Source organism: Aphidius gifuensis, linkage group LG4 (assembly GCF_014905175.1).
Source record: "Aphidius gifuensis isolate YNYX2018 linkage group LG4, ASM1490517v1, whole genome shotgun sequence".
NCBI classification, from domain to species: domain Eukaryota; kingdom Metazoa; phylum Arthropoda; class Insecta; order Hymenoptera; family Braconidae; genus Aphidius; species Aphidius gifuensis.
Window position 1 is genome coordinate 8,613,118 of NC_057791.1, and position 144,179 is coordinate 8,757,296.

The window sequence follows — 144,179 nt, forward strand, 5'->3', positions numbered from 1 at the left end:
AAAAAAAAAAAGTCTTATAACATAAAAGCTGAATTGACAAAAAGATGCATTATTATTTCATTTATCGAAATTATTAATTTCATAAGCCTCCCGTTAGTTTTTATTTTGGTAAGTTATACCTTAAATCCTATAAATTATTCATAATAAAAGATAATTTACGTAAAAAATAATGATGAGTAAAATATTAAAAGCTTATTGTCCAAATCAGGGTTGCCAGACAGTCTAAGAAAAAGGTCTGGAGGGGGCTGAGCAAAAGTCTGGATTTATCTGGATGGCTTAGAAAAAATTAAAAACCCTAGCATTTTATTAAATTTTTTATTGTGTAAAACACGGAATATACCTATTAGTGCAAAATTTTCTCCTATTCATTTTTTAAAGATATTTATTAATATGTAAAAAAAAATATATCAATTTTTTTTTTTGACTTTAATATTAATATTGCTACTTAATATTGAATATAGGTATTTCTCCCACTTTTTTTTTTTCTCATACTTGACGCGAGGCACTACCGTCTCTAGTCTTCTTGATATAGGGATCTGACCTATGGGCGGGGTTTGACCAGTCACGCACACATTTATTGTGTAAAAGCTTATCTGTGAGGCAATATGGCGCATTCCAAACGATTTTACTATAGTATGCTATGGTTAACAAACTATACCATATAAAATTTTCAATGTGATTTCAATCATTTGGAAATAGTTCACTATGCGCCACCAGATGCCATGGCGAATAGGTCAGAACCCTATAGTCCACATGGTAAAGTAGATAAGGTTAATAAAGAAGAATCATACATATTATAGCTATCCTAGATTAGAAATTCAAAATTTTTATATATTATACAATTTCAATTCAAAATCATCCTTTGAAATTTTTAGATACCATATGAATAATAAAATATGGTTTTCGACAAAAAATTTCTGCTCATTTAATATCCCGCCACAAACATGCACTGCAAAAACTGCGCCTTTGGATTATAGGCACTGTTCCATTGGATTCATGGAGCACCGCTCCGCTAAAGTTGTTCCTTTGATGTCCTTTGATTTCTTGGTCCTGTACCTATATATTTGTTGAGCAGATTTCGGCGTTTCGGAGGCATGCGCAAACACAACTACATTATATTTTTTCTCTCTCTCTATTTGTACTTTTATATCTGTCATGTCATGATATTTACATCATAAATATTCATTTATAAATTATTATAAATATTCTATATATCTTTAGTTATTAAATTTATCGAATATTTAACATATATGCATTCATATATATGTTAATTGTTTAATAGTTACTGATATAGAGAGGTTATGTTATGTGTATGCGTGTCTCTTTCTTAATTCGAGTGACGGCTCAGGCTGCTCAACGAATACAGTTGAACAGTACCTCTGAATTAACAGAGCAACTGGACCGATATCGGTGCTCCTTGAATATCATTGAGCAGCGCTCAATAAAATGTGCTCCATGAATCCAATGGAACAGTGCCTATAATCCAAAGGCGCAGTTTTTGCAGTGTGGAAACCATAATAATGATTGGTCTAAATTAATTTGTAGGTAATTTTTAGTTGTTATCTTTTATCGGTATCTGTAAAAGTTTAGCGAAAGATTAAAATATAAATGAATAAAATGAAAAATGTAAAAAATCTAAAATATCTGGAAAAAAATGATACAGAATCTGGATTCTGGACAGCCACTAAAATGTCTGGAAATGTCAAAGCTTTTTTGTTTATTTTAGCGTTTTTACGAACAACTCGCTCAGCTAGCTCATCATCTGTCCATAAAGACTTGATAATTGTTTTGACGCATTCACCAGCGTCTTTAAATTGGTTTTTTAATAACGAAGTTAAAATAGCTGCTTCGTCTTCTTCAATAAGTGGCTTGTCTTTTCGAGTACGAGCCATGTGATTTTCTGAAACTAATAATTTTAATTATAAATATATAGCACATGAAATTAGTTTTTTTATTTTTTTTTTTTACCTAATACTTCACTGCATTGCTTTTTAATAGTTTCTTCATTTAATGACACATCTGTTGAATTATTAGTTTCTGAAAGAAAAATAAATATCAGATCAATGATTAATTATTAAACATAGGATTTCAGATAGAAAAACTAAAATAAAATTTACCAGGAATACTTGATTTCTTTATTAACTTGATAATTATTTGGCCAGTTTCTTCCGAAAGAGGAAAAGCTTTCGATTCCAGAAGGTTATCGTATTTATTTTTCCAGAACTTGACTTGAGATCGTGCTGCAGCCAATTCAAGTTTTGTTTCTGTTGCTGATGGCGAACTCACTTCTCTTGTAGCCCAAGCATCAAATTCAGTCTGATTTTTCGATCCGAATTGTAATTGTTTCTTACATGTTTTATGATTTTGATTTATATTTTCAATATCTGATAAAATACTATTGCTTAACGGATCTTTTGTGTAATCAAAAGATGTTGAAAAATAAAAATTATCTGACGTTTTTTCTTTGTTTATTGGACTTTGACTTTCATCACAATCAGTATATTCATCTAATTTATTTATTTTTCTGTATTTTTCACAAATTCCTTGCTGTGCTTGTTTCAATCCAACTGCCTTAGAGCTTTTAAGTCGCTGAAATTAACAAAAACCTTAATGGATCACGATTAATCATCTCAAATTTATATGTTAAACGTACTAAATAGTTCTTTTCTTATGCATACTTTTCTTGATTTTTTTTCTTCCTCACTGTCTGATGAGTTTCTAGGTGACAGGTCATCTGACTCATTGTCGATTACAGATGTGCTTAATTTTGGAACAGACCAACGCTTAGATCGGCTTATTTCTTCAATTTCATCACGAGAATCTTTAAAACAAATATATTTATTAATAGACTAGGATTATAGATTAGGAAGATTATATGTCAACAAAAGTTTATAAATGAATAAAGAGAATACCTGCAATTGCGAGCACTTGACAAGTTTCACGGACTGACTTATCTCTTTGTAATACGTACACTTTTTCAGATCTTTTATTTGTGGTACTAGAAGACCAAAACTCAACAGAAAAATTTTTGATGCACGTAATTTTGACGAACTGAAAGGCTGTTGAAGAGCTCTGTCGATGCACAAATATAAACGCATAAGACATGACGAACAAATTTTTCCGTCATTAATGTCATGCCGGAGAAATTACTCCGCCACTGACCGCATGCCGGAGTAATTTCTCCGGCATGAGATTGATGGCGGAGTAATTTCTCCTGCACGAGATTGATGGCGGAGAAATTACTCCACCATCAATCTCATGCCGGAGAAATTACTCCGACATGCGGTCAGTGGCGGAGTAATTTCTCCGGAAATGGGCCAAAAACGGAGTAATGCCGGAGAAAGCCGGAGTAATATTTCCACCAGGGCAAGCAATAGCCCAGCCTGGCAAAACGTTCATTGCCTCGCTGCCTTGGTTCATGCTTAACCCAGGCCTGGGGATTGACACCAATTTAAGCTTGGCTCATATTCTGACATATTCTTACATAATTTTTGGATGTCAGAATATGCCATTTTCTGGCAAATGAATTTTTGTTGGAATATGGCATATTTTGTCAGATTATGCCATATTATGACATATAATCTGCCAAATTATTTCCACCAGGGTATATATATATATATTATTAGGTATAATCCGCCAATTTTTTTTTTTTTTATGGCTATGTATTATATTTATCATGTTTAATAAAATTATTGCATCAAATTTTCAAAATAATTTTATTGAAGGTCGACAAAAATAGCAAGATTATTAATACAATATGTAGTTGCAAAGCTGGCAATAGATATTGTAAACATACAGCAACAATTTGTATTCATGTAAATAAAGAAAACACCAGACCCTGGTAGAAATTGAAGTCAATTTGAGTTCACTTTTTGACTTCACACGTTAATTTGATATGAGGAGTCAAAAAGGTGACCTGGGGATCAAAAACTGATTTACCAATGATATATTGGAATAAGCCACCAGAAATTCAATTGGAAAAATATATGTATAGTAAAAGAATTACCATTAAATCAATGAAAAAAAAAGATGATGATGATGATAATGAGATATCACTGGAAGGTTTTAAATTTTTGAATGTAAAACATGCTGATCAGCTTATTGAAGAAAATAGTGCACTGTCAAGAATGGTAAAAGCAAAGCTGCATTGAAAATGCACACGAAAAAAAAAAGTTAGCACTTTTGAAAAAAAAATAAAAAAAGAATTGATAAATGAATTATATAAGTTTATCAACACAGAAGACATATCTACACAGTATCATGCATTTAATAGTATTATTGATGATGAAACAATGCAAATAGACATATTAATGTCTTGTCAATTACGAATTACAGCCAGTACAAAGGCTCATAGAATCAAGACCAGACAAGTAAATTTGTATCTTTGGCTAAACAATTAATAAAACTTTTTTTTTAGTATATGGGTTTATAGCCTCTCTAGACCTCGGGAGCCTGACGCTTGCAGACGCTTGTATTATTTTCAGCCACCGGTGGCGCCACGTGAGTTACTGGATAGGCGTATTGATTCGTTCTTATAAAAGCGCCGAAATCATTCTATAATAGCTATATTGAATAGCTCTTGTGTGTTCTGCCAGGGGTACCATATCCACCTTTGACACACATTAAAATCAGCGATTTTATTATTACCTTAAAGGAAGGAGACGAAAGGCTAATGAAAATAATACATTCAAACGATGTAAAAAAAAAAAAAAAATTAATACCAATGTCATACGTGACATCTTTGTTGGAAAAAAAACAAAAAATAAAATAGTTTTAAGTCAAACAGGATCAAGTTGTTTGTTTGACCTGGATATCCGGCCATTGTCATTATCATTGAGTTTTGTGATTGAATTTTCCCACGATAATATTTTCTTATCACTACAAAAACATTTATTTTATAACACAACTGAATTATTTTATCAATCGACTATCGGAAATAGTTTTTTTTTTATTCAATTAACAAAAAAAATCAATACATACTTCAAGTTTTTTGGTTCATCATTTAAAAATTTATTCTCTTAATTTTTTTTTTTAATTATTAGTTACATAAGAATTGATTAATTCATACTATATGAAATAAAAAAAGATAGTATGGAGTTTCTGTTCCTCTTTCCTTCAATAACACTTGATTATCTATGTTAACCGTTTCGTTAAATCTGTTTGCCTGATACTAGCACAGTTGCATATGTAGAGGGAGTCACAAGGTCAAACAACGACAAGAGAGAGTGCTTTAAAAATAAAATGAAAAAAAAAAAATGAGGCCGAGCGAGATTCACTTTCATTTGCGTTTCTAGATTAGTGGTCTTAAAAAAAGTATCGGAATCAGAGTATCGATACTTTTTTTTTCAAGAATCGGAAAATTGATGCATCGGCCAAAAAAAATACTCGATACTCAAGTATCGAGTATTTTTTTTTTTTTTTTTTTCTGAATAGATTATTATTTGATAATAATATTTTTCTTCTTTTTCAACTATTTATTTATTGGAAAATTAGGATTATTTAAAAAAATAAAAGAATTTTATTTATTTATATAATTATTTATCGATTTGTCCCATGGTTCACAATCTATGGTGGAAACACTATTTTTTTTTTCTTATATAATAGAACCATGGTTTGCAAATAAATAAAAATAGAAAAAAAAATCTCTAATAAAAAAAATTAACCAAGTGATTCCATATTTTTTCTTGGCTCAGTACACCCGTTTTTTTCCGATTCTTGAAAAAAAGTATCGAGTATCGATACATCGGCCAAAAAGAGTATCGAGTAAAAACACTCGATACTTTCCGATTTAAAATCGGCTTGTCGATACATCGGCAAAAATCGAAGACCACTATCTCGGATACATGTATATACTAAATGTACATAAAGTGCAAGACACTTATTAATATATGTATGCATAAAGGGCTATTGGAAGCAGCACGCCGATGTTTTCTTAATTCACAGAGTTACCGAGGGTTGAGTTTTCTTGCTGAAAAAGTAATGTTGCTTTGAGTATACATAAAAAAAAATCATTATATTTAGTGTTTATAGTCATATACTATTTACTAATATTTATTTTATTAAACTGACCCTACTAATAAAAATTGACGGCAAAAAAAAATATGTATATTAGTTTCGCTGATATAATAAAATATGATGCAAGTATTAACAAAAATTGAATTATCATCAGCTTTAATGCGAATCGCATATTTAATTTTAAAGTCAATAAAAGTTTTGTAAAAAGTCCATTGTTTGTTAATTTAATATCTGATGGTTTTGATTCAATCGATCATGACGTTACGATTTACATGCTTATGATTTGGCAGCAATATTCATACCAATAGTTGCTAAATAATCGAAAAGTTAAGATTGAAAATATACCAAACTAATCAAACAAAACGAAAAAAATTATTTGATTAAAAAATTGCGTGGTTGAATTATTCTAATCTCCCGGAAATACCTATATTTATAAAATTGAAAATCATGAAAAATGATTTAAAAAAACGTGAATTGATCATTTTTATTATTCTAATATATGTTTAACGAATCTATGAATTATTATTGAGCTTATAATTAATGAAACTTGCAGTAGAAAAAAATAAAAAAATTACAGGAAGGCAAGTGTGTTACGTATTTCAGGTGGGGATAATATTTCACGATTACAGAATTGTCACGCTTATAAAAGCCTCAGGTGATGATCGAAACGGTCAGTTTGGTGGTTTAGTTTTATCAGCTATTGTATTCAAATTAATTTAATTTTTTATTTTACTTTTAGGTGGGTGAATCTAAAAAAAAATTAATTGTGTATTAAAATTGTGAATTGTGATTAACAAAAAAATTTACATTAATTTTAAAAATATTGTTATTTACAGAAAAAGAATAAAGTATATTTAAATTATCATGTCAACAGCTACACCAGAAATGGTTGCTAGCACAGTTGCTGCAGCGTCAGCAACTGGAATGACAGCATCTTCTGTTTTTATAACACTTTTAATACCTGCACTTATTTTGTGGGCCGTTTACTTCAGATTATCACGACGTCATTTGATTGAACTTGGTGAAAAATTACCAGGTCCTGCTGGATGGCCACTTGTTGGAAATGCGTTGGAGTTAATTGGAAGTTCTGATGGTAAACAATATTTTTTCGTGTTTATTTAAATTAAAATAATCAAGATTATATATAAATAATATTTTTTTTTAAAGCCATTTTCAGTAAGATTTACCAACGTTCATTCGAATTTGATCAAGTTGTTCGTCTCTGGATTGGTCCAAAACTTGTTGTCTTTCTCGTTGATCCACGTGATGTTGAGGTAATTCTCTCCAGTCATGTTTACATTGACAAATCAGCAGAGTACAGATTTTTCCAACCATGGTTGGGCAATGGTCTGCTCATTTCAACTGGTAATTTTACAAAGTTTATTCATAACTTCATACTATCTCTATTATTTACTTCTTCTGTAAACTAAACTGCTTTTATGTAATACATTAAAATTTGAAATTTTTTATATAGATCAATTTTTTGATTATATATAAAAACAATATAAAGTAAAATGTTGTTGATACAGCGAAAAAAGTAAACTCTAAAAAAATCAAAATTAAATTATTCTGAAAAAAAACTATTTTTTTTAATCAATAGGTCAAAAATGGCGGGCTCATCGTAAACTTATCGCTCCAACTTTTCATTTAAATGTACTTAAAAGTTTCATTGATTTATTCAATGCAAATTCAAGATCAGTTGTTGAACGATTACGCAAAGAAACTGGTGAATTTGATTGTCATGATTACATGTCTGAAACGACTGTTGAAATACTACTTGAGACAGCAATGGGTGTTTCAAAAACAACCCAAGATCGTAGTGGTCTTGAGTATGCAATGGCTGTTATGAAAATGTGTGATATTCTTCATTTACGTCATACTCGTGTTTGGTTAAGACCCGATTGGTTGTTTAATTTGACAAAATATGGTAAAGATCAAATTCAATTGCTTGAAATCATTCACGGTTTAACAAAGAAGGTCATTAAACGTAAGAAAGAAGATTACAAAGCTGGTAAGCGTAATTTCATAAAGACCAATGAAAAAGAAGGAAAAGTAACAAGTGTTGATGGTTTATCATTTGGTCAATCATCTGGCTTGAAAGATGATCTTGATGTTGATGACAATGATGTTGGTGAGAAAAAACGGCTTGCATTCTTAGATCTTCTTATTGAAGCAGGACAGGATGGTGTTGTTATGACTGATCAAGAAGTCAAAGAACAAGTTGATACAATTATGTTTGAAGGACATGATACAACAGCTGCTGGATCAAGCTTCTTTTTATCAATGATGGGATGTCATCCAGATATACAAGAAAAAGTAATCCAAGAGTTGGATGAAATATTTGGTGATTCAGATAGACCAGTAACATTTCAAGATACACTTGAAATGAAATATCTTGAACGCTGTTTAATGGAAACATTACGTATGTATCCACCCGTACCAATTATTGCACGTGAAATTAAAACAGATCTTAAATTAGCATCAGGTGATTATATTGTACCTGGTGGTTGCACTGTTGTTATTGGAACAATTAAATTACATCGTCAACCGTATATTTATCCAAATCCAGATGTTTTTAATCCAGATAATTTTTTGCCAGAAAAAACAGCGAATCGTCATTACTATGCATTTGTACCATTTTCAGCTGGACCACGTTCATGTGTAGGACGTAAATATGCAATGCTAAAACTTAAAATATTACTATCAACAATATTGAGAAATTTCCGTGTTAAATCAGATATTAAAGAAGCTGATTTTAGACTTCAAGCTGATATTATTCTTAAGAGAGCAGAAGGTTTTAGAGTTACACTTGAACCAAGAAAACTTGCTACTAAGGCTTAATGGGATATATCTATATGGGATAAATTATATATAATTTTTTCTTTAAAATAAATAAATAAATAAATAAATATCATTTAATATATTATTAATAATGATATGAACATTCATTTTTTTGGGATATATATTTTTTGGTCAGGTTTGTTGATTTATCGTAAATTTTATGTTGTATTTTTTTGAATATAATCCTTCGGAAAGGTTTTTTAATAAAAATTGAGTTTACGATATAATATTTTGTACATGCTGTATAAATTTTTGAATGTAAACGTTATTAATAATATTATTATTCTTTTTTTCCTGAATTTTCTAGTAGTATATGTTACAGTTGAAATAATTGTATCATTAATCTTCATTGCAATAAATTGTTAAAATAAAAAACGAATGTGTAAGTTATTTTTTCTTTTCAAGTTTGTTTTTATTTTTTTTCTAATGTATTGTTTTGTAAATGTTTTGTTTCAAAAGTAGAGAGAATAATAGACAATCGTTGGTGGGATTTAAAAAAAAAATTATATATACCATTTTAACATGATGACGAAAGAAAAAGATCTGAAAAAAAAATCATTAAATTTTGTACTACCACAAAAAAGAATTAAAACATTTATTAATGCAACGAATAAAAATGAATTTAATGAAATTAAAGCTAATTTGAAATCTCAGTTGCCAGCTTTGACACCTGTTGGACTACTGCTCGAATAAGATAATTAATCTCTCTGCAATAATTAATAGTCTTCCAGAAGGAATTAATGAAATTCATTTATTTTCTGTCGACCCTTGGTCTGCTCAAAAACAAAATATTTTTATAGTAAGTTGTTATTAAATATCAACTAAATAAATAAAGTTGTTCATATGTATGTAAATAATTTATTTAAATAAACTTTTATTATTTTCAGAATGTTCAAAGATTCAGAAACCTTCAAAAATTAACAGCAGTCAGCCTCTGTTTAGATAACATAATTCTTCAAGAATTAGCAGACATGCTGAATACATCGATTTAAGGATGAATATTGAGTCAGAGGCGAAAAACCTCTCTACAAAAGTACTAAATACTATTTTTTGTATCAAACTTTCAAAATGATTTTTGAAAGTATTAATGATTTTTCCGTTTCAATTTTTAAATTATGTGCTTCATATTCTAAAAATTAAAAACTTCAATTTATTATATTGTTTTTGTTGTGATATTTATTTATTTATTTTAATAAGAGTTAACCTGTTATTGGAATAAATTCTTGACCATACAGATAGCCCTCGTCACAATTATCTCGAGTGACAATATTTTTTTTTCTATCAACAAGTTCATCTTTTTTAAAAACAATTGTATCTTGATCAAGATCAGAATCAACTTCAACTTTTTTCCATGGGGGATTTGATGGTTCTTCTTTTGCCTGTAATATATTAAATTTTAGTTTAATAAATTACTTTTTTTTGTTACCAAAATATATGCATTTATTTTTATCTTGATGTCAGATATTTCAAGATCACATTTCCAAGCCATTGCTTTTTTATCTTTAACTCCAAATATTCTAAAAGATGGTAGAGTTTGATTGAATGTCATGTATCCACCAGAAACCTGTTGACAAAAAAACATCGAAATTATTTGAATATTTATCTTTGAATCACATTTTTTGAACCGCCGAACCGAATTAGTTTATGTTAAATGAAATTTATGTTTTTTTTTTCCCAAAAGCAATCATCATATTTATTTTCAATTTTTGGGTCTTATTAGATTTAATATTCCCATTTTTCGACAGGGCCCAATTTTAAATATTGACCGATCAATTCCGGCAATGTTTCAATCGACGACGCTTCATCTGTAGACTTTACGTTATTTTTTTGAAATTTTTCGGTCGTTTATTTTTTTTTTATTAAACAACAGAAATAAACAACATTAGAAAATAAAACAAAACAAAAAAAATAGTCATTTATTTTACAATAAAATGAAAAAACAAATCAAATAACAAGAAAAAAAATAAAAAATCCTACGGAACACTTAGGGTGCACCTTGGGGGACTTGACTATATATTTTTTTTTTTTTCATTTTTTGGAAAAAAAAAATGGCCGAAAAGATAATGTTTTTTTTATTAGGGGCGATAGAATTTTTAAAGCCGCTTCTTTTAAGCCAAATCCAAAGTCTTTACGACAATTAGTTTAAAAGTTATGAACATTTTTTTTTTTTTTTGGGATAAATCCAATACTGAGCCTTTCGGCTCCTAGCCTCCGTAAAAAAGCTTGATTGTATATATATTCTTTTATTTAGGGGCTTATTTTATTGCTTATCGATAGAATTAAATTTAGTTAATGTAATCTCACTCTTTTTTTGAAAACAAAAAAATGACGGAGTAATATCGGAGAAAATTAGATATAAACGTACAAATATCGGAGAATAACAAAGAAATATCGGAGAGAAACAAAAAATATACGGAGAAAAGCAAAAAAATGACGGAGAAATATCGGAGAAATTTTTTTTTCTAGGATAAAACAACAAACTATAGATTTTATTATAAATGAAAAAAATGATAATTTGCAATTGTTATTATTAAAATATTATTAATTTCAATGTTATTAATATATAAATAAAACAATTTAACATTAAATGTCAAAAAAAATTGAAAAAATTGAATTACTCTCGTTATGGTCCGCGCTTGTTCACATGATAGCATCAAATTTACACATAAAATCATAATGACGTCTCGATTTTTACACAAAAAAAAAAAAAAAACCAAAAAAAAAAATAAAAAAAAAAACCAAAAAAAATTATAAAATTAAAAAAACATATACATCCAGTGGTTGGCCCGCCACAGAATAGAATTATTCTGTGGGTCTGGAATATAAAACTGGATGTATATGAAAAAAAAAAAAAAGTTTATCTTTTTTTTTTGAAAAAAAATAAAAAATACAAATAGTTCCGCAATGATCCTCGGAGACAACCGATGAGGTGAGCGGTAAAGTTTTGTATTTGTCCGAAAGGACGTAGTCTGGCGGCAAGGCTTGTGTAAAAACAAGTCTGGCTTACAAGGGCTAAACGGAAAAGTAACAGTCAAAATTTACACATAAAATCCTAATGACGTCTCGATTTTTACACAAAAAAAAAACCAAAAAAAAAATAAAAAAAAAAAAACCAAAAAAAACTTTATTAGTATAGTAATAATATAGTTGATAATTATACATCAATTTTTTATATTTGTTTTTATATTGAGTAGATGAGCAAGTTGGAGTAACATCAGCAACTTTGAAAGTTGCACTTTTTTTTCAAAATTTAACAACAGATTGGCTTTGGATTGCTGATGAGTTTTATAAAAAGGCCCTTGAATTTGCTGAAAAAATTGATAACGATGATGGTCAAATACTTAATACCATCAAGTTTTTATATGGAAAATATATTTTTAAAAATTGTATGTATAAGATCACCAACAGCTGGAGGTAGTTAAATTTATATTTTAAATTTTTTTTTCATCAAGTTTATCAACCAGTAAGAGCGTTCAAATATCTAAGTGACGCATGGAAGGCCAGTAAGGTATCAAAAAACTGGAATTCAAAAAATGTTTTAGGATTTGAGCAAGTCAGTCTCTTTCAAGAATGTAGTAATATACTTTATCAAGTATCAGTTGATTTGGCTAGTGAATCGAGAAGAAAAAATGTATTATCATTTGCGTTAAAAATGTCGGTCAGTGCATTTAAGCATGCTCTAGAATGTATGGACAAAAAAATTAGAATGTTTTCATCATATTTGTTTTTTTTTTGTAAAATTTCATTAATATTTTTTTTTTTACCAGCTAAAAATGAAGAATACATTCTGAAGGCTCTTTACGAATTAGGAAAATGTCAAATTGCTTGTGACGATGCAGAAAGATCTCTTGATTCATTCTCAAAATATCTATCTAAAGTTAAAAGAAATAAAGATGCTCCAGGTATTGCTAATTAAAAATTAATAATATACAATCTAAAGAAACTTGAAGATGATATCCGGGCGATGAAATTACTGCTATATTTAAGATATACTGCTGAGCAATATAAATTGCCTGAAAAGCTTGCTGATGCATATTTGTTCATTGGAGAGTGTCTACTGGAACAAGTAATTAAAATTTTTGAAATTAAACATAGTATTTAATATAATTTATAATTAATATAATTCATAAACCTGATTTTAATATTAAATTAGCAAAAATCAAATTTGGCCAAAATAGAACTAGAAATATCATTCACTTTATTCAGAAAACTTGGTAATATTAAAAAAATGGATAAAACAAGATTCCTCGTTGGTATAGCAAGAGGTCAAGAAATTGAAAAGCAATACATGGTTTCCATAATAAATACAAAAAACTTCTAGTATTCTTGACACTATATTTATCAAGATAATAAAGAAAACCCACATAAATGTATTTATAACTTATTTTTCAATATATACTTTTGAAAAATACAAATGCGTAAACGAGTAATTGTGCAAAATAAAAATATCGATGTTCATGTTATTTTTGTATTTTTTGAATTACAATTTTCTGTTAAGGGACGTTGATATTTTGTACAAACAATGCACAGTAATGAATTATGGAAACATTTGCTTCTCTAAAATTTGTTATGAAAAAGAAAAAAAGGAAAAAGAAGACTTATCTCTACACCATTCTTATATATTACAATTGATTAAAAATAAAAACATCATATTTTGTTTTAAACAAAACAAATTAATTTAAATATGAACAATTGATATTTAAAAATGAGAACTTTTTTAAAATTCTGATAAATTAATTAATTAATTTGATTAAGTCAATCTGGATTTATCAGTATTTATTTGAACATCATTAGATGAATTTTCATCATCAGATATATCTTGATATATTGAACTTTTTTTGGGCAACATAAGTTTATTGTCACGAATATCGGCGATCATTACCATTTTGTCATTGTTAGAATCAATTTGATCTTCTTGACACTTTTCGACATTTGTTTTCAAATGATTTTCATCTGAAGTTTTTACTTTTTTATCAAGCAATTTATCTTCGATTGTCTTTTTATGATCGGTATTGCTGTTTACTTCATCAAATTTAGGTATCGTTATTGTTTGTTTTAATTCAATGTCATTGAAAATTGGAGAATTATTTATTTGGACAGTCACTTCGGTATGTGAATTTTCAGTGTTATTTATGCTGGAATTGTGATTATTTTCAACTGATTCGTTTTCACCTTGCTCACGAAAAGCGATTTGTTCAAGAGAAGTATCCTCTAGAGTTAATATGTGTTTATTGTTATTTTGGATTTTTTGATCAGTTTCTATTATTGACAAATTTTCATCAGCTTTTTCTACTGATAACTCAACAGAGTTGGTATCAGCCCGTTTTGTTATTAACTCTGATGGTTTTGACAACCGTGATATATCAAAATTTACAGAATTATCATCATTCAATTTTTTTTCGGCTTTTCTATTTTCAGCGTTTTCTTCATGAATTTTTTCCATTTGCGCTTCAACATTTCTGGTGTCAGTTACTTCTATTTCAATCATTATTTTTTCACCTACATTTTCAGTAATTTTTTTGATTGACATTTCTTCTTTATCATTAAAACTATAATCTTTATTTTGAACGATTTCATTAACAATGACATCACTTTTTCGAATCTCATTATTTTGAGCTTTATCTTCAATTACCGAAACATGATTGATAACTGTAAGTTCTTTTCGTTGTACTAAACTTTTTGAAATATCATTGTCATCTTTTTCAGTTGATTTTTCAATTATTGTGCCGTCATCAAGCAAAGTCGATGCTTCTTCATCAACGGAATCAATTTTTTCATCCAACTTTTCTATTGCCATTTCACTTTCATTTTGGTCATTCGCAATTGAATTCGATTTAGATAAATTTTTTAAACTAACATATTGTTTTTTTTTTTCATTTATTTCTTCATCATATGTTTTGGATTTTTTATCAATTGTTTTTGGAATTAAAACTTTTTCCAAAATAACACCAAGCTTTTTAGAATGTGTCAATTCATGTGTTAAACCTTCAACTTTATTTTCATAAACAATCAAACAAACAGAACAAGTGTAAGGTTTCATACCGCTTCCATGATTATTCTTGAATTCATCATCAATATTATTTATATTATCTGATATTTTTCGCAACGACTTTTTGGCACGGGATGTTGATGGTGATGGAATTGATTTATCTCGTATTCGTGTAACTGGAATTTCTTCATTATTTTCATCGCTATCAAAATTTCCATCATTTAATTTTTTAACAGATGATTTGGATTTACTTTTCGGTGTTTTTTTATTGTCTGGTGAATCTGATTTAAAATATTTTCTTGGTCTACCTCTTTTTTCAATGGGTGCATCGGACATTGACGTTTCAGATATACGACGTTTAATTGTTGGTTTTATTAATTCACAATAATCAGGTATTTTAACAAGAGTGCGTGTACGTTTTTTTGGTAATTCTTCTGTATCAACTTCTTTTTTTATTTTTTTGTTCTGAATATCTTTATTCTCAGATTCAGTGTGTGGTCTTTTTGATAACTTTCGAGTTTTTCTAGGTGATGGGTTACCGTTTTGTTCGGAACCAGAATCATTGGAAAGCAATGATACATACGCTTCAACTTTAAATTTTAAATCATCATTGTGTCTTATGTCTTTTGAAGTTGGTAATATGTCTTCTAAAAAAACACTACATTGTTTCGTGTCATTACTGCTGTTTATCGAGTTGAATAATTTATCTTTTGAAGTGGTTTTTCGAGGTTTTGGGCTTAGTGATAAACAATGGTTGGCTTTGCTTTCATTTCGTGTCACTGTTGGAGAATCAAGGTTATTTTTTGAAGTAGATTGTATTTTTGACAACTGTATACGAGTTGTTTTACGTTTCACAACAACTGTTTCAATCTAGAAAAGAACAAGTATTTTTTAAATGATTCAGGGTTTGCAAATTTATGAATTGGAATTGAAATACCTCTGGAACTTGTGAATGTTTTGGACTATCGAAGACATCTTGAAAACTTGATGAGGTTACTTTATAAATTTTTATCAAATCACTCAGTACATCAAGATTGTAACGGCATTCCAAACAAATTGCTGTGTTGATTTTTAAAGCAGTCTAAAAATTAATTACAGATTAAATATTAATTTTTAGGATTATGTATAATGGTTCAAGTAATTTAATAATACTTACATTATCTTGAAAAATATCTTTGATTTTATTCAATGCATTACTTGATTTTTCAACATGAAGATTGTGTATATAACCAGGTTTACCGGGCTCCAAACAGAGGCTACAATGACGAATGCGTTGTCGATGTGAAGTACTTTGCCGTTCACGAGATGTTGTTTTGTATTTTTCAACAAAGTTACTACATTTGTCAAACTCGAAGGCACACTTATGGCATATTAGTTGTGACAAAACTTTTGATTTATATAACTACAAATAAATATTACATTAATTATGCAAAAATTATGAATTATGTGATCCAATAAAAAAATGTCAACATAACCTAAACGACAAAGGTTGAAATTATAGAATTAACTCACTATTTAATCGGAAAAAAAATAAAAAGTGGTTGATGTGATTCAGAATTATAAATAATAATTAAATTACCTTTATAGATAAACATGTTTCAATATTATTCCGTAGATTCTTATCGTGGGTAAAGATATTGAGAAATATCCCTTCGTTTGTTGCACAAACCAAACACGTTTGACTTGGCATTTTTCCGGTTTTTATTTACTTGGAAAAACTGAAAAAAATTTATGTTTAACGAATAATATTATGTTAACTGTTGGAAACATAAGATTGTTAATTAAGTTTACAGATATATATAAATGTATAATATATATATCGATACTAAATAAGCACGAATTGGCGGCAAGACGGTATCATGTTCACCACTTGATACTTTTTTTTTTGCAAACTTGTGGCGTTGTATCGTATCGAATTATTCGACTATCGAATAACATACGAGTTATTATTTCGATTAAAAAATAGAAAATTATAAATACTTTTACTTATTAAAAATAAATCAATTGAACGACTTGTAATTCATATCAATTTTATCTGTTGTTCTTTGGGGAATTCGTTAGAATCATTTTTAGTATTAATTATTGTAAAACTCGAAATCATTGCAGGTGAACGTGGTGCTTTCCAGCAGTCCAATTCACAGTGCATTACAATTTAGGGCTTTTTTCCTCCACTGGCGGCGCTTGTGGAGCTTTTGTATGTGAAATCTACATAAAAAAAATTTTACAAGCGCCATCAGCGGCAAAAAAAAGACCCTAAATTGTAAAAAATTTGCCCTGCACCCGTATTCACGGGGCAAAATTGTTCTCATTAGGGCTTTTTTTTCCGCTGATGGCGCTTGACAAAATTTTTTTTTATAGATTTCATATAGAAAGGCTTCACAAACGCCACTATCAGAAAAAAAACGCCCTAATGAGAACATCCTCTGAATACGGGTGCAGGGCATTACAATTTAGAGCTTTTTTCCTCTACTGGTGGCGCTTGTAGAGCTTTTGTATGTGAAATCTATATAAAAAAAATTTGACAAGCGCCATTACCGGCAAAAAAAAGCCCTAAATTGTAAAAAATTTGCCCTGTGAATTGGACTGCGGGTGTTGCAGTCCGATTCACATAGAGCTGTGAGTCGGATAATAACCGGTTAAGGAGGTTATACACAAATTACTCTTTTTTTAAAAAATATGATGAGAATGTTCTGAAATTTTGTATACAAGTAGATCTTTTCATTCTGAATACAACGGTATAATTATTTTCTTATGTTGATCGGTTAAATTTTTTGTAATTAATTATTGAAAATAATATTTAACATTGGCTCTTATGGAGATTTCAACCATTTTTTTCGGATAGAAAAAATGATGAAAAAGTCTTGAAAAAAATCACACATATACTAGAAACCGAGTTTTATTAATTGCGCGAAAAATTTTCATATGTTGATCGGTCAATTAATGAGAAATTAATTATAAACTTTACAAAAATTAGATGTGGCAACGTATGGCATGTTCAAACACACACACATACCCGCAATCCCATATATTGTATACGGGGCGCAGGCGCTTTACACTTTATTATTTTACAGTGTAGCCAAGTTTCACTTGAGACTGTGACGTCAGAAGCTCCCCGCAACACCCGCAATGAATTTGTGTATAACCTCCTTAATAACAGGCGGTTAAAAATTTTTTGGTTTTTAACCAAAAAAGGGAGGAGCCTGCGCACAAAAAGCTGCGCGTACTCCATACTGCGTATGTATTATTTATTAATTTTCAACAATAAAAATATTAATTTATTATAAATAATATTAACATTAAATATTATTTATTTGATGTCAAAAAAATATGAATAATTAAATTATGTTAACAAAAATTCAATCGTAGTGTCAACTGAAAAATTTGTGAATAAAAAAAGACGCTGAAAAAGGTAAACTTCATAACAACTTTTATTTTTATATTGTTATTAATATTTTTTTAAACATTTTTCTAAAAAATAAGTATTATCAGTGATAAATTTCAAATAATTATATAACAATTAATAATATAATTTGCAGTTGATGGGTATCATGGGTATGTCATATTCAGTCCAGAGAGACTTGATAATTGTAAAAAGGAAAAGTGAGGTTAAACCCAGAGTTGACAGTCTACATTTTTGTTGTTGATGTGTCATATATGTAAGTAAAAAAAGTAATTGAATTTAGTCCAAAGAGATTTAATAACAGTCAATATATTTTATAGATACCAATTTTAACAATGGGTCGTTCTGAATCTGAGGTTTGGAAACATTTTAATGTTGTTGAAAATCCTGAATGCAAATACAAGACAGGAAGTTTTAAATATTGTGGAGAAAAATATGTTTCAAATGCTGGTAGAATGATGAAGCATGTTGCTCAAGAATGTCAAAATTGTGATGATGAAATTTAAACAAATTTTATAAAAATGATTGAGCCAAAAAATAAACTTGATGTCAGACAATCATCTGAGCAAGTTGTAGCACTAACTACAAAGAACAAAACAACTCAAAACAAAAGCTCAATTGACAAGTTTATTGATACTAAAATGTCCAAAGAAATCATGATAAATTGAATGCTTCTTGTGCACGAGCAATATATGCCAGAGCTTAAATTAACATTATTGTACTTAAAAAAGGGTTACAAGTATTAAATTTTGAAGTTCAAAGTACACCAAAAATTAAACATATAAAATTTAAAAACATATCTAGTTTTTAGTTGAGTTTGTCCTTTTTTTTTTTTCTTTTTTTTCTCATGAAAAAATTGCTTATTTTTTCGTTTTTTCCTTTTAATTTATTTTTTTTAAGGACAAATTGCAAGTGCAAAATATTGACAAACTAATGTCACAATGAAAATAAAAAGCTTTATTAGTTTTCAACAAGTTCATGGCATAAAAAAATATAAAAAACGTTAACATATGGTATATTTCTAAATTTGTATTATTCTACTTGTTACAATATTATTGTATAATATTAAAAATATTATTAGTCTTAATTTTTCTTCCATTCATTGTTACTAATAAATATAATATATGGAATCTACAGGTATTGCTAATATTATTATTCTCAATCATCATTGTTTTTTATATTTATTTTTATTTTCAGTATGTATCATTAAAATTTTTTTTTTTTAACCCAAATTTAATATAAATAACTCAAATATTATATTTTGTTTGTTTATAACAATTTATTTATTTATAATAATTTATTGTTTTTATTATTAATAATTAATTATATTAAACATTGAAATACGTCTCTGATTTTGGACCTATCATGAAGCTTTAAATTTTGCAATAAACCGGTTATTGATCGTTAATAACAGTTATTAACCGTCAAAAAAATAAATAGACGGCTAATTAACAGCTCTAGATTCACAGCAGATTTCACATACAAAAGCTCCACAAGCGCCACCGGTGGATGAAAAAAGCCCTGAATTGTAATGCCCTGTGAATACGGGTGCTGCTTGCGTTCCTACGATTGCACGTAAGCACTCAATGTGATCCAGCACCCGTATTCAGCAGTCCACTTCACAGGGCAAATTTTTTACAATTTAGGGCTATTTTTTGCCGCTGATGGCGCTTGTAAAATTTTTTTTATATGAGGTGCGTTCTTTCGTCAATTTTTTGTTGGCGCATCATGACCGCGCATTTGCGCAAAAGCTGAAAAAGCACGTAAGTTTTTAATTGTTTTCAAGTGTGAGTAACGCACACATACATACTTTGAAACTTTTACTTGATTCCTCGACTTCTGCGCAAATGCGTGGTCATGATGCGCCAACAAAAAATTGACGAAAGAACGCACCTATAGATTTTACATACAAAAGCTTCACAAGCGCCGCCAGTGGAGGAAAAAAGCCCTAAATTGTAATGCCCTGTGAATTGGACTGCAGAGGATGTTCTCATTAGGGCGTTTTTTTCCGATGGTGGCGTTTGTGGAGCTTTTCTATGTGAAATCTATATAAAAAAAAATTTTGTCAAGCGCCATCAGCGGAAAAAAAAGCCCTAATGAGAACAATTTTGCCCCGTGAATACGGGTGCAGGAAAATCGGCCCTCAAATGACACCAAATCACTTTTTTAGGGTTCTATTATCAAGAAAAATATATTATTATAATGACGGTGTTCTAAATCTCCCTGTAATTTAAAAAAAAGCGTGGGTACCTTGGGGGTGAGAAAAAATATAAAACTACCTCAAAATCCGCGATATTTTCTTAATTATTAGCTGAATTAAAAAAAGTTTCGAATAAAAGTTGTAGAAAAAAAAAAATAATGGGGGTAAGTTAAATGTTTTTTTTTTCAATTGTAAAGGGTAAAAAGTTATGGGGGCTCAAAGTTTTGGAGTTGCCGCAAGAAAGAATTTACCATGCCTTGAGAGAACCACTGCGACCGAAAAACAGAGAGCACCGATGCGCGCGCGCGTATATTCTCGCTGTTTCTTCTTTTATTGGTTATCTCATTCCCGCTGACATAAAATCTCGATTTCCTGTCTTTTTTTTTTTCACTCTAATAAAAACAATATTTGAGGACGAAATGGTTGCCGTCCTTTATCCCGAATCAAATTCCCCGAATGGCTTCCTTTCCGAATGACCTCCGTCCTGAATGACCTTTTTCCCGAATACATTTTGCCCGAATGCATTTTTCCCGAAATATAAATCCCGAATATCATTTTTCCCGAATAACCTTTTTCCTGAGTATTTTTTTCCCGAATAAATTTTTTTCAAGTGTATTATTTTATTTATATTTATTTATTTATTATATTACAATATTATGTGCAATAGCTTTTAAAAATTCTAACTCGTGGAACGATCCATAACTAGCCACAAGGGACATTATTCTTTTCTAGAAATCTATCCATTTCCTTTTCGGCATAGCCCGGACTTTTCTTCCCAGACTCAGCTCTGCTATCAATACTCTCTTGCTTTGCATTCTTTATGACGTAACCTTTGACACTCCCAATAAATTTTATTTTTGAGTGGTAATTTAGACCGCAAATAAACGAAACTATTATGAACTAATTTTATTTCCCCCAGAATTTTGATATCATCCATCATTTAAAAATATTAATAAGAAATAAAAATTTGAATAAAATTTACTCAAAAATTTGACATTCAAAAACGAGGATAATGAATCAAATAAAATAAAACAAATGACGGTAAATAATGAAATTAGTATTAGCACTTTCTTTTTTTTTATAAATTTTATTTTAGTATTAGTTCTTTCTTTTTTTAAATAGTTTTTTTTTTTTTTTTTAATTCGGGCACAATAATATTCGGTCGAAATGCATTCGAGCAAAAAGCATTCGGGCAAACAGACTTTCGGGAAAAAAGTCATTCGGGAAAAAAGCCATTCGGGAAAACCAATTCGGGAAAAATACTGTGAATCGGACGAAATATTTGAAAGAAATATCAGCGTTTGAATTTAAAAATAATTAAATAATTCTATAATAATCTACATATTGTCTTCTAGATATTACTATTTTTTTTGTTGTAAATATCTAGAGATTAATTTGTTTAAACAATTTAAAAACTCAAAATTATCAAATTTATACACTTTTTTATACTTGTTAAATTGTTCAAACAATTGAATTACGAGATATTTGCAATAAAAAAAAAATGTTACATCTAGTAGACAATATGTAGATTATTATTAAATAACTAAATTTTTATGTCTTGCCTCATTAACAATAGATATTTACATTAACAAATAAAAGAAAAAAACTCTTTTCTTTAAAGAATTTTATTTGTTTTTGAAAATATTAAATATTTATTAGTCAAGACACAAAAATTTATTTATTTTATAATAATCTATATATTGTCTACTATACATTAATTTCTTTTTTATTATAAATATATCGGGATGGAATTGTTTAAACAATTTAACAACTTAAAGTTATATCAAATCAGCTGCCCTAATAATAGCTCCAATATTACGTAAAGTTTCATCAAATGACCGCACGACTCTAGCACTTCCTTGCATACGCTCTGTGCATACGCTCGGTATGAAAAGTGAACGAACACACCTTTTAATGTTGCCCTCAGCAGTCAGCACCCGTATTCACCAGTTCCAAAGATGGCGACGACTGATCTAGGGAATTCTCATCTAGGAACATTAAGGCGTCCGCGCAAAGAGACTCTTGTCGCAAGAGATATATTTTTGTTGTAAACTAGACTACACTTGTAGCCTAATGTTTTATGTAATTCAAATCTCTTTATTCTATTACTTTTGATATTCTGATAATAAAGGAACTACTTCATTATTATTCCTAAAACAATATATAGTCTAGAGTTGATTATTTACCTAGTTATTATCCCAACCCTATAAACTATAAAATGGATAAAACTAACTATGTTTTAAACATTATGTTTTATACATGCCCATCCCTGGTCTTTGGTCGATTTTTGCGCTCCGTATACTTAGTTGGCAGGATTATGAAAAATAAAAAACTGAGATATAGAATCGTTCGGGAATGATTTAGGAACGTTTGGGAAATGATTCTTATAATTTGGAAATGCATAGTTTGATTAATATTTAATAAGTAAAGAATGGGTTAAAATTCACTATATGTATGCGCAAAGGCCTATTGCGCACGAAGCATGATCTAGTCTGCACCCGTATTCAGAGGATGTTCTCATTAGGGCGTTTTTTTTCCGATGGTGGCGCTTGTGAAGCTTTTCCATGTAAAATCTATATAAAAAGTTCACAAGCGCCGCCATCGGAAAAAAAAGCCCTAATGAGAACATCCTCTGAATACGGGTGCTGGCATCACGCACCGCCATTTTTCTTTGCCGTTACTCCATAATCCACTCTTGTCTGTAATCTTCACGAATCAACCAGCAGTCCAATTCACAGGGCATTACAATTTAGGGCTTTTTTCCTCCACTGGCGGCGCTTGTAGAGCTTTTGTATGTGAAATCTATATAAAAAAAATTTGACAAGCGCCATCACCGGCAAAAAAAAGCTCTAAATTGTAAAAAATTTGCCCTGTGAATTGGACTGCAGGAGTGCTATTTTTGGTCCCGTATTGCGAGAGTTATTGCAGTCCCGCAATAACGAGTCGCCGACAAGAAATTTCAGTCGCAATAGAAAAACATGAAGGCGCTTATTGTTGCTTTCATGTGAAGCTTCCATAGTGGTATGAAAATGCAAAAATAAGGTAAAATTTACATGAAAGCAACAAAAAGCGCCTTCATGTATTTCTATCGCGACTAATATTTCTTGCCGGCGAATCGTTATTGTGGGACTCGCAATAACTCCCGCAATACGGGACCAAGAATAGCACCCCAGATAAAAATGGGGAAGTAATAATTTTTCTTTGGAGTAAATGCCAAACGTAAAATAAAAGAGTTTGAAATACAGTTGACTGTCGGGATGTGCGATATCAGACGATATATCGGAGGACCCGATATTTTTACCCGGTATCGACGATATATTTATTCGATATGGATAAGCGTCAAATATCGGATATTCGATATCACTTTCGGAATATCGTCACGAAAATATCGGTTGATATACCGACTGAAAAACTACTTACCAACAAATTTTAATGGCGGCTTGAATGGCCACAGCCAATCAAAGATCGAAGAATATTCAATAAAATGTTGATTAATAATTACACATTTTCATTATTATATTTTCTGAGTATTGTATAATAAAATAATAATTATTAATAAATAGAAAATCTAATTATTCTTTTCTGGTCTTATAATTAATAACAAAAATTACATTGTTAAAAATTTTATTATAGTTTTTCCATAATTTGTTATTAATGCGCCAATTTATCTGCAATGATTAAATGAATAAATGAATAATTCAATAATAAGTAATAGCAATATCCGAGTTATTTCATGAAAAACCAAGTATATAAAATCAATTTATTAATTAACTTACGATTTAATTTCAATAGTTCTATAATACAATTTTGAATTTGGTGGAATCATTTTTGTTAACAGGTATCAATTCATTACTTCGATTGGGAATATCGGTTTATAACGATATAAACATTTTGATAACGATATATCCGATATCGCGATCGATATATTGGCGATATTGCACATCTCAAGTTGACTGGTTATTTGATAGTCGACACAGTGTTGGGTAAATGGTCGATTTTTAGGTTTAATACTTTGATACCGGTATGAAAGTATTAAACCGCCAGTATGAAACTCAGGAACGCCCCTATGGCATCAAAATTGTCTACCATACCAGCATAAAACTCTCGAATGTCAAATTTTTGTTGATATATTAATAGATGTATTACAGAATAAACAAATGAACAATATTCGATTATAAAAACAACAACAGTAATGTATTTCAATTTATTTGAACAGATAATAAGCTATTGACAAATGGCTAGAAAACGGATGTAGCTTCCTGTTAATTTCTAAAAATTAATTCAGCCAAAGTAATTAACATCCTTTTCTAGCTACCATTTTTCCCATTTTTTTTATTATTTAAATTAATAAATGGTCATAGGAAAAATGGTAGCTAAGGAAAGGAAGTTGTCACATGTTAATTTATACGAAATTAATTTTGCCAAAGAAATAAACATGCAGGCAACATCCTTTCCTTAGCTAATATTTTTCCCATAGCTTTTTATTAATTTAACAAAATAAATGGTCATAGGAAAAGTGGTAGCTAAGGAAAGGAAGTTGCCACATGTTAATTTATACGAAATTAATTTTGCCGAAGAAATTAACATGCAGGCAACATCCTTTCCTCAGCTACCATTTTTCCTATGACCATTTATTTATTTAAAATATCGGTTGATATACCGACTGAAAAACTACTTACCAACAAATTTTAATGGCGGCTTGAATGGCCACAGCCAATCAAAGATCGAAGAATATTCAATAAAATGTTGATTAATAATTACACATTTTCATTATTATATTTTCTGAGTATTGTATAATAAAATAATAATTATTAATAAATAGAAAATCTAATTATTCTTTTCTGGTCTTATAATTAATAACAAAAATTACATTGTTAAAAATTTTATTATAGTTTTTCCATAATTTGTTATTAATGCGCCAATTTATCTGCAATGATTAAATGAATAAATGAATAATTCAATAATAAGTAATAGCAATATCCGAGTTATTTCATGAAAAACCAAGTATACGTGTCAATTTATTAATTAACTTACGATTTAATTTCAATAGTTCCTATAATTATTAGTAATCAATTTTGAATTTAAAAATGGACTGACCATTTTTTTGTTAACAGTTGGTAAAATCAATTTACCTCGATATTATCGAATATCCGATATTACTTCGCCAGAATATCGGTTCGATAACGATATCGTATTTTGATATCGCGATATCCGATAATATCGATATTGGCGATATTGCACATCTCAAGTTGACTGGTTATTTGATAGTCGACACAGTGTTGGGTAAATGGTCGATTTTTGGGTTTAATACTTTCATACCGGTATGAAAGTATTAAACCGGTATAATACCGGTATGAAAGTATGAAAGTATGAAACTCAGGAACGCCCCCTATGGCATCAAAATTGTCTACCATACCAGCATAAAACTCTCGAATGTCAAATTTTTTGTTGATATATTAATAGATGTATTACAGAATAAACAAATAATATGAACAATATTCGATTATAAAAACAACAACAGTAATGTATTTCAATTTATTTGAACAGATAATAAGCTATTGACAAATGGCTAAGAAACGGATGTAGCTTCCCTGTTAATTTCTAAAGAATTAATTCAGCCAAAGTAATTAACATCCTTTCCTTAGCTACCATTTTTCCCATAGCTTTTTATTAATTTAAATAAATAAATGGTCATAGGAAAAATGGTAGCTAAGGAAAGGAAGTTGTCACATGTTAATTTATACGAAATTAATTTTGCCAAAGAAATAAACATGCAGGCAACATCCTTTCCTTAGCTAATATTTTTCCCATAGCTTTTTATTTAACAAAATAAATGGTCATAGGAAAAGTGGTAGCTAGGAAGGAAGTTGCCACATGTTAATTTATACGAAATTATACGAAGAAATTAACATGCAGGCAACATCCTTTCCTCAGCTACCATTTTTCCTATGACCATTTATTTATTTAAATAAATAAAGAGCTATGGGAAAAATATTATCCAAGGAAAGGATGTTGCCTGCATGTTAATTTCTCTGGCAAAATTAATTTCGTATAAATTAACATGTGATAACTTCCTTTCCTTAGCTGCCATTTTTCCCATAGGTTTTTATTTATTTAAATAAATAAATGGTCATAGGAAAAATGGTAGCTAAGGAAAGGATGTTGCCTGCATGTTTATTTCTTTGGCAAAATTAATTTCGTATAAATTAACATGTGACAACTTCCTTTCCTTAGCTACCATTTCCCTTATAGCTTTTTATTTATTCAAATTAATAAAAAGCTATGGGAAAAGTATGAGCTAAGGAAAGGATGTTGCCTACGTATTAATTTCTTTGGCTAAATTAATATTTTATGAATTAACATGTAAACAACATTCTGTCCATAGACATTTTTCCAATAGGTTTTTACATAAATAAATAAATAAAAAACTATGGAAAAAATAACTAAGGAAGGGTGTTGCCACATGTTGATTTATAAAGAATTAATTGAGCCAAAGAAATTAACAGGTAAGCCACATCCTCTCCTTAGACATTTGTCAATAGCTTTTAATATATTCAATAAATTTATTACTACTGACAAAAGTCTGAGAAAAGGATGAAGATTATTACTATTATGCTATAATTAAAGGAATGATATTCTTAAATTTAAATTATGAGCAATTCAAAATGGTTTGTGACGTACAATACGAAAATGCCTACAGATGGCGTTACTAACGTGGTATGAAAGTATGAAACCTCCGCGGTATAATACCGGTATTATACCGAGGTTTACGACCGGTATGATACCGCGGTATTATACAAACCCAACACTGAGTCGACATGTGTAAAACAATAAAACTTAAAGAATTAAATTTATCTAAAATATAAATCAACATACATATTTTATTTATTACTCTATTAAAGACGACACATTGTTTTAAAAAAAAATCATTAGAATAATTGGCTGGTTAACAATAATACAACAGAAAATTCGAAGTTATTGATAAGAAGTGTAACCCTACCCTAGCGAAAATGCCGATAGTCGGTTTGTGCACTGATCTCATACAAAAACGACACAAAACCGACACACGACTATAAGAATTTCTAAGTCACAAAAATAAATAGTAAGAAGCATTTAAAAAATAAAATATTATGTCTAAAAATTTCTAAATAATATTTTTATAATTTGAGACACATTAGAATTTTTTTTGAATAATTTTTTTATTGCAAAAACTCAATTCTGTTTATGTATTAAAAGTGAGGTTAGCTGTCAGAATCATCTGTACACGACTGTGAGATTTTACAATTCCGACACAATTCCGACACACGACTGTGAGAATTGTAAATCCGACACAATTCCAACACAAATCCGACAGACGTACGACAGTTCATTTTTATTTTGTATTTAATATAAAAAAAGAGCATTTTATTAATAAAAATTTTTGTTCAATATTAAAGTTATAATATTTTAATCATTTTAGGCATATTAGATTTTTTTTTTTTTGAATAAATTTTGATTAAAAAAATAATTGGAATCGTCTGTGAGAATTTGCGATTTGCAAAAATTTTTGTTTAATAATAAAATTATAATCTTTTAATAATTATAGGCAAATTAGATTTTTTTAAAATTATTTTATTAGAAAATTATCATTTTTTGTTTTTTTTTTCAAAACTAATACATTTAATCAGTTTCCCACGTATTTGGTATTTTTGTAACTCGAATGTAATTTGTAATGAAACCATGTATTTGGTTTCCCATGTTTCCAATTGAGGGTCCGGATGCAATAACCAGTCGAGCGCTCGAAGACAAGAAAACGCTATGTATCGGTGGGTGGAAAATGAGAAAAATTAAAATTGATAAATCAGAAAAATAAAAAATACAGTTGTTAATAGAATTGAAAAATACATATTTTTCGTCAAATAAATTTTTTTAAATAATAATTAGTTAACGTGATAAAAAATAAAAACAAAATACTTTTTTTCAATCATATAACTCGTGACAACTTCTTTAAAAATTAATAAATCGACTTGAATTTTTGACTGTAGCTTCATTATAAGCTGCCGATTACAACAGTATGAGCAAAAAACTCATTTATTTATATTGTTTAATTTTTATTATATGATTGTTTAACGTCGAGGAAAAATTCAATCTGTTTAACTTTGAATGAAAAAAGAGTCGAAGAAATTTAAAAACTGAGTAACTTGTCAGTGGCAATATTGTTAAGTAGTATATCAAGAAGTTTTATACGAATTTTTAGATATTTTTATTAATTATTTACCGAGTTATTAATTTAACAACAAATAGCGCGCATACTGCTTGTATTTATATGGATAAACAGACGCGCGAGCTTAGGCGTTCACGAGAGAAGGGGCCGAAGACCACGCATATATAGTCCTAACGGCAACTCGCAATTTGTTGTTAAATTAATAACTCTAACTAAAGACAGATTGAAGTTTTCCTCGACGTTAAACAATCATATAATAAAAATTAAACAATATAAATAAATGAGTTTTTTGCTCATACTGTTGTAATCGGCAGCTTATAATGAAGCTACAGTCAAAAATTCAAGTCGATTTATTAATTTTTAAAGAAGTTGTCACGAGTTATATGATTGAAAAAAAGTATTTTTTTCAAAAAAAAAAATTTTGTTTTTATTTTTTATCACGTTAACTAATTATTATTTAAAAAAATTTATTTGACGAAAAATATGTATTTTTCAATTCTATTAACGACTGTATTTTTTATTTTTCTGATTTATCAATTTTAATTTTTCTTATTTTCCACCCACCGAAACATAGCGTTTTCTTGTCTTCGAGCGCTCGACTGGTTATTGCATCCGGACCCTCAATTGGAAACATGGGAAACCAAATTCATGGTTTCATTACAAATTACATTCGAGTTACAAAAATACCAAATACGTGGGAAACTGATTAAATGTATTAGTTTTGAAAAAAAAAACAAAAAATGATAATTTTCTAATAAAATAATTTTAAAAAAATCTAATTTGCCTATAATTATTAAAAGATTATAATTTTATTATTAAACAAAAATTTTTGCAAATCGCAAATTCTCACAGACGATTCCAATTATTTTTTTAATCAAAATTTATTCAAAAAAAAAAAAAAATAATATGCCTAAAATTATTAAAATATTATAACTTTAATATTGAACAAAAATTTTTATTAATAAAATGCTTTTTTTCATATTAAATACAAAATATAAAAATATACTGTCGTATGTCTGTCGGAATTGTGTCGGATTTACAATTCTCACAGTCGTGTGTCGGAATTGTGTGAGAATTGCAAATTCTCACAGACGATTCCAATTATTTTTTTAATCAAAATTTATTCAAAAAAAAAAATCTAATATGCCTAAAATTGTTAAAATATTATAACTTTAATATTGAACAAAAATTTTTAATAATAAAATGCTCTTTTTTTATATTAAATACAAAATAAAAATATACTGTCGTACGTCCGTCGGATTTGTGTCGGAATTGTGTGAGAATTGTAAAATCTCACAGTCGTGTACAGATGATTCTGACAGCTAACCTCGCTTATAATACATAAACAGAATTAAGTTTTTTCAATAAAAAAATTATTTAAAAAAAATTCTAATGTGTCTTAAATTATAGGAATATTATTTAGAAATTTTTAGACATGATATTTTATTTTTTAAATGCTTTTTACTATTTATTTTTGTGACTTAGAAATTCTTATAGTCGTCTGTCGGTTTTGTGTCGCCATTTTCGCTAGGGATTGCGTACGAAACAATGGGTGTGTTCATAATCACTGGTTATTTCTACATTTGATGAATTCCCCGGATAAAATCCCCTGAGCGTTCAGAATCGCGCGTTAAAATTCCTCAAACAATATGGCCGCATATTAAAATAAAAAATAACGTGAATTATTTAATTAATGAAAACATATGCTGATAATAAATTAATTGTTGTACGTCGTGACTTGGACAATCAAACAAATGGATAATTACAATAATTACTCTATTAATTATTGAAAACAATTAATATTGGTGTTATTATTGTTGTTTGGTTATGTTGTCATCGCAATGTCAACAGTGGCATCTAAACGCGCAGGCGCAGGGGAATATATTTCAAACAATTACATGAACGCTCAGGGGATTTTATTCGGGGAATTCATCAAATGTAGAAATAATCAGTGATTATGAACACACCCAATGAATTGTTGTTTTTGGCGATAAAATTGATTGAGGAAACTCTTTTTTATTATTTGAAACTGGAATGCGATGCCAGTCTAAATCATGCTTCATGCGCAATAACCTTGTGCGCATACATCTAGTGAATTTTAATCCATTCTTTAATGATCAATTCAAGAAGACTAGAAGCCTTTCTAGTCTTCTTGGATCAATTATTAGTTAAACTATGGGCCGATTTTGTCGTCCATAGCTACAGTTTTTGGTATAGTCTAACGTTTCTCTTCCCTATACCATACTATACAATGTTAACTTAACTATGGACTATAAAACCGGCAGTCCGATTCACAGAGCATTACAATTTAGGGTTTTTTTCCTCCACTGGCGGCGCTTGTAAAGCTTTCGTATATGAAATCTATATAAAAAAAATTTTACTTGCGCCATCAACGGTAACAAAAAGCCCTAAATTGTAAAAAATTTGCCCTGTGAATTAGACTGCAGCCCTATGCATTTCCAAATTATGAGAACCATTTCCCAAACGTTCCCAAATCATTCCCAAACGATGCTATAGGTGTGTTCGTTCGCTTTTCACACCGAGCGTATGCAAGGATAAGCGCTAGAGTCGTGCGGTCTTTTAATGAAACTTTGTCGTTAATGAAACTAAAATTTATAAACGCATTCGTTATTTTCAGTTCGATTCAAGAATAAATTAACTGTTGATGATTAAAGAGAGCGAAAGAGCTAGAAAAAACAAATAACAATAAATAAATAGTAAATTTTAGTTACTAAAGTTTGTTTAAATGACCGCACGACTCTAGCGCTTCCTTGCATACTTCCTTGCTGTGCGGATTCATTACGGTGCAGACAATCTCTCTGTCGCAGTCATACGCCTCGACAAAAATTTTTTGCGCATGTCCGAATAATCCGTTTGGTTACACGTATACACAATGAATTTGTGTGCGTTGCCGAATGTTTCCGAGCTCCTACTCGAATAATAATTCGGACATGCGCAAAAGATTTTTGTCGAGCAGTATGACTGCGTCAGAGGGATTGTCTGCACCGTAATGAATCCGCACAGCCCACTTATGGGAAAGCATAGGCGATGCGCAATATAGTAGTATTAAATATATGGTATTCACAGGGCAAATTTTATACAATTTAGGGCTTTTTTTTGCCGCTGATGGCGCTTCTCAAATTTTTTTTATATAGATTTCACATACAAAAGCTTCACAAGCGCCACCCGTGGAAGAAAAACGCCCTAAATTGTAATGCCCTGTGAATGCGGGTGCTGTGCGTACGCTCGGTGTGAATAGTGAACGAACACACCTTATATCTCCGTTTTCTATTTTTTATAATCCTGCCAACCATGTATATGGAGCCATTTTTGAGTTTAATACAATGTAATGACACAAGTTAGTTACTGTAATTTATGTCATTTATGTAATCTATGTAATTTACATACGACGCCATTTTGAGAGCCGTTTTTTTACCGTCAATGAAAAGCAAGCTGTCACTTGGTGTTGACATGGTATTTAAACTTATTATGGCAAATATAGCTTAGCAATGAATAAAACTCATAAATTGCTGAGGAACTAATTGAGATTTCAACACAATTTATTTGATTTCATCCTTCTCTTAACTACATTTGACAATAGCTCTTTAATTTATTATGGCGAATGTAACTAATGAAAGGATGAAACTAAATAAATTACTTACTAAACTTCATTAATTCCTTAGCTATATTTGCCATAATAAATTGAAATAATCGTGGAAAATGGCTGAAGAACTTATTTAAACTACAAATTAATTTATTTGGCTACATTCTGTTCATTCTTCATGAAGAATAGAGAAAAGGAGGCCGAACTGTAATGGGGTCATCGAATCGTAAACGTCTCCAAAACCAATTATGTGAATTAGTTATATTTTGACCTCCACCCTGGTAGAAATAATCTCTCCGGATTTTCTCCGGATTTCTCCAGATTATCTCCGGATTTCTCCGGATTTTCTACGCAATTGAGACTTCCGGAGATATTATTCCGGAGTTTTTTCGGGTTTTCTCCGGATTTTCTCCGGATTTTTTCAGAAAACATTTCTTTTTTATTTTTCGTATGTAAACTCTTATTTCTACTTTTTCTTATTAATTTTTCCATTTTTTTGTGTTTGTTTTTTTAAGTCAAAATTCCGGAAAAAATCCGGAGATATTATAGAAATAGTCTGGAGATTACTCCGTACATATCTCCGGAAGTCTCAATTACGTAGAAAATCCGAAGAAATCCGGGGAAATCCGGAGAAAATCCGGAGAGATTATTTCTACCAGGGCAGATAGCGTAGAGACTATTTTTTAATGTGGTAGTCACGTACATGTGATAATAGGTGCTTTCTTTTGGGTGTTTATTTTTTTTCCTATTTATTTTTGCGTAGTTTAATGCGTAGTTTAATGCGTAGTTTAATGCGCAGTCAGCAAAAAGTCAGTTTGCAACAGCGTAGTACATGAGGGTGCGAACTCATGGGACCCCTAAAGTTAGCGGCAATATGGCTGCTGTTTTCAATGAGGCTGTGGTAAATTCCGTGGTTTAAGCACTGTTTGTTGACTTCCGTGACTCTAATTGTATTGTTCATCTGAGTCGAACATTCATTTATTAGGTGCTTTCTTTTGGGTGTTCATACACATGCGCATATTATGCGAACATGAGGAGAGAACAGCATAAGCACCTTATATCATTTAAGAATTATTTATTCGCATTATTTAGCAGGACGACAATATAAACCCTAGCTAAAATGGCGACACCAATCCGACAGTCGGAATGTGCACTGATCTCATACAAAAACGACACAAAACTGACACACGACTATAAGAATTTCTAAGTCACAAAAATAAATAGTAAGAAGCATTTAAAAAATAAAATATTATGTCTAAAAATTTCTAAATAATATTTTTATAATTTAAGACACATTAGAATTTTTTGTAAATAATTTTTTTATTGAAAAAACTCAATTCTGTTTATGTATTAAGGTTGCTCACAAGGGACATAGTCGTACTATTATTTAGGCTTGGAGGACTCGTATACCACTACGTTCATTTTGTGGCCCCTCTTTAAAAATTTTGTGACGCTTTTGCCCATGGTAGAAATATACAGGTAGGTCCATGCGCATACGTTTTTTTAAGCCAATAAGAAGTGCTGACCACCGGTTGCCATATTGGCTAAAGTGGCGCGACTTTATTTAAATTATAAATTAAAATACATGTTAAAGATGATCTTAATAGAAGATTAAAATAATAAAAATACATAAACACATGATTAATTATATAAAAAATAATAAATAAAATACATATTAAGCTTTGTTACATATTTTTTTTAACTAATTTTTCTTTTTTTTTTATTGTATCTTCTATAATTTGCTCATTAAAAACTTTGAGTCAAAAGTACGTACAAGTATGTACCAAACATTGTATTGCATCCAGTGCAATATTTATATTGTTCTTTTTATCCAAACTTCTAGTTTGTTAACTAAATATGTACAAATTTCTTTTATTTTTTCAAATTGTTTTTTTGTGAAAAAGTAAAAGTTCAATTTCTAATTGTTTTGCAACATCTATAAATACGTAGAATTATCAAATAATATTTTTAAAGTTTTTATTTATGATTAATGTAACTTTTAAGCATGCCATACATAAATAATTAATAGTACAATAATAATAATATGACGGACACACAGATTTACACACATGCAAACAAGATGGCCGCCAATGGTCTGCGCAGTAGATTTTTATTTTTGACCGAGGCATGGACATACCTGTATATTTCTACCATGCTTTTGCCTTAAAAATCATAGTGTGTGTGTGTAAACAGATAGGCACCAACACTATTCCAGCAAGCAAAATGGAAATCGTGAGACACTGTATTTTTTTATATACTACCACTACTACAGCGCATCATTGTGTATGTCACGTTGGTGTATAACACCCCGCTTGGCAAGTGAAAAGTAAACAAGGAGAAGAGAGCAGTGTTGCCGGATCGCAATTCTTCCATGTCCTCTCGTTGCGAGAAAGACGAAAATTTCAAAATTTAACATTAAATATTTTTAAAAATCAACGTCAGAAAAAATTCAAATTTTTTAATCGTATTCGTCTTGCCGAGCACTACAATTTGATAGTAATTTGAAAATTTTTTAGTGAAAAACGAACTCCTTAAAAATAATAATGTACGGTATATCAACTTATAGTCCTATCCTCGCGTATAAAAGTTGTCAACTTTGACATTATTTATCTCAAAAAAACGACGTCAGAAAAAATTGAAAAAAATTGAGAGTATAGATCTTTATTTTATTTGAAAAATGAGCCAAAAAAAAAAAAAATTGAGTGACGATTTAATTATTTATAAGCAACCTTAAAAGCGAGGTTAGCTGTCAGAATCATCTGGGGTGCTATTCTTGGTCCCGTATTGCGGGAGTTATTGCGGGTCCCGCAATAACGATTCGCCGACAAGAAATGTTTGTCGCAATAGAAAAATATGAAGGCGCTTGTTGTTGCTTTCATGTAAATTCTACTTTATTTTTGCATTTGCATACGACTATGGCAGCTTTACATGAAAGCAACAACAAGCGCCTTCATATTTTTCTATTGCGACAAACATTTCTTGTCGGCGAATCGTTATTGCGGGACCCGCAATAACTCCCGCAATACGGGACCAAGAATAGCACCCCTGTACACGACTGTGAGATTTTACAATTCTCACACAATTCCGACACACGACTGTGAGAATTGTAAATCCGACACAATTCCGACACAAATCCGACAGACGTACGACAGTATATTTTTATTTTGTATTTAATATAAAAAAAGAGCATTTTATTAATAAAAATTTTTGTTCAATATTAAAGTTATAATATTTTAATAATTTTAGGCAATTAAATTTTTTTTTTTTGAATAAATTTTGATAAAAAAAATAATTGGAATCGTCTGTGAGAATTTGCAATTCTCACACAATTCCGACACACGACTGAGAATTGTAAATCCGACACAATTCCGACAGACGTACGACAGTATATTTTTATATTTTGTATTTAATATGAAAAAAAACATTTTGATAATAAAAATTTTTGTTCAATATTAAAGTTATAATATTTTAATAATTTTAGGCATATTAGTTTTTTTCTTTGAATAAATTTTGACAAAAAAAATAATTGGAAACATGGGAAACCAAATACATGGTTTCATTACAAATTACATTCAAGTTACAAAAATACCAAATACATGGGAAACTGATTAAATGTATTATATTTTTGCAAAAAAAGTATTTAAAAAAAAACCTTTCTTAACCCCTGGTGAAAATATTTCTCCGAATTTTTCCGAATTTCTCCGCGATTACTCTGAATTTCTCCGCGGTTACTCCGAATTTCCCCGCGATTACTCCGCATTTCTCCCAAATTGATCCATGTGGAGAAAGGAGTGGAAAAATTTTCTCCTCGTCGTTGATTTCGGAAGAATTTCCCCGCGGTAAAATTTTTTTTTTCACATGTTTCTCCGCGTGTGTTTTTTTTCGCGGAGAAATATTTCCGAATATTCCCTTACCCAAGTTGATTCGGAGAAACGAAAGAAAAATTTCTCCTCTTCGTTGATTTTAGAAAAAATTTCTCAGCAGTAAAATTATTTTTTCACACGGTTGGAGAAATGGCGGACGAATTTCTCCACCCTTTCTCCAACTTTCTCCCCTATTTGTTCAATTTTTTTCCAACTTTTTCAATTTTCAATTATTTAAAAAAAGAATGACTAATTATTAATTGTTACATAACGCAAAGCATAATGATGTTTATTTTTTTTGAAAAAAATGAAAATTTGAAGACACTTTTTTTCAAAAAAGTTGATATACCTGAGGTACTTGGTCTACAAAACTCCCGTGATCGTTTCATCAAATTGATGAATGTGGGAAAATAAGTGGAAAAATTTCTCCTCGTCGTTGATTTCGGAAGAATTTCTCTGTGATAATTTTTTTTTTTTCACACGTTTCTCCGCGTACTCTTATCGCGGAAAAATATTTCCGAACGTTTCTCCGCCCAAATCGATTCGGAGAAAATTCGTAAAAAATTTCTCCGCGTATTCTCATCGTGGAAAAATATTTCCGAACGTTTCTCCACCCAAGTCGATTCGCAGAAAATTCGGAAAAAAATTTTGATACCTTTCTCCACTCATTTCTCCGCATAGGTCAATTTGGGAGAAATTCGGAGTAATCACGGAGAAATTCGGAGTAAATGCGGAGAAATTCTGAGTAATCGCGGAGAAATTCAGGAGAAATCGCGGAGAAATATTTTCACCAAGGACCTCATAAAAAAACCAAAAAATGATAATTTTCTAATAAAATAATTTTAAAAAAATCTAATATGCCTATAATTATTAAAAGATTATGATTTTATTATTAAACAAAAATTTTTGCAAATCGCAAATTCTCACAGACGATTCCAATTATTTTTTTAATCAAAATTTATTCAAAAAAAAAAAAATCTAATATGCCTAAAATTATTAAAATATTATAACTTTAATATTGAACAAAAATTTTTATTAATAAAATGCTCTTTTTTTATATTAAATACAAAATAAAAATATACTGTCGTACGTCTGTCGGATTTTTGTCGGAATTGTGTCGGAATTGTGTGAGAATTGTAAAATCTCACAGTCGTGTACAGATGATTCTGACAGCTAACCTCACTTTTAATACATAAACAGAATTGAGTTTTTTCAATAAAAAAATTATTTAAAAAAAATTCTAATGTGTCTTAAATTATAAAAATATTATTTAGAAATTTTTAGACATAATATTTTATTTTTTAAATGCTTCTTACTATTTATTTTTGTGACTTAGAAATTCTTATAGTCGTGTGTCGGTTTTGTGTTGTTTTTGTATGAGATCAGTGCACATTCCGACTATCGGCATTTTCGCTAGGGAATTTTCAACAAATTCCGTATTCCATCTGGAAGTATAAGGACTAGTGTGGTCCGCCCCTTCCGAGTGAGTTTTCGAACGGACCCAAGGTGTATTCCCTTCCCACTCACACCTGCGCACGTCAAATCTTGTACAGTCAACGTATATACGAACTAATACTACACTACTTAAAACTGTATAAAAGTTACATTATATTCCAGTAGTTTCAACTCAACTGTAGTTGACGTGACTGTACCGAAAATGTCCAAAATACACCAGATTCGTTTCTCTCTCGGCGACACTTTTGACGCAAGAGTTCACTTTCCAGTTTAATTATATTTCAGCGGCACCAACTTGCTTAAAAACACAAAAAAAATAAATAAAAATATAATCTCTCTTTTTCTTCTTAATTCGTTGACAATTCGATATTTTAACAGTCAATGAGTACTATATATGTGTAAATTATGAACAAAAAAATTTATTTACAATGCTAACCATAATTGTTGTACTTTTTTAATGTCGGCCTTATTAAAAAAAACTAGTGTAAAGTTAGCAGATCTATGCTGGAGTACGTTCTCAAACCTTGTTCAGTTCGGTATATCAAGATGGCAGTGATTCAATTCAAATATATGAAAATTTTAAACACTCCATTATAAACTTTTCCATATTGCAATTTGGTTCGGTAGTTCAGAAAGTACGCAGCATTGTCAGGGGTACGTTCCAAAACCATGGTTTCTATATATTTACAATTGGGCCCTGCGATAAAGTAATAGTATTGAATCTAATAAGTCCCACAAATTTAAAAAAATTATAACCGAGGTTCTAATCCATGATAATGAATGACGATTGTGTATATTATCTCAACAAAAAAAAAAACAAAGTTTTTTTTTACAAAAAAAGAGAAATTGTCACTATAATTGTAAGTATATTAATTTAGATATGACACTAGAAAGTCAAGAGAGAAATATATATTTTTGACGCATGTAATAAAGTCTGAACTATTAAAAATCAAAATTTTATACTTGACCTCACTTGATCTAAAATATATATCTATACCTACTATTGAAATTTTATTTTGGAAGAATCAGGTGGGTTTCACAAAAAGTTGTTACCAACGTAACAAAAGAAATCTGGATTTGAAAATAACAAAAAAAAAAGAGATCATAGTGATCAGAAAGAAGGTATGAGAGAGAAAACAAATGCAATGTTATTATACCAACATAACAAAAATCTGGCCTTTTTAATGAAAGGGGTGCATTCTTTTAATAAAAATTTTTTTTTCGCTCTGCAATTTCGCCCTGTAATACCGACCAAAATTTTATAGGAAAATGCTATTTCTTGTAGAAGCAGTACTGGCACATGACATTATTTTTTTAAGCTTCCAATTATTGGAAGAATTACTTAAATGACTGTTCAATTGTTATATCAAACTGAAATAAATAGAAAATAGACTTGTTGTACTTGCTTGTTATTGTCACATAGGTCGTACTAGACATTAGTAAAGTCTAGGATATTGCATGGAGAATTTTATCACTTTTGTCGTCCCTGGTAGAAATAATCTCTCCGGATTTTCTTCGCAATTGAGACTTCCGGAGATATTATTCCGGAGTTTTTTCGGGTTTTCTCCGGATTTTTTCGGAAAAAATTTCTTTTTTATTTTTCGTATGTAAACTCTTATTTCTTTTTTTTCTTATTAATTTTTCCATTTTTTTGTGTTTGTTTTTTTAAGTCAAAATTCCGGAAAAAATCCGGAGATCTTATAGAAATAGTCTGGAGATTACTCGGTAAATATCTCCGGAAGTCTCAATTACGTAGAAAATCCGGAGAAATCCGGAGTAAGTCCGAAAAAACCCGTAGAGATCTGGAGAAATACGGAGAAAATCCGGAGAGATTATTTCTACCAGGGGTTGTTTCTGTTTCTAGCTATTTGTTCTTATTACAGGGCGAAATTGCAGAGCGAAAAAAAATTTTTTATTAAAGGAATGCACCCAAGACGCAATGTTGAAAAATTCATTCTATTTGTAAAAAAAAATATACGCACAATAAATTTGATTTTTTTCTTAAAAAAAGCTTGATATCAAGTCATAAGATGAACCTGAATAAAATTTAAATTTCGTCACTTTATATATTTTAAAATTAGTGATCTAAGATTAGCAAGTATACTGAGAGAAATTTTAACTAAAAATTAAAACCCATGTTGAATAGAAATTACTATACTGCTTTGTAATTTTTGTTTTATTTCTAGGATTGGCCACCAGAGATGATATTCTACAATAAAATTATGTAAAATGTCACACAATGTCAAAAAATTGTTATGTTACTTCAAGTCTCTGTACATCGTTATCAATTGCAGATAGACATGGGGTTGAGCGGAGTTAATTATTGAGAATTCAATTCTAAACAATTTATAAAGAATTACTTTTTTCGATTAATCCCCTAGATAATGACTTATGAGTTAATTAAAATAAAGCACATACATGTTTTGTGGAAACGATAAAAAGTATTATAAGTTCGAATAAAAAATACTGAACAATTTAATAAATATTCTAAAATATATAATAAAATTTATCATGTACACATATAAAAGTTAGCATAGACTTAAATATTTTTTACTATATCGCTTTGTAAAAATTCTGGTTGTGGGGCGAAATAATACAAAGATGGCCGACTGATTGAACAAATGATTGAATTGTCATGTAATTTCAAGCATTTCTACAGCCTTATCTGTTGAAGCTAGGTATGGGGTTAAGTGAGGTTTATTGTTGGTAATTTATTTCTAAATAATTTATCAAGAATGAATTTTTTCTATTTATCAATTAGTTTTCGAGTTTTGAGCGTGTAAACAGAAAAGAAAAAATGTTGCCGGGAATTGATTGCCGTTCTCCGTGAATCTAGCACAAACTGCCGAACTTAGCACAAAAAATGTCCAACTTTTAAATAAAATTTATAATAAAATATAGTAAATTCTAAAACCGGTAGTGCGTAAATTCTCAATTTACTAGAATTTACTTGTGAGTATCGTGAATTTAGTCATTTTTTTTAAAGAAAAATTACAATAAAATTATGTAAAATTTATGGCTTAGTATTGTATATAGTCAATGGCTAGATTTTTTACATAACTTTATTGTAAAAATTATCTATCAATATACGAATAATTCTTACAAATAATCGGAGGAACGCAGTTTTTACTATTGGCTTTGTAATTTTTTCTTATACGTTTGTAATTTTTAGTTAAAATTTCTCTCTGTGTATACAGAGGTTACCTCTATTCGGTGTATATAATAGGTTCGGTGTTTTTGCACTTTCATTTTTTTTTAAATATTTTTTTTTCTCATACTTGACACGAGGCACTATCGATTTTTTGTTGCTCTTCAAATCTTGCTTGACAACAGAAATGAACAACATTAGAAAAAAAAATAAACAAAGAAAAAACAGTCATTTATTTTAAAATAAAAATAAAAAAAAATCGAACGTTAAAAAAAAATTAAAAAGAAAAAAAAATCCTACGGAACACTTAGGGTGCATCGAGCACTTGACTATATTTTTCTTTTTATTATTATAGTTGGTCAAATTTCTCATAAATACGTATTTATTTATTTAACGTTTTTTTATTATTCATTTTAATTATTATGTGGTACATTGTGTTATATACATTTGTATTTTGTTTCCTTTCACAGGAAAGACTTATTAATTTAGTTTTTTAATTTATTTTGCTTTTTGGCTTAAAATAAGAAGAACAAACATTCATAATATATAATAGATCCGTATCGTCTATATAGGAACTAATTGCGAGATAACTACATGCGAGAAATTTCAAATAATAACGTACAAGAAGAAATGTAAAAAAAATTTATCTTGTAAAATAAATTGAAAATACATTTTATTCAGACACTAGATTCATAGATTATAACTTTTAATATTGGTTTTTTAAAATTACCAAAATACAAATTTTTATTATCTTTAAAATCACGAAAAAATGCTTCAACATCTTCCCACTCTTGTTTCTGAGTTATTATTTCGTCAGAGTATTTGCTGCTTGTAGCTGTTCGTAATTTCGCTAATGAAATAATAGTAAAAATTTTTTTTAATTCCGATGTTGTTGATCTACTACAAACATTTTTAGCACCAGCTTGTTCACTTAATTTTTTTAAAGTTTCTCCTAAAAGTCCACTTAAGACCTGCAATTGTTGCCAAGATTCAGCGTACTGCCTTCGAATAAGTTCAATTATTGTACTTGTCAGAGCTAAGCCTACCAGTATATAAAGAGTACAAAGAAGCATATACTTTGGCTTTTCTAAAACAGTTATAAAAATAAATCAAAGATTTGATTGATTTTTAAATAAAAATGTTTAAATTATTTATACACACTTGGTATGAGATCACCAAAGCCAATAGTTGTCATTGTAACAAAACAAAAATAAAAACCATCAAAAAAACTCCAATCTTTTTCCCAAATCATGAACAATGCTGCTCCCAATGATAAATAAAGAAAAAGAAATATCATTGCAGCAAATGCACCTGAAAATTAAATTTGAAAATATATTTTATTTTTGATTAATGACATGTCTTTGACTGTAAATAAGGCTAATTCCACGTGTTTTTTTTTATTAAAAAAATAGATTCGTCCAAAATATTTTTTTGATTATTCTTTAGCAAAAAAAAAACAATACTTTTTTTTTTTTTCCAAAAAAATTGGACTTATGATTTTTTTAGTTTTCATTTTTGAGGATTTTTTAAAAAATATAGGCTTTTGCATGCCTTTTACTCAAAAACTATTGACTTAATCGAAAAAATTATAGAGACAAAAAGTTTTACTTTTATTTATAGTCTCCAAAAAAAAAAACTGAAAAATTTTTTAAACAATATTTTTCTACCATAATATGTTCAATAAATGATTGAAATCAATTTAACGAATCCTTAAAATATCGCAAATTTTTGAGCGCATTATTAGCTTAGCATTTTCATAACTTATAATATTTTGAACGAATCTATTTGTTGAATAAAAAAAAACACGTGGAATTAGCCATAAATATATACCCAAGTATCTTCGTTTAATTATATCAGCTGGTATATAAAATGTTAAAAATGATGGTAACTTTGAATGTAGTTTAACAGTTAAATTACGAACAACATCTGCAAATAATTTTCCCCAATTTGCGATTACAGTCAGAGTCAAAGGTATTCCAACAAATGCAAAAAATATGCAAAATATTCGACCTTGGATCGTTGATGGTACAACGTTTCCGTACCCTGAAAATAGGCCAATATCATTTCTAAAATTGACGACGTAACGTTAATTATAAAAATAAGTATATATGTTGGACCGATTGTTGTAAGAACAGTGCTGGCAAAGAAAACAGCTTGAAGAATATTCCATCGATCAGTAAGAACTGAAGTAAGGTTTTTACTATTATCTGATGACTCAATTTCATCGATGAATTTCATGAAAAATCCACCTTGAGCAGCTTCTTGTATGGCAAGCTCGTAAGAATGTAATTCGACTTTCATCTAATATCCAAAGGAACAAAAATATATATGTAATTTTTATACAAATTTTTTGATGGATAAAAATTATTCTCACCATGTTTGGTAAACTCGATAAATCCGAGTTATTTAGAATTCGATTTATCAGATAATTACGTCGAGTTAGTATTGTTTCTCGTATTTGCTCCAATCGGGCCAGTTCCGATGGCAGCTCTAATTGTTGAAAAACCTGTGTTCAGTTGTTAATGATTAATAAATTTTTTTTTTTTTTTTTCATTTCAACAAGTATAGATTTATTTACTTTGAAAATAAGTTCATATTATACATACACTTATCGGATAACTTTTAATTTGTAGTAATTTGAAAAAAAGTTAACCGAGTGGAAATTTAAGTCAGACTATAGAGTTAAATCAATCTGGCCAGGAACGGATCCATATGTAACGCTTAATTTTAGGATTCGGAACTGAATCGAGTCATGATACCTGACCAGAACGTAAAGCTAGGATAAGGATACCTAGTCGGGAACGGATCAGGAAACCTGAACCAAAAAAGATGAATAAAATTGAATGAATAATTATTCTAAACAGGTAAACATTTAACAAAAATATAACTTTTTTAAAATAATTCATCATGAAAGGATTCTGGTCAGGATGAGTTAAGGTATCTTGATCCAAATTCTCCAGGTCCCGTACATCTATCCCATATATCATAGATGGAATTTTAGTTTAAAAATCAAAAAGTTATGCAATTTTTATAGTGATAGAGTAAAAAAAAAATTATATCATAGTTTGTATCTCGGTTCATAAATAAAAAAGTTACGCCATTGTTTATCAAGGTTTTTATAAAAAAACTAACAAAGGATATCTCGGAAAATTGGTGCAACTACAAGTTTCCACAAATTCAGAGCTTTTTTTTTGACCCTTATACAAAGTATCTATCTTAAAGTTGTACGCCAGGTTTACAGGACACGGAGCCTCCGTTTAAATGTAAGAATATCATTGAAGCCATATTTGCTTGATAATGATTTTTTTAATGAGTCATTTTCATTCCTTTATTCAACCCATATATTTTGTGAACTACAAATGAGAAGCTATTTAATGAGCCTGGGTAACATTTTTTGTGAGAGTCCAGGGTTTGAGGTTTACGGTGGCCTTTTACCGAACTGACGGAAGTGAATAACAGGATATATAAATTTGATGGAACAGCGTTGATGTTTCATCTTTTTACTTAATGATCTATATATTTTATCTTTTTATTCAATGTGTACATATCTCGATTGTATATTTGAATTATCATTATCGAATTTGTATTTTTGGAACAGTGCCAGAAAGACACAAGGTTTCAAATTCTGATGTATTGTAACTTGAATAACTAGTCAAGAATATTAAGGTAAAATATACATTCATTTTGATATTTTTTGATAGTTAGTTAAAATAATTTTTATTTTAGCAAGTATTTTCAAGACTTACCAAACCACCAACAGCTGTATAAATCATCAATGCAATTAGAAGACCTATCGGTCCACTAAACGATTTAAGTTTATCCTTTATTTTCTTTAAATTAAAAATCCATCTTTTGTGAATGACTTTGTTAGAATTATTCAGCGATTCACTATTAGTGTTATTCACACATTCATAACTCATTTTCTTTTCAATTTTTTAATTTATTTTTTATAAACGAAAATTAAGAGATTATTTCTTTAAATGTATGCTTTTAACAAATATGTAAATTTTTTATTTTCGAGAACTTAAATTGAGATTATATTCAGTACTAGAAATGTGTAAAAATGAGAAAAAATGATTCCGACATGCTGTGATGATGAATGATGTTCAACTTTCCACCACCTAATTTCTCGCGTGAACGAAGAAGCGTCATCTTGCGATCCCAAGCTGCGATATTCTAGAGATATTTATTACATAAAATATGATCAGAATTGATTTTTAAAATTTTTAAAAATAACAAGAAACATAAAATACCTTATAACTAAAATTATAATTATGAAACTTTTAATGCTTGTTCTATTTTTGTTTTAATAATAATAATAATAATAATAATAATAATAATAATAATAATAATAATAATAATAATAATTGTTATGATAAGATTAATAATAACAAAATTTCAACAGGCTTAATAAGCTTTTCATTGACAAAGTATGCTAAATTAATACCATGGTACTATTTATAAATACTTTTTTTTTATTTTCAAAACTTTCTGCAATCTTCATTATTTTTCGTCATGTTCACTATACAACTGACAAATTTGAAATACTTTACAAAAATAATAAAAGCAATATTTTTTCCAACATTGTTTCTAGCTAGCTGCGGACTATCAAATCATTCATTCATTTTTTTCAATTCGACGTGTATTTTTTATTTTCTAATAAACTTCGTATTTTTTTTGTTAACGACTTTTATAATTATATTTATTTATTCGACGGCACCACCCACTAAATACCTTTTGTTTTAAGGTTGTTCTTTAATTCGATTTTTTCCAATTTTATTTAATATTTAATCTATTTTTTTCAATCAGTTCAATAACGTGTCTTTGGTACATTGTTTTATTGGACAACATTTTTTTTTTTATTATCATTCAATTGCAGATGCATAACTTTTGTCGGACGAGGTACTCGTTTATCGGTCGATACAATTGCCATCGCAAATTATCAAAAAATCAATTTCTTAATTTTAAATATAAATTACTTTTATAATCGAAAACAGTTCAATAAATTATTAATCCTATTTTTGTTTTTTATTGATTTAAATTTAGGTAATTTTTTAAATATCAATTTATTTTGATTTAATCATTATTATTATTATTATTATTAAGTTGTTATTAAATTCTTTAATAAATTGCGAATGACACGTCTGATGGACTAAAATGTTTTCATAATTTTTATCTAAACCTTTTTATCTGTCCTTTTTTAATACTAGATAGAATTCGCTATCACAATTTGTAGTAGTGCATACACAACTTGCATGTGAATAGTGTTGAGTGATTGAGTTATTTTTTAAATATTTAAAATAATTGATAATTTCTTATTCAGAATAAATTATTCTATATAAATTCGAAAATAAAAGAATTTTTTTTTTTTTCGGTATTCATTGTTTTTTCTTCTACGTTTCTTTTAATTCTCTAGTATATTAGAAATTTCCAAAGGCCTCTGCTGGTACTTGACTCTTACAATTTTGCGGATTTGTTTATTTTCAGTTTTTATTTTACCTTGATTTAGGATTAAATAGCATTTGTTAAAATGGACTGAAGATGGACGATATATTATTATTAATCAATTAATAATAATAATAATTATAATAATAATGATAAATTAGGAAATAACATTTGGGTGTGGAAATACACTACAAAATAAATTGTTGTATGTTTTTAACCTTAATTTTTTTATTATTTTTTCTTTGTAGTTTTTTCTTATTGATTCTTCTTTTGTATTAGTTTTTATTTGTAGCTACTATACTATTACTATATTTCACGTTATGAATACTATTATTTAGTTCAACATTTTTATATCTTTTTACAAAAGACAATTTAATCATACGTACATTTCTTCTCTTATCTATTTTCAGTAAACTTTTCTTTTATTTTTATTTTATTTATTTATTTATTATTTATTTTTATCTTTTTTCGACCAACACAATAAGACAAAAAAAATGAACAAAACAAAAAAAAACTTGGACAAAGCAAAAAAAACATTTTTTTTAAAATTTATTCATTCATTGTAATATGTAATAAATAAATTAATTAATTAATAAACAAACAAATAAATAAATAAATAAATAATCTATAAATAAAGAAATAAATATATGAGTTTAGTCAAGAGTGTATTGATTTGACAAAAAAAGTAATATATTAATTATTTTAATATATTAATTATTTTATAAATATTTGAGTACGAAACAACTACAATAATACATTTTAATGAGGGGTGATCAGAGTTTTTTGATAAATTTAGTGAAACAAAGGTGTTTGAAAAAAAAGATGACAGTTGATTATTTGTAACTGTACATTTTGATCCTTCAAAAAAAAAATTTGCTACTCAATATGGACAATGGATTATTATTGTTTTTTTTTTCTCCAATCATTCAGTTGTATGCGCAATAGACATAAAGCGGAATAATAAGCATTTTTAATATTTTTTAAATAAAATATTCGTGATCGTTTTTTAATCTTCAATACTTTGGAAGGCACTCGTGGAGCTCATTGAGCAAATTAACGACCGATTCTTGTGAAGGAAGGTACAAGTTATCAGAAGACGCGAATCAACGAAAAATAATATAATCTCTCGTTAATCTGTAATTATTTTTTCCCATTATTCCCATTAAAATATAGATATCTTGCTCCTTTTTCTCCTCAACAGAAGACTTGGCAATGTTTTTTTTTTTTGTTTTATCATTCATTTCGATAAAACAGACAGGCCTTGATAGTTAATATTAATATATTTAGGGATTTTTATTTTTCAACGATAAATTATATTTATTGCTGTATTATTATGATAAAGCATTATTATTATTTGTCTTATTGCTAATATAAGACACTATTGACTGGATCGTTTAGCCTCATTTATCGAAGCAAGTCTCGTCATTTCCACCTGTGAATAGTCGATCCAACCAGACATACGAGTTTGTTCTATGGGTAGGCACATTGCTGGCTGTAAATAAAGAAATAATAACATGTTAAAATCATTAAACTACCCAGGTTATTATTTCATTTAATAGAGCTGTTTTAAAACTACATACTATATATACTATTATGTAATTTTAGAAAATGAATAAAATATAACAGTTCTATTTAAAAAAACTGAATTAATCTATTTATTACTATTACCGAACAGTTTTGGTTTTTTGCCTTGAAACCTATAAGGGAGCTGCGTTTGCAAAATGGCCTCAGTTCTGGATCCCGTCCAGGGCCATCAACTGTATCAACATCAGAACTGTAAAAATTAAAAAAAATAAATACATTATTTATATTAAAAAAAAATAAGAATTTTTTTAGGCAAAAATAAAATATTTCTTCTGCCATTACCTCATTTGAAGTTCTTTTTGTTTACGTTTGCAATGTATATAAGCCGACACGCATATTATAACAACAAGAAATACTGCGATTGTGGCACCGCCAGCAATACTGGCAGTTTCCAGCATAACATGTCGTTTTGAAGCTACACAGAAAAAAAAAATAATCAATCAACCGAATTATTATTTAACTATATAATTTAGATTAAACAAAAAACACCTACTCATATAGGAACCATCTAAATCCTTGAATTCACAGCGCTGTCCTACGAATCCTGAAGCACATCTGCAATGAAAAACAGTAATAAAAAATTATAATTTAAAAAAAAAAAACGAGTTTTTATCAATGTCATGATTATAGTAAAAATAAAGATAAATTGACAATTTTTATTAAATTTGGTAATGTAAAAAAAAAAAAAAATGTGTTAAATTCCAGAAAAAAGTAATAATTCCAAATTTAAAAAAAAAAAAAAAATCAAAGCGTGCCGCAACGTTGTCAAGGAATGAGACCGAGAAAATGAGATAAGTGGAACGAAGTTTTTCGTTCTCCTTTCCTCTATACTGTACAATTTCGAACATAAATCGAATATTATTTGTAGCACCTTCATTATTCAAGCCTCTAAAATATATATATGCACCATATTTGAAAGAATTTAGATATATACATAATAGCTGAGCCCGCGTTAAAAACTACAATATACAATAATATCCGCAAAGCTCCCCTGGAATGTCGATCGTCTATTTAACAAGAACGTGTTTAACCACCAAACTTGAAGATTATCCTGTCGAAGTAGAGGATAAAAATCATTGGAATTGAAAAATAAAATAAAAATCTACACCCTCTGAAAAAGAGGCCAAAACAACCTAGGAACTCATTGATGTCAATCCGTATGCAGAACGGCGCCGAGCTATTTTTCGTGCTGAGAAAAAAACGTAAAAAAAATATCTTTTTTATAGTATATATTTTCTAAGTATTCCAAGTTTTTGATTATATTAAACAAAAATAAAAAAATTAAAATTTTAGTTGCAATTATGGTTGAATTCCAGTCCTAAAGTCGAATTAATATTTATGCCTTGAAGGGCTTTTTTTTTTATCAATAACGCTATTTTTTATTCCCGTGTTCTAAAATTTTTTGTGGCGTTACTGATAAAAAAAATCAAGTTCTTTAGTAGTATGTGTGTGCGTGGTGCACACTAGCAAGAAAAGTTCACACGTACACTAAGACCATGCCTGTGTTCACTGTTCATGCTGTGTGCCGCGCTTCTCGCAAAATTTTTATATTTCAAAGTTATTTATTTATTAAACGCAACACATGAAAAAATAAAAATTTATATCTATAGATTTGTCGTTTTTAGCACTATAAACTGACAGAAATTTAACGTTTTAATAATAACGTGGTTAATAAAAATATGAGGTAACGCAATAGCTTATATAGCTTGTGTGTTAAGTTGTCAACTGTGATATAGTAAATATTTCAGAAAAACCGCAAAATAAAAATTAAAAAAAAATTGACAATGTAGATAATTATTTCATTAAAAGAATAAGCCAAAGAAAAAAAAAAGAAAATCTACGAATTCACATTTTCACATTCAACCTTAAGGGAGAACGGTACGTATCATATCAACCAAAAGTTTTGTCCCTGAGCTCTATTTTTTGCCTGTACCAAAACCAGTCGCTGACGTGAAAACTTTTGATTTTTTTTACCCACACAATTAAAAAAAAATTCACACCTACACAACAAAAGCGATTTGGCAACGTTTGATCTAAGTAGACACGCGTTTTAGAGACGCAGTCGATAATATACCATCAAATTTATAACACGAATCCAAGCGCAGTTGCCATATTTTTGTTGACAAGAAAAAAAAAATGATAAAATTAGCGTTTTTTTTTTTTTAATTGCTATTTTTTATAAATAATAAGATAGTAACTGACAAAACTAAAACTGTCAATCTGTTCTAAATAATTTCATTTACTCATATTCACAAAAAAACACTATACAAAATAATTCCGCTCTATACTTTTTTTTGCAATAACTATTGTTTTGGAGGGTCATTTTTTCATTACTCCATAAGAGGCCATGTTAAATTATTTTTTTTAGAAACATTATAACTCTTAAACTAACTCTGTAAGAGACTTAGAAGTTTGTTTTAATAGATTCATCATAATTTTACCTTCCAAAAACGCAATAAAAAAAGAAGTTTATAATTTCCTTCAATAGGGGCCGTTCTCCCTTAAATAATGTATTTTTTTTTTTTTCTATGAAATAATTAAAAAAAAAAAAAATCATTGATCAACCATGACGAGATCTACCGCAGGTTGGACATCAAAAAATCCTTCTTTGAGCGAATGATCCACGACAAAAAATAAAAACAAAAAAATGATATAAAAAATACATTTGTTGTAGTTGGTTGGTAAAAAAAGGGAGATAAATAATAGAAGGGAGTCGTGCTCGTTCGAGCTTTCGGTTTCCCACGGTGTTTGCTTTGTCGGTCGCGATCCGCCAAACTAAAATTTTCGTTTCGCATCAAATATGGTGATGACGTCAATAAAGAAAGTATGATATTATCGACAGTCTATATATTGTTTATCACAATTTTTTTTCATTTCATTTTACTTGTCTTCTTATTCTTTTAATACTGTGTCTGAACAACTAAAACGAATGTCAATTTTGTAATGAATGTTTATTTTAAAGTGATGACTTTGACGAAAATTAAAATAAAAAAATAACTAAATTTTTCCCCTTGTGGCGTGACGACAAGAATTTTGCCGCATTGGCGCATTAAATGATGCATTTGAAATTAGCATTTAAGACTATTTTACCGTCAAGAAGAACATCCAAGAAAAATTACAATTTATCAAATGTCTTGTAAACTGATTTATTATTTTTAAAATTTATTATTACTTAAAATAATATTTAAATTTTTAATAAAAAATTATTTTACATGAAAATTAAAAATACTACAGAGATTTAAAATAAATTGTAATAAAAAAAAAAAAATTAATACTTACAAACAATTGTAAAGCAGTGACTCCTGTATTTTGACAGTAAAACATGTTGCTCCATTGAGACAGTACCATTCCGCATAATCATGTGGACATGTGTACATGTGGAATGTAATATTAGGACGTGGTGTTGGTGTTGGTGGTCGTGGTTTAGGCGTCGACCTCGACGAGCACGCGTCTGTGCAGAAAATTTTAACCAATTACAATCATTTAACAATTGTTCATTTATTATATCATCCTGTTATTTATTATAATAACCATCATTTTGTCATGCAAAATAAGTGTGGGTTGCTCTAGTTTTACACAAGGTTCAAACAAAGAGAGAAATGAAAAAAATTCATCATCATCATCATCCAACAAACTGACTCTCTATCAATATAAATAAAAATTTGATAGGGTAGAAAATAAAATCATTGAATTAATACTACTTCATTACAAATACAAGAAGTGTACGTTACCCAATGAAATAAATTAATAAATAAACAAATAATAATAATGTGAAAATAAGACTCATGTGGCTCTTTAGAATTATGACAAAAGCTCTCCCTTCCAATTCAGACATTGAAGAATTACTCAAAAAGCAACCAAGACAGAAAGCAAAATATAAAAAAATAAAAAAATTGTAAAAAAAAGTGCGTGCAAGAGGGCAGTCGAGTGTATACACACAAGACGACCGTTTGCATTTTGTTGTGCCTGAAAACTAGAGTCGCATCTGCTCTGGGTTAGCTGGTATCTGTCACCTGTTGAAATTTAACGATCTCTCGATTGGTATAATAATAATATATATATTTTTAAGAAGCATGCCAAAAGTACGAATAAGAAAAAAAAAATATAAAAAATAAACTTGAAACTAGAGATAGGTCAGAATAAAAAAAATTAAATAAGTCAACGAACCTGCGATTCCAAACAATGTGTAGGAAATAACGAGTAATGTTGCTAAATAAGAAGGTATCGTAAATCTTCGACGAAACCTTGAAACTTCATTTGACTTTGTTGTTGAATCATGATGATGTTGATATGAATATTTAGCTGTTTTAATTGATGTCTCGTTAGAATCATTTTGACATTTATCTCTTTCATTTGTTGTTGTTGTTTTTGTTGATGATAAATCACAGGCTCCATTTATTCTTTCATAACTTTCTTCTATCGTTCTTTTATTATCAACATCATCAATAAATTCTTTTCTAATATCATCACACTCAATATTACATCGATAACTTAAATAATGATGTCTTACATCATCAATAGTATCATCAGTTATAGTACTGTCCTGAACAATCATCATTTTATTACAGTCCGCATTATTATATTCATTAATTTTTTTTTTCTCTTTTTTTTTATGAGCCACAAAATTTACACCACCTGGTACAATACCACAATTGCTACGCACGTGTCGCCGTCGACCTGCAACAAAATATTATATTTATTTTAATATTTATTATAAATATACATAAACAATTGTTATAAAAACAGATGGCTAATTTTTTTTTTCTTATCTTTTGTTGTGGTTTTAAAAGTATTCAAGTTAACAAAATAAAACCATACACAGACTGATTATTGGATTATTATTTTTAACGAAATATTACTTTTCACAAATTACCATTGTTACCAACCCAGGCTACTGGCATAATATCATGGTGTTTACTTAAAAATGTTGTGGTTCACTATGTACAAGTTTTCTATAGAAATGCTTGTAGCACATTTATTTCTCTACAAAATCATCATAAACATAAATCTAGTGGTTTTTGGTAATTATAATAAGCTACACAGTTAAAAATTCAGTAAAAACAAAGAAAAAAAGTGGAAGTGTAAGATTTTTGTCTTAAGGTGTTACTCGAGTAAAGTCAAGATAGTCAGAGACTAATATAATTCATGAAAATCGATTCTATGCAAAAAAATACATTTATTTATCATTTTTTTTCTGTCCTAGGTAACTTTGTTTATTTATAATAAATTATTAAAGTTGCTATTTTTTTCGAGGTTAAACACGGTGAGATAGGGAGATTTTATTTTTTTTTGAGTTCAACTTAAACTTTCATATAAAACTAAAAGTTTGAGAATTTCCAAAAACTATCAGTCTGTAGAGGAAAAAAAGACGAATTTTTTAGTTAATTAATAATTCTCAGACCTAAAATATTTTGTTTATACGATTAAAAAAACAACATGAAAAAATGGTTTTTTTGGTCATTTTCATAAATTATCTCTGTGACTTGGCAACGTTGATAAAATGGCGGAAGGCGCGTAAATTCAAATGCAATATGTTTATGGAGTTCAGTATAAGCAACTATATCTTCTCACTCTGTTTAAGGAGGTTATGCAGAAATTACTCTTTTTTTAAAAAATATAATGAGAATGTTCTGAAATTTCTTACACGAGTAGATTTTTTCATTCTGAATACAACGGTATAATTATTTTCTTATGTTGATCGGTTAAATTTTTTGTAATTAATTATTGAAAATAATATTTAACATTGGCTCTTATGGAGATTTCAACCATTTTTTTCGGATAGAAAAAATGATGAAAAAGTCTTGAAAAAAATCACACATATACTAGAAACCGAGTTTTATTGATTGCGCGAAAAATTTTCATATGTTGATCGGTCAATTAATGAGAAATTAATTATAAACTTTACAAAAATTAGATGTGGCAACGTATGGCATGTTCAAACACACACACATACCCGCAATCCCATATATTGTATACGGGGCGCAGGCGTTTTTCACTTTATTCTTTTACAGTGTAGCCAGATTTCAGTTTTGTCTGTGACGTCAGAAGCGCCCCGCAACACCCGCAATGAATTTGTGCATAACCTCCTTAACATGCGCTTTGTCACGCATTCAGTATGACAACTTTAAAAACAGGGCGGTGTTGCCACGATTTTTACGAATTTTTAGAATTATAAATAACGATAAAAAAAATATTAGTGATTTATGTGCGAATAAATAAATTCAAAAAAATAATTTTTTTTTATTTTTTATCACATTTTTAAAAATTGACAAATGAAAGCTAGCACAACTTTTTATATACTGATCAGATCTTGATAAAATTAGGCTTAAAATTAGGCTTACAGTGTAAGCTAGCACAACTTTTAAAAAAAGCAAAACAAAAAAACGCACAAAAATTGCAGACTCCGCACAATAAAAGCACATAATCCGCACGTAATTCCTGATATAGTCCGGTTCGATTGTGCTATAATGTATGTGCTAACTTTACATACCTAATTTTTCCTGCTTTTTAAGTGGGACTAGAAGAAACAGCACCTAAATAGGAATTGGGACAAAACCGGGTCAAGCCTGGATTGTTCAGTATGCCTGTGCCAGGCTTTGAGTTCGGAGATATTCATCATTTTCAAATAAATCAATCAAAAAAACTGGTCAAGACATAGAGGCAAAAAGTGTCTCTAGTCAAAAAAAAGAAAAAGAAATATCATGTAAAAACCAATAGATTCTATGGCCAGAATCTAAAAAAGAGACATTCTGAGTACAAAAGTAAAATATTTTCGTTTTTTTTTAAATAATTATGGAAACATAAAATGAAGTTTAATAAAAATTGATAGGTAAAGAAAAAAGTTATCTCACTACGTTGTATTCATAGAATAAACGTTAAAAAGCGACATTTGACTATGAATTTTTTTTTTTATTCTTAAGTTAAAAAGTATTTGAATATGTGTGCAGTAGAAGAATGGAATTTGTCACAAATGATTGAAGTAAGAAAGAGGGGATAATTTAAGTAGCTATGTATTTAAGTAGCTACCTAGGTGACACACGACATAATACATACATACAAGTGTTTATACATATATAAATATTATTGTTTCTGCTGCGTCCCACGTCCACTCCAGCAGTCATTAATAATTGTTCATTTCCCTTTTAGTTTCTTGGTGAGATGTATATGGGTTACCAACTCTAATTAACATCACGACGTTTCATATAAAATCATTTATATATACACATACGCATTGTTCAACACACATTTTTTATTGTAAACTTTATCTTGGTAACAGACGCGCACGGAAAATGTTTTTATCTGCAGCAACGAGAGTTTTGGCCCGCTAGAAGAACAAACCAGTTGGTTACTTAATTTAGCGAGCTGTATAGTATAGCCAGAATAGCTATCCAGTTCGTCAGATTAACATAATCTGTATCACTTAGTAAACATAACCTCTTTTGTTTATCACGCGATATATTTTGTATGCGAATCTAACTAGCTGGATCCTTGCTCGCTAGAATAACTAATCAATTGGTTCCTTATGCCAGCAGGCTAAATTCTTGTTAGTAGCTAAAAATTATTTTAGTGTGTAAACTTTGACATTCATTATCTCAAAAAAACACAGGAGAAAAAACTGAAAAAAATTGATAGTATCAAAAAAAACTCTGATCAAAGATTCAGTTATCCAGAATTAATTTCAAAATTTTGAGAATACTTTGAAAAAATGAAAATCATTATCATGATGTTCATGATATTTTTGTAATTTGAAACGAAGTTATATGTTAAAACATGTACACAGGATTTTGTGTCTTCCTGTTAATAGAGAAAAATTATAGAAAAAAAAAATGAAACGAGAAAAAGGTACACAAAAGTTTTATCCTGATATTTGAAAGAAAAAAGGGAGGTAGGGGGCACGTGCGTTAGTTCGAGAGGGCCAGCTGCACACTCCCAGAATATGGAAAAAGCCTTAATAGACCGAAAATATGTTATTTCTTGTTTGAAAAGTGGAAAAAAAAAAAATAATAAATAAAGTAGATTTTGAGGATTCGATCAGATGCATATGTTTCTTTTTTTTTTTAAATTGTTGAAGCGGTATTTATCTCTCTTCACCCCATCCGTTACTTTACAAATATAAAAATGACAATTTCGTCAGAAGATTTATTATTATTTATTCATCGGAAAATTTATTTCATGTAGAAAAAAATTTTGAAAAAAAAAAAAAAATTCCGCTCATGAGAAGTGAAATTGTATTGAATTATTTTTTGGATGTGAAGATAGCAAATGCAGACGGACTATTGTTAAATTTGAAGATCTTTAGAATAAAGGGTTTGGTTACATTTTTCAACCCCCAATTCTTCTTTTATTGGAGAAAGCCCCTTTCACTCCAATATCACCACATTTCCATTCTATTTAAATATATATATACAAATAAAATTTATTTTATGTAAAATTAAAAAAAAGTATATTCTTCAATATTTTTATTTGTAGATCTATTACGATCATGTTTTTCAGTACTGATCTTAATAATATATCTATACTAATTTTGATTTATGTTGAACTTTCTTTCTTTTTATGAAATTTGTTCAACGATACAATAAATATGTTGCAGCACAACAAAAAGTGACAGGATAGGATTTCGCCTTAAGTTTGTCGTGCTGTCACAACAATTTTTATTGTTTTTTTCTCTCCGTGTATTCTAATAAAAATTATAAGATATTCAACAATTTGTTTAACTTTAGTTCAACAATAAGTATCAGGATTAGTTTTCGCCTCAAGTTTGTTGTGCTGGCACAGCAATTTTTTATTTTTTGTCGTATACTTTTTTTCTGTGTAGGCATATTAATGGTATAGGCAATCATTGACGAAATTTTGCTAAGAATTTGCCAATGCTTGGCCGTTCTCCTACTCCTATACGGGTATGCGACGGCTTCTATTTTTTTCACTAAAAAATATTGTAAACATTCCTGTATAGTTGGGTGAATAACGCTAAGTTCGTAACACATGGACACTTGTACAGAAAAATTACCATTAACTACCGTATTGAATATGTGCATGAACTAAAGGTTAGAAATATTCCTGCAAACTACAGTAAAAATTCAGTCAAAAGAAAGAAAAATCACTGTAGTAAGTATGAGTTATAGTCACGGAAATGACGTCAGCCATGATTTTTACTGCAGAATTACAGTAATCTTTTCAACAGATTTCTCTTCGTGTATTTTAACTTTAACGAAAAGAGAAATAAAAAAAAAATTAAAAAATTAATTAAACAAATAGATATTTATTTTATATGCAGATTTTCTAAAAATTAGCAAAATTAAATTACAGAGAAGTTTGCTTACGAATAATTTTAAGCTTATTAAAAAAAAAAAAGGGGGGGGGGGGTATATTTTAAGAACCCACGGAGGGTAGAGTGAGAGATTAAATTCCAAAGGACATACGAAAATTTATTTGGAAAGGTTCTTATATGGGGGAGGAGATCTATATATGCTTCGAAGCACGTGATGCTCCATCAAGAATCCTGTCTTGTGCGCCAGGCATCGTCTGATTATTTTTTATTTTATTTTTTTTATGAAGAATATGTGCACATGCTCTTCCTTCGTTTGTGCATTCAATATTCCCAGCTGCTAATGGTCTAAATAGACAGAAAGAAAAATAGAGAAAATACGAGAAACAAGAGAAAAGAAGAAATAAAGAAAAAAAAATTGTCAAATGTTTTTCATATCTCTTTACCTGTTTTTGATTTTACTCATCCACGTTTAATGTATATAAGATACATATGTGTGTCTACACGGAGAGAAATCCGCAGCAAATAATGCTGTAGAGTATCAAACAAATTTTACTGTAGTCTACTGGAAATTGAGAAGTTGTGTGGGGAGGCCACCAGGATCGACTAGAAGTTCCTACTACACTACAGTAATTTTAATCAAAACAAAACAAAAAAACGTCACAAAAAATTAAATAAAACCTTATTATTTAAACATCAGAATAAAAATGTAACGTGTTTATTAATTTTAAAAAAATAAACCATTTTATAATTTTCATGTGTTTCACCGTATTTTTATTGAAATTCATGAATAAAATAAAAACAATAAACTTTTTTAGAAGAGGTTAGGAACACACTTGATTTCCAATAAATATTCGTGTCATCTGGCGGGAAAACCTGCTGTACACTACAGTAATTTCTGGCATAAAGTATACCATTAACTCGAGACTTCCAAAAATTCCGGTAGACTACAGTAAAAAATTTAGATGAAATATAATAATAATCATTATAATAAGTGGGAATTAGTCGCTTTAATGACGTCAGCTATGATTTTTACGATACCACTACAGTAATATTTGCTGCGGATTTCTCTCCGTGTATGTACTTGTATAATGTCAAAAATACTTTTGACACTTAGTCATCTTGTGCGTGTGGCATCATATTTTAGAAGTAATTTGAGAAGGACAACAACTCGGGCGCCTTTTCAGCTTCTATTCCAAAAGCTCAAAAAAGATAATGCATACATTTGTGTGTGTGCGTGTTCATTTTGTATTGCAGGGTGACAATATAATCACGAATCATAAGAGAATTTCTTATTTTTATTATTTTTATTGTCTTTTTTTTTTTATTTTTCATTGTAAAAAAAAAAAGGGCCACCCGGGAAAGCTCATCGAAAAGAACGATGAAAGACTTAAACTATATACATACGAAGATTTCAGTGATCATTTGTGATACTCGGAGGTCCTTCATTTCTTTAACACATTGTCGTCCTTTTTTTATATATATGCAAAAAGTATACTATCTATCTTTATTAATTTTATTCAATCTATACCTACAGAAACATTTACACGCCTTGTTGCTGTGAGTCATCGACATCCTTTTTGTTATTTGTCTATTCGATTTCTTAGACGTTGGAATTTCGAATACGTAATAAATAATTTATTAGTTTTATCATATATCCATACACAAAGTCGAATTATAAATTTTTATTTTTAATTATTATATTAATAAAAATGAAGATTTTTTTTTCCTATCAGGATATTATTATCTGATTCTTTTGATATATTGCAAGACTGAGCTTTTTATTTTGATTATTGCATAAATAATAATAACTTTAAGTGAAATAAAAAAAGTTTGAAAAAAAACTCATATGTACGTATGAATGAGGGAATAACAAATATGACGAAAATAAAAAAAGAGAAAGATATAGATAACGACTTTGAAGCGCGCTCGGCAGCTGCGGCTCAAGTAGGAAGGCGGATTTTCAGGCCGCAAAAAAGTATATTGCTGTTGATGTCTTGCACACTCCATCCACTACCGGAACATGTGCCATATGATCCTCAGTCTCGTATTTTTATGTTTTTTTTTTTTTTCTCCAATGACCCACGGACACTATCCTGAAAGTGTGCACAGAACGGGTATATATAATGTAAAAAGACCAGACGCGTGCCTCTAAATACATTCATATATATCATATATAATAACACAAACGTTCTCATTTAAGCAAGACTCTCTATTCATTAAACTATTTCTGAAGACCCAAATGATGACTATTCGTAGTTCTCTTTATATTTTATCTAGTTTTGGCTAGTTTTGCCAAGTTCAAAATAAGGGACTTAGTTTTTTTTCGTGAAATTTTTTTTTTGTTTCCAAGTTTTTTTTTTTGTAATTTTTTTTTTTAAGAAAGTATAGAATAAGATAGATATTGATTACCGGTCTTTTTCTCGAATTTTTTTTCCTGAATGACTTTTTTCCCGAATATTAAAATTTCTAGTATTTTTAAAAATTTTTTATTTTGTTTATTTTTTATTTTTTATTTTGTTTTTGTTCGAGCTAGCTTCATACTGTTAATTCATTTGACAGATAAATAAAATCATTTGGCATATTGCAAAATTGCTTATTGCAAAATTTTTATTTGTATTTAAATTTGTATTAAAATTTCTAGTATTTTTTAAAATAGAAAATTAAATCGAGAATATAAGTAAAATGCACAAAACCAACAATGTCAGTGAAGGATGGCATAATAGATTTCGTCTAGTTATTGGAAAACATCATCCTGATTCAGTCCTGACAGAGTTGCAAAAAGAACAAGCTGATACAGAAATCATTGTAGCAGAATTGAGTCTTGGGCAAAAGGTCAAGGCAGAACCCAAAAAAAAAATGGATCGAATTTCAAGATCGTATCACGTCAATTACACTGAGATATGCTGATTACGATGAAATGGAATTTTTAAAAGCATTGGCGCAAAACATTGTTTCATAAAAATTCAATAAAAAAAATATTTTTAAAAAAATTCATTCGGAAAGAATAACGTTCGGGAAAAAATCGTTCGGGAAAACGGCCATTCGGGAAAAAAGATTCGGGAAAATGGATGGGAATCTAGATATTGATTGTTTGGCTATAATTAAAGCTAAGTAAAAACCTCGCGGCCAAGTAAAAAATTTGGCTGGTAAAATAATGTAGATATTGATTTGGCTACAATTACAGCTATAAGTAAAAAATCTAGCTAAGTAAAAAATTTTGCTGGCCCGAGATGAAAAAATCAAGTATTCGAATAGTATTATTGATATTTTATAGTGTTTGAATTATATCCGGCGATGTTTATGAGGTATTGTGAGAATACTTATGAGTATTTTCGATATTTTGGTGGTATTATGAAAGAAGTAAATGAAGAGCTCGAATATCGGTTATTCGGTTCTCGGATACAATTATCCCTGACAGGTATTTTAATTGTTTGAGTATTTTAAAAGTATTTAAAAAGTATTCTGATACTCCAGTTTTTGGACTTAGAAAAATTTTTAATATCATAGCACCGTATTATATAATAAACTCCAATTATTTTTAGAGTTAAATAATTTATTTATGAGTTAATTAATAATTATTTAATAATTTTTTCTATTCTTATAATAACATTTCCAATTTATTCTAGTAATCATGCTGGGGACACCACATCTTTTTCTTACATACATTTGCCAATAGCTATTTAACTATAATTAATTATGGCAAATGTTGATTAGGAAAGGATGTATAGTCAAATAAATCGAGTCGTAATCTAAAATAACGATAGTGAATCTCTTTTTTAATTTTTTAAATAAATTATATTTGTATAGACCTTGTAGCTTATGTGAACAAAATTTCAAATTTTATTAACTTGTAAAAATGGTCTCGCGGTAGAGTGTAGGTTTAGTAATTAGGAAAATGTAGAATCAAACCCGGGTAGAAACGAATTTATGTAAAAAAAATATATATGTAAAACGCACTCTTGTTGGAATTATTTTATTCAAATAATCAGCAGGTATTTTAACCGGATACAATTGTATTTTTGAGTATCCCGAGCAAGTATTTTAACCGGATACAATTGTATTTCAAATACTCGTCAAACATAATTATCCTGCTAAAAATACTTTTCAATCGGTATTCAAAAAGTACTTTTAATGGCGCTCAGAAACACAATTTCAAGTATTAAACACAATTGTGTTTCGTCAAAATACCTCAATTTTTTCATCTCGGGAAAATCATCTTGTGATTTTTCTAGTTTCTATTGTGATAAAATGTGATAAAATTTATATAAAAAATATATATAATTTTATATAAACTATTATATATAATCGTTATCAAGAGACTCGGTAGAGTCTCGCTTCAATTTTACCTGAGCGCGAGACCTTACCGTATAAGTATTTTAAGTCAGCGGTCTGTGACGTCACGATTTTTAATTTTTGTTTTATCTCTTTAATTAATGTTAGAAAAAAAAAATTAAAAATACTTTCAGTATATATATCGATGCCTCTTTTTCTAATAAGCCAACTCTCGATTTTTTCTACCGAATATTTAAAAAGATATACAACTCAATAAAAGCCAGGTAACAAATCTTGTAAAATTATGTAATAAAATGAATTAGGTGATAAGAGCAATATGTTAATACGAATTAGCGAGATATAGTCGTTTTTATAGATATAAATTAATTAGAAACTTGATAACTTTATATCGGGTAGTTTGAAGTTTTTCTAAGTTCCTTAATTTTTGTTAAAATAAATTTACAAGTCTTTAATTGGGAAACGGTAAATTCAGATTTACCAGATGTGATCAGACACGCATCCAAATGTATATAAACGGTCAGAAAACAATGGCACAGGGGGTAACCATGGGATGCCACGAATCTGAATTTACCTATAGGTCCCTTTAATTTCAAGACCGCAGGCTTTCGAAGTCGTTTTTCTTTAAAATTTATTTTATTTTATTTTAATTTGAGGGTGGACCCAAAAATAAATCCCGCTGTGATATGAAAAATTTTTAGAAAACCTGGAGGCTTCCGAAGCTACGGCAGCTTTGAAAATTATCAAAAAAAATTGTAATGTTATGTGGAAGACTTTGGAAGACTAATAAAGCACGTTTTAAGACTTGGAAGACAGTTTAAGTTCAATAAAGCGCGTTTTAGGACTTGGAAGACCTCGGAAGGCTGAGATTTTTTAGCTCGAGCGCGCATCATTATTTTATTCATTCATTTTTAAAAATTGAATTCTCATTTTTAAAGATAAGAGAATACCGACAGTAAATTATAAGACCACCCGCACGAAATGATATGATCATGGTAATTATATAAAATATATGACAAATATTCATCGGACGTAAAAAAGTCTGCTCGTTGTAAAAAAGAGTATCAGAAATAAAAACATTATGATCAGGGTCACTCAAGAGTCTTATAAATAAGTAGAGGATCAGGATCTCAAGTGGCACGTTCGTGTTATATCGCGTTCAGCTCCCCATCATTACACGTGACGATCGAATATCGGTTTAAAATTAAAAAAAAATAAAAAATTTTTAGTTCGAGGTATTGATAAAAAAAGCGTGCCAAATCGAAAAAATTATGAGGCACCTTTAGTAATATAATCGGTTTTTTAGAGGCCCATCAGACGAGGTCTGAAACCCTAAACACCACATGGTTCACCTCGAAAGCCGCAGATGGTTTTTCTTGCCCAAACGACGATTATGTTCTTTTTTTTTTTTTCACAATAATACATGAACATTAATTGGTCTCCGTGAAATAATTTTCATATTTTTCATTATTATTTAGTTTAATGTCAATAATCTAAAAAATATTTCTCACTCAGCGATATCATGTAAATTAGTATCAATGTCTATGAGTGAAATAAAAAGCTATTGAATCAATTTTTAAAATATAATTTTTGTCAGTCACAAAATTGAGATAACTACAGCAAAGTTGTGAAACTTTAACATACAAGCATAGGAGGCATATCGCACTTATATTTTTTGACGCTCCTCACGTAATTTCTTCAATTGATCACATATATAGTACTTCTAATTTTCTAAAAAAAAATCCATTTCGTCCGTTCTGTTTGAAAGATGCCAATTAATTACTCAAAAAATTTATGGTCATCAGCTGGTAGGCGAAGCATTGAAATCAACTGACGTATGGTATTAGTGTAAATACAGTCCGATATATACTCATACTACCAGTAATATAGTTTTTGTTTATCTGCGGTAGAGTAAAAATTGCCGTGCTGTTTAACAAAATTTGTTATGCCCCAAGAAAATATTGTTGAACACCCAACAATTTTTGTATTTAGTTAATAATTTTTATTATTCCACATAACAAAAATTCTAAAACCATATTAAATTTTTTTTTTCAAAATAGGGAATAAATTTTCATTATGATAATTAAAAATAAGAAGGAAAATAACTAAATAACAAATTAATTCGAATTACGAATTTGGACATTTGGTTTATTTTCATGTTTATTACTAAAAATTAAAATAAAATATCTCTATTTGCATTAAAATGACAGATGAAAACATGCAGTGGACCTACTTTCATGACTGCACATTAGACCGTTTCAAAAAAAAAAAAAATTCTTTTTTTTTCTCTCCCACCCCCTAAAATCTTAGTATTTAACAAGACAAACCATCTACTATTTTCAATTTTTTTTTTTTTTTTTTTTTCAATGTCGCTCATCGACTTTGAATATTTTCCATTTAAAATACATGTAAGCAGAATGTTCATTTTATACTTTTGTTTATAACTTTATCAATTTTTGAGCTAGAGACTTGGTAATACGACCATTCGAAAGCTTAAAAAAAAAGCTTTGAAATACATATTAAAAAAAAAATTTTTGATCAACTGTTTCGTGGCTAGAGAACTTTATAAACGTTTATTTCTAAAAAAACGATAATTTATTTATTCGAAGACCTCTGGGCATTCATATAAAATTAAAAATTCGGCATATAAAATATAGTGTCTAAAGCTTTTTGATTAAGCTTTTTAAATAATCATCTTGAATTGAAATTTATTGATTATTATAAAAGTTATGATTTTTTGAAACACTGAAAAAAAAACAATGTTATTTGTGCAATTTTTTTATAAACGAATGAATGCTGTTTTCGGTTAGATGTTTCAAAAAATCATAACTTTCGAAATAATCAATATATTTAATTTGTTGAATATCGAGTTTTGTTATAATTGATCTAGTTGCTCACAAATATTTTATACTCTAAAATATTATACTCTAAAAATTACTTTGTAATTTAAAGAAGTATAAGCTGTAGTAAAATAAAGGTTTTCTGTGAGAGCGTTTTTTAAATAGAAGTGAGAACGTGCCGATGCTTCGGTGTGTAAAAAGTGTGAATTGTTGTCAACTTTGACCTTAATTATCTCGCTTAAATCGTGGTAGAAAATTACAAAAAAAATTTGATAAAATAGATCTTTATTTCACTTAAAAAATAAGCCTACTTTGATTAAATTCTGTGAGGGTATTTTTTTCTCAATATTTTGATATTCACCCTTAACCATACAATAAAACATGTTGTGCTGCAACAAATTTTATTGTTGACATCAACAAAGAGTGACAGGATGGGATTTCGCTTCCAGTTTGTCGTGCTATCATAACAATTTTGGTCGTACTTTTCTCGCCGTGTGACAACGTGCCAGTAGAGTATAAAAGTCTTAGACATAATATATATATAGAAGGATGCTAATTTTTTTTCTAAAAGTATGGTGACAGCCTTAAATATAAAAGAAAAGCACAATTTTCATTTATAAAAAAAGAAAAACAACAAATTTCCACCTTATTTATTTCATAATGTGAATATATTTAACTTTAAAATATGACCGAAACCAATGCGGTATTATCAAGGTAAGTTGTAAAATAGTTGAGCAATAATTAAGGGTCAAAAAAAAAATATAGAATTTAGAAAATTGAAGCTTGTTGTCTCCGGTCAATCCTCTTATTTTCTTGTGTTCGTGGATTTTGGTATATGGAAAGCCATTATGTGAGCACCACTCTGGCAGCCAAACGCTGGATAGTCAGGGACGTATAGGGGCCCCGTGCTTACAATAACGAAAAACGCTTCGTTCTCATGTTTCACTACTTCATCTATTATCGAAATCATAAACAAAGTAGATAAAACCTAGAAATACATTATTTACCCTCAGCATAGCGTTTAAGGGGGTAAAAAAGGGGTAAAAACGCGTATACCAGTAAATTAATTTTTTAACTACTTTAAAACGAAAATTGGACCAAACAATTATCATCTAAATTAATATTAGAACAATAGAAAGCTAGGAAAAAAATATCAACCCTTAACATAGCGTTTAAGGGGGTGGTAGGGGGGTGAAAACTTTAATTATTTTTTTTACTAACTTTAAAATGAAAATTGGGGCATGAAAATATTTTCTAAATTAAAAGTCAACTAATGAAAAGTTAAAAAAAAAATTACGACCCTTAACATAGCGTTTTAGGGGGTGAAAAGGGGTGAAAACGCGGTTTGTAGACAATTTAATATTTTTTTCTATTTTAAAATGAAAATTGGGGCATGAAAATATTTTCTAAATTGAGAGTCCACTATAATTAAAAGCAATAAAAAAAATATCAACCCCCAACATAGCGTTTTAGGGGGTAGTAGTGGAGTGAAAACTTTAATTATTTTTTTTACTAACTTTAAAATGAAAATTGGGGCATGAAAATATTTTCTAAATCATAAGTCAACTAATGAAAAGCAAAAAAAAAATAACAACCCTTAACATAGCGTTTTAGGGGGGGCCAGGCGGGACGGAAACTTTAATTAATTTTTTTACTAACTTTAAAATGAAAATTGGGGCATGAAAATATTATCTAAATTAAAAGTCAACTAATTCAAAGCGAAAAAAAAAAATAACAACCCTTAACATAGCGTTTTAAGGGGTGAAAAGGGGTGAAAACGCGGTTTCTAGACAATTTAATATTTTTTTCTATTTTAAAATCAAAATTGGAGCATAAAAATATTATGTAAATTAATAATTGACTACACTGAGAGAAATTTTAACTAAAAATTAAAATCATGGTTGGATAGAAATTACTATAGTACTTTGTAATTTTTGTTTTAATTCTGGGACTGGCCGCGAGAGTCGGAATTCTACAATAAAATTATGTAAAATGTGTAAAATGTCAAAAAATTGTTGGGTTACTTCAAGCCTCTATACATCGTTATCTATTGCAGATGGACATGGGGTTGAATGAAGTTTATTATTGAAAATTCAATTCTAAACAATTTATAAAGAATTACTTTTTTTGATTAATCCCCTAGATAATGACTTATGAGTTAATTAAAATAAAGCACATACATGTTTTGTGGAAACGATAAAAAGTATTATAAGTTCGAATAAAAAATACTGAACAATTTAATAAATATTCTTATATATATAATAAAAATTATCATGTAGACATATAAAAGTTAGCATAGACTTAAATATTTTTTACTATATAGCTTTGTAAAAATTCTGTTTGTGGGACGAAATAACACAAAGATGGCCGACCGATTGAACAAATGATTGAACTGTCATGTAATTTCAAGCATTTCTACAGCCTTATCTGTTGAAGCTAGGTATGGGGTTAAGTGAGGTTTATTGTTGGTAATTTATTTCTAAACAATTTATCAAGAATGAATTTTTTCTATTTAACAATTAGTTTTCGAGTTTTGAGCGTGTAAACAGAAAAGAAAAAATGTTGCCGGGAATTGATTGCTATTCTCCGTGAATCTAGCACAAACTGCCCAACTTAACACAAAAAATGTCCAACTTTTAAATAAAATTTGTAATAAAATTTAGTAAATTCTAAAACTGGTAGTGGGTAAATTCTCAGTCTGCTAGATTTTACTTGTGAGTGACGTGAATTTAGTCATTTTTTTAAACAGAAATTACAATAAAATTGTGTAAATTTTATGGCTTAGTAGTGTATATAGTCAATGGCCAGATTTTTTACATAATTTTATTGTAAAAATTATTTATCAATATACGAATAATTCTTATAAATGACGGGGGAACGCAGTTTTTACTATTTATTTTGTATTTTTTTCTTTTACGTTTGTAATTCTTAGTTAATATTTCTCTCAGTGTAATTAAAAGCTAAAAAAAAAATATCAACCCCCAACATAGCGTTTTAGGAGGGGCCGGGGGGGGGGACAGAAGCTTTAATTAATTTTTTTACTAAGACTACTAAGACTTGAGAGCACACTCTCTGAGTGGGCACTTGTAACGAAATATACTATATTATTATTTTCCTAATGATTATTTAAAGCCTGAACACCGAAAATGTGACAATAGTATTGTTTTTATTTTCAATCATTAATAAATTTAAAACCACCAACTCGAAGGAACTTCCACCAACTAAATAGATATATTTATTGCTAAGACCCTGTTGTTCAAATGAGCCAAAAAAATCGTTGTTTTTGACAATTCTTATTATAGGAAGTATAGGTACATGGAGAGTGTGCTAGAGTAGTAAAAGGGTGTATAAATTCAAACTGCTCCTAACAGCGCACCAGTAAAATATAAATATTTTATGCATCGGAGGGTGCTAATTTTTTTTCTAAAAGTATGGTTACAAGAATGCCCTCATTGAACCCACAAAATTATCTTGCGTTGTGACTTACATACAGCTTTGAGGGAACATTTTTATAATACAAAAAATTTGTATGGAAAGTGGACTTAATAGTTAAGTCATGCATGAAGAGGGTAGTTATGTAATGTGGAATAATTCAATCTAACCAATTATTTGTATCAGTCGTAATATAATACACTAATTGAGTAATAAATAAAACCATAGTGCATATATGAAATCTATATAAAGATTCAAATAATATTAATTAAAGAAATGAAAAATTGTTTATATCGAGATAGTGATTGTTTTTTTTTAAATTAAAATTTTGTGGATAATAACCCTGGTAGAAAAATTCTGTTGGCCCGACGTTGGCCCGACTTATTGGCCCGACTTGACATGTATATATAAGCATATATGCTTATACAGGTTAAGTCGGGCGGCGCTCACAAATTTCTACCAGGGAAATGAATGATTATTATAGTAAACAAGTTAAATAAACAGTGAATAAAAGAAATGACTCACCAGACGACAAAGCTTTGTTATTAGGGCGCTATACCATGCCAAGAATGATTGGACGGTTTGCTAAATTAGAGGGTAAGAGTTTTTTTTTTACTTAATTTTTCTACGACTCATGCGACTCTAGTCGAACAAGGCGGAAAGTTTTTGAGAGCTAAAAATGCCAAAGGTATGGATAAGGATATATATATACAGAGAGAATGAGATAGGACAAGCGACATTGAAATGATTAGTGTAGGATTGTTAGGAGGTTTAACCTGCAATCCTCATCCACATGGGTGGTTGCACGAGTTGCAGTTTTGATGGGAATAATCTTTTCAAACCTGTCCATTTCCTAATATCATCCTTAAAAAAAACCAGCTAGAAAGCTAAACAATTATTGTTTAAAAAAATAAAATATTGTGATTTCACGTAAAACCAGATATTTGGAATAAGAGAGCGTAGGAATCGTTGTGAAATTGCTACAAATTTTTGTGAATGTGTGAGTTTGTGTTTTTACACACGAACTGGATATGTGTTATAGAAAAACAGAATCGTCTATCCGACAACAAGTAGGAGGTGCCAGGTAAAATTTGAGAAATTATTCATGTGATTTTATATATATATTACACACGAGAGTAACACCATGACTTCAAACTTGGATAGCCCCTCGGTTTTAGTAATATTTTGTACCTGGCTTATACCGTATTATATTTCTTTCATTATTCAATAAAAAAATTGAAAAGTACACAAAGATAAATTTTTAGTAAAAATTGCTTCCACGACTCGGGTAAAAAGTACCGAAGTAGTTGAGTTCAGTGAATGGCCACTAGAGTTAAAGTTTTTAACGAAGTTCTTCGGTAAAAAATAATATTGGCTATACGTTTATTCTTGATGACACACAAGATGAGCGATCGATATAATTTATAATTTTTACTATGCAATTTTTACTATGGCTTCTCTACAGCCCAGCTTGTTGAAGATAGTTATAAAAGATAGGTGGAGCGAGCTTTATTATTGCAAACAAAAGGTGTGTCTACTAGCCAAGTTTTCCACTCAAGTTTTTAGCCCAAATCTATTAATAACCAGAAATGATTATCTACAATTTTTTTAGTGATATCTGAGAATAGTATATTTCGTTACAAGTGCCCACTCAGAGAGTGTGCTCTCAACGAATTTGGAGGGGCAAGCACGAGCCTTGGCGAGTGTTTCCCCTCCAAATGAGTTGTGAGCGGGCTCTCTGATTAGGCACATGTAACGAACTATATTTTATGTTACTAGGAACAGTGGTAATAATGTGTGAATTTCCAAAAAGCGCACTACCCCTCTTACGCTTTGGAAATTCACACATTATTCCCACTGCCCTTGTAACATAAAAATATAGTTGTTTGTAATAATATAGGCCAAGAACTTTGCGGGAAACTTGGATAGAAGAAACTCACCGCTTCAGTGACGCCATGATTATACGAATGTAGTCAAAACGTATAGTCAAAATGACTGTGAATACGAGACGCTTATAACTATGTAGTGAGTATAATTTATATCTGCTGTATTCTGCCACAAAGTATACTAAATTTTTGTGCCGTATATCAGAATAAGAAAAGATTTAGGTAAATTAATTTACCGAAGACGCCAGTAAAAGATCGAGATGCATAGTAGAAAAAATTATTGAGATATAAACAGAAATATGTTCAAAAAATGACGTTATTAACGTTTTTTACTTCTACACTTTGGACATTTTTACTCAAAATTTCTCTCAGTGTAGGCTTATTAAAAAAAAGAAATCGATTTAAGCGCTTACTGATGACGTTGTAAGAAGCGCCTAGCAGTTCCTTGTCTGGCGAAAGGGTTTCAAAATAGGGTATAGCGCAAGCAGTATATACATAGTACTATTACGATACGTATAGCTATCGTGCAGGAATGCAAAAAGATGATAGTGACTTCGTTATTATGGTATTCTTCATTATATAAATTACATTATCAGCTATGATAATCTTTTTTGAAAAAATCACTATATCGTCTTTTGACATTTACCCACGCCGTATAGCTATACTGGTGTGCTATACCCTATTCTGATAAGCCTCGCCGAGCACGGAATTGCTGGGCACTAGTTTCAGCGCCATCTCTACTGGGTCTCTCGATAAATACTAATAATAAAAGTAAATATTTAAAATTATTTTACCGAATAATTTTTTTATGTTTCTTGAAAGTTTAGGCCACCCATTAATATATCAGAAAATTATTATTTTTATGGCTACATTTATAATCTGAATAACTTTCATATGATGTAAATAAACCCTTCATAAAATTTTTGACATAAGAATAAAAAATAACTAAACAAATAAATGAAAAAGGTATTCACTACTAAGTTACTGAAAGAAACAAGTGAATACGTGATTTTGTTCTCGTTTGCTTCCGCACGTATTCCCCATTAACCCACGTATTGAAATCGGTAGTATAGTCTCTTGTTATGGACTTGTCAGTAAAGCCGAGTCGGGCTTTAGCTTTTGCTAAAGATACCAAGAAACTCCATTTGATGTCCACCGGGTGGGATATATTTTACCCTGTAGTATAAAAAAAGAGACCCCAAAGAACTGACAAAAAAAAATCAGTACACACATGGGGAGTAGTATAATGGGAAGCCTCATCATCAGACAAACAGGAATTTTTTTCTGCTGTCGAAGATATACATAACCATTCCCACCTCTTGACGAAACAATTTTTACGTTAAACATTTTATAGAAGATTTTTTTTTCATGGTGGCTAAGAGCAAAAGTATTATTGAGAATTGAATGTAAAAATGTGAAAGACAAATACATATTAATTACTACTTAACCTATGATGATACCACTCGACATCAAGAATTTCTATTCATAGGTATCTTTCCTGATCAATCAGAACATATTCTAATTTTTAAAAACTGACTAAAAGTCTTGATTTTTTTTTTGGTAAAACAGGAAAAAAAAGACCTGGTAACGTTTGTTGGGGCGTGTAGCCCGCGTTACCCGTTGAAAATTAAAAATTTTCAATACTCCGGCTAGGGCCATGATTATTTCAAATTATTGCTAAAATATAATTTAATGGTTTATCAACAATAACATTACTCGAATCAAGGCTTTTTTTGGAGCCTTATAAACATTTTATTTCAACTCTATGATGACATTTTTTGGTCCGTTTTTTTGATTTTTTTTTCGGCGAGTCATAACTTTTGTTATAATCAAGATAGGAAGTTCGTATTAGGCTCAAATTATGCGCCTCAAAAAAATCTAGTGACGGCATTGGGGTTTTTTTTTTCTCTCAATAACAGTTTTCGAGCAAAAAAATAAAATATCCGAATTTTTTGTCAAATTGTGAAGTTTTTTTTTTTTTTTCTCAAAAACTATTATAGATAGAGGAAAAAACCTATTATGCGAGCAATAGAGTTTTTTAAGACGCATAATATAAGCCTTATACGAAGTCTCTCTTTTGATTTCACGTTGAGTTATTCATTGCGCCGTTTTTCAGTTTTTTTTCGGCGAGCCATAACTTTTGTTATAATCAAGATAGGGAGTTCGTATTAGGCTCAAATTATGCGCCTCAAAAAAATCCAATGACGGCTTTAGGGGTTTTTTTCCTCTCTCATCAACGGTTTTCGAGAAAAAAAATTAAATATCGGAATTTTTTTTTTCAATTTTATAGTTTTTTTTTTTTTTCTCAAAAAACTATTATAAATGGAAAGAGATTTTGCAAAGCGGGCGATAGAGTTTTCTGAGACACATAAATTGAGACTAAGACGAAGTCTCTACTATGATTTTGCGTCGAGTTATTTATTGCGCCGTTTTTATAACTTGTAAAATTTTCACATAAAAACGTATGTACTGTTTTAAGTTACATAAATAATAATTTAAGAATAATGAAATATAAAACAGAAAAGATTTACGAACAAAAAACCTTTGGTGATAAATACTCTCTGATGTATAGTTTAGACACCACAAATTTTTAAGTAAGAAAAAAAAATTTTTCAAAATTTACATTTTAATTTTTTGATTAAAAACTATTATCAATAGAGCAAAAAACCTATTACGCGGGCGATAGAGTTTTTTAATGCCCTTCTTTTGAGCCTAGTACGAAGTCTCTCGGTTACTTAGTTCGTAAGTTATGAGCGTTTTTTTTTTTTCGCCGATGAATTCAAGACTGCGGCTGAGCCTATGGCTCCTAGCCTCCGTAATATATTTTTCTTTCCTGATTAAATTTATTAGCACTTGGAAAATATCAACATAGCCTTTTACCTATTTTGTTTTTCAAATATTTTTCGGGTGATAAATGTCTGCTTAAGGTTGACACCGAATATTTGAATTCCTGTTAGACTTTCTTTTTTAGTGTTCCGTAGGACACTTATGTTTTCGTTTTTCATGTGACTTTTTGTTATTTTGCAATAAAAATTGAATTTCTCAACCGAATTGGCGCTTGAGATCAGACTTTACAATATTTTTTTCAAATTTTTAGGTCCCTTAATTTTTTTTTTATTTAACAATAAGGTAAACGTACCAGTTTATGACCAAGTAAGGGAAATTTTACATATTTTTTATCTGGAAAAATGATAAAACACAACGAAATTAATATTTAACGGTTGAAACTAATAGTTAATGATATTATCCTGATGATAAGAATTAATAAATCTTATTTTTTATTAATTTTATAATTAAAATAAGTTATTTAAAAAAATTCATAAGTTGACCAGTTCATGTCCGTCTGAAATTTAAGTCAAGGTAATTATGTCCGTTGATGATTCAGTTTATGTCCCATGATTTTTAAAATAAAACAAGCAGGCAAAATTGATATTATTTTAGTATAAAACTTTTATTAAGGTTGTTTGTAAAAGACATCGTCGAACCAATATTTGTAGTTTGAGGGGCCCGTATATCGTAACGCTATATCTCATGCCCGGGTACTCGAAATTTTGTTGCGCTTCTGTCTCGAAACCGGCTTTTAAGTGTGTCCGTGCATATACAGACAGACACTAACACTACTGCTAGCAAGCAAGTACAGTACACAGCTACATTATATGCTTGTGTGTGTCACGTCTGTGCGCATCACTTGCCGCGAGAAAGCAAATATTTTTTTTTTTAAAACTTGAATAACTTTTAAAATCCGTGGCAAATATAACTTATTTTTTCAAATTATATTCGTTTTTTTCTTATCTACAATTTGATAGAAAAAAAAAAGTTTTCGAGTAGACAACGAATCTACTATATGCTGTTTAAGAAAAAAAAAATTGTTTCGCACTATTCTCGTGTATAAAAGTTGTCAACTTTGACATTCATTATTTATAAAAAGCCGAGGCAAAAAAAATTGAAATAATTTGTCAAGATAGATAATTATTTCATTTAAAAAATAAGCCTAATTAAAAAAAAATCGAGTAGAAACTCAAATATTTACAAACAACCTTAACTAAACAAATTATGAAAAAAAATCAGTTTATAAATAAATAATAAGAAAAATATTAATTAAGGGGTTATCATACAATGGGAAAAAGTAAATACAAAAAATCATTTATGAAAATTATACATCTCAAATCGTTCGTAATTTATTTTTCAATATTTAAAACATTACAATAATAGTTTTAAGAGTATAATTCATATGTATTTTTTTTTTATATTATTATTAATAATAGCTTTATAATTATCGATTAAAACTAAATATAATTCTATTTTGAAAGTTAATAAATTGACAGCCTTCCTCTATGTTGATAAACAAAAAAGTTGTGCCATCTTGGCTTTAAGGTAGCACAACCACCCGAGTAGAAATTCAGGTCAGGTTCGGATCAAGCCCTGATCAGGCTTGCCTGATTTCAAATCCAATCTGGATCCAGATACTGGATCCAAACCTGATCAGGATGTAACGCTTTTTCGTAAGGTTCGGATCCAGAATGGATCAGGATACCTGATCAGGCTGTGGTAAAGATACATGATCAGGCCTGGATCAGTGTTCAGGCTATCCTGAACAAGTTTCTACTCGGGCAGTAGAAAAAAAAATAAATAATTAATTAAGGAAATAATTATTATCCGATCAAGTTGAAATTTACACACTAAATGATGGACATACACTGGTCGTAGACGTTTACCAGATCAAATGAAGTCTCAGAAAGTCAAATGAAATGTAACCGATTTTCAAAACTGCCGAATTGATGGACGGCGGAGGCTTGAGTCGTCATTGGTCATTATTGACGTCAAATGAAGTGTAACTGACATAAGTAGTGTCAGAATTTGTTATTTCTACTACTGTAGGGTAATTTTCGAGTAAAATGATAAAAATTTGATGCATTTTCCAAAAAAATTTGTAGAGCGTTTACATAACAATTTTTGTGACATACTAAATTAATGAAAATGACTCTAAGGGGACTCGAACCTACATGCCTAACTATCTAAGTGATTCTAAAACCGAACGCTTTACCGCTGCACCATCGGGGTGACTTGTAAAATGAAGTTTTTTTTGTGAGAGATTAAAGAAACTTGACAAATAGCATTTCTACTACTGTACAATAATTTTCATGTAAAATACTAGAATTTCACTTGACAATTACAGCACAAGCATTAAAATCCTAGCGTCTTAGATTAAAATTACTGTACAGTATTGGAAATGGTTTTCTAGTACTGTGCATTAAAATCCTAGCACCTTACTTGAAAATTACAGGACAGTGCATGATTTAAAATTACAGTACCCAAACTTGAAATTTTACGTTCAGTACTAGAATTTCAGTGCATAACGTACTTGAAATGTGCATGAAATTTCATGTTTTTTTTCTAAATGTACAGTAAAGTTGTAGTAATACGCATAATACTTCAAATTTACACTACAGTGTAGTTGATTTTTTATGTAAATTTACATTAAAATTCTATTTTTTTACTGTTAATTTACAGGATTGTGCATGAATTGTAGTTTAAAAAAATTTTTTTTTACACACATAATTAGCACATAAATAGCTTGTAATTTTAAGCCTCACTCGATCAGGATCACATGATAAATAAAGAAGTTGTGCCAGCTTACGTTGAACTTTTAATAAAAAAAAAAAATAAAAATAAAAAAAAAAATTTTCTAATTACATACCTAATTAGCTCATAAAAAGCTCATAATTTAGGGCCTTACTCGATCGATATCGCATTAATAAATAAAAAAGTTATGCTAGCTGTTCTTGAAAGCTAGCATAACTTTTAATAAAAAAAAAAAAAAAAAAAGCTCAAAAATCGCGGTTTGCACTCAAAAATAGTTCATAATTACTGATAAGGTCTGATTTGGTTGTGCCATTATGCCTGTGCCAGCTTTATATGTATACCTGTTCTTTGGCCGGTTTCTCCATATAATTTTAGTGTACGATCATGGTAAAAATATACAGGTATGTCCATGGCTCGGACAAAAATAAAAATCTACTGCGCAGACCATTGGCGGCCATCTTGTTTGCATGTGTGTAAATCTGTGTGTCCGTCATATTATTATTATTGTACTATTAATTATTTATGTATGGCATGCTTAAAAGTTACATTAATCATAAATAAAAACTTTAAAAATATTATTTGATAATTCTACGTATTTATAGATATTGCAAAACAATTAGAAATTGAACTTTTACTTTTTCACAAAAAAACAATTTGAAAAAATAAAAGAAATTTTTACATATTTAGTTAACAAACTAGAAGTTTGGATAAAAAGAACAATATAAATATTGCACTGGATGCAATACAATGTTTGGTACATACTTGTACGTACATTTGACTCAGAGTTTTTAATGAGCAAATTATAGAAGATAAAAAAAAAAAAAAAAAAGAAAAATAAGTTGAAAAATATATGTAACAAAGCTTAATATGTATTTTATTTTTTATTTTTTATATAATTAATCATGTGTTTATGTATTTTTATTATTTTAATCTTCTATTATGATCATCTTTATGATTTAAATAAAGTCGCGCCACTTTAGCCAATATGGCAACCGGTGGTCAGCACTTCTTATTGGCTTAAAAAAACGTATGCGCATGGACCTACCTGTATATTTCTAGCATAGGTACGATGTAAATTATGCTTGCTAGTGTGTACCCACACAACTATTAAAGAACTTGATTTTTTTCATCAGTAGCGCCACAAAACATTTTAGAACACGAGAATAAAAAATATCGTTATTAATATACGGGCCGTTCAAGGCTTAAATATTAGTTCGACGATGGGACTTTGAAACAACTTTAACTCAAATAATAATATTTGTTTTTTAATTAATACTCTTCAAAATCATATACCTTTATTATTTTTGCGCTTAAATTAAACGGTAATTTATAAAAAATAATAAATAAATGAAAAGATGGGATAAAACAATCTCATAAAGAGGGTAAAAATTATTTCAATGCCTCGATTGACTCCAGAGAGAACATAGAAGCCTTGATTGGATATGATGACATCTGTCACGATATATTTTCTTACTCAAAATATCACGACACGCAGACAAGCTGTGGGTATATTACATTCAATTCAATATTAAAAAAAAGATAAATTTGTTTTGATGGGTGATATGTGAGAGGGTAAAGATGATTAGTAACTGAGTAATCAAGAAGAAAAAGAGTATAGAGTATATGAAGTCTAAAAGATGTTGGCAGCGGCGGCAGTTTAATATTACAGGGTATAGTTACTTTGTTGCAGTACAGGACTCTTGGGTGTGTCCATTCGACATACGGAAAAAGAAGAAAGCTTTTAGATTTTGTTAAGTACCACTAAATTATCGATTAAAAAAAAAATATTATACAGAAAATCATTTACCAAAATCTATCAAAATAAAAAAAAAAAAAAATGGAGAATATAATTTTTATTTAATTGATAACAGATGGGACAAAAATATAAAATAGAAATTTGCAAAGAACCCAGGTGATTTTAGAAAATGAATGTTCAGGGTAGATTTAATTTTTTTTTTTTTTACGGTTTATGGTGAAATAAAAATGACTCATATGGGAAATAGCATGGCGATTGTTGTACACACAATGGAGTTTATTTTTTTTTTTTCGGCTGAATTTTTCCCTTATTGGTGAATATTCATGAATGAAAATACCAGCTATTTCTTTTGGGTCAACTGTGAAAAAATGAAAGTGACTCATCTGGGAAAATTCAGTTTAAAACTACTACCGCTACCTGTCTTCTTTTTTTTTTTTCTTTGTTGATTAGAATTTTGAAGAATAAGAAGAAAATTTTAGTGATGACGTAGACTTGCTTCAAGTTATCATTTCAATTCAATTTGTAAAACACCTGGCTTTCCAATTTACTGTCTATTTTTAAACTTCTAATAGTATTGTTTTTCTGTTAAAAAAATACTACCAATAAACTTCCTAATTTATTTTTTTTAAATATATCTTTTTTAAAAAAAAGAAAAAAAATTCAACAATAAATTTTATTTTTTGAAGCCCGTTGTTGAGTCATAAGAACTTATGATAAAAAGATTATTTTTATCGACAATTGAAATCTTCACCAATTGATGACAAAGTCGCTTCTTTCAAGATCTTTGAAAGTATCTAATTTGTAATGCAAAAACGATTTCTCAGAAATAACAATGAAAAAAAAATAAATAAACGAAAAAATGGAAGGACACCTTTACATCTCAGTTGGTTACACCCTGTGGCGGGTTATTTTACTCATAGGTATCCAAGCACGTTTTACATAAGAAAAAAAAATGAATAAAATAACATTAGACTTATCCTTCAATATTCATTAAAAATTAAAACATTTACTCCAAAACATAGATAATCAAAAAAAAAAACTACAACGAAGCTCTAGAATCATGTCGAGAATATCTATTATAATCGAATTGAACAAAAAAAAGTAAATATTTATTCTAATTTTTTTAAATTTATAAACTAGAAAAACTTTTGAATGAAAAGAAATTTAAAAAAAGTAGGTAAAACAATAAAAAAACTGTTGACAAAATTCTATTAATAGAGAAACTTTATTTAAATTCCAAATTAAGGGCAACGACATTAGTATATTTGATAGTACTGTAGAACTTCGGATACCAGTATGAGCATCTTTAACTATATGCATATATTTATATAATTTTTTTTTATATGTTGCTCTTGATTGGGGCTCACTCTGGGTCACCTCATGCGTTTCAATTCATGTTTGCATTATTCACACACTTTTTTTCTCTTTCTTCTCTTTTCGTTTCCACGCAACTTACTTAAATTCATCAGTGACAAGGTCCAACCAACACGATTTAAATTAAATTAAAAAAAAAAATAATATTAATATTAACAAATAAAACTCATTTAAAAAAATGAGAAAATTAGACACAATTTATCTAAATAAAATATAATCTCATATATTTAGAAATATATATTATATATATCAACTGAATGAAAAGCTAAGAGAGAGAGAGAGAGAGAGAGAGAGATTGTTATGAAATATTTTTCTAAACTTATTTTATATATTCTATATTCTATCATATTACTTCGAAGATTTACAAATGTTGTTGGTAGTGTAGTGAGTGTGTCGGCCTTCACGTTTTTCTACACACAGCAGAGGAATCGTATTCATTTTCAGTATATGTATGTATCAGTGTGGTAGCCCCATACAACTTGAAGTTATATAGACTGAGTATAATGTCAGTGTATACTTTGGGTGGTTCTTTATCGTGGTCAGATAGGCGCCAAGGGTTCTACCGATTATTAATGACCGTCGTATATTAACGATTGAACAAGTTTAAATGTTAGAAACGACTGGACCCGTAGTATAAAGAATTAAAAAAATTAATAAATAAGACAAAAGTTAAAAAAAAAAAAAGAGAAAAAATACAGAAGGAATTAGATTTCATCGGGCCACCCGGAAAAAACCAATACACATTCCAATGAGGCATGAATTCCAGACTAGAAACGCATTCTGGTTTAAATCTTTCTGTGACAATTTTTGGAGTCAAACTGATCTGATAGAATTATGGAATTCTTGACCTCAAAAGTTACTGACAAAAAATTAATTTAAAAAACCGATTACATTTTTTTTTGCTTGTTTTATTTGTTAAAATAATTTTTTTATTCTTGAATTTATATAAAATAATTTTAGTTAATTATATATATAATTTTTTTTAAAATAGTTGGGAGACTTAAAAATTGTCGTTTATACAAAGGACAGTTTTCAGTAAAAATTCAGAGTAACAGAACACTGAGTTTTGTGAAAACCGTCAAGTGCAAATGTACAATACACATGCAATACACACACTGTGGTTTAACATGGTTGGATGAGAATGTTAGGGAATATAAATATAAAATGACACAGAAGCAAATAATGTTGAAGGGAAGATTATATTGTTGAATAAAAAGTTGACGACATTTAATAAAGTTATGTTGTCAACAATGGATAAGAATTACAATATAAACTATATTATTAGAAAAAAAAACTATTACATTCAACTGAGATCATGAGAAATAAAATTGAGTCACGAACATAAATTTACCGAATTAATTTTACATTTAAGAACTTACTTCCATTTAGAAAAGAAAAATAATAATAATTTATCTGAAGATAAAATAAAATAATAAAAAATAAATATTTAAGAAGTAAGAAGTTGATAATTGGGTCGAAAAAATAAATAGAAAAAAAAACATTTTAAAAATATACTAAAGACTTATTCAAACAACTTGTCACTATAATCTTTTGAAATCCTACTACAAAAAAAAGTGTAAAAATCCGATTTAGTTAAATGGGAATCAGAAACGCCGCAGTCTCTGCCAATACAAGAATAAAGAAAAAAAAGAGAATAGAAAATTTTACAGAAATTCCATTGTAATGTTCATGAGTTGCCATAATTTCACTAGATATTATTTCAGTGAGTATGAAATAGTGAGAGAAGATTTTAATAATAATAAAAAAATAAAACGGCTTTTCACCGTTGAAAGATAAGCTGTGATAGTGTAAACGCTAAGTTTCCGATATGGCGTTTGTTAACCTCTCAAACACGAAATAAAAATTCAAGTATTTTTCGCTACTTGTAAATGGACCTACCGATACTGTACATTATTTTTTTTTTTTTACCTATTATTATTGCAAGTTGTTTGTCGAACTTATGTTTTTTGCTTGTTTTTTACATGACCAACGTCTGATTTCTGTCACGAATACAAAACTATCGATTAGACTTAAGCCCACAGGTCAATATTATTATGTGGTGTGAATAATGATTAAATAACATAGACATTCTATATCAAAATAATTACAAAAAATTTATGATTGGAAGAAACTTAAATTTTAAATTGACAATTTAAGGTATAAAAATATCAATCATACAGTTAAGAACATTATAAATTTATACGTCATGAGTTTATGACTCATGAGCAAAAAAGATAAATTAATAGAAGGTACTTGCAGTTAAGATTAGAAGTCTCAATTAAGTCAAGTGAAATTGAAAACTTGCGAAAAAGTATAAAATCATAATTGGCCTGTTCTATCTACCCTACTAAATGTAAAAAAAAAAGAAAATAATATATATTTTTTCATCAGGTTAATTCGAATGTCTGTCAACGCCTTCAACAAACACATGACGTCAACACTTGTCATACCTGTTAATTTTTTTTTTTTTTTTTCTATTTTTTTTTTTGGGATATTATCATATCTCAGACAATATGTTTTTTTATCCGTTTCTTATGGGAAATTTTTTCACGATTACTGGGAACATATGAAAAAAATTCCTACGAATGCACAAATTGGTTAAAAATGAAGTTGAAATATGGAAAAAAACGGCTATGTGTACGTAGTAACTACACGATACGTCACCGATAAATGTGACGTGCTGTCCCGTGTTGTCTGGGATATGACAATCTTGTCAAATAATCTTTTTTTTTACACATAAAATCAATGTTAACAGTCACAAAATTGACTTAAAAAGAGTGAAGGCAATAAATTAGAATAAAAGTTTTGTTTTAAGCACTGTAACTTACGTGACATTGGAAATGAGTTTAGAAAAAATTCCAAAATTTTTCAAGAAAGTGTTAGTTTTTTATATATCGAAAAAAGATGAAAAAAAAAAAATATGATACGAAAATACATTTTGTCGCGTGCATTTTTGCGTGACACCAGTCGAAAGTGGCTACATAGAACGATTGCTATTTCCGTTGGGAATAAAAAGATACACATTCGGTGTTGCCGGTGTCTCGTCTGTCTCGCCTCTTTTAAAGATAAAGATAAATCTTACCAGACCAAGTGCAAAATAAAAAGAATGTAACACAGAATAAAAAAATTCTTTTGACAAAGTTGTCAAATTGCAAAAAAAACTGTGATTGAAAAAAAAAAAAACCCAATAATGAAAAGCGAGTAAATCATTGATAAACGTTGAATTAAAATAAATATAAATCAACACAACTGCAAAATTATAATTTTAAATATTTTTTGAATATCTTTAATACACATTCAATAATTAAAAAAAAAATTTATATTTAACGAAATTGAGCACCGCTGAGCGATCACGTGACACGATTCCTTCTTTCTTCGTTTTATTCATTCATTTCCATCTCGTTTACTCGTAATTCGCGAAATGTCAAAAGATAATTTTTTATTTTTCATAACCATCAAATTTTATCTAATAAACATAAAAGTTAGAAAATTAACTAAATTATCTTTTTTTTTTGTTCTAAAAAAAAATTCTTTCTGGCAAAAAAAAAAAAAAAAAATAACCTAATAAACCTCAAATAATAATCCACAATAAATAATAATAAATCACTTGACGTAATTTCCGTGGTCACACCCAGTTTATTTACCGAAAAAATTATAATCAGTCTGTAGAATGATTTTGTTTGTCTTCTTGACGAGGTCACTAACCTTTCGTGATACTTAATTTTTACAAAATAATAATAATATTCATTTACCTGACAGCCTTGCGAGAAATCGTAGCATACCAGCAGCTGAATAAAGGCACCTTTCAGCGCTAATAATACCGCCTGCGATTGCCATGTGTGATTAGTTATTTCCTCAAATTATAATAATCTTCTATCTTCTAAAAAAAATACACATGTAATTCACCAATTGATAACCAATAAATATTTAGACTTTATAAATTTCACTCGCGCACAATTGAATTGTGAATATAATTACTATTTATTATAATAATAAATATAAAATTGAGTTTAATCCACATTGTCATTTAGTCTTCACGGTGTAGTACAGAAAAAAACATTAATTTTATAATTATAGGTTAATTTATATTAGTTAGGTCTCATGCAAAATAATATTGCAGGATAAATTAATCGACACAATTTTTTTGAAAGTTTTAGATATTATTGAGGATATTGGAGAAGGGGAGATAATGAGAAAAAAATGATGATGGGCCCATTGGGCCCTGTGAGGCTGCCACTACACTACGCACAATGAATTTTTTAAAATTTATTTATTCGTTTATTGTTTGTACTATATTGTTTACCTTTTATGTATTATTGTTATTATTATACTTTCCACATAAATACAGATATGTATATACATATGTTTTTTTTTTATTCCACCCTTCGGGCACGAACTACGTGCAAACTAAGGTCGTGCGTAGACCAGCCACTCCATCGTTCGCCGGACACAAGCGCCATTGCCACATCTCTACATTCGAATCGTTTTTTTTTTTTTTTTTATCTTTTTTTTTGTTTTATCATAAAATGATTATTTTATTTTTTACTCATATATTCTACTCTAAGCTCTTATTAATATTATCTTATGGACTTTTTAAAAAATCATATATTTCTCGTCTTTTTTTTTTTTTTCCGAAAAAAAAAAATAAATTTTGACACTCTTGTCGCTCTTTCAACTTCCTTTTTCGTAACAACACACACAAAAAAAACCTTATATTTGTTCACAAATTGACATCACAGTATTTATATTTATAGATAATATATTTTTTCGTTATAATTAATACTTTATTAACAACCGTTGCTGAATTCACTTTTTTTATTTTTATTTTTTAAGTCAAAATGTTTAACATTGTTGTATTAAAAAACAAATAAACAAAAGAACAGAAAAAAATAGACCAATTGTATTTATTTGATTAAACTTTATTTATTTACAACAATTTAAATTTTCATTATTATTATGATGATAAGATTATATATATATAAGACAGTACGAAATATACTAATATTAAATAAATAAATATACAAATAAATATTGATAAAATATAATGTGAACAAAAAAAAACGTGTATAATAAATTTGAATTATTTGTCGAGCAGAGTTTCGTTCTAACACACGTCAACGAGTGAACTGAGGTGAGCATCTGCCGCTTGAGGTCCTCTCGTAAGCATGTGTAAGTATTCTACATATACATTCCGGTATTTTGATGGTTTTATCTCACTCTAATTTATGGGGTATTACATTTTATATCTTTTATTATTTTGTCCAGTTACGAAAGAAGATAGATTGTCGACTGGTGGCGCAGTGAGCAACTTGTCTGATAAAATAAGTGGGGAATATGGTATTTTTCTTTTTTAATTTTTACAGGAGTGGGTAAAGAAACGAGGATTTTTTTGTTGTCGGTACTTTACTTTTTTGTTGATTGCCCGATACATATAGACAGTATTACCCGAACTTACGTATCGCTTCGTTCCTATCCACACAGAACACAACATCGGGAACACGTATTGTACATTATTATCGTGACATTCTCTATTCCATTTTGTTATATTACGGTGACATCAGTCTTTCTCTTTTGCCACAGGCCAGTGAATGGAATATGTATAAACAGAGGAGGGGCAAACAACCATTTTCACGATGTTTACCGATTTATTACGAATATTGTCGAATCAATTTACACATGCACAGGACTCCTGCTACTTATTCTTTTGGGTCTGATTCATTATAATCTTTGTATTATTCTCGTCATTTTTTAACTATTTCCTGAGTTTAATAGTTTACTTTTTTTTTAACCAGTTTTTCAATGATAATTTTTTTTTATTTTTTGTTTTTTCAACTTTTCCAGTTAATTTTTAAGAATAAGAAAAATAACATTTTATTACAAGCTCATTTATGGTTTGTAAATAAAATAATAAAGATGGGATTCGTGGTGCAAACTATTAGGTTGGCTGATGAAGCTGCGTGAACCTAGCACCCCACATTATCGTAGAAACTTCTGGTAAAGTTCATTTTGAAGGTCTTAATTTGTAGTAATTTGTAGTGTAGAGGGTTTAATTTGTAGTTCAAAAATTAAGGGTGGAGAAAGGGTTAAAAGGTACTTTTTTCAAAAATTGACTTAGAGCGATGCAATTAGGGCCAATACGTTCGTTGGAATTTGTAGTAATTTGTAGTGAAAAGGGTTTAATTTGTAGTTCAAAAATTAAGGGTGAAAAAAGAGTTAAAATGTACTTTCGTAGAAAATTAAAGAAAAATAGTCATAAAGAGGTCTCAAAGCTTTCTTAGAACTTGTAGTAATTTGTAGTAAACAAAATTTAATTTTAAGATGGAAAATGATGACAAAAAAAAAAAATTTTTTTTATTGGAGCAATAATCATATTAAAATTGTATAACTTTTTTGTTTATAATAAAAAAAAAAAATTACGAGTATAATAAGAAAAAAGCAACTCGTAAAGAATATAAGAAAATTTTTACTAAACCAGTTTCCCAAAAAAAAAGCGTCAAAAAAGTGGAAAAAAATTTTTTTTTTTACTCCAAAATATTAAAATCTTAATAACTTTTTTATTTATAGACTAAAATTATAACTAAAATATCTGATCGATACAGAAAAATCCTAGCTGATTTGTAGTGAAGAAATTAGAATTTGTAGTTGAACCGTTTTTGCGGGAAAATTAATTCTCTCATAAAATACCTTAATAAAATATTGCGTAACCCGAGTGGAAATTGAGATCAAGTCTTGATCAGGCAACATTGATTTCAAATCCATTCTTGATCAAGATGCTTGATCAAGATTTGATCAAGATATTTCATCAAAACTTGATTGAAAAATTGAAAAAAAAAAATTATTTACAAATTATTATTTTTTTTATTATTGTATTATGAAGTGTGATGTCATAGAGAAGAGTTAGATAATTATCGGGCGCGAAAGTTTTTTTTTTCTAATACACGGTAACCGGGAATCGAACCGACGAAGTATAGGTTGATAACATGGTAGAAGTATGGCAGTAGTTCATGCTTTTTTCGTCGCGTTCTGCGCAGCCTTATTTTTTCAACCAATCAACGCGCCATCGAGCTGTTTTGCTTTTCTTTCTAACACGCAATCTCTATTATAAGAGCCTCTCTCTCTAACATACTGTTTTGACAACTATTTTTTATATTGTTGTAAATACTAATAAATACTATGTACACATACTATGTACACAAATAAATGTATATGTGGAGCATGTTTATAAAAAATCAAAAAAATAAAAAAACCAAGACAGTTTAACAAATAAATTATAATATTTTCATTATTGTTGTTTTTTTTATGCCACAAACAATAGAGGTTGTGTTGTATTTATTATACTTGGATTTATTTATTTAATATAAATAATTAGTTTTTATTTTTGATGTATGTGAATCATTATAAAATATACCAAATCTAGTTGAATAAATATGATAACTTTTGAAAAATTTAAAAAAAACTTGAAAATTTTCTTAACAAATTTGTATCGCGCGCGCATAAAGTCTTCCATTTTTGTGGCAAGAAGGCGACCTTTTGATTGGTCGATTCACAGCGGCCAAACCAGGCTGCGCACTGCCATACCTGTAGTATTTCTACCATGGTTGATAACGGGTACGCTTTAGACCGCTCGATCACGGAGGGAAACGATGTACCGTACGATTTTTTGAAGCTTATATATTTAGACCAGTCTTGAGACATTATTAGGCCACGTTTGGCGTTTTTTTTCTTAGTAAAAAAACTTTTATCAATATTAAAAAAAAAAATCGTAATAATGAACATAATATATAATAAATTAAAAAGTTAATGTTTTCTTGATCCTATCTTGATCAAGATATATTTGCAAAAAAACAAGTAACAAAATAAATATTTATTGATCAATTTGTGATCAAGTTTGGATCAAGATGGCCTTATCACGGACGTGTTAAAGTTTTCTTGATCCTATCTTGATCAAAACGGCCTTGGTCAAGAAGAGTTAAAGTTTTTTTGATCAAGTTTGGATCAAGACGGCCTTATCACGGACGAGTTAAAGTTTTCTTGACCCTATCTTGATCAAGAGGGCCTTAGTCAAGAAGAGTTAAAGTTTTCTTGATCCTATCTTGAGCAGGTTGTCCTTAATAAAGCATCTTGATCAAATCTTGATCAAAACTTGATCAGGTTTCCTGAGTTAAGGCAACATTGATCAAGTATTGATCAAGATTGTGGGCAAATCAAGCTAGCCTGAACAGATTTCCACTCGGGAACTTTTTTATTTATAAACCAAAATTATAACTAAAATAACAGATAGATACGGAAAAATCCTAGCTAATTTGTAGTGAAATAAATTAAAATTTGTAGTTAAACCTTTTTGCCGGGAAATATAATTCTCTCATATAATACCTTAATAAAATATTGCGTAACTTTTTTATTTATAGACCAAAATTTAAACTAAAATATCATATAGATACAGAAAAATCCTAGCTAATTTGTAGTAAAGAAATTAGAATTTGTAGTTGAACGGTTCTGCCGTGAAAATTAATTCTCTCATATAATACCTTAATAAAATATTGCGTAACTTTTTTATTTATAGACCAAATATATAACTAAAATAACAGATAGATACGGAAAAATCCTAGCTAATTTGTAGTGGAAAAATTGGAATTTGTAGTTGAACCGTTTTGCCGGGAAAATTTAATTCTCTCATATAATACCTCAATAAAATATTGCGTAACTTTTTTGTTTTGCAGACCAAAATTATAACTAAAATATCAGATAGATACAGAAAAATCTTAGCTAATTTGTAGTGAAGAAATTAGAATTTGTAGTTAAATCGTTTTGCCGGGACAATTAATTCTCTCATATAGAACTTAATAAAATATTGCGTAACTTTTTTGTTTTGATTTTTCTGTATCTATCAGATATTTTAGTTATAATTTTGGTCTATAATCAAAAAAGTTATCAAGATTTTAATATTTTGGATTAAAAAAAAAAAATTTTTTTGCACTTTTTTGACGCTTTTTTTTGGGAAACTGGTTTAGTAAAAATTTTCTTATATTCTTTACGAGTTGCTTTTTTCTTATTATACTCGTAATTTTTTTTTTTATTATAAACAAAAAAGTTATGCAATTTTAATATGATTATTGCTCCAATAAAAAAATTTTTTTTTTTTTTGTCATCATTTTCCATCTTAAAATTAAATTTCGTTTACTACAAATTACTACAAGTTCTAAGAAAGCTATTAGACCTATTTATTACTATTTTTCTTTAATTTTCTACGAAAAAATTTTTTCGAAATTATAACTGCAAACAAATTAAATTTTTTTCACCTAAAATTACTAAACAGCCCTACGTATGGCTATTTGCATGCGCAATATAGTATTTTTAAAAATACCTTTTTTTGTTTTCAATCGCAAATCGCGATTATATATCGTTTGCCGAATAAAGAAACAGTAAGAACGACATCTTATGGATTATATAGAAACTATTAGTCTCTTTTCGCGGTAGATAACATCAATTGATTAAAAATTCCCAATAAAAATACATAACTAGAGTGGGTATAATCAGAGTGACGCCAATAGCAAAAAGGTGCCCAGAAGTGACGTATATTATACGGAAACATTTAGTGCCCTCTGTACCAAACATGGCGACTGGCGGTCTGTTTATGAATATTATTAATAGTTGTGGATAATAAACAAAGTGACACAGAGAAAAAAAAAGTACAACAACATAATGAATAAACTGTTTTAATTGAAAAAAAGTGATAGATTACAGTAAGCTAGCTGATATTATTATTATTCTATGAGCATTTGATGTGTATTTGACTCTTTTTCGTGGTTTCTATGAGATTTTTTAAACTGGGAGTATATGATTAATTTTATGAATAGGTACCCTGGTGGAAATTGGGTACATAATATGATTATGCAGACAACATAACTAGGTTTTTTTTTTTTTTTTCAATTCAAATAATTTTAGCAAAATTGTTCGCAAATTCCCACAAAATTTTGACAAAACCATTTTACAAAATTTGAAAAAATAATTTGATAAAATTGACCTTACAAATGTGTACCGCATCCGCACACCAGAAAAAATCACAAAAATTGCTGCAGAAAATAACAAACCAGAGTAAGAAATCCCTGTCGCTTTTGTTGTGCTGCAACAAAATTGTTCTATTTTTTAAACAAAATTTATGTTGGCACAACAAATTTTATTAACGTTGAACAAATTTTATTTAGTTGCACAAAACCCTTTTACCATCCAATAATATTTGTTATATTGTTTAATAATATTTGTACGGCTGCCTGGTAAATATTGTCTAGTTTCAAGGCAAATATTACCGTGTTGCACAACAATTTGATTTTCGGGTGTTATCGGTAAGACTCGGTCTTGTATGTGTGCCCGGCAGGTTCTACATGGCATTGTGTAAATTTTCTAAGTCAGCCTAAGTTGAGATCAGATTGGTGCGCACTGACGTTTTAAAATAAATTAATTAATCCCAAGATGTCAAGTTTTAATAACATTTTTAATATTGAATTATAAACTAAAAATATTTTGAGCAATAGATAAATAACCAAACTTGATATTTAACAAATAAATTAACAATAAGTATGAAATTTATGAAAATGAGAAACATAACCTCATCTGTCATCATTTAATGCAGATTTTTTTATTAATCTTTAATAATTATAAATATGAAAATAAAGTGCCATTAAGTGAATTAATTTGTACTTTAAATGCTTTCCTTCTTCTTTTAATTATCATAATGAAAAATTTATTTCGTTTTTGAAAAATATTTTAATATGGTTTTAGAATATTGTTATGTGGAATGATAAAACAAAGTAAACAAATACAAAAACTGTTTTATGTTAAACAGTTTTAATTGGAGCATAATAAATTTTGTAGTATATGATCAATTTTGTTAGGATATGACAAATTTTGTTAAACATACGGTAATTATTATGCAGATGAACAATAACTGTTTTTTTTTTTCAACAAATATTATAATTTTCAAATTTGTCAAATTTTGTCAAAATTTGCAAAATTTTGACAATTTTCAACCTTAATTTGACAAAATTTGTCCGTAAATTGAGGAGTCCCAATTTCCTCTCAAAATTTGCCAAATTTTGACTAAATTTGACAAAATTTGACAAAATTATTTTCACCAGGGTATATTTCAAACAAATTACGAGACGTGTAGTAAAATTGTATCTGTTGTTATTTTTTAATTATAATTATACAATTGGAATTGAGTTTTTTTTATATTCCAAAATGTGTCAATATTCGTTATTTATTGATAAGTTTATTATTAAGTTAGAACTAATTGATTCATTTTTAATATATGTAACAGGTATTTAGTAAGATGGGATATTGTGATGTACCAGGCTGTAAAAATAGCACAAGGTATCATGTAAAAATGAACGTGGTTCCAAAGGATAAAAGCGTAGACAAGCACAATGGGTAAAAAATGCTGGTCTGGATATTACACAGGTCAATAAAAAATGCTTGTTTGTGAGGTAAGAACATTAACATTAATTATTTGAGTGAATAATTTTTCTAAGCTACATAATTATATTTGATATTAATTACTGTCTAATACCAAGAACCACCTTCAGAACTTAATGTATTATTGTTGGATTAAAGTATGACATATTTGAAGAGTAAAACAAAAGGCACAGCAAAAAACACTTCTAGCTTCAAGTAAATTTGCTGGAATAAAACAATTGTATATTATTGCACAACTTTCAATTGTACATATATAAATTTTGAGTATTAAATACCAACGCTTAATTTTTTTAAATTATGTAAAATGGTTGGAATTGACAATAATAAAATCTTTTAATAAAAATAAAAATATTATTTGTCACTTTGTCTGTAGTGCCTTTTCAATAATCTATATTTCTATCATATTTATAAATATAATTTTAATATGAATAAATCAAAGTTATTAATATAGCTGTGTTTATTTAAATTATTTATTGAAGTATTAAATAAATAATTCAATAATTAATTTAATAATTAAAAATAAAAATTATTATTTATTTAAAATATATATTTACTCAATTTATATATTAAATTAATTTCTTTTCTTTTAAACTGTTCAAAACTCCCTCTTCTCTCCACTCCATACAAAAAGTACGATATGGCGGACCAATCAAAAACTAGACGGCTATTGGCGTCACTCTGATTATACCCACTCTATACATAACATATTTGTCCTGCCTTCTAGTGGCTTAAGGGGCTAAGCAAGAGACTGCAAGAGAGTCAATTATCTATGAAAGCAGGATGCTATTTTTGGTTCAATGCTGCGGGAGATGTTGCTAGCAAGAAGACTAGAAATACAGGAGGACTTACTCCCTATCTCGCCTGTATATAAAAACCGTATCGCTATGAGCAAGGTTGAGGGGGGTAGACACGGTAACGTGCGCGACTTGTATCGCTTTTTTTTTACAATGCGCACAATACAAACATACTCTGACAACCACTAATAGAGCATTATACACATGATGGTTGTTAGAGTATGTTTGTATTGTGCGCATTGTGAAAAGCAGTCGCACGCTGTCGCAAGCACTAGCGCCCCTCAATTATGCGGCGACCGTATAGCGATACGGTTTTTTGAGGCAAGTTCGTCCTCCTGTATTTCTAGTCTTCTTGGTTGCTAGTCAAGCATGAAGAATAGAGAACGAACACGAGGACGAACTCCGTAAGCTAAAAATCTGTATAAGAATCAACCAAGGTCTCTAGAGTGATTCCCAATAGACAGGTCATATCCGAAGTAAAATCGTCGATGTCCCCAATATAGCGGATATCCCCAATGTTTGTAAAATATTGGCTGCTTTCTTTCATAAACTTAATGTTCAGAACATTGATGTGATCTCCATCAGCGCACGCGTAGGCGCAGATGCGCAGAATAACCTATTTAAAAAAAAATGGCTGTGCATTGGCGCCGGTATTATATTTATATTTTTCTTGACATGTTAAGATAAATATAATGCTAGTGGTTGCCGGCGCCAATGCACAGCTATTTTTTTTTTAATAAGTAATTCTACGCATCTGCGCCTACGCGTGCGCTGATGGAGATCACATCAATGTTCTGAATATTAAGTTCATGAAAGAAAGCAGACATTATAAAATATTATCACACCTACGTAACTACCACAACTAAAAGTGGTCCAAGCTCTGCAGCAGAGCAGTCTAAATAGAACTAATTCACCTTGTTGGTTTTTGTATCGTTTTTGGCTCGATAGCCCTATTTAAGTTCGCCCTCCTGTTTTCTATTTTTCATGTAGTCAAGCAACATCTATTCGCTGGCATAAAATTTTGCGGCGATATAGAAAAGTAAAGTCGCTGCTTAATATTTTTCATGTAAATCGACCGTATTTTAGTGAAATAGGTTACGAAAACATGGAATATGGTTGATTTACATGGAAAATATTAAGCAGCAACTTTACATTTCCATGTCGCCGCGAAAATTCATGCCAGCGAATGGATGTTGCTTGACTAGCAACATCTTCCGCAACATTAGACCAAGAATAACACTCCAGGAGTATTGTATTCTATAACGAAAAAAAAAAAAAAAAAAAACGCTCGTACAACTCACGAATCAAGGTTAATGGGTGCATTCCTTGAATAAAATTTTTCTTTTCGCTCTGCAATTTCGCTCTGTAATACAGACTAAAAGCTAGTAACAGAAACAACGACAAAAGTCTAATCTTCTCTATGTTACAATAACAAACAATGTTTTGTTTATTATGGTTTGATATAAACATTAAGTCATTCAAGTTATTCCTTCAATAATTGGAGCCTAAAAAACAATAATGTTATGTGCCAGTCCCAAGGTCCCTAGATGAGTTACTGGATTTAGACAGGTCATCCGAAGCTAGAATTTTGGACGCCATATTGAGGATCAGTAGTTGTGTGCAAGGTCCCTAGAATGATTCCCAATATACAGGTCATCCGAAGTAAAATCGTCGATATCCCCAATATGGCGGAGCCGCGCAAATTCAAACTGCTACGGCGTCAAGTTATATGAATTGCAGTCATAAAATAAATGTATAAAATTTTTTTTTGCATCTGTAATCATCATTAATGATCAATATATTAATATGAAATATAATAATAATAAGAATATTAATGTTTTTGAAATATTATTGAATAAAATAACCTGAACGAAATTTTTTTTTTTTTCTTTTAAATAAAATATAATTATGATAGTATATTAATTTAACTTTGTCTATTTGAATATAGGAGTACTAATATTATCACACAAATTGCATTTATAATTAAATATCAAGTATCTATAATTAACAAATTAAATTCAATTCAACGTCAGACAATGTCAAATATAAACATTGATAAACATGTGTGAATGTGTGTGACTATCCACGCATACATACGTACCTATCTTGTGTACATATACGCATGCACACAACTACTGATCCCCAATATGGCGTCTCAAATTCTAGCTTCGGATGACCTGTCTAAATCTAGTAACTCATCTAGGGACCTTGGTTGTGTGCATGCGTATATATACACAAGGTAGGTACGTATGTATGCGTGGACAGTCCACTGAAATATAATAAAACTGGAAGCCGAATTTAGCGTCGCCGAGAGAGAGATTCAATGGATGGGCTTTTGTCCTTGTCGGTACAGTCACGTCAACTAAAGTTGGTTGAGACTGTACTGAAATATAATGTAACTTTTATATCGTGTAGTACTAGTTTGTTTTGACGTTGACTGTACGAGATTTAATGTGCGCATGCGTGAGTGAGAGGGAAAGCCATCCAATATATTGCTATCTCTAGCGACACTCTGTGCATTGGCTAGGCATAGGAGTTCACCTTTCAGTTTTATTATATTTCAGTGGGACAGTCACACACATTTACTCATGTTTATCAATGTTTATATTTGACATTGTCTGACGTTCAATTGAATTTAATTTGTTAATTATAGATACTTGATATTTAATAAGAAATTCAATTTGTGTGATAATATTGGTACTTCTATATTCAAATAGGCAAAGTTAAATTAATATACTATCATAATTATATTTTATTTAAAAGAAAAAAAAAAAAAAAATTCGTTCAGGTTATTTTATTCAATAATATTTTATAAACATTGATGTTCTTATTATTATTTTATTTCATATTGATATATTGATCATTAATGATGATTACAGATTCAAAAAAAAATTTTAATCATTCATTTTTTGTGACTGCAATTCATATAACTTGACGCTATAGCAGTTTGAATTTGCGCGGCTCCGTCATATTGGGGTTATCGACGATTTTACTTCGGATGACCTGGGGTGCGTTCCGTAGAGGACCGTGGTCTACCAAAAATAGGCGTGGTTTATCATGGTGAATTTAATTTCGTTGTAGTGTCAGCACTGCTATGTATTAGAAAACGTAAACAAGCATAAGCAAACGTAAACACCGAAAAATATGATTAAGGTGAAACACAAGTATTGTTCTGTTTTACCGGTGAAGTCTGTATGCTTTTACATACAAAAAAAAAACTATTATTATTATTTTAATTTTTTCCTATATAAAACACATGGGCTTTACCGGTAAAACAGAACAATACTTGTGTTTCACCTTAAGGTTGTTTTTAAATCGCATGACCGGGCGACGTTTTGGGTTCACAGGGCTACTTACAAACGTATGTTAAATAGAAAAATTATAGCGCCCCCTCATGCCTAAAATCTTTTCACTTTACTGATGCGTCAGAAGTAGTGTGAGTGTTGCCGGCTTATATTTACAGACACTAATACTACTCTAGCAATAAACATTCAGGAGGAAGTTCCAAAACCGTACATTTCTTGTAAGAGAAGGATAGAAGAAGAGATGGAAGATTGAGCCAGAAGAGATAGAGAAAAGGATAGAGCTAGAAGAATAAAACCGAACGGCAGTATTGGAACGTACCCCAAATTTTCAATGTAATTCAGCCGGCTGAAACCCGTAAATTTAAAAAGTAATTAGCCAATATCTTTTAAACGGCACTGAGGAAATGGATAATTTTTTTTTTTATTGATTTCATATTTGTAAAGTGTACAAATCTGTAGAAAAAAATCAAAATTTAAATTAAGAGTTTTAAAAGTACAAGCGCAAACGTACCTATACTCACTATGCTTGCGTGTTAAAGTTGTCAACTTTGACACTAATTATCTGGATTTTGACGCAGAGGAAAATTACGAAAAAATTCCACCAAGTAGATAATTATTTCATTTAAACATTAAAAAAAAAAATCGAAAATTAAATTACGGGAATTTCATTTGAAAACAACCTTAACGTATTATAAAGAAAGAAATAATTTGGCATCAAAAAAAAAATTGTCAATTAAAATAGTAGGTGTATATTGTTGTTATCTCAATTATTTAGCCTGTAAATTGTATTTCTTTTCAAAGTTAATGCTTCAAAACCTATCATAACTCAAATGTAAGGTTAGGACAGCACTTATATTTTTGTTATCTTTCAAGATCTTAAACTGGCTGATGTTGCTGTTCATTTTCAACAAAAACAACAATTACTACCTACATCAGTCAATAGATAATGTGTTTGAAGTGGAATTTTTCTTTTCATTTTGTTAACTGTTATTAACAAATTTATTGTTTTAATAATAATAATTTGCAGCGGTCACTGCAGCAGTCCAATTCACAGAGCATTACAATTTAGGGCTTTTTTCTTATTTTAATTGCTAATTGCTAGCTTGTTGCTTTTTTATGAAATCTATAAAATATATAAAAGCAAGTCAAAGCGCATCACCACCAAAAAAAAAAAGCCCTGAATTGTAAAAAATTTAGCGGCATGACATGAAATCTATATAAAAAAAAAGTTGACAAGCGCCATCACCGGCAAAAAAAAGCCCTAAATTGTAAAAAATTTGCCCTGTGAATTGGACTGCTGAATACGGGTGCACCCGACGGCACATCAGTGGAAAAAAAAGCCCTAATGAGAACAATTTTGCCCCGTGAATACGGGTGCTGTGAATTGGACTGCCGACTTTGGTCAGTCAGGCGTTCAGACTCAACTTCTGACTGCGGCGCCCCGCACCCGTATTCACAGGGCATTACAATTTAGGGCTTTTTTGTCCCCTGGCAGCGCTTGTGAAGTTTTTGTATGTGAAATCTAGATGAAAAAAATTTCATAAGCGCCATCAGTGGCAAAAAAAAGCCCTAAATTGTATAAAATTTGCCCTATGAATCGTGCAGTCCAAAGTCTGTAGATTAATAGACGGCTGCAGTCCAATTCACAGGGGAAATTTTTTACAATTTAGGGCTATTTTTTGCCGCTGATGGCGCTCGTAAAATTTTTTTTATATAGATTTTATATACAAAAGCTTCACAAGCGCCGTCAGTGGAGGAAAAAAGCCCTAAATTGTAATGCCCTATGAATTGGACTGCAGGTGCCGAACGCGAACGCGCCTTGGAGACCAATAGCATAAAATCTGCACCCGTATTCAGCACCCGTATTCACGGGGCAAAATTGTTCTCATTAGGGCGTTTTCTTTCCGATGATGGCGTTTGTGAAGCTTTTCTATATGAAATCTATATAAAAAAAATTTGGTCAAGCGCCATCAGCGGAAAAAAAAAGCTCTAATGAGAACAATTTTGCCCCGTGAATACGGGTGCTGTATTCTCTGGGTGCTGTATTCTCGAGACGAGCGTGTCTAAGCGCGACAGTCGGACAGTAGACGCAGACCAGTGTTGGGTAGGTAAGATACCATGTAAGATACTGTATCTTACATCATTGGTTTCATACATCGAGGTATCTTACCATGCGTTCCCAGCGCCTCCTATGATTTTTTAGTGGAACCTTCATGACACAATTTTTTTTTTATTCGATAAATACATGTCATTTATTTATTAAATAAATAAAAATCCCAAGAACAAGCAGTAGCTAAGAAAAAGATGGAGCTAAGGAATTCCAGTTGCTGCAGTGGGTATAAGAAATTAAGGTTGCCAAAGAATTCTATTTTAAACCACATTATTTTTTTTTAAACATAATTGTTTGGCAACCTCAATTCCTTGGCTACATTTTTTCCTTAGCTACTGCTTTTCCTTGGACATTTTTATTTATTTTATGAATAAAATACATGTAAATTTATTTTTTAAAAATACAAATGTCGAAGGAAAAGCAGTAGCTAAGGAAAAGATGTAGCTAAGGAATTACAGTTGCCAAAAAAATTTTGTTTCAAGCAACATTACTTTCTTAAAACATAATTGTTTGGCAACATTAGTTTCCGAGCTACATCTTTTCTTAGCCACTGCTTCTTCTTGATATCTTATATATTTATTTAACAAATAAAATACATGTACCAACATATATCGAGCAATGACAGCTAATTGTCGAGTCGACAGTCAGTAAGAATGTTCAGAACTGGCGTCTCAGGTATCTTACAGGTTCTTACAGTATCTTACAGTATCTTACTGTAGGTGTAAGAAACCTCAAAAATCGACCATTTACCCATCACTGACGCAGACACTCTTTGGAGACCGTACCTTTAGGGCTCAAACTCACGAAAACTAACTTTAGGTGCTTTCTTTCAGTAGGTGCTTTCTTTTGTGTATTTATTTTTTTTCACTTTCATGCGCATAATCATGCACATGCGCCTGTCATGCAAACTTGATGAGAGAACAGTGACGTCGAACAAATAATTCTTAAAAAATAAAAATTAAAACATGGCTGATCCAGCCCTTCATGTCCTATGCTGTTGCGTGAAAAAAAACTGGCCAAAGAAAGCAGCCATTGGCTGCCAAGCATTGAATGCCATTATTCGGACAAGACTATGGGTACGTTCCAAAAATCTCTTGGAAGCCCGGAAACGGCGCAGTAGACGAAAAAATATAGGAATAAAACAAACTGAAATGTTACTGGAGGTTACTGTAGATTGTAAACAACAAAATTTTCCATATTGCAATATGTCACGTGCTTTTGTTACTTATTACAGGTGTGAAAAGTATTTTTATAATTATTATTAATAATTAAACAATAATATTTTTTGTATTTGTACCTATAAAATCTCATAGAATAAAAATCATGTGTAACACAACAAAATATCAAAAACTTTTCACGATTGCAATCCAGGGGTACGTTCAAAAACCTCGTTCGGTTCGGTATATCAAGATGGCAGCGATTCAAATCAAATATATGAAAATTTTAAACACCCCTATAAACTTTTCTATACTAGTGTCAGTTGATTTATTATAAGTAGAAGAAGGAGAATAATATTAGTTGGTTATTTTTGAAGTGAAACTTCTTTTTGGAGGGTAGATGAAAAAAAAAATCGTCACGAAAATCGGGGACGGAAGTAGCAACGCCACATGAAACGTTGCATGCAACGCAATATGCATATAGCATAGGCAACGCGACATGCATGCAACGCAGTATAGTATATAGTTTGAGAGACGGAGAAAATAGAAATAGGCATGCGCATAACTGAAAAATAAAAATATTGCTTCATAGCTTTGGTCTCATGGTTGTCATAGCCGGCACCATAGCATTATTATTGTCGAAATTTTAGTTTGTTAGTTATTGATAATATTTCATTATCGAATTTTTGTTATAAATATTCTCAAATAGGTACCTACGAAATATTATAAGGCATATATTTTGTTAATTAATTTAAGGTGTTAAGTTCAATTTTGGTTACAATAATCAAATGTCAACAAGCGCCACTCATTCTCCTGAGGTTAGCTTTCGATAACAAAATGTATGTATATATATATATAGGGTTCTGACCTATTCACCATGGCATCTGGTGGCCGATTAGTAAACTATTTCTGGATCTGAGAATCATGATAATAATATAATACGTACAGGACATACCAACACACACAAATAGTGAGCCGGTAGTGAGTCGTAGCCAAGTGTCAAAATACGTGTATACAGATTTAATATTATAAATATTAATAAATAAATTAATTATTAAAAAATGATTGTCGAGGCTAGTATATTTTTAGAGCGTATAAAAAAAAAAAAAAATACATAGGTATATACATATATGTTCAGGAGAGAATTTTATCAGTCATGCTAAAAATAATTTTAATTTAGAATTTCATATTTTTTGAGAGCCCAATAAGTGCCTAATCAAAAACAAAAACTTGAAAACAGTAGATCGTCTTTTAGTGTGGAAAATTTTATCAAGAATGATCAATAATAACATGATAAAAATATAACACTTAAATAATACTGTATTTGTTATTCAAATGACGCGCCAAAAAGGATCCGGAATGCGCCATATTGGCTCACGGACACGGTTAGTGTGTGTGCGTGCTACTAAACCCCGCCCATTCACCTCCATGATAGAGATATAATAATTAATTAAAGAACCACATGCATAAGTACATGAATGTATATGTATGTTTCCATTCATGTATAAATACCTATACATATTTATGTTATTATGTGTACATATATATTATATTATATTATATTATATTATATTATATTATATTATATTATATTACTATATTATTTCATATAAACATAATAATATAATAATTAAATTCATAAGTACATATATTAAAATATTACAATACATATATAAAAATATTACAATAAAAAAAATATTATATTAATCTCTTTTTACAATGGTTCAATATGAACGCGGTACGTTGTGAAGAGACAGAAAAATTGTCATTATCATCACAAATCCCTAATGAATCTGGAATGGATAATGATCCCAACAAATTAATTGTTGATCAAAATAATGAAAACGAAAATGGTAATATTAATACTTATTCTTGACTACTTTATTTAAATTGTAATTTAAATATATTATTACTAAAACTAATGTTTATTATAATAGGTATGCTTGAAAAAACAAAAACCAATCTAAGTCCATCAGTCGTCGAGACTCAAGTTTGCCATCCTGATTCAACTGATCAAAAACTACAGGAAAAAAAACTACCATTTTATCAAGTACTGAACGTTCACAGCGATATCCTTCTAGACAACGATAATTCATAACAAAAAAAAAAATTCATATCAAATAGTTAATAAAATGAACAATAATATGAATACCGACCGTAATATAAATTGTCAAAAACAACAGAAAAATCAATAAAAGAAACTTATAGTCATAACCGCAATCACTCCAAAAGAAGTTTCACTTCCCTCGCGCGTACTCACAACACGCATAATTTTTTTATTTTAATCAACAATAAGTATAAGTGATTAACTTGTTATTGCGATAAAAAAAATCACTGAAATCCGCCATCTTGATATACCGAACCGAACGAAAGTTTTGGAACGTACCCTTGAGCTTCCTGCACCCGTATTCAGAGGATGTTCTCATTAGGGCTTTTTTTTCCGCTGATGGCGCTTGACAAAATTTTTTTTATATAGATTTCATATAGAAAAGCTTCACAAATGCCACCATCGGAAAAAAACGCCCTAATGAGAACATCCTCTGAATACGGGTGCAGGAAGCTCAAGGGTACGTTCCAAAACATATTATGACATAATCCGCCATATTATTTTCACCAGGGAAGATATACCGGGTGTCCCATTTTAATTTATCAATGGATTTTTTTCGAAAAATAAAGCTTAAATTGTAAAATGTTTCAAGTAAAAGTTGTAGGGTTTGGAGGGGGACGAAGAAAAAAAAAAAAAAAATCGAAAAATCCAAAATGGCGGAGTTTCCAGTATAAACATAGTTTTTTTAAATGGATACTGCATTTTTTTCTTGCACCTAAACGTTTTCTACATCAAAACTAACACTTTTTATTTGAAAAATTTTTCGATAAAATCACTTTTTTTTCGGGCCGATTTTCTCTGTTTATGGATTTTCCTGAAAAAATATGGCTTTAATTAAAAAATCTTATTAAGAAAAGTTGTAGCGCTCAAAAAGACAAAAACTTTTAAGACAAAAAAAATTTAAATAAAAAATGGCAGATTTTCCGGTATGAACATTTTTTTTTTCGAGGTTAGGTGTAATTTTTATTTATTAAAAAACTGTTCACATCAAGGCTAACACTTTTTATGAATAAAATTTTCCGGAAAAATCGATTTTTTTTTCAAAACTTTGTTTATGCTTCTAACTCCGCCATTTTGATTTTTTTTCGTTTTCGTCTTTCTGGGCGCTACCATTTTTCTAAATATCATCTTTTAATTAAAGCCATATTTTTTCAGGAAAGTCCATAAACAGATAAAATCGGCCCGAAAAAAAAGTGATTTTATCGAAAAATTTTTTAAATAAAAAGTGTTAGTTTTGATGTAGAAAACGTTTTGGTGCAAAAAAAATGCAGTATCCATCTAAAAAAACTATGTTTATACCGAAAACTCCGCCATTTTGGATTTTTCGAATTTTTTTTTTTTTTTTTTTCTTCGTCCCCCTCCAAACCCTACAACTTTTACTTGAAACATTTTACAATTTAAGCTATATTTTTCGAAAAAAATCCGTTGATAAATTAAAATGGAACACTCTGTATATTCGGGATGAGAAAATTTTTGCGACATGTCATGACGGTCAAATGACACAACGCGATGTCATGTGACGATTTCGTCATAAAATAAAATAGCGATAAAGAAAAAGTTTGACTGTCATTTTCAACTATGTAGCCACCAATGACCCAATTTTAGTATTTTAGTCGCCTCCCTGATTTCAGTATTTTAATTAAGATGTTACTCAAGTAAAGTCAAAATAGTTAGAGACCAATGTAATTAATAAAAAACGATTCTATGCAAAGAAATACATCTATTCATAACTTTTTTTTTGTCCTAGGTAACTTTGTTTCCGATGACCTGTCTAAATCCAGTAACTCATCTAGGGACCTTGGCTATGGCTGATGCAATGGCTAAAAAATTTATACAGTTTCAATGGAAAATAATTGCCTAATGAATTTCTGTTTTACCTACAAAGAATAATTTATAATTTTTATAAAAATAAAATCATATCAATCATAATTTTTTATACCGATTTTATAATAAAATATAATGGGAACAAACGCAAAAATGCTTTGCGTATTAGAAAGCATCGGACGTTAAAACAAATTCGAGATTGGTAGAATTCTGTCTAGTTTGGTTAGATTGAATCTCGTAACTAGCTATTCAAAGCTATATTATTAGCTATAAAATGTATACTAGAAAATTTTTATTTAGAATTGTTTATTATCTAATTTTTTTTGGTAACAAATCCTAATAAGCTTTTGAGTTAACAACAAAAAAATTATTATTATTTTCTTTTATTGCAAGATTTTTAATATGATTTTTTTTTGTACGACTTAAGGTTTGAAAGTAAATCGCCTCGGTGGACGAAGTTTGGGCCTGAGAGTGTGCGCATCAGTGTTGGGTAGGTATGATACCGGTGTATCATACAGCAGTATCATACACTGTATCATACAGTATGATACATCTCCATTATCATACGCCATGTATCATACATTAAGAGCGCCTCTACCACTGAAATATAATAAAACTGGAAGCCGAACTTAGCGTCGCCGAGAGAGAGATTCAATGGATGGGCTTTTGTCCTTGTCGGTACAGTCACGTCAACTAAAGTTGGTTGAGACTGTACTGAAATATAATGTAACTTTTATATCGTGTAGTACTAGTTTGTTTTGACGTTGACTGTACAAGATTTAATGTGCGCATGCGTGAGTGAGAGGGAAAGCTATCCAATATATTGCTATCTCTAGCGACACTCAGTGCATTGGCGAAGCATAGGAGTTCACCTTCCAGTTTTATTATATTTCAGTGGCCTCTACATTTCACTTTTTAAACTATTTTACTGACGCCATTTTGCCTATCCGCCATTGTACACATATTTGGCGCCCAAAAACAATATGTCAACATCCAGCATAATATGTAATCTCAAGAATTTATTAATATTTATTAATAAATCAACTAACGAAAAATGATTGTGTGTATTTTATTTGAATAATCTCAAAAATTACAATGAAAAAATGAAATAATAGACATGATATATAGGCAAGGAGTGTTTTGACAGGTTCTAAGGAACATCATGAAATGCCAAGAAAAAAGATATTTTTATTAGCTTGCAAAAAAAAAATAATAAATACAGTAATTATGAGATTATAATCACATAGATAATTTAACATCACTTAGTATCACAAATATATTTTCCCTGTCATTCTTCATGAGAAACGTATTATATTAATCTCGGAGACCTATTTGCCAAGTTGACCTCTTTCATCATATTAGCATACTTGAATTTATTCCAGGCGAACTCATGAGCCAATTTTTTAAAGAAGTCATAATATTAACTGTTAAATTATTTTCTCGTATAATGTTTTAATTCTAATATAATTTTTTATACACGTTGATAAATTTGTTTATTATTTATCGTGTAATAAAAAAAAAAACAGTTTGACAGCTGTGTACAGTGGTGTGAGTGAGAGTTTATAATAAATCATTTAGTTCATTTTATAAAAAAAGAGGGCAGTTTCAACTATCATACACTTTATGTAGTATCATACGTATGATTGTATGATACCCCGAAAATCGTCGAATTACCCATCAGTGGTGCGCATCTACATATGGTTATAAAAAATACTAAACAAAAAAAGAAACACAGTTTTTTTTACAAAAAGGAGCGTCAAGTATTCGAAATCCCCACTAATTATATGATTATAGTAATTTTATTTTATATTGATATTTATTAATTTTTTAGATACAAAAAGATATAATACCAAAATAAGTCAAGAAGGAAATATTTAACGCATATAATTAAGTCTTAATCTTTGACAAAATTTTATACTTGACCCCGCCCGGTTCTTCCCAAATAAAATTTGAAGCCTACACACGTCTCGACAACAGAGTTAATGGTATTTTCCAATTATCCATTATTATATATATATACCCTTCACATTTTATCTAGGCTTAGGACTGGCAGCGTACAATCTTGTTACCTTGCCGGCGTGTTTAAAAAAATATATATATACATATATATATATACCTCTATACATATATATATATACTTATTTCGTCAATCAACAATTCAATAATGAATGCGTATGACACAATATGACACGAGCGCCGAATATATATTTTACAGTGTAAAAGGTGGTGTCCACTATGCAATTTTCCCAGATATCACCAAAAAATCTAAATGAATTCAGTTACAATGCTAATAAGCTAAGGGTTTAAACTCACGATAAGCCTACTTTCGCTTGTAAAGCGCACTGAGCACGCGCAACAAGTTGGGTTGTGTCGAACTTGTAAACATGGCCGTCCTAATTCCCATAAAACTAGTAATATGTCCCCAGCCATCGTGGTTTTTCTAGTAATTTTACGTGTTGCGCATGCTTAGATCACTCAGAATTACGTCAGCCATGTTTACAAGCAAAAGTTAGCTTGTCGTGCGTTTGAGCTCTAAGACATTAATTTAATATAATTCAAATACTTTTCATAGATTTTCAAAAAAATCACACTTGTCACGCTCTATTCTTGTCTTTTTTATATGAAACTACTATAATAAAGTTGCAAGGTTGTGACTGCGCATACATTTATGTTGAAAGTGAACGACTACTAAATTTCAGTAGATCTGCATTAGTGTGAAAGTCTTTAAATTTTATTTGGGAAGAACCGGGCGGGGTCAAGTATAAAATTTTGTCAAAGATTAAGACTTAATTATATGCGTTAAATATTTCCTTCTTGACTTATTTTGGTATTATATCTTTTTGTATCTAAAAAATTAATAAATATCAATATAAAATAAAATTACTATAATCATATAATTAGTGGGGATTTCGAATACTTGACGCTCCTTTTTGTAAAAAAAACTGTGTTTCTTTTTTTGTTTAGATATCACATCTTTTTGTAAAGTCCTTCAATCATTCGATAGAAAAAACTATAATATTAAGAAGTATATAAAATTACTTGGTACCATCCGTATTAATTTTTGTTCGTTCTGAAAAATATGTAAGCATTTTTTGCATTACTTCACCAGTTTTTGCTAGCAACGAACAAATTATCAATTTTTATCCAGCTAGTATTTTTGCGGAAATAACTGACAAAATAACTAACATTATACGTAGAATCCAATCAGCGCCAAATTGGCAAATTTAAGATGCTCGAGGTACAGGACATATTTTGTCCCATTTCCAATGTACGGAGTTGACTCTTCTTCTTTCTAGTCTTCTTGGTAGAACCACAAATGTGAATTTTAGAAGTGGGTATTCCTTTGATTAAGCAATTATCATTTTTACTTGACCATTTAAATTTATTGATGTAGAGTAGACTTAAAACAATGATATCATTAATTTTGAGGACTTCAATCTTTCTTAGAATTTTCGTTGATCTAAAACAATCGACACATGTACCAACCCCTTCGTGCCACAATGATAGTGATTGATCGATAAGTTTCTTGTAAAGTGGATGTGTTATTTTTATTTGGTATTAAAAGATTTATCATAAATTCGTGTGACAAGGAAACATTTGCATATGAACACGATTCACATTTTTCTAAATACTTTTGTTCGTAGCTACAATTGTAGATTGCTAATGAAAAATGAATAACACCATAGAGCTGTGAAGTTGTAGAGACCGAGCGGAGACTCGATTCGTCAGTGAGCGAGAAAACTTACCGATGAGGGCACTCATTCATGAAGCATAAAGCATTGCAGCAAAAACTTGCGTGTGAACACACAGCTCTAAAATTGAATACACTTGACAACAATAGAAAAATATATAAAATATCGATAATTGATAAAACAATAATAAAAAAATATTAATAAGCCAAAAATAACAAAATATAAAATACACTTTATTTAACATGGAAATATTTCAAAAACAGTTTTTTTTCGAAAATTAAGGGTTTTCTACAATCAAATAACCAATACTTGACATCAATTTTAGGGTGCGAACTCATGACAAGCTAAAATTTCCGCTTGTAAACATGGCGGCTATAAAAATCACCAAAAAGTAACTAAATTTACTAAATTTATCGCGAATCCGTGATTTTAGAACAAGCTTGGTGGTGTCAAGCTTGTTCTGCAGTCACGGAGAGACACCACGGATTTGCAGTCAATTCAGTAAATAGTAGTTAATTCAGTGATAATTTAGTGAATTTAATTACTTTTTGGTTATTTTTATAGCCGCCATGTTTATAAGTGGAAATTTTAGCTTGTCGTGAGTTCGCACCCTTACTTTGATTAATAATCAAAGTAAAACAATAATTGTCAGGATCTTTAACACCTGTAACATCCATCATAGATGGACATACAGTGGTTTTGAATTTTTTAAAGTTGCAGTTGCAGATGTATTGTCTTTTGGTGTTGGAATTACCAAAACTCTGCTTTTCGTATCTTTTATTATAAAGGTGCAGCCTTTTTAGTTTTAACTCTACCCTTCCAATCCATGAAATCTGTATAAATAATATATTTTACAATGAATAAATATAATTTATATTAGAAAATATCACACTAATTATTATTAATGAAATGAATAAATGAACAAATAACATTGTAATCACTATCATCATTAAGAAAAGCGAATTCTTCCATCTTCACTGGATAATGATGCTTGTTTCAAATGTGTTTTCTCAGTTTTAAATAAGTATACTCATATATATTCACAGATTCATCACAACCTACGAATGGACAATTTATAGTTTGATACGCTGAGACTTGATGACAATGTGAATAGTGATAATACAAGTTTGTTTTATTTGCATATTCTTCATCACAGTATACACAAGTTTCGTTTTCAGTTATTGTCTTAACCAGCTCAATTTTATGAATTCAACTTGTATAAGCATGAAGACTTCTTTTTCCACTAAAAATTTTATTGCACTGGTTACATTTAATTTCATTCTTTTCTTCTATTGTTTTTCATTTGTAAATGTAAATGAATTGTCACAAAAATATCACACAATTGCACACAATACAAATTTATAAAATTTACTTAATTACTATATGCATCAATCTATATTGATATTATTTATTTATTGTATTATTATAATATTAATTACCTTGACAATTAATATCCAAATTCAAATCAAATAAATATATAATTATGAATATTTTTTATATAATAACATAATAATATATATATATTCCCAAAAGCACAATAAATACGAAAAGATATATAAACAAAAGGTTACGTTCATCAGGAAACATGTGTATGTTGTATATATTAGCATAATTAGCATGACAGGATTTGCAGGTATGTGAAGTTAGCACAATCAAACCGGACTATATCAGGAGTTGCGTGCTAATTATATGCGTTTTTTGTGCGGAATCCGCAATTTTTGTGCGTTTTTTTTTGTTTTTTATAGTCTGGTTTGATTGTGCTATAAATGTATGTGCTAACTTTACAGACCTGGGATTCGCGCCTATATCCCAACAACATATGGCGCACGCACCATCGATGCGATATTAAATACTATACTGACATATATAAAGGATTTTTTACACCATCTAAATATGTTAGTTTTTTTGCTCTATAGACAGATGCTTTTAGCAGCTGATTTTGATATTGAAAAATAAATCCTTTCGTAAATAATTTCGTAAATAAAAATATTTTATATTTCTATTTACATATCCTGTAAAAAAAAAAACTCATTAAACTTGACGGAAAGAAAAATAAACAATAACAACATGAGACTTGGGAACATAGGTTGAAGTATTATTATTTGATTCGCGCCATCGATGCGATATTGAATACTATACTGACATATATAAAGGTTTTTTCACACCATCTAAATATGTTAGCATTAGGTGTGTTCGTTCACTATTCACACCGAGCGTATGCACGGAGCGTATGCAAGGAAGCGCTAGAGTTTTGCGGTCATTTGAAGAAACTTTAGTAACTAAAATTTACTAAAAATTCGTTATTTTCAGTCATTGTGTTTATTTTGTTAATTTAATAATTTTTTCTCAAACGCAAGAACAAATTACCAATTAATAATAATGAAAGAGAGCGAAAGAACTGGAAAAAACGAATAGCAATAAATAAATAGTAAATTTTAGTTACTACAGTTTCTTCAAATGACCGCAAAACGCTAGCGCTTCCTTGCACGCCCGCTCGGCAATGAAAAGTGAACGAACACACTGCCTTGCTTCTATAGACCGATGCTTCTGGCAGCTGATTTAGATAATCGAAAATAAATCCTTTCGTAAATAAAAATATTTTATATTTTTGTTTACACATGATGTAAAAAAAAAAAACTCATTAAACTTAATGGAAAAAAAAATAAACAATAACATGTGACTTGGGAACATAGCTTAAAGTATCATTATTTAATTTGCGCCATCGATGCGATATTGGATACTGTGGTAAATATAAAGGTTTCCCACACCATCTACTACTACCTTGCACAATTTCATTTTTATAATGTTGTCAAATTGCTCTGGACTTGGAAACCATATTGCTTTGATCTGATTTGGTTTTATAATATTTGTCAGAGTGCAGTAAAGTTTTAAATAATCTTCAAGAAAAACGCAATTTCTAAAAATGATTTTAAAGTTTAAAAAAAAGGTATACATCTCAAAAATCTGTTTTTATTTTTATTAAAAAGATTCAATTAATTTATAAGATGATCAGAAGACAGAATATTTTTCACATCAATCAAATAATATATTCCAAAAGGCACAAGAAACAAGGGCACGATAAAGACAAAAAAGTGTATAAACAAAAGGTTACGTTTATCAGTAAGCATGTGTATGTTGTATATTAGCACACATTAGCACTCCTGGATAGCTATTCTCGACATAATTATCCCCTCAGTTATCCCCGGCGACAGGGATAACTATTTTGTGGAAATTTACCTTAATTTATGGCTTTATTTGTATCTTCTTCAATGGTTTCCATCAAACGACTATATCGCTTTCGAGCGTTTTCATGTTATCCCCGGTACAGGGGATAATTATGTCGAGAATAGCTATCCTGATGAGTAGGATTCGCGCCTATATCCCAACGGCATATGGCGCGCGCACCATCGCTGCGATATTGAATAGATACTGTAGCACCAACGATGCGATATTGAATACTGTATATGATATAAATAAAGGTTCTTTCACACCATTCTACTATTATTGCTCAATTTTTATTTTACGAGACTGGGCGCCCGCTTGCGCTGTCGCTTTTATCTAACCTGAATGTCGATGTCTTATGTTTGGGAATACATAGTTACTTTTTGTCGTATGTTCGGGAGTTTTTTAATTTATTATTAAAAAATATTATAACTTTTAAATTGTTGCTATGTGCTGATTAATCATTTTGGTCCATTGCGCATCCCTACTCTAAATTTTCCCCCCATGCACTCTAATCTCTATCATACTCCTGGTTTTTAAAGGTTTAATGAGAAAACAATAAATTTATGTTCAAGAACTTTTTTATCATAAATAAACATTTCGGAGTAACTTGGAATAATCATAAAAATAATGCTGTCACTTTGTCAATGTATGGGATTTGTGGGTAGAGATGCGCAATGGACCAAAATGATTAATAATAAATATTAACAGATCCCATTTAATTAGCCTATCTCATTCATGTTTTTCGACAAATTATAACCTATCTTAATTTTTTATCAACTGATGGCAATGTGTTTGATTTAATAATATTTTCAATTAAGTTTTGACCATTTTAATGTTGTATATGCTGTTGTTGGTGTATTAATATAGTTGGAACAACATGTTAACACCGAATACAACAACACAATAACAATGACACTTGACATTGATTTAATTGTTACATCTGGTTAATGTTTTAATAATATGCTCCAATGGCACTTTTATTGAAAATATTTCATAAATAAATTAAATATTTTTGACATTATTGCCTCTGTGACAATGAGGCAAGATATTTGCCTATTATTTTCTTTACAGTTTACTCAATAGTATTTACATATAACCATTGAATTGCATATTAAATTGACTTAGCCACTATTTTAAATATATCGATTTATTGAATGTATCGAACGTATAACGTGTATGTGTATGTGAGCGAATGAAAATAAATGTGTCGACAGCGTCAGCCAATGAAATGACGAATAAAGGTGTGACACGTGAAGTTAGCTATTAGTACCTTGTTCTTTTTTATATTTTTATAAGGTTGTGAATTGCTCTGGACTTGGCAGCCATAATGCTTTGATCTGATTTTGGTTTTATAATGTTTGTCAGAGTGCGGTAAGGTTTTATAAGAATTTCAAGAAAAGCGCAATTTCTGAAAATGATTTTGAAGTTTAAAAGAAAAGTATACTTCTAAAAAATCTGTTTTTTTTTTTATAAAAAAGTGTGATATTGATTTAATAAAATGATCAGAAGGCATAATATATTTATCTGATCAATCATATTTTAAAATAATTTCCCGAGGAATTGGAGGGTTAGGGTTAGCTTTGTGTCGATAATATATAGGCACGGTAGTTAAATCTCGTTTCTCCCACTTTTTTTTTTTTTCTCATACTTGACGCGAGGCACTACCGTGCCTCTTGATTTTCAGTGCCCCTCTGTCCAAAATATATTCACTATTGGGAAACGCACTGTGGGCGTGGCCAATCGCTGTAAGCAGTCGACAAAAAAAGAAACTAAATACACACACCCAAGTATATCCCATTAACATTGAATTTTATTGTTTATTAAAAAAATGTTATTAACTATTGAGTATATACTTTCATGGGCACGAAAAACGAATTCCTCACGAAATTCCCTTGAAGAAAATCGTATTATATATGCGGAACATATTACGAGTATTGGTGTAAAAATTGATTCAAGTGATGAGTATCATGTGTTTGCCACTTGATATATTATCAAAATGTGATTTTACTTTGACAGGTTGTTGTTTGTCTAACCTCGAAAATGCATAGAAACTCAGATTTCTATTTCTCCTGGAATTACTGTTGCACCCAGAAACGTAAAGTCTTGTTTTTTATTTTTTTAAATCAATTTTGCGGAAAATTTTGTACCAGACCTTTTAAACATTTTGTGAAAATATTATTCGTTTATTAATTTAGCATATATACTGTGTATACCACATATGAATGGGTGTATGAAATAGATTCCAGAAAATTACCACCAGACGTCGTGGTGAATTGTGCGTTTCCCAATACTGGCAGGTTCTTGGTAGTATGTGTGTATGTAGTCTATCTGGATACACATACTACCATAGCCAAGAAACATGAGACAGCACGACGAATAGAAGAAAGAGAATAACCGCTATAATGATAGAAAATTTTGATTCTAATAATTGAATATCTTTTAAAATCCACGGTAGAAAATTATCATTGAGAGCTTAAAAAATCCGTATTGTAAAGGAGTACAAACCGATAGTAAATTAAGCGAATTCTCATAGAAACTTTTTCAACTACAGAAGAAAATGTGACAGACTACAAAAATATGTGTTCAGTCCCTATACCTACGTGTTAAGGGAGTACCTCCATCGAGGGTGCGTGAACCTGGCCTGCATAAGTCCTAGAAAAATTATCTAGGATACTCATTAGAAGCGTCTTGATTTGTACTAATTTGTACCAATTGTACCGATAAAATTACAATTTGTACCTCAATAATAATAATAAAGTATTATAAATTGATATTTCGGAGTAACTTGTTTTTTTATTATTATTATTGAGGTACAAATTCTAATTTAATCGGTACAAATTAGCTCTTGTTTTGCTCTTTAAAACAAAAAAAAAATTATTAAAAAATATTGATTTTATCGGTACAAATTAGCCTTTGTTCTGCTCTTTGAAATAAAAAAAAAATTATTGAAAAATATTGATTTTTAAAGGCGCCATGCAATTGTTAATAAAATATTTTTATTAACAAATGCATGGCGCCTTCAAATATTAATATTTTTCAATAATTTTTTTTTTATTTCAAAGAACAGAACAAGAGCTAATTTGTACCGATTAAATTAGAATTTGTACCTCAATAATTAAAGTAGATATGCAATTGTCAATTATCATATTGGAGTAAATAATTTTTTTTTGTTGTTATTCTTGAGGTACAAATTCCGGGCTTGGTGGTACAAATTAGTACAAATTATTCTGCGTCTGTAGCAATTTTTTTTACCCCTCTAAGTCTCCTTAGTATCTAATGTATCTAATGTCTAGTCCTCCAGATTAGTTTTCTTACAATTTTTCTAATTTTTGGATATATAAATCTTGAAATTCCCCTGCATCTAATGATCTTAATTTTGTAATCATGAACAATCTAGTATGAGAAATAATTGAGTCAACTGGTTTCATAACAAATTTGATTTCTAAAGTTCACAGCGAAAAACTGTAATTATCAACGAGAACTAATAGATATTCCAGTTTTGTAATGCAAAATATACGATTTTTCCTGTATTTTTTACAATATATCGGTATTGTTCCAAAAATTACAGACAAAACTGTAATATCTACGGTTTTTTTTTCTCCGTGAACGATATCTCGAAAAAATCACACAATAAAGTTATTTCATCTTAAAAATAAGACCAAAAAAAAAAAATTTGTTGCGAATTTAGATCTCCTGAATCAACCTTAATATCAATTTTTGTTTTTTTTCTCAAAATATTTCTAAGTTGGGACCGTTTCAGATTAGGAAAACTGGATCCGGTTAGCCTTAGCTAAACCCGACAAACCTGGAAATCAACTTTAAAAAAAATTAATAACTAATTCAAGGCCGCACTGTAAAAATTTTTTGTTGAAATTAAGACAAAAAATTCTGCAAAATAGTTTTTTTTGTCAGGAAAAAAAAACATTTGAAATAAATAAAAAATGGTTTGATTGAAGAAAATTAAAATTGAAGGAAATTAAAAGCAATAATAGAATAACTCAAGACGTAAAAAGATATTTTAAAAGTTTTATAATAAAAAAAAAAAAAAAATTATTTTTTTTATTGTAATTAGTCTTTATTATATTGATGTCTATTTAAATGCCTACCTATCATGAAAAACTTAAACCCATTTTATTGTCTTAACCAGGAACCGAACCTACTATTTTGTAAATTCTAAACGCATATCTTAGCCCGCACGGCCATCGCAAGATTATGATGAGATTTTTGTAAACTTAAAGTACACGTTGGCTAAGATAGAGTAAATTTGCAAAATCTTGTAATAAAAAAAATATTTAATTATATTTTATTGAACAAATTTTAAATCCTTAAAGGAACAAAATGTTAGATGTCTCAATTTGAATTTATAAATTCGTTTAATCAAATATTATTTCCAGACTAAATTTTTTTTAGTATTTAAAATTTAACCATAAATTATTTATCATTGTTGAGTTGAATTATTTGTCAATTTTGTTTTATTAAAAAAACTATTCATTCATGATAAATTATAAATATTTAGACATGAGTAATTCTTTCAATGAAACAAATTTTACTGTAATATCATAAATATACAATAAATTGAACCTAAAAAATATATAATCGAGGATTTTTTTTTTTTCAAGAAGACATATTTTTTTCTTCAATCAAACCGTTTTTTATTTCTTTCAAATGTTTTTTTTTCCTAGACAAAAAGTTCTATTTTGCAGAAATTTTTTTTTACAGTGCGGCTATCCATATCATATTCGGATCAGGTTTCTGGATCTGGCTCACATTAGGAAAGAGTAAAGATAACCCGATCCGGCTTGTCTCAGCCAAACCTGGCCAAGTTCAGAGGTTTCATTTTCGAGTAGTGATATTTTTTTGGTTTCATTTTTAGATGAATAAAAAAGGAACTGTTACCGTATTTGAATTATTTTTGTATTTTCTTTTTAATGTCAGTGATCATTATTATGATTAAAAAAATATTAGTTTACATCGAAACAACGAAATTTAAGACGTGGATGAAACCCCGTGAACAAATAGCATGCGCGGTGGATCTTTTAAAAATACTCAAGGATTATCGAAGCATTTCGTTTCACTTGTTACCTTGTAAATTGTACATCTGCACCAATCAAATTTACCTGCCATACAATTTTTTTTTTTTATATTTATTATCTTTTTTTCAGTTGTTATCTCTCTTCGTTTTTTTTCCATAAATATTACTGCTTTTTTTCTTTATTTTTTATGAATTATTACATTATACATCTAATCGGACGAGCGCACATCGTCTTGCTTGCAAGCTGCTTCCTCGAGCATGGAAATTAATCAACCTCGGGGACAAACCTCCAGTTCATCGAAGTTCAACACTTAAGTTCCTTCATCGCTACTTTGAATTTTCGAATATTATATTTCAAACTATACCATATCAAAAATTATTTCATCGAAAAAAAAAGAAAGATAAAAAAAAATATAGTCAATTTTTTAACATATGAATTTTCCTTTTTGGTTTTATTTTGAAATAAAAGACTGTTTTTTTGTTAAAGTTGTGTATTTTCTGATCTTAAGAAATATTTTTTCAAAAGAAGAAAACATTTCGTCCATTTGATTCGTTAGTTCAAAAAATATCTTGAAATAACAAATTTTGACAACACATAGTATTATTCTGGAATAAAAAAAAAAAAAGGGACTTCAAAATTATAAAAAAATATCGTCAAGTCTATACTAATAGAGCGTCGTCGATTAAAACCTTGCCGGAATTGATCGGTCGATATTTACAATTTGGCCCTGTGAGAAAATAGGAATATTTAATGTAATAAGGCCCACAAATATAAAAAAATTATCATGATTGCTTTTGGGAAAAAGAAAAAACATTAATTTGATTTAACATCGATCAATTCGTCAGTTAAAAAAATATCTCAAAATAACGAAACGTGACACTCCCGTGTAGGAATTGCCAAGACTCACAACACCACCAAGTCTTGTCTCAATAATGGCACTCAATGCTTGGCAGCCAATCGTGCGCCATCCATAGGCCAAGGCTTGGTTGACTCCTGGCTGGTTATTTGCTTACCAAGGCTCGTATGCCACGCTTGGCAGACCATCCCGAGAGGAAATTGAATCCGGCTTGGCCGGATCCTGATCCGAATCGGATCCAGTATGGCTAAGGTAATCCGGATCCGGGTTTCCTGACCCTTTTCGGATCCGTTATGGCTAAGGCTAACCGGATCCGGCTTTCCTTACTCTTTCCTGATCCGAATCGGATCCAGATTGCCGGACTTTAATCGGACCTTATTTTTTTTTTTCAAAGTTATCTCCGGGTTCAGTCAGGTTTGGCTAAGGCTAACCGGATCCGGCTTTCCTCACTCTTTCCTGATCCGAATTGGATCCAGATTGCCGGACTTTAATCGGACTTTATTTTTTTTTTCAAAGTTATCTCCGGGTTTAGTCAGGTCTGGCTAAGGCTAACCGGATCCAGTTTTCCTTACTCTTTCCTGATCCGAATCGGATCCAGATTGCCGGACTTTAATCGGACTTTATTTTTCTTTTCAAAGTTATCTCCGGATTCGGTCAGGTTTGGCTAAGGCTAACCGGATCTGGTTTTCCTTACTCTATCCTGATCCGAATCGGATCCAGAATGCCGGACTTTAATCGGACCTTATTTTTTTTTTCAAAGTTATCTCCGGGTTCGGTCAGGTTTGGCTAAGGCTAACCGGATCTGGTTTTCCTTACTCTATCCTGATCCGAATCGGATCCAGAATGCCGGACTTTAATTGAAGTTTGTTTTTTTTGTCAAAGTTAACTTCCGGATTCGGTCAGGCTTGGCTAAGGTAAGCCGGATCAGGTTTCCCTGATTTGAAACGGATCCAACTTAGAAGTATTTGAAAAAAAAAAAAAAAAAAATTAATTTCAGAATGTCATTTTATTTTTTGATAATAAAAAATACATTGTTGCATATATATAGTATTAATCATATCAAGTTTTTCTATTGTAATTTTGAAATAACTTTCTACACTTGTAAAGGACTTTTGATTTTATGGATTCCACGTACGCCGCCGTGGTCAATAGGATAGAGTTGCCGACTTTGAACAGAATAGTCCCGAGATCGATCCCCGCAAAATCCGGAATTTTAGTTTAGTTTAGGTTGAATTTTCTAAGATAAAAATATTGTTAATAATGATTGTTAAAAAAAATAATTGAGAAAAGCAAATATATTTTTTTTTTTAAATCAAAATTTTTTTAAAACAAAATTCGGATCCGGTTTAAATATAAAATCGGATCCGATTTGGATGTAAAATCGGATCCGTTTTAGATGTAAAATCGGATCCGTTTTAGATGTAAAATCGGATCCGATTTAAATGTAATTTCGGATACATAATTTGGTATCCGATTTAGCCACGGTGTCCTTATTGTAACCGGATCAGGTTCACCGGATCCGATTCGGAGCCTAGCCGGCGTTACATTTTCAGTCCGAATCGGATCCGGCCAGCCTGATCCGATTCGGATATGTAATCAGATAAACCGGATCCGTCCTGGATCCGAATCGGACTGAAATTTCCACTCGGGTATTGCGCAGCAGTAAAATTATTTTTTCACACGGTTGGAGAAATGGCGGATAAATTATATTTTATGTTACAAGGGCAGTGGGAATAATGTGTGAATTTCCAAAGCGTAAGATGGGTAGTGCGTTTTTTGGAAATTCACACATTATTACCACTGTCCCTAGTAACATAAAATATAGTTCGTTACATGTGCCCGCTCACAACTCATTTGGAGAGGAAACACTCGCCAAGGCTCGTGCTTGCCCCTCCAAATTCGTTGAGAGCACACTCTCTGAGTGGGCACTTGTAACGAAATATACTAATATATAAACTTGGGTGAAGGAACGTTTTGAAATATTTCTTAGCGAAAAAAAAACACGCGGAGAAGCGTGTGAAAAAAATAATTTTACCAGAGAAATTCGGAGTAATCACGGAGAATCACGGAGTAATCACGAATTTTCACGAATTATTATGAATTCCTATGAATCTCTAAGAATTATTACGAAATAGACTTATTCGAGAAAATAGTTTCTAAGTTATTTCTTAATATTTCTTCGAGTTTTTTCTTCGAACTTCCATGAAAGTCGACTATGTGTAAGGTAGTTTTAGGTTGAAAAGAAAAAAAATTGATATTAAAAAAAATAAATAATGAAAACACAAAAACTAAATTAAATACAATAATTTTTTAACTACATATAACCAATCAATTTGGAATTAATTAATTAATTAATTAATCAAAGGGAACTTTTTTTCAGTGTGAGTGACTTTCTAGATGAGCATACATGAGCCTCTTATTTTTTCCAACTGAGAGTATTGACACCAACAACCATCTTTTTTGTTAAAGAGCCATTACAGAACGAGGGATGTTCACGATGTATTTGCTGGTGTTAGGCTAAGATTTTAAACTTGGCACAAACCTGTGTTAAAGCTTATAGCAAAATTAAAGAAAACTCCATATAATAAAATTATGGTTATCATTTAAATTGTTTATAATTTATAACCTTCATGATTTTTTCTTTAAATGATATAAATAAACGAAACCAATTAAAGGAAAATATACATGCGCTACGAAGACTCGAACCCAGGTCCCCCAGGTTTAAATTTTTGATACGCAGAGGGAAGTTTCGAATAAAAATTGTTGTGCTAGCACAATAAAATTTGTTGGCCGCCCTGGTAGAAATATTTCTACAAATTTTTTACGAATTTCTACAAAGTTGAGCCATGCGGAGAAGAAGTTCTAAAATATCTTCGGAAGGTTTCTCTGTACTCTTTACCATTTTTCTGAACTTTAAAATACATTTCAAGGATTTTTGCCAAATTATCCATGGTGGAATTTCAACGAAATTCAACGAACTTCGTACAAATAGTGATGAGATCTTATGTGATTGACTCATGCATGTGGAAAAAAAGTTTTAAGATATATTCAGAAGATTTCTCCATACTCTTAATCATTATTCTAAACTTCAAGAGACATTTTTAGGATCCTCGGCGAATTATGCCATCCAATAAAGAATATTTGTTGGGTCGAGTGATCCAAAGAAATTTCTTCGAAACTCTTCTGGTTGAAATATTTCTACGAATTTTTTACCAATTCCTATGAAATCCACCCTTGCGAAAAAAAATATTCTAAAATATTTTTCTAAGCATTCCTTGTACAGTACAGTACTTTATATGCCCTTGAATTTACTAAATTGTTAATTCATTTATTTATTTATTTATTATTGATATCAGTACGTAACAATACATTTTATTGTATCAAAGTTGAATAAATCATATTGTATCAATTTTTTCAAAATCAGTACATGAATAATTTTCAAAATTATATAATGCAATTATAGAGTGTTTTATATTTTATACAAGAAATTTCGTTTCTTCCACTCAACTTATTGACTGTGCGTTTATTATCGAAAATACTTCTTTACAGTGGGCATTATATCCTGGTATAGCAGAAAAATTCTGCTGTTTTTATAATTTCGGAGCAGCTTTCTTCACAATTATTTGAAACAAGGAAACCTACAATTTTTTTCACAACTTTGCTTAAAAAATGCATCATAATTTTGTTTAGATTTCTAAAAAATTTTTAAATTTGAAAATTATTAAAAAATTTTGTTTCCTACAATATTAATGTTTTTTTATTAAACAATATTTTATTACTTTTTTGGTATTTCTCAATTATCAAATGCACCCGAACAGATAATAACATTCAATAATAAACACGTGCAATGACGAGAGTTTTTTTGTTATTAATTAGCACCACCATGCTCCGTTGAGTTGGATTTTTTCGCATTGTTGGGAATTCCCGAAAAAATAATTAAATGAAAAAAAAAAATTGCCCAATCAGGACATTTACGTCAAATCAGGACATTGTCACAATTGATCAGGACATCTGTTCTCAAATCAGGACATGTCCTGATCAAATTTCGCATATGGTAACCCTACTTGTACTTATTACCAATTTTCCGTACTTTAAGAGACATTTTGAGGATTTTTGCCAAATTATTGATGCAGCGGGAACTTTTTTTCAGTGCACTATGCAAAAATAGTGGGTTCGATTTCCGTCAGCGACCCCAAAAACATAAAAAAAACAACCTTCTCGCGAATCAAGTTTAAATTTTTGAAAAATGTCTTTTCAAGTCTCATTTTAATGGATCAAATACCCAGTCTAACACAAACTTGTGTTGTGCCTATCATCGAATTCTACCTTAGAAAGAAAAGAGAGAAGAGGAGTTGAAAATATTGAGAAAATGCAGAAAAATTTGATTGAGAAAAATTGTTGCACTTTCCGGCTGGGCTAATTGCGAAAAAATGCGGTCAAAAGTGGATGTGAAAATATGTAAAATAGCGGAGAAAAAGCCAAGAAATATTTCAGATCATTCGTAAAATGTTTGATTGCTAAAAGCTAACTATTGAGAACGTTATCATGAAATAAAAAAGGTCTATTACCAATGTTTATTGAAGTTAAAGAAGATTTCTTAATGTAAAAATTCAAACCAGCATTCAAGGTCTGCTGATTCAATTCTGGTTAGTGACTAGTGTCAATTCCATAAAAGTATTTATAACTCTGATTACTCAGAATGACGTTTTGATAAATACTTTTCATAATAGTCTTTGCATTTTCTACTTAAATATAGTAATGCCCCAAGACACGAGAAAAACAAGACGAGACGAGATATTGATGACGAGAGACGAGACACTGTTATTTAAATTTAGCTTATATAGTCCGGGAAATAAAGGTCGAAGTTCGCTATTTTCGATTGTGATTTAAAAAAACATCGGATAGGTGTCGGAAATTATAAGGAAACTGGATAGTCGGGATAAAAATGGTACACGAACAGATTTTTTTTTTTTTTCTACTGAAAAAACAGCGTGATTTTTACTATGGCTAACAGCAATCCGGAAACGTGGGGGAAATGTATTAGAATATAATATGCACCATAGCAATTTTTCTCGATGAGCGCCGCCTGACGGCAATTTGAACTTTTAGCCTTGTACCATCGTAATTTTTGAAATAGCCATATGATGAAGAAATTCGAATTTTTTAGAAATAACTATTGTAAAATCTACAATATGCACAGCAAGTTTGATGCTATACTCAAGCAAAAATTAAAAACCTACAAAAATTACTATGGTACATTGTAGTATTAGAAAAGAAGCATAATAATTTTTTCAACTTAAATTTGTAGAGATTCCATGTTACGTTGCAGTTTTTTTTTTATACAAAGTGAAAAATCGAAATTGATCCAGTCAAGTTCTGTTTTAAATGGGCATTTCAAAAAATTTTACCTGATTTTGACGAAAAAATTATTTTAAGGGTATTTTGACCTCCCGATTTCAATAAAAATATTTAAAAAATTCTATCCCCCCGGGAAAGGGTTAAAAAAAAAATTAATTAAAATTAAAATAATCAATTTCGCGATTCCTGTTAGAATTAGAAAAAAAAGTTTTAAGTAAAAGTTGTAGAGAATAATTTTTTAGGGAGGGTAGGTCTGATAAGTTTTTTTTTTCAACCATCCGTTTTCGGGTAATTAATTTTTAAAGTTTTATATTTTTTGATTAAGGTGTTACTCGAGTAAAGTCAAAATAGTTAGAGACCAATGTAATTGATAAAAACGATTCTATGCAAAGAAGGACATCTATTCATAACTTTTTTTTTGTCCTAGGTAACTTTGTTTGTTTATAATAAACTATTAAAGTCGCTATTTTTTTCGAGGTTAAACACGGTGAGATATGGAGATTTTACTTTTTTTTGGGTTCAACTTAAACTTTTATACAAAACTAAAAGTTGGAGAATTCTCAAAAACTATCAGTCTGTAGAGGAAAAAAAGACAAATTTTTTAGTTAAATAATAATTTTCTGACCTAAAATATTTTGTTCATAGTATAGAAAAATAAATTTTTGTCTTTGTCTAAATACATGAGTGGAAGTGAGAAACTATATTATTTTCTTTTTTCTATCCTTTTCGCACTCATAGAAAATATTATGTTTTAATACGCCATCCGCCAGAGGTCTCAAGTTTACTCGAGTAACACGTTAACGCGTTACCCGTCATGAACCCCCACTCAAAACTCTCCTGCGCGACCGCGATAGATATATGAAAAAGAGAGATAGTTTTATTTCGACCCGACGTTACCCGACGCTACTCGACTATACCCGACTCGACGCATACACACACACACCTGCTGTTGTATTTACACGCACCGTAAAAGTATTAGTGACATAAACTTTTTAATTCGAATTCTATCAATTCTCTTAATTCTCGCGTCGTCGGCTCGGAATAACAACAAAAGCAATTGTTAATAAAAAAAGAATCTTAACAAATAGCCCCACCATTCAAAAATGCATCGCCCTGGCAATACTGGCGTGATCGCTTTTGTCGCCAAAGCCAGAGCAAAACCAGAGCAAAGCCAGAGATAATAAAAACAGAATATTAACGATATCAAACGTAAATTTGGGCTTTATATGGATATATTATTTAAATTAAATTATTATTGAACTTATTTTTAGCAATAATATTGATGTAAAGAGATAAATATAAGTATAACAAGTAATGTAAAAGTTGACAGATTTTCCGTTTTGAGGTTGACTTGAATCGGCTAAACACAAAAATCCCTAGCGTGAAGCAATAGTAAATCCAGACCTTTTCCAGAGAAAAGCCAGACTTGTAAAAAAGACATTTATTTATAACAATAGCACTAACTATTAATAAACAATATTAAATTAATAAATTTTAATGACTTTTAGAGACTTTTTTATTGTTGAAATTAATTTTTCGCTACAAAAAAAAAAAAAAAACACATCAATCTCTGGCAATACAAAAGCCAGAGGAAAGCCAGACTTGTGAAAAAGACATTTATTTATAACAATAGCACTAACTACTAATAAACAATATTAAATTAATAAATTTTAATGACTTTTAAAGACTTTTTTATTGTTGAAATTAATTTTTCGCTTAAAAAAAAAAAAAAAAACACATCAATCTCTGGCAATACAAAAGTCAGAGGAAAGCCAGAGTAAAACCAGACAAAAGCCAGAGGAAAGCCAGACTTGTGAAAAAGACATTTATTTATAACAATAGCACTAACTATTAATAAACAATATTAAATTAATAAATTCCAATGACTTTTAGAGACTTTTTTATTAATATAATTAATTTTTCGCGTGGAAAAAAAAAAAAAACCCATCAATCTCTGGCAATACAAAAGCCAGAGGAAAGCCAGAGTAAAGCCAGAGTAAAACCAGACAAAAGCCAGAGCAAAGCCTCTAGCAAGTTCTCTGGCTTTGCTCTGGCTTTTGTATTGCCAGAGATTGATGTGTCTTTTTTAAACAAAAATTAGTCTCTAAAAGTCAAAGCGAATTTAATAATATTGTATTATCTTCTATTTTCTAGTTTTATTCTGCTTGAAAGCACTCTTAACTCCTCTGGCTTTTTGTATTTGCCAAGAGTTGATGTTTTAAGCAATTTTCAACAAAATGCCAAAAACTATTGTATTGTTCGTCCAGTGCTATGGCACGGTGGATACATTTGTGATGCCAGTAATTATGATACAGCAATATTCTGTTTTTGTAGCTTTGCTCACCAGTTTAATAAATTTTCTTCTGGCTTAGCTCTCACCATTTCCGCCAGGGCGATTTTGAAAATTTTTTTTTCGTCATATTATAAATTAAATAAACTATCATATGCTCATAATAATACTGCCATTTCTATTTTCTCGCGGCCCGTAATTATTTTTGGAGGAAAAGGGGTGGTTATTTCGGGAAAATGCTATATATCAAAATTAGTGTACTACAATTGAAGAAAATTAAATGTATAAAATATTTTTGTGTAAAATATTTGGTATAAATTATGATGTGTAAAATATTTAGTGTAAAACTATTTTGTGTACAAGAATATTGTGTGAAATAAAAATGTGTATATTTTTTGTGTACAAATAATGTGTAAAATAATCATTGTGTACACTTACAATATGTAAATCTGACCCTACGCCTTATTACTGAAAGTCTACACAATTATTATTTTACACATTATTTGTACACAGTAAAGATATACACATTTTTATTTTACACAATTTTTTTGTACACAAAATAGTTTTACACATAAATATCTTACACATTTAATTTTACACATAATAATTTACACTAAATCCCGAGTGGAAAATGAGATCCAGGTAGCCGGATCTTGATCCGAATAAAATAAAATAAAATAAAATATTAAAATTGAAAATTGCAATTGGGCTTTAAATTTTTTATAAAAAATTTGGTTTATAACAATATCGTTAATTTAAACTATTTTGCTAGAAAATTTAGAAAAATAAAAAAATTTCATGTAAAAAAAAACAAAATTTTTTTTTTTTTCTAGATAAATTATTTAATCAACAATTGATATTAATAAATAAATAATTGAACTCAAAAAAAAAATTTTTTTCCTATTCTTACATGAAACTTTTTTATTTTTTCAGAGTTTTTTATTGAAATTGTTTAAATGATCGATATTGTTATGAACAAAATTGATTATGAACAATTTAGTCTCGATAGCAATTTTTAGTTTTGAAATATTTTATTTTAGATCAAACCGAAAAAAATTATTGAACAAAAAACTTGAAAGAATGCATTTCGCAAGATGAGCCACCCCTTTCCCCCACAACCACGTCGTGAAAAAATAAACAAATTTTTTATCAGTCACAAACAGATATCGATCGTTTTTTTTTCGTCTTTTTTGTTGGGACTCAGTGGACCTAGTGACTTTATCTGTACGAATATAAAAAAACAAAAAAAAATTAAAAATAATTTACCGATTAAATGGCTGTACCCAAATTCAGTCCCGTGGCAGTCCCATAGTGCACCCCGTGGCGGCTCATTGCGGATTATGGCCATCATGACCATCCGTAGTTTTTTTTTTTTGACTCGTTTCGTCTATTTTTGCCAAGTTCAAAATAAGAGACTTAGTTTTTTTTTGTAAAATTTAATTATATAATTGTGACGTAACATAATAAAATCGAGCAAAGTCAAAAATTTCACTGGTAAAATTATAAAGATATTGTGTGTTTGGCTATAATTGAAGCTCAGTAAAAAATCCAGCTAAGGGAAAAATTAAGCTGGTAAAATTATGTAGATATTGTTTGTTTGGTTATAACTAAAGCTAAGTAAAAAATCTAGTTAAGTAAAAAATGTCGCTAAGGGAAAAATTAAGCTGGTAAAATTATGTAGATATTGATTGTTTGGCTATAATTAAAGCTAAGTAGAAAATTTAACTAAGTAAAATAATGCAAATATTGGTGTGTGGCTACAATTACAGCTAAGTAAAAAATTTAGCTAAGAAAAAAATCTAGCTGAGTAAAATAGTGTAGATATTAATTACAGCTAAGTAAAAAATCTAGGTAAAAAAAAATTTTGCTGGTAATGTGGATATTGATTGTGTGGCTACAATTACAGCTAAGTAAAATAATGTAGATATCTAAGTTTTTTTGTTTTTTAAGGGACTAATTAGGGTTTTTTTTGTAAAATTTAATTTTTTTTTCTAAGTCCATTATTTTGAACTTGGCAAAACTAGACGAAACTATTCAAAAAATAAAAATGACTACGGACGGCCATGGAAACCAGAATGAACGATAAGTCACGTCCCTCACCGTGGGAGTGCCACACGGGACTGAATTTGGATATTGCCGATTAAATTGAAAATTAATGTAAACTTTGCTGGTAAAATAATGTAGTGTTACGTCTTGGTATTAAAATAATTTATAATTAATAAAAAAAATAATAATTTAATAGATTTAACACATGGAGATACCGAGTCAGCAAATAACATCTTTCTTTTTTTATTTTCTAAAATTATTTTTATGCTTTTTAATCAAAATCATCATTTTACTTGTTTCTCACAATATTATAAATTTTTATTTAAAATCATTTTATAAACACATTTCAAAGTCACCTTTGCAACTCGAGATTTTACATCCGTTAAAATTATTAAATTATTATTACCAAAATGTTTAAGCAAATTATTAAATGCTGACTACCATGGGAACCCTTAAATCCGATTGGTTCAACTATGGTACCACTTTTCATCCCTACCTAATAATTAAATTTTTATGGGAATAATTTTATTTTTAATATTAAGGAGCGTCACTCTTGCGACAACTTTCGTTCTATTCAAATCATTGAAACTAAATTAAAAATTTAAAATTAAAATTAAAATTAAATCAATTACATCTGATAAAAATTAAATAAAATCAATTGAACTTTTACGTTTTAAATAAATAACATTTTTCGAGTGAATTTAAACTAATTAATTCTTGTGATAAATTATTATTTCCTGTGTTATTTAACCTTCCCTAATCCTATATAAAAATTATTGACTGTGACATTTCTCCGGGGTGTTGTTTTCTGTGCTTCGAGTTTATTTTACCGTTTGGATTATTTGAGACTACAAACATCAACAGGCGACCATCCAGATTGACACGCTCTCAACAATCAACGCTCTCCTGTAGGGAATAACAAAATAAGAGGATTTTTAATTTTAACGTGAAATACCAAGTTGATTTATTTTAATTATTCTATGATTATTTGGTTATTTAATTTTGATTTTACATATTCTTTCTTTTTCTTGTTATTTCATAGTTAAATTTTAATTTTTCAACTTGGTACGTAACAGTAGATATCTCAGTTTTTTTGTTTTGTAAAATTTATTTTTTTTTCTAAGTCCATTATTTTTAACTTGGCAAAACTAGACAAAACTAGTCAATAAATAAAAATGACAACGGACGGTCATGGAAGCCAAAATGAACGTGAAGTCACGTTCCGCATCCCTGGAGTGCTTGGGCCTGAGTTCGGACGCTGCCTAAAAAAGACGAGATACTCGAAACGAAACGAGACAAGACAAGACGAGAAAGTGTGGATTTTTACGAGAAAAAATCGAGACGAGAAGCAATAGTTTTTTGGTATGATGATGAGAGAATAATTTGTTTTTTACGAGACAAGACGAGAGATGCACATTCTCGTCTCGTCTTGTCACGCAGCATCACTGCTTACATAGGTATCCTTAAATAAAAAAAACATTGGTGTCATGGTGGCATAACATGCGTGCGCAGTCGAATTTGAATTTGCTGCTTTGATTTCAAACTTAGCGCCTGATTTTCGAATTTATTTGATTCTGATTCGAGGATCAGATTGGTCACGTGCATATCTTATAAATTATTATAGATGGCACTAAAAACATATACATAATTGTGTAATTGTGTGTGTTGACTGTACATATGTAAATCATAACATCGTTATCTGTCAAAAAATGTTAATAAATATAACCTACAAATTATTTGTTTCATTCAATAGATTTGTTATCAATAAAAAATGTGAACAAATAATAATTAAAGAAATAAAAAAAAAAAAACTAGATTAATTTTTACATAAGCCATGTGAGCTGCAGTCGCGAAAGTTTTATAAAAAAATCATTGGAAGACTTGATTTGTTTTGATTGATACTGCAGTTATTAATTTTTTACCTTCAAATTAATAAGTGAAAAAGGATTAACATTCATATTTTTTTTCATTAACTTGGAATCATTAGATCTTAATTGATCAGAATATTTTGTACCAATTTGTTCTACAAATATTGAATTTTTACCCTATAGGTTTATATTTATATATAAACAACGAAAAAAAAAATATATTTACTCTAAAATGTTTATATACAAACGCGTAGGACTTTTTAAATTAAGGTTGAATGTAAATAGAATTTCCCACTATACGATTTTTTGATTTCATATTAAATCTAGAATAATTATCTACCTTGTTGATTTTTTTCAGAATTTCCGTGGGTTGTTTTTTTTAGATAATTGATGTCAAAGTTGACAACTTTAACACGTAGGTATAGGGACTGAACACATATTTTCTCTAGTGATGCCGCGATATGACGATATGACGATACGATACGATATGGAGGTGACGATATCCGATACGATATGGGGTTTCATATCGTATCGTCAAACTCGATACGATACGATATGGTCAAGACGATATATCCGATATATCGTCCATATCGACGATATGACATTAATTTTTTCATAATATTTAAAAAATTTTATTAAAAATTATAAATTTAAATTATAAAATAAAATAAATTCAAAGAACTAAACGGAGGATTTTTTTTCACTTTTTTTAAAGAAAAAAAAACACCATTTCATTAAAAAAACAACACTTCGCCTATAATTTTAAAAAAATTTATAAATCTAGAATAGTTTAAAAATTAATATTAAGAGGTCTTGAATGTAAAACAACCCAATAACTCATGTCGAAAGGTTAAAGAAAAAAAAAATGAGACATTGACGGGAGAGCTTATTCAAGAAAATGACCTCCAAAAAACCGTTAGAAGAAAAATAAAAATCATCTGTATCTGCAACATTTTAGAGTTTTATTTGTTGACAAAATAATTTTTCAAGGAAAAAAAAAAAACAGAAACCGTGTTTAAACAGCAGGGTATTCACAACTACAGTATACAAAAATATATGAAAAAAAGATAAGACAGCATTGTTTGAAAATATTTTAATGGGCCTTCCTGCCGGAAAACCAATTTGCACGCCTTGACCCTGAGACTCCACCGAAGTTTCTCAATTCTACTCTTTGAAAACTTTGTATTTCCTCAAAAATATATTGATCATCATTAAAAACATTTTTAAAAATCCAGATGCCGAAGTATACACATGGTAAAAGTCATAAAAAAAATAACCAAGTAGAAAAAATATATTTAATGGAAATATAAATTAAATCTGATTATCTGAAACTTACAGTTTTGGACTTACTAAAATTGAATTTAGAAAAAATTTAGAAAAGATTTAGAAGATATAAAATAAATTTATTTTATATTTCCAATAAATATATTTTTTTTTCCACTTGGGTATACAGGCGGTTCTGTACTAAGAAAAAAATATATAAAATTTCGAGAAAGTACAACAAAAACTGAATTTTTTTATACAATATCGTCGATATGACGATACGATACGATATGGAGACGATCTGACCACTTGACGATACGATACGAGACGATATGGCCCTTAAAAAATCCGATACGATACGAGGCCTCATATCGTATCGTATCGTATCGCGGCATCACTAATTTTCTCCTGTAGCTCAAAAAGTTTCTATACGATTTTTCTTAATTTACTATCAGCTTGTAGTTTATGATAATACGGATTTTTTAAGCCCTCAACGATCAATTTCGTCTGTTGATTTTGAAAGATATTCAATTATCAGAATCAAAATTTTCTATCATTAGCCGTCATTCTCTCTCTTTTATTCGTTGTGCTGTCTCATATTTCTTGGCTATGGTAGTATGTGTGTGTCTATTCAGATAGACTACATACACACATACTATACCAAGAGCCTGTCAGTATAGTGAATATATTTTGGACAGAGGGGCACTGAAAATATTTTTTATAACCATATGTAGATGCGCACCCTCTCGGACCCAAACTTTGTCCACTGATGCGATTTACATTCAACCTTAAAGAAAAAGCAGAAGCTAATTTTCACTCATGAAATCGGGATTCGTTCGATCAATAATAACACGATATTGTAAATTAATATTTGGAGTAAACTATTTCTTTTTGATTTTTTATAGGAGTACAAATTCTTTTTGTTTTCTCAATGAAAAAGACGTTTGCTTATTTATTTACGTACTGATAATAACAGAATTTATTAGCAGGCAATGGCAGACAATAGATGGAAAAAAATTATTTATCAACAATTGCATGGTGCCTATTATTTTTTATGAGAAAGACATGAGCTACAGGATTTTACTTTACAATCTATGTTATTGTTATTGAGGTGTAATTTGTTATTTTATTGATGCAAATCATAGCCTTTGCTCTTTTCTTTGAAATAGATAAGAAGCAAATGAAAAACGAATTTATCATTAAAGGCACCATGCGTCTGTATATTGTATAAACTTTTTGGAGTAATTTTTTTCTTTTTTTGTCGTTATTCGGATGTTAAAAGTCCAAATTAATAAAAATAATTCTGATCATTTAACAACTTTTTTCATGATTCTGAGTTAATAAAAATAAAAATTGAAACGTCCTTTAGGCTCCAACCCATCAATAAGGTGTAAATAAAATATATACAACAAATTATTACAAATTAGTACAAATCAAAAGGCCTCCAATGAATATTTTAAAACGGTTCCGTTTCCGTGGGCTGGGCTTACGCATTCTATTAGGCATCGTCAAATATTATATGTAAATTAATTTTTCCTCTAATTAAAAATTCCATTTTTTTTCGTTATTTACACCACATAATGACATGTCATTAGCATTTGGCATATAGCAATAGCAACAACGGAGGCGGCCGCTTACTTTTATTTGGGCCGTTTACTAGGGCCGTCTTGAATTTTATTCGTTGATAATAAATTTCAATTGTTCATTAACAATAAAATCATTGAAAAACAATGTATCAATACACACTGAGAAAAAAAAACTTCAAAAATTGTTGTGAGAGCACAACAAACTAGAGGCGAAATCCTATCCTGTCGTTTTTTGTTGTACTGCAACAAAAATTGTTCTATCGTTAAACAAAATTTGTTGTGCTACAACAAATTTTATTGTATCGTTGAACAAATTTTATTTAGCTGCACAACAATTTTTACTATCCAATAATATTTGTTGTGTTGCTCAATAATATTTGTTCGGCTGCTCAATAAATATTGCCGTGCTGCACAACAATTTGATTTTCGGGTGTTATCGGTAAGACTCGGTCTTGTTCGTGTGCCTCGGTATATCTACATGGTATTGTGTGGAATTTTCTATAAGTCAGTCTAAGTTGAGATCAGCTTTTGTGTGAATGACGTTTTAAAAATAAATTAATTAATCCCAAGATGTCAGGTTTTAATAACATTTTAATAATTGAATTATAGACTAAAATATTTGTGAGCAACTAGATAAATAACAAAACTAAATATTTAACAAATCGGATCAACAATAAAGTATGAAATTATATGAAAATGGCAAACATAATTTTCATCTGTCATTTTAATGCAGAGATTTTTTATTTTAATCTTTAATAATTATAAATATGAAAAATAAATCGAAGCATCGTAATTTGAATTAATTTGTTTCTCACTTATTTTCCTTCTTATTTTTAATTATCATAATGAAAATTTATTCCGTAATTTTGAAAAAAAAAATTTTAATATGGTTTTAGAATTTTTGTTATGTGGAATAATAAAAATTATTAAACTAAATACAAAAATTGTATGTTCAACAGTTTTTGTTTGGAGCATAACAAATTTTGTTGTATGTCGATTAATTTTTGTTTGGAGCATGACAAATTTTGTTAAACAGCACGGCAATTATTACTCTGCCAGATGAACGAAAACTGTACTACCAGCAGAACAAGTATTATACACTGAAATATAATAAAATATAAACTGGAAGGTGAACTCCTATGCTTAGCCAATGCACGGAGTGTCGCCAGAGATAGCAATATATTGGTTGGCATTCCCTCTCACTCACGCATGCGCACATTAAATCTTGTACAGTCAACGTCAAAACAAACTAGTACTACACGGTATAAAAGTTACATTATATTTCAGTAGTCTCAACCAATTATAGTTGACGTGACTGTACCGACAAGGACAACAGGCCAACTATCGAGTTTCTCTCTCGGCGACACGAAGTTCGGCTTCCAGTTTTATTATATTTCAGTGGTATTATAGAGTTTCAACTTCGCCTCTACTTTGTTGTGCGGCACGACAATTTTTGTCCTGTTTTCTTAACAATGTTTGTCGTTTTTTTTTCTCCGTGTGCACGGAGAGGAAAATATATGAAATTTTCATATTCAATATATGGAAATTGCACCAAATCTGCTGGTATATGAGAATTTCATATACCCAGGTAGAAATTAGTCTCGGAGTTCGACACTAAGCCTCGTTTCGACGTCGAAGACCAAGCTCGATTCTATATAGGAATGTTACACGTTTCGACGTCGGAACGAGGTAGAAAATAAAAATCACACAAAAAGACTTGAATAATGGATATTATACTAGAAAATCAATATTATTAGTTACATTAAACAAAAATATGAAAATAAAAATAATAATAACAATAAATTTATAAGGTTTTTATGTATTTTAATTTCTAACCCGATTCAACCTTGATTCGAGCTCGTTTCGACGTCGAAAAGAGGTTGAATCGAGCTAGAAAATAAAATGCATAAAAAAATATTAAATTATTGAATTCATAATAATAATAATAATAATAATAATAATAATAATAATTGGCTTAAAAGCGCCCCTATATAAAGAGAATTATGTTTTGAGGAAATAATGTTGCTTAAAATATAATTTTTTGGCAACCTTAATTCCTTTATCCTTAGGTACATTCTTTCCGTAGCTTCTGCTTTTTCTTGTACATTTTAATTTATTAAATAAATAATATACATGTAACTTTATATTTTAAAAAGAAAAATGTCCAAAAAAAAGCAATAGCTTAGAAAAAGATGTAGCTAAGGAATTAAGGTTGCCCAAAAATTATGTTTTAAGCAACGTTTTTCCTTAATTCCTTAGCTACATCTTTTCCTTAGCTACTGCTTTTCCTTGGGCCTTTTTAAATTTTTTCTTAAATAAAATACATGTAAATTTATTTTTTAATAATACAAATGTCCAAGGAAAAGCAGTAGCTAAGGAAAAGATGTAGCTAAGGAATTGAGGTTGCCAAAGAATTATGTTTCAAGGAAATAATGTTGCTTAAAATATAATTCTTTGGCAACCTTAATTCCTTAGCTACATCTTTTCCTTGGACATTCTTATTTATTTCATGAATAAAATACATGTGAATTTATTTTTTGAAAATACAAATGTCCAAGGAAAAGCAGTAGCTAAGGAAAAGATGTAGCTAGAGAAGTAAGGTTGCCAAAGAATTATGTTTGAAGGAAATAATGTTGCTTCAAATATAATTCTTTAACAATATTCTTAAGCACATCTTTTCTTAGCTACTGTTCTCATGGGCATTTGTATTTTTAGAAAATAAATTTACATGTATTTTATTGATAAAATAAATAGAAATGCCCAAGGAAAAGCAGTAGCTAAGGAAAAGATGTAGCTGAGGAATTAAGGTTGCCAAAGAATTATATTTTAAGCAACATTATTTCCTTGAAACATAATTCTTTGGTTACCTTAATTCCTCAGCTACATTCTTTCCTTAGCTTCTGCTTTTTCTTGGACATTTTAATTTATCAAATAAATAATATACATGTAATTTTATTTTCAAAAAATAAAAATGTCAAGAAAAAGCAGTAGCTTAGAAAAAGATGTAGCTAAGGAATTAAGGTTGCCAAAAAATTATATTTTAAGCAACATTATTTCTGTAAAACATAATTCTTCTTATATAGGGGGCGCTTTTAAGCTAATAATTATAATAATAATATTTTATTATCAATATTATCATTATTATTATTGTTATTATAAATTTAATAATTCAATATTCTTTCATGCCCTTTATTTATTAGCTCGATTCAATCTCGTTTCGACGTCGAATAACGTTACTTTTCGATGTCGAAACGAAGTTGAATCGGGTTAGAAATTAAAATACATAAAAACCTTATAAATTTATTATTATTATGATTTTTATATTTTTGTTTAATATAACTACACGGAGAGAATTTTTTATTTTTTTTTACGAAAAAAACATAGCAAATTTTACAATGGCTCATAGCTGAGCTGCGCCGTCTATCGGTTTCATGATATTTTCATATGGGCCATAGGAAAATATCGTGTGGACGTGGCTATTTTTTTTTTGTGTACCATAGTAATTTTTGTTATGGTCAAACGCAAAATTTATTCCATTTATTGAAAATATTATAAAAATTTTTTTTTTTATTGTCAATATCCATAATTTATTTATTTGTTTTTTTTTTATTTCTTTTTATTTTATTTTATTTTTTTAATTTATTAACCTAAACCAGGGTTTGAACCCCAAACCTTCCGAACAGAATTCCTACGCGTTATCCGCTGCGCCACAACGACATTTACAAAAGCTAACATTTGTTTGTTTTTTATTAACAACTTAAACATTAGCAAAGACACGCCTGCGCAGTCGGCTAAAAAGTGGGGGTGGTTGACATTTCTGAGTCTGTCATTGCTTTTGCTATGGCCCATTGTAATTTTAACCATGTTGCTTTGTATATATCAGTGACACCTATAAGATTTCTGAGAGAATTAAATTTTTACTATGGCACATTGTAAATTTTCAGAGGATCATTTTAATTTTGTCCACAGCAACAACGTAAAATTTTATGAATAACGAAGCAAAAAAAAAAATAAATATATTTTGCTATGGTACAATGTAATTTTTAGGCTAGATTATTTTAACTTATAAATTTGGCCTCGGTAAAAATTTCTTAATGCGTTGTAATTTTTTTTCTGAACATAGCAAAAAAAAAAACATTATATAAATTGCTATGGTACATTTCAATTTTTCAAAGCAAAAATTGTTTTCTTTTTTTAACATGATAGTAAATATTTTAATAGTCAGAACATAGACCCTCAATGATATGGCGCCATAGCAAAATTTGCTGAAAATTTTTCTCCGTGTAATAATATTGATTTTCTAGTATAATATCCATTATTTAAGTCTTTTTGTGCGATTTTTATTTTCTACCTCGTTTTGACCTCCTTTCGACGTCGAAACGTGTAACATTTCTACATAGAATCGAGCTTGACGCCGAAATCGATTCGAGCGTCAAGCTCGGAAGATACACTCGTTTCGACGTCGAAACGAGGTCGGATTTCTACCTGGGTACTGTATATGGAAATTTCGTATACTACATATAAAAAAATCATATACTCGGAATCTTTCAGCTCAAAGCAAGTATATGAAAAATTCATATACCGTATATGAAATTCTTATATGTATACTGCATATGAAATTTTAATATACTGCATATGAAAAATTCCATTAGTACAATATATATTAAAAAGCAATTAATTTTTTAAATTCAATTAATAGAAATAGCTGCATCTTCTCCTTAGCTACTGCTCTTTTTCGGGGATTTTCATTCACTTAAATTGAAACTACATGTATTTTATTAATTGAATAAATAAAAAATACCAAGGACAAGCAGTAGCTAAGGAAAAGATGCAGCTAAGAAATTAATGTTGCCCAAAACATAATTTTTTTGGCAACTGTCATTCTTTAGCTACATCTTTTCGTTAGCTACACCTACAACCTACACCTACACCTACAACTGTAATTCCTTACTACACCTTTCCTTAGCTACTGCTTTCCCTTGGACTTTTTCTTATTGATTTAATTGATAGAATTTCCTTTTTGATAAATCACAAATTATTTATTATAAATTAAGAATATATCGTTAACAAAGTACCGGTAAAACACCAGTATATTGCTAGTATTATTTTTACTCTATATATATTAGTAAAATACCGGCATCATACCAGTAAACATTCCGTAGACGACTTGTCATAAAAAGTCTGAGATTTTACCCGTTTTTTACTGGTACGCTGTGACAGTACAGTATACCGGTATAATACCTGTTTATGCCGGTTGTATAATACAACTTTTCTACCACTTATATACCGGAAACATACCGGTATCATACCAGTATGTGGTTATCTGGCGACGAATGCAGACGAATGTTTACGTCAAGAAGAAATACAGTATTTCTAGTCTTCTTGCTCCTTAAGGCATGTGGCCACTAGCATAGTTTTTCGACCAAGTTCATGGAGTTTAACACCTCCATGAAGTTCTTGCACGAAAAAATGGAACATGTCCCATTGGCTGCGATCAGTGTTGGGTAAATGGGCATTTTTTCGAGTTATTTACATTACACGTAATTTACGTAAAAAACGTAAATAATGTAAATAATGTAAAGAACCCATACCTAGCCTTACCTGACGCCAAACAACCTGCACCCGTATTCACGGGGCAAAATTGTTCTCATTAGGGCTTTTTTTTCCGCTGATGGCACTTGACAAAATTTTTTTTATATAGATTTCACATAGAAAAGCTCCACAAACGCCACCATCGGAATAAAAATGCCCTAATGAGAACATCCCTGGTGGAAATAATTTCTCCGTAAAACTCCGGAAAAACTCCGTAAAATTCCGGAAATACTCCGTAAAAGTCCGGAAATACTCCGTAAAAGTCCGGAAACACTCCGTAAAATTCCGAAAAACTCCGTAAAAGTCCGGAAAACTCCGTATCACTCCGGAATTGGCCCATTAAAATTTTTCGGTCATTTTTTTTCCTCCATTTAACACAGGAATTCGAGTATTTTGGAATTGCAACCGATTTTTCGTATTTTTTCGAATTTTTTCTAAGTGGGCCAATTCCGGAATAATCCGGAGCAATTCCGGAATAATTCGGAGCAATCGGGGTACGTTCCAAAACCTTCGTTCGGTTCGGTATATCAAGATGGCGGATTTCAGTGTTTTTTTTGCCATTTTTTTTATCGCAATAATAAGTTTATCACTGTTAGAAAAACATATTCAATTTTTTACTTGTCGGTAGACTTTGAACAAGAGGGTAATGGTAAAAACGAAGAAAAAGGTAAAACGCATGTTGGGAACTCAGGTATAAGGGTGAACATATTTATTTGTATTACGTTTAAGTGTTAAAGTATGTTGCGTTGTCCTTGTAAACATATTTCAGAAGATTTCTCTTTTCTCAAGGATATTGAAAAAGGCAAAAAGGAAATTTAGATGAAAAATAATATTTGTAAAAGCGTTAGTCTAAGTCTGACTGTCTTACTTGAAGCTTCGCATTGACAAGATCATCCCTTTACTTAGATTCTTTAGTTTAAATTAAATCTTTGATAAATACATTAAAATACTTTGATTAAATTAATTAATCCTAAAATATATTCCTTAATTCAATTCCTCACTCACCAACAAAATAATAATTTAACAATATTTAAATTAATAAATCTAATAATCACTTATACTTATTATTGGTAAGAATAAAAAATAACTAAGTAATACTATTCTCCTTCCTCTACCAAAAAATACATCAACTGACACTAATATAAAAAAGTTTATAGGGGTGTTTAAAATTTTTATATATTTGATTTGAATCGCTGCCATCTTGATATACCGAACTGAACCAGGTTTTGGAACATACCCCTGTTGTTGTAAACAAATAAAAACATATGTCAATGTCATCTAGCTTTTTTGTGAGAACTAGCGCCTCTCGCCGGCTGCAAGCGGCCGCCTCAGTTGTTTCTATGCTATATGCTAAATTCTAATGACACGTCATCATGTGGTGTTAATAACAAAAAAAAACAATGAAATTTTTAATTAATTTATAAATAATATTTGACGATGCCTAATAGAATGCTTGAGCCCAGCCCGTGGATACGAAATCCATTATGACCCTTAAGGCTATTAAATAATTATTTGATTTGTACTAATTTTTAATAATGTCAACAATTATTTTATTTACACGTTATTGAAAGGTGGAGGACAGGTTAATTTTTTTTTTAAATTGACTCGGAATCATGAAAAAGTTGCTAAATGATCAAATAATTATTTTGTATTAATTTGTGCTATTAACATCGGAATTATTCATCTGAAGAATAACGACAAAAAAAAAAAAAAAAAAAAAGTTACTCCAAAAAATGTTTACACAATATACAGAGGCATGGTGCTTTAAATGATGAATCCTTTTTCTATTTATCTCCTATCTATTTCAAAGAAAAGAGCAATTCTGGTGGAAATATTTCTCAGGCATTACTCCGTTTTTGGTCCATTTTTTGAGAAATTACTCTGGCATAAGATCAATGCTGGATTTTTATCTCCTTCATTGATCTCATGCCGAAATAATTTTGCCGGTACCATGGTAGAAATATACAGGTAGGTCCATGCGCATACGTTTTTTACGCCAATAAGAAGTGCGGCCCCTACGTCGCCATATTGGCTAAATTAGCGCGATTTTATTTGAATCATAATTTGAAGTACATAGAGTGAAGCCGGCAGAAGAAGATCATGAGAAACCATATGCACATGCGCGAATATGGAAGCACACAAAGGCAAATTGTATATCTGTGTGAACAGCTTCATCCCCCCACTCACAATTCTTGTACACACAGACATACAATTTGTCTCTGTATGCGTCAATATTCGCGCATGCGCATAACATACCTCGTGAACTTCTTCTGACGGTTTCACTCTATCAAAGATGCACTGAAAAAACGGTGCCGCTGGCGCAGCGGTCTAAAGTACCGGCATCGGTAGTCCGCTGGCGCAACGAAACATTTCTTTCCCGCAGCCGACTATAAGTCCGCTATTTCAGCGGACCTGAAAATCAGCATGGGCACGCAACGTGGTCATATGGTGCTACAAATGCATAATAAATAAAGAATAATAAATGTCAATATCTTTTGTTTTTCGTACGTTTTTCATTGTTTATTCATTTAAAAAATATATTTTTTGATTCATTTATGATACATCGTTGTTTAAATTAATAAACAATGAAAATATTGATATAAATATAATTAATACACAAATAATGGTTTTAAAAAAATAGACAAGTAGTTTTTCTTATAAGATTCTATTTCTTTAAAACCATTATTTGTGTATTAATTATATTTTTAAACTCCATTGAATTATAAAATTATGTATTAAGTGGCTCATTATTTAAATATACAACGTATACGGTTGGGTCAGTCAATCCACCGGTACTATAAACCGTGAATCGGGCTGAACTGACGAGAAGGACTCGAGGTCCGCTGCGACAGCGGACCTTGTAAGTTGTCGCAACGTACCTTAGATTCTTCTACGTTAGTTCAGTTGCGACAACGGAGCTGCACCCGTATTCACGGGGCAAAATTGTTCTTATTAGGGCTTTTTTTTTCCGCTGATGGTGCTTGACAAAATTTTTTTTATATAGATTTCACATAGAAAAGCTCCACAAACGCCACCATCGGAAAAAAAACGCCCTAATGAGAACATCCTCTGAATACGGGTGCTGGCTAGCAACGGACGTTAGTTCCGTTGCCGTAGCGTCAAGTACCGTTGCGCCAGCGGCATCGTTTTTTCAGTGTGGTCTCAATAAAAACTTGAAAATAATAAAGACACATAAACAAATGATTAATTCTATAAAAAATAAAAAATAAAATCCATATTTAACTTTCCCTGGTGAAAATAATTTGGCGGATTATGTCATAATATGGCATAATATGACATAGTCTGACATAATATGACAAAATATGCCATATTCCGACAAAAATTCATTTGCCAGAAAATGGTATATTCTGGCATCCAAAAATCATGTAAGAATATGTCAGAATATGGCATATTCTGACATATTCCGACAAAATTAATTTGCCAGAAAATGGCATATTCTGGCATCCAAAAATCATGTAAGAATATGCCATATTCTGACATATTCCGACATATTCCGACAAAATTCATTTGCCAGAAAATGGCATATTATGGCATCCAAAAATCATGTGAGAATATGTCAGAATATGTCATAATATGTCATAATATGGCATATTCTGACATATTCCGACAAAATTAATTTGCCAGAAAATGGCATATAAATTCTGGCATCCAAAAATCATGTAAGAATATGTCAGAATATGCCATATTCTGACATATTCCGACAAAATTCATATGCCAGAAAATGTCATATTCTGGCATCCAAAAATCATATAAGAATATGTCAGAATATGGCATATTCTGACATCTAAAAAGTTTGTAATGGCAAAATCATTTTGATAATAGTTTTTTAGTAAATAATATTTTATTCTCGGTCACGTCGTTGTTTTAATTATGTGACTTTGTTATTAAATTATTACGCAAGAAATTTTTTGAGTGATACCATTTTTTTTACATTTCTTCTTGTACATTGCTTTTTGAAGTTTCTCGCATGTGGTCATCTCACAATTAGTTCTTATATATACGATAACGATATGGATCCATCATATTCATATCCAAAAAATATGACGATATAATAATACAAAAATTTAAATAATCAATGTTTCCCGTAATTGTTTGAAAGAAGTAAAAATGAATACTACACTGCAAAAACTGCGCCTTTGGATTATAGGCACTGTTCCATTGGATTCATGGAGCACTGCTCCGCTAAAGTTGTTCCTTTGATTTCTTGGTCCTGTACCTATATATTTGTTGAGCAGATTTCGGCGTTTCGGAGGCATGCGCAAACACAACTACATTATATTTTTTCTCTCTCTCTATTTGTACTTTTATATCTGTCATGTCATGATATTTACATCATAAATATTCATTTACAAATTATTATAAATATTCTATATATCTTTAGTTATTAATTTTATCGAATATTTAACATATATGCATTCATATATATGTTAATTGTTTAATAGTTACTGATATAGAGAGGTTATGTTACGTGTATGCGTGTCTCTTTCTTAATTCGAGTGACGGCTCAGGCTGCTCAACGAATACAGTTGAACAGTACCTTTGAATTAACAGAGCAACTGGACCGATATCGGTGCTCCTTGAATATCATTGAGCAGCGCTCAATAAAATGTGCTCCATGAATCCAATGGAACAGTGCCTATAATCCAAAGGCGCAGTTTTTGCAGTGTACGTAAATAGTTATGTTTAATAAATATCAGAAATTCGCCAGATGCCATAAAATGCCATAAAAAGTTGCGGCGGATTATGCCATATTATGACATAATGTGCCATAAATTGCTATAAAAAGTTGGCGGATTATGTCATAATATGCCATAAAATGCCGTAGAATGCCATAAAAAGATGGTAAATTATGTCATATTATGACATAAAATGCCATAAATTGACGTTAAAAAATGGCGCATTATGTCATAATATGTCATAATATGACATAATATGGCATAATCATCAAAAAAAAATCTTGTAAGAATTTGTCGGAATTTGTCGGAAGTCCAAATAACCTTAGAAATTCCGGCATTTTCCGACAAATTCTGAAAAGTAATAATGACAGAAGATGTCAGATTATGTCATATTTTGGCATATTATGACATAATCCGCCATATTATTTTCACCAGGGTTGTTACATATTTTTTTTAACTTTTTTTTCTTATTTCTTTTTTTTTTATCTTCTATAATTTTTTCATTCAAAACTCTAAGTCAAATGTACGTACAAGTATGTACCAAACATTGTATTGCATTCAGTGCAATATTTATATTGTTTTTTTCATCCATACTTCTAGTTTGTTAACTAAATATGTAAAAATTGATTTTATTTTTCCTAATTGTTTGTTGTGAAAAAGTAAAAATTCAACCTCTAATTGTTTTGACACATTTATAAATATGTATAATTATTAAACAATATTTTTAAAGTTTTTAATTATGGTTAATGTAAATTTTAAAGATGTTCTGCATAGGTAATAACAGTATAATAATAATAGTGTGACGGGCACACAAATTTACACACATACAAACAAGATGGCTAATAATAATAATATGACGGTCACACAGATTTACACACATGTAGACAAGATGGCTACTTAGAGTTTTGCGCAGTAGAATTGATTTTTGGTTCGAGGAATGGACATACCTGTATATTTCTACCATGGCCGGTACTAATTTCATGCCGACGAAATTACTCCGGCATCAATCTCATGTCGGAGTAATGCAGGAGTAATATTTCCACCAGGGAAAAGCTACAACTTGTATCAATAAAATAAAAAGTTACACCTCAATAACAATAACATAGATTGTAAATTAAAATTTTTTAGCTCACGACTTTCTCATCAAAAATAATAAAAAATTATTTAAAATTTTAAAAATATTTTTCATTGACGGCACTATGCAACGGTTAATAAATAATTGTCGTTCAACAATTTTTTTTTCATCTATCATCGAGTAAACTATTTTTTTTTTAATATTATTAAAGTACGAATCCTGCTTTCATTGATTCAAATAAGCTCATGACTTTTTTTTCGAGAATAAAGAAAAAAATTATCTATCATTATTCATTATCCGAGGAACAATTTTTTTCTATTCTTTTCCATTAAAGGACAAATTCTGTTATTATTAATACAAATTAACCCATGACTTTTCCTTTAAGCGTAAAACAAATCATTTAATAACATTTATTTTTTGAGGCACCATAGAATTGTTAATAAAATATTACATGACACTCAAAATAATAGAATAATCCTTTTAAGTAATTCCTTTTTTATCTTTGGAGAAAAAAACGTTGGCTGATAATAGCAGAAATCGTACTTCAGTGGAAAATGATATGAAAAATTGTTAATTAACAATTGCATGTCACCTCGAACAATATTGTTAACATTTATTTACAAATATTGTTGAATAATTTTTTTTTTTCTTCTTGAAGAGAATATCGTGAGTTTATTTAAACCAATGAATGTAGGTTTCGTACTTCAATAATGATTGAATAAAAAAATCTGATTACTAAAAAATTTTAATTAACAATACTTTGTTATTGTTAATTATGTACAAATCTTGATTTCATTCTTACAGGTTCGCGTTTCCTATTTAAAAATGAATCTATCTTTTTTTTTTTGTGTTTGGATGTAGTTTTTTCGTTATTTTTTAACACATTAACTACTCTTTTATTTAGAACAATTCAATTAAATATTGGTAAATCATTTGAAGGTTATGGGCATTAATATTTTTTGACAGATATAAAATGTTGTTATAATCACATATGTCAACACACACATACATATGTATATGCAATTAGCGCCACCTATATCAATTTATACGACATGCACGTGACCTTCTGATACCCCAATCAGATTCCAGTAAATTCAAAAATGAGGCGCTAAGTTTGAAAAATAAAGCGCCAAGTTCAAATTTGGATGCGCACGCAAAATGCGACGCCATGACATGACTGCTTTTTTTTCTTAAGGATAAATACAATAATAAATAAATGAACGAACGAACATAATTATGAGATATGTTTATATAATATAGTTCGTTATAATATTATAATCAATGGCATTAACAAAAAAATTTAAAAACATGTGTGCCAAAAAAAGCAAAGTTAGTTAAAAAATAAGCATGATTTTTGCATATCAATTTTTTTAATAATTACGATTATTTAATTGAATATGAATAAATTTATCGTTCTTTGAATTAACTTGAAAATGACATATACATATAATACATTTTGGGCTAGTCTTATAATTAAAAAATTTTATACGACTTTGCATTAACCAAGAATTTTATATTGATATTACACAAGAAAAAAATAATAATTTTTTTGTATCAGATATTTATTAATTACATATTATATGCAAGCCCCCCCCCCCCCACTCGAAAAAAAAAATTTAGAGTTCAAACATAATTAATAATTTTTTAAATTCTTTCTATTGAAAAAAACAAACTGTTTGTTAAAATTACTAAATCTAAACTTTCACTGAACTTCCCTTTTTTTCCAAATTTCATAATACTAATATATCAATCATATACATTTTCTTTTATATTGTTCCAACAAACAAAAAATATTTTTTATTTTTTGGTCTACAAAAAATTTAGTAGTACTAATTATTTATTTAATAAATACTAAAAATATTTATCTAATGAAAAAAAAACAATGAAAATAACAACTTAACAAAACTATTGTGTAAAACAAAAAACAATTGGTATTTTTTTGTGTCTAAACAAAAAAAAAAAAAAAAAATTGACAAATTGTTTAAACAAATTATCCAGAACAATTGTTTGAATAAAAAAAAAAAAATTTGTTCAATCAAATACACACTAAAATTGTTGCATGTCAAGATGCAATGTCAAGGGCGTAAACTTACAAATGAATAAAATAAAGAAGAAAAAAAAATTATTATAAGCATTATTTCAACCAAATCAAAGAAATATCAAAAAAAAAAAAAAATACTTATCTAATTATTAATTGTTAATAATCAATTGTAATTAGTTAATTAATTAATTGTTGATTGTTAATTAGTAATTAACAAGAACCAAAAATATTTCTTTAAAAATTATAAAAACAAACATAACTATGTAATAAATTAGTTTTTTGTTTGATAAAACTAGTTTTTGAATGTTATGTTAGGGCCAGTTAGATATAAATTGTAGATAATTGTGTGTGTGAGAGAAAATATGGCTGTAATCACAGTTACCAGAGTAACCACGCCATGAAATGGCGCCGCTAAAAACTTCTACGGGGCCTTTTATTTATTACGCGCTTACATCAGCATTAAAACCAGCATTATCGTAGTCTACGCTTTGCACGACGTTTACTATAAAACAAAAACACACTAAAAAACAAAAACTAACTCTCGTAGGGACCAGTGTGATAATGCGCCACTTTAACGACGCACCAGCGTTCATTAAAATTGTGTTTAACATGCCTCAGTTAGGAAAAAACTATGCTCCAAACCTCTTTTATTTTTTTTCTATACGTTTTCTTTTGTCTCATTTTATAACTCGATAGTTTTTTTTTCATGATGTCATATTGTCGATTGGAGATATTGGTATTTTAATGGATTTTTTTTGACGAAAATCGCATTCTCCATAAGAGCCAATGTTAAAAGTTGTCAACTTTAAAAATTAATTAAAAAAAAACGAGCTTCCAAACAATTACCAAAAAATCACATAAAATGTATTAGTATTTCAAAAATCTACTGTATAAATTTCATTACTTTCTCATATTCCGAAAAAAAACCGTCCAAATCCCTTAAGTGAAACTGTCGTAACACTACTTAATCCTGAAGAAGTAAAATCTAAGAAAGAATTTAGTGGAATAGAAAAATTAAAGCTACAATGTTAATCTGTTCGGAACAACAACCAACTGGATACCTGTGATGACCTGCCACCTGACATTGTTTACAATTTGTTTAATATAATACAAGAACAAATTAATTCTAATTAAAGAATATAATAATAATAAGAATAACAACAAATAACAATAAACATCGTGAGTAATGAAAACATTAAACATATGTTTGAAAAATGGCTACGAAATACTTAGTTCCGGACTCTTCACGGCGAAGCGCACAAGTCGTGTAATTTACCATGTACAAAACAAGGTGTAAATTACGTGTAAGCTACATGTAAATTACATTGTAAATTAAAATGGGTTTCATACCTACCCAACACTGGCTGCGATAGTCTTGCAAGGCTTTTAAAGGCTGATTTCCACCAAAATTCTAGTAATTATCTAGTAATGATAGATCTTTAATCACTAGATAATTACTAGAATTTTGGTGGAAAGGAGGCCTTTAAAAGCCTTGCAAGACTATAGCGCTGTCTCCACGCTATAGAAATGCTTGCGCTCATAGCGCTTGTAAAGCTTTTGTATGTGAAATCTATAAAAAAAAATTTGACAAGCGTCATCAGTGGCAAAAAAAGCCCTAAATTGTATAAAATTTGCCCTGTGAATATGAGTGCAGTAATTTGACAAATTTGACATTTTTTTATTTATTTTGGCAAATGGCTGAGAAATGAATCGTAGGAACATTGGCCATAAGTAATTAATTAAAAAGCTATCGGCAAATGTTGCTAAGAAAAGAATGTAACCAAATAAACGAATTCGTAGTCTAAATGAATTCCTTGACAATATTTTCTATATTAAATTAAATTTATTGGGTCGAATAACTGTGGAATTAATCTAGATTTTTAATAAATTTACTCAGTTTCATCCTTTCATTAGCTATTTTTGCCATAATTAATTTATTGAAAAGCTATTGGCAAATGTTGTTAAGGAAAGTATGTAACCAAATAAATTGATTCGTAGTCTAAATTAATTCCTCATCCATTTGACACAATAATTTTAATTTATTATAGAAAATATTGCTGAGGAAATAATCTAGACTATCAATTAATTCATTTGGTCACATCCTTTTCTCAGAAACATTTGTCAATAGCTTGTTAATTGATTAATTATGGCGAATGTATCTAAGGAAAGGATGTTACCAAATAAATTAATTCGTAGTCTAGGTTAATTTCTCAGTCATATTTTTTATAATGAATTATAAAAATTGTAGACAATGGCTAATAAATTAATCTAGACTACGAATTAATTTATTTAGTTACATTCTTTCCTTAGAAACATTTGCCAATAGTTTTTTAAGTGATTAATAATGGCAAATGTTGCTAAGGAAAGGATGTAACCAAATAAATTACTTAGTAGTCTAAATAAATTCCTCAGCCATTTAACTTAATAATTTTGATTTATTATAGAAAATATTGCTAAGGAATTAATCTAGACTACGAATTAATTCTTTCAATCACATCCTTCCCTTAGCAACAATTGCCAATAGTATTTTAATTTATTTTAGCAAATGTCTGAGGGGTTAATGAGGATTACTACACAATTCATTTAGTTTTATCTATTTTTTAGCTATATTT

At 29.5% G+C, this 144,179-nt stretch overlaps 5 protein-coding genes and 1 pseudogene across 8 annotated transcripts; 2 read left to right on the top strand and 4 right to left on the bottom strand.

Annotated features, from left to right (window-relative positions):
- Positions 1-905: 905 nt before the first annotated feature.
- Positions 906-4,415, bottom strand: LOC122854984. 3 transcript variants are annotated; one of them, XM_044156054.1, is made up of 6 exons: positions 4,007-4,415; positions 2,913-3,072; positions 2,679-2,821; positions 2,118-2,589; positions 1,969-2,037; positions 906-1,906 (listed from the first exon to the last, which is right to left on the bottom strand). In XM_044156054.1, exons 1-6 carry the CDS (start codon positions 4,007-4,009, stop codon positions 1,587-1,589), a joined length of 1,167 nt encoding a protein of 388 aa, XP_044011989.1. In that variant the 5' UTR covers positions 4,010-4,415; the 3' UTR covers positions 906-1,586. The 3 variants fall into 3 exon arrangements, 2 of the variants coding, with proteins under 2 accessions (XP_044011989.1, XP_044011987.1); XR_006374024.1 differs by lacking the exon at positions 4,007-4,415 and having other exon boundaries at positions 2,118-2,606; positions 2,913-3,114; XM_044156052.1 differs by lacking the exon at positions 4,007-4,415 and having other exon boundaries at positions 2,913-3,114.
- Positions 4,416-6,593: 2,178 nt separating this feature from the next.
- On the top strand, positions 6,594-10,014 carry LOC122854979 (cytochrome P450 4g15). The gene is made up of 5 exons (XM_044156047.1): positions 6,594-6,754; positions 6,852-7,108; positions 7,183-7,380; positions 7,616-9,655; positions 9,744-10,014. The coding sequence occupies exons 2-4, from the start codon at positions 6,880-6,882 to the stop codon at positions 8,854-8,856; spliced, it is 1,668 nt and encodes a 555-aa protein (XP_044011982.1). The 5' UTR covers positions 6,594-6,754; positions 6,852-6,879; the 3' UTR covers positions 8,857-9,655; positions 9,744-10,014.
- A 1,467-nt stretch (positions 10,015-11,481) lies between these two features.
- Positions 11,482-13,177, top strand: LOC122853823 (annotated as a pseudogene).
- Positions 13,009-16,907, bottom strand: LOC122854976. 2 transcript variants are annotated; one of them, XM_044156039.1, is made up of 5 exons: positions 16,637-16,907; positions 16,425-16,563; positions 16,002-16,247; positions 15,783-15,926; positions 13,529-15,715 (listed from the first exon to the last, which is right to left on the bottom strand). In XM_044156039.1, the coding sequence occupies exons 2-5, from the start codon at positions 16,533-16,535 to the stop codon at positions 13,607-13,609; spliced, it is 2,610 nt and encodes an 869-aa protein (XP_044011974.1). In that variant the 5' UTR covers positions 16,536-16,563; positions 16,637-16,907; the 3' UTR covers positions 13,529-13,606. The 2 variants fall into 2 exon arrangements, with proteins under 2 accessions (XP_044011973.1, XP_044011974.1); XM_044156038.1 differs by having other exon boundaries at positions 13,009-15,715; positions 16,425-16,905.
- A 24,184-nt stretch (positions 16,908-41,091) lies between these two features.
- Positions 41,092-45,000, bottom strand: LOC122854982 (TWiK family of potassium channels protein 7). The gene is made up of 6 exons (XM_044156050.1): positions 44,465-45,000; positions 43,093-43,224; positions 42,836-43,019; positions 42,549-42,761; positions 41,880-42,029; positions 41,092-41,805 (listed from the first exon to the last, which is right to left on the bottom strand). The coding sequence occupies exons 1-6, from the start codon at positions 44,636-44,638 to the stop codon at positions 41,396-41,398; spliced, it is 1,263 nt and encodes a 420-aa protein (XP_044011985.1). The 5' UTR covers positions 44,639-45,000; the 3' UTR covers positions 41,092-41,395.
- Positions 45,001-45,175: 175 nt separating this feature from the next.
- On the bottom strand, positions 45,176-83,559 carry LOC122854985. Its single transcript, XM_044156055.1, has 7 exons — positions 81,929-83,559; positions 51,915-52,424; positions 51,027-51,198; positions 48,241-48,302; positions 48,030-48,162; positions 47,832-47,937; positions 45,176-47,655 (listed from the first exon to the last, which is right to left on the bottom strand). The coding sequence occupies exons 1-7, from the start codon at positions 82,011-82,013 to the stop codon at positions 47,542-47,544; spliced, it is 1,182 nt and encodes a 393-aa protein (XP_044011990.1). The 5' UTR covers positions 82,014-83,559; the 3' UTR covers positions 45,176-47,541.
- Positions 83,560-144,179: the final 60,620 nt, after the last annotated feature.

Bases quoted from the DNA above. Each gene is read 5' to 3' on its own strand.
- LOC122854979 (XM_044156047.1), top strand. From the start codon at position 6,880: ATGTCAACAGCTACACCAGAAATGGTTGCTAGCACAGTTGCTGCAGCG. The intron at 7,109-7,182 runs GTAAACAATATT...TTTTTTTTAAAG, and splicing joins GTTAATTGGAAGTTCTGATG to CCATTTTCAGTAAGATTTAC. The intron at 7,381-7,615 runs GTAATTTTACAA...TTTAATCAATAG, and splicing joins TGGTCTGCTCATTTCAACTG to GTCAAAAATGGCGGGCTCAT.
- LOC122854985 (XM_044156055.1), bottom strand. From the start codon at position 82,013: ATGGCAATCGCAGGCGGTATTATTAGCGCTGAAAGGTGCCTTTATTCA. The intron at 52,425-81,928 runs GTAAATGAATAT...ATTTTGTTGCAG, and splicing joins ATTTCTCGCAAGGCTGTCAG to GTCGACGGCGACACGTGCGT. The intron at 47,656-47,831 runs GTAATAGTAATA...CTTTATTTACAG, and splicing joins CAAAAAACCAAAACTGTTCG to CCAGCAATGTGCCTACCCAT.
- LOC122854976 (XM_044156038.1), bottom strand. From the start codon at position 16,535: ATGCCAAGTCAAACGTGTTTGGTTTGTGCAACAAACGAAGGGATATTT. The intron at 15,927-16,001 runs GTAAGTATTATT...ATTAATTTTTAG, and splicing joins AAGATATTTTTCAAGATAAT to ACTGCTTTAAAAATCAACAC. The intron at 15,716-15,782 runs GTATTTCAATTC...GTTCTTTTCTAG, and splicing joins AACATTCACAAGTTCCAGAG to ATTGAAACAGTTGTTGTGAA.
- LOC122854984 (XM_044156052.1), bottom strand. From the start codon at position 3,105: ATGTCTTATGCGTTTATATTTGTGCATCGACAGAGCTCTTCAACAGCC. The intron at 2,590-2,678 runs GTATGCATAAGA...TGTTAATTTCAG, and splicing joins AAGAAAAAAAATCAAGAAAA to CGACTTAAAAGCTCTAAGGC. The intron at 2,038-2,117 runs GTAAATTTTATT...TTTTTCTTTCAG, and splicing joins AAAGAAATCAAGTATTCCTG to AAACTAATAATTCAACAGAT.
- LOC122854982 (XM_044156050.1), bottom strand. From the start codon at position 44,638: ATGAGTTATGAATGTGTGAATAACACTAATAGTGAATCGCTGAATAAT. The intron at 43,020-43,092 runs GTGAGAATAATT...TTTGGATATTAG, and splicing joins TATCGAGTTTACCAAACATG to ATGAAAGTCGAATTACATTC. The intron at 42,030-42,548 runs GTATATATTTAT...TTTAATTTTCAG, and splicing joins AATTAAACGAAGATACTTGG to GTGCATTTGCTGCAATGATA.